This window comes from Lagenorhynchus albirostris, chromosome 14, assembly GCF_949774975.1.
Source record: "Lagenorhynchus albirostris chromosome 14, mLagAlb1.1, whole genome shotgun sequence".
Classification (NCBI taxonomy): domain Eukaryota; kingdom Metazoa; phylum Chordata; class Mammalia; order Artiodactyla; family Delphinidae; genus Lagenorhynchus; species Lagenorhynchus albirostris.
In genome coordinates, this window is record NC_083108.1 from 23,244,205 (window position 1) to 23,383,996 (window position 139,792).

The 139,792-nt window shown below is 43.0% G+C and overlaps 3 protein-coding genes and 1 long non-coding RNA gene across 57 annotated transcripts; all 4 read left to right on the forward strand.

Moving 5' to 3' along the window:
• The first annotated feature begins 5,720 nt into the window (after positions 1-5,720).
• Positions 5,721-11,282, forward strand: CXXC1 (CXXC finger protein 1). Of its 5 annotated transcripts, none has more exons than XM_060121281.1 (15): positions 5,721-6,007; positions 6,754-6,896; positions 6,998-7,098; positions 7,415-7,650; positions 7,741-7,917; positions 8,331-8,357; positions 8,434-8,679; positions 8,847-8,954; positions 9,087-9,271; positions 9,560-9,767; positions 9,850-9,960; positions 10,088-10,137; positions 10,239-10,335; positions 10,611-10,763; positions 10,845-11,282. In XM_060121281.1, exons 1-15 carry the CDS (start codon positions 6,005-6,007, stop codon positions 10,989-10,991), a joined length of 1,992 nt encoding a protein of 663 aa, XP_059977264.1. In that variant the 5' UTR covers positions 5,721-6,004; the 3' UTR covers positions 10,992-11,282. The 5 variants fall into 5 exon arrangements, with proteins under 5 accessions (XP_059977264.1, XP_059977266.1, XP_059977265.1 ...); XM_060121282.1 differs by having other exon boundaries at positions 5,722-6,007; positions 6,778-6,896; XM_060121283.1 differs by lacking the exon at positions 8,331-8,357.
• A 966-nt stretch (positions 11,283-12,248) lies between these two features.
• On the forward strand, positions 12,249-16,356 carry LOC132503934 (uncharacterized). Its single transcript, XR_009534672.1, has 2 exons — positions 12,249-12,696; positions 14,856-16,356. It is a non-coding gene; the product is annotated as an uncharacterized LOC132503934 (long non-coding RNA).
• Positions 16,357-34,381: 18,025 nt separating this feature from the next.
• Positions 34,382-52,064, forward strand: MBD1 (methyl-CpG binding domain protein 1). 50 transcript variants are annotated; one of them, XR_009534831.1, is made up of 18 exons: positions 34,383-34,583; positions 35,798-35,931; positions 42,087-42,201; positions 42,297-42,463; positions 42,549-42,631; positions 42,803-42,843; positions 43,219-43,587; positions 43,751-43,825; positions 43,956-44,075; positions 44,159-44,227; positions 44,819-44,986; positions 45,361-45,660; positions 45,754-45,891; positions 46,242-46,376; positions 46,460-46,521; positions 49,420-49,714; positions 50,547-50,817; positions 51,210-52,064. XR_009534831.1 is itself a non-coding variant. In XM_060121564.1 (18 exons), exons 2-18 carry the CDS (start codon positions 35,822-35,824, stop codon positions 49,560-49,562), a joined length of 2,115 nt encoding a protein of 704 aa, XP_059977547.1. In that variant the 5' UTR covers positions 34,383-34,583; positions 35,798-35,821; the 3' UTR covers positions 49,563-50,386. The 50 variants fall into 50 exon arrangements, 48 of the variants coding, with proteins under 48 accessions (XP_059977544.1, XP_059977550.1, XP_059977584.1 ...); XM_060121564.1 differs by lacking the exons at positions 50,547-50,817; positions 51,210-52,064 and adding an exon at positions 47,611-47,723 and having other exon boundaries at positions 43,219-43,365; positions 43,459-43,587; positions 49,420-50,386; XM_060121565.1 differs by lacking the exons at positions 50,547-50,817; positions 51,210-52,064 and adding an exon at positions 47,611-47,723 and having other exon boundaries at positions 43,219-43,365; positions 43,459-43,587; positions 44,822-44,986; positions 49,420-50,386.
• A 148-nt stretch (positions 52,065-52,212) lies between these two features.
• Positions 52,213-119,069, forward strand: CFAP53 (cilia and flagella associated protein 53). The gene is made up of 8 exons (XM_060121612.1): positions 52,213-52,605; positions 56,702-56,931; positions 57,433-57,606; positions 83,359-83,662; positions 87,823-88,041; positions 106,895-107,111; positions 108,927-109,029; positions 118,830-119,069. Exons 1-8 carry the CDS (start codon positions 52,372-52,374, stop codon positions 119,056-119,058), a joined length of 1,710 nt encoding a protein of 569 aa, XP_059977595.1. The 5' UTR covers positions 52,213-52,371; the 3' UTR covers positions 119,059-119,069.
• Positions 119,070-139,792: the final 20,723 nt, after the last annotated feature.

Genomic DNA, 139,792 nt, shown 5'->3' on the forward strand with positions numbered 1-139,792 from the left:
TTTCACTGTAAGTTTTGCCCAAATTCTATCAGGAGATCATGTTACATTCTGGCTGAGAGCCTGAGGATTGCTGGAGGATGGTGGAGGCTAGGCTGTAGAGGTTGGCTGGAGCAACTGGAGAGCCTTTTTTATGCTTTGGCTCCTTGCCCACTGGATGCGTCCTCCACCCCTGTGTATCTCCCAGTGTCTGGAGAGCACCTGGGTTGCGAGGCTTGCTCTTTCTTCCTCCTCACATGCCACAGCTTAGTCCTGCAGGCCTTGGTACAATCAGCTACCCCTGTGCCTCAACCACCACCCACCCCCATCCACCATGGTAGGATGATGACTTGGGCACCTGTATCCAACAAATCCAACTCAGTAAAAATTTGAGTCCTTCCTCTACCCGGAATTCCCCAGCTTACTTGACATTTTTCCTTTTAAAGCAGCTAAGGTCAGACTAAAGCAGAGATCAGGGAGGGAGAGAGTAGCTCAGCACCAGTAAGCAAGGCTGTGCGTATACTTGAAGCTTCTTGCAGCTGCCCACTCATGCTAAGCATACAAACTCATAACATTTTTAGTCTACCCGAAGCTCTATATCCTCATTGCAGACATTATTTATTTTCAGTTTTTCAATCCCCTAATTCACTACCCATAGCCTACACTGCCTTTTGACCTAGGCAGCAGGGTCTGCTCTCCCATTATCCTGATGACATTGCTTTCTTCTCTTGCACTGGAGGTGAGTGAACAACCACCAAAGCACCAGTCAGGTGACTTCTTTCAATCCTACTTCTTGCTGCCCAGTCTGTAAACATTCATTAACAGGTTGGACAATGGGGGACACTTAATCCCCCATCACCCAGCACTTAGGCAAGAGCATTTGTGACTGGATCCCAGGGAGTCTTAGTGTTCACTGCCCCAAACTGTCAAGTGGACAAGCGTTCCTTAAGCACTAGTGTGGTGGTTAATGAGGTTACATGAATCACTACTATAGCTGTTCAGTTGCTTACCATGCTTCCATAGACTCAGTTGGTTAGGACACAACAAGCCCAAATACATTCAGACAGTTCATTGCAGTTAGCAAAAGCACAATCATCATGATATCAATTTCCTGCAACCCTAGTCCCATGGAAAACCCTAAAACAGAGGAGCCATAGAATGGGTAATTAGAACGGTGGTCATTCTTTCACTGAAGGGTCAGCTCTAAACTTAAGCCAAGGGCTTCTATAACCTGCAGCCATATCCAAAGAGGAGGAGAAATGAAGTCATGAAGTCGACTGCAACTGAGAAGGTGGATGAAAAATGGTCTTTTGGCTATTTCTGTTAAGGCTGCTTGTCTCCCTTGGTTTGGGGGAATGCAGGGCATTCTACCAAGACTCATTTACACTGCAGTTAAGCTTTGCTTACTTTGCCTGTATGGAGGTGTATAAGGTAAACAGGGTGCCGTGGTATAACTATCCCTCCAAGAGACTTCAAATCTTAAACCAATCTTGCATTCCTGGGATCATTCATGGCATAAATACAGTTGCTCATGGTGTGTTATCATTTTTATAAATTGCTGGATTCAATTCTCTTATATTTTGTTAATGACTTTTTCACCTATGTAGTAAAGAATTTAACCTTGGCCAGAGAGAGGTCTGCCCTTTGCCTTCCTTGGCTTAAGGTGGTAATATCTAACGAAGCCTGTCAATGCTGTTCCTCACAGGAGTCTCTTTGTTTGCCTGCGGACCTTTAGTCACTCGACAGTCAATGTGATTTAGGGTTGTGGCTGGCCGTAAGTCTAACAGTGTGATTTAGGTGAGGACTTTGGGTCACATGGTATCAGCTTGACCTCCTGAGGGGCTAAAAACTGAGATCAGGCACACGGGCAGTCAACAGTGCCTATGTAATGGAACCCCAATAAAGATTCTGGACACCAAGGCTCAGCTGAGCTTCCCTGGTAGACAGTTCTCCATGCATATTGTCATACATCGTCCCTGGAAGCAGCTAACCCTGTCCGTGATTCCTCATGGAGAGGATAACTGGAAGCTCTGCATTTGGAGCCCTCCCGGACTCTGTCCTTGGACTGATTTTAATCTGTATCTTCTTCCTGTGGTAACAGTGGATATAACAACTTTCAGTGAGTTCTGTAAGTCCTTCTAGCAAATTAGTTGGGGGACCCCCAGACTTGCAATTGGTGTCAGAAGTAAGCATGGTCTTGGAGGCCCTTAAACTCTGCCATGATGTGAGAAGTAAAGATGGTCTCTTGGAGGCTGTTCCTCAAATTTTGCAGCATCTATATTCATGGGGTATATTGGTCTATCATTTTCTTTTCTTGTAATGTCTTTGTCTAGTTTGGTATTAGGGAAATGACTCCTAAAAGGAATTGGGGAGTATTCCTTCCTACTCTATTTTCTGAACGACTTTATTTAGGATTGCTATATTTTTCCTCCTTAAATATTTGACAGAATTTACTAGTGAAGTAACCTGGACTTGGAGTTTTCTTTGTGGGATGGTTTGTAATCAGAAACTCAAATAAGTTTGTATCTATATGGCTACTCAAAGTTTCTATTTCCTCATGTGTTATTTTGGTAAATTGTCTTACTAAAGACAAGGAATTTGTCCATTTTATCTAAGCAGTCAAATATATTACATTAAGTCAGTATAAATGTGTGAATAATGTTCTCTAGTCAATATCTGTAGGATCTGTACTGATGACTCTTTTGCATTCATGATTTGGGTAATTTATGTTTTGTCACTGTTTTTTCTTAATTAAATAAATCATATTTAATTTAATAAATTATATTTCAAAAATATAGTAATTGACTATAAATTTAGTTAACTCAGTGTAATTAATTACATAATAAAATTTTAATTTAATGAATTAAGGTGAATTTGAATTAAAATTTAAATATGTAAAATTAAATTGAATGAACTAAATTAAACCATATGAAATAAAATGTAATATACTAAATTAAAACAAAATTAAATTGAAATTAAAAAATACACAAGACATTGAATTTAATACATTAAATTAATATTAAATTGTTTTAAACCAAATTAAATTTAATAAATCCAAATTCAATTATGTTAAATTAAATTAAATTTGAGTAATTAAATTTCAGTTAAACTTGAACTATATTGCCTTAAACTTATTTTCCTACATCAAACTGTAATAAAATTAAAATTGAATTATATAAAATTCATTAATTGAGGGTAATAAATTTATCTAAGTACCTTACCAACACATATTCAACTATACTAAAGTTAATTTAATACATTAAATGAAAAACTAAATTAAAAATTAAATTATATTAATTAAAATAAGTTACAATCCAATTAAGATTAATTCTACATTAATAAATAAAAATGAGGCAAGTCTTATGCTGGACCTGAAGGTCTCTGTTTAGCGGGTTAAAAACCCCTTTGGGGAGGAGGTCACAGAACCCATGTTGTAGCCTCTGTGTCTTGGTGTCTGTGACAGTGTGGAAGAGACCATGAGTAAAAATGTTTAGGAAAGATGAAAAAAAAATCAAGTCTAAACCATGAATAGCAAAAAAAGTTGCTACTATGTCCAGAGCCAAGAAAGCCAGAAAAACTCTCAGCCAAGGGTGAAAATTTTCATTTTCCCCAGACCCATCTCCTCAACCTGAAAGAAAGTCATTTTGACTTTGAACGTGGACATGTGGACATTTATAATGACCACAACTTCCGTATCCAGTGTGTGTGTGGAGGGGGGCAGGTGTACTGACGTTTTGTACCCCACTTGATTTTCATGGTTGCCCAGGTTAGAGCATTACCCTGAAGAGATGTCTAGCTCTCTGATCTGTACAGATTTTTGATTATACATAACATAATTTTTTAAAAAAATTTAAAAATTAACTTTATAGGAGAGAATACTAAATACATATGAAACAAGAGAACCAAAGGGGACATCACCAGGAATTGAGGAAATCTATGCTCCGGTAGTGGTGGGTGTCAGCTAGGCAGCAGTAGGGATGAGATGGGGTTAAACCAAAGTGTGCTTTGTTTTGCAGAAACTAGCCATTAATTTGCAGAAAGCTGCAGACACCAGATGTTCCAAAAAGGTTACAGTGCATTCCAGTCAACAAGATACCACAGTGAGAAAAAGTAACCAAGCACCTACTTACTTGCAGTTTTGGGCAACCTAGAGTAACCTTTGCCTCATTATCATGATCATGCCTTCCCCAGGCTTAAAACTCCCCAGGGACACAGTGATTTATTTTATTTTATTTTATTTTATTTTTTTTTGCCACACTGCGTGGCATGTGGGATCCTATTTCCCCCACCAGGGATCGAACCCATGGCCCCTGCATTTGCAGCGCAGAGTCTTACCAGCAGGCAAGTCCCTTTTTTTTTGACACAGTGCTTTGAGAGCTATCTCCCTGTCTCCTTACTTGTTGCTAGTAATAAACAAGTAATAAATGCTTCTGCTTTAATTGAAAGTTCTTGGTGTGTTCATTGGCTAAGCACCCCAAGTGACACACCCATTGTGTGTGGTCAGAGGAAGACTTGGTGAAGCTGGTGGTCCCTGATTTCAACGTCTACTTTGGTCCAGCCATTCTCACCAGAGATGGTCAGGTCACCATCATTTATGGCCATCGATTGTTGCTCTGGACTAATTCTGATGGATGAATGCTGCTGTAGAGGCCCAGAGGCTGAAACATCTTGCCAGGCCTGGCTAAGGAACTGCTGGGAGGAGTGTGACAGCTGGAAAGAGTGGTGGGAGGTAGCAACACAGATATCAATAAACAATCTATATTAAAGAATATAAGAGAGTTTTATTTGCTCCAAGATGAGGACTGGCCCAGGAGTGCAGCCTCCACCGAGGAAGAAAACACTCCAGAGAAGCATGGTTTTCAGCAGTTTTTTTTTTTTTTGCGGTACGCGGGCCTCTCCCGTTGCGGAGCACAGGCTTCGGACGCGCAGGCTCAGCGGCCATGGCTCATGGGCCCAGCAGCTCCGCGGCATGTGGGATCTTCCCGGACCGGGGCACGAACCCGTGTCCCCTGCATCGGCAGGCGGACTCTCAACCACTGCGCCACCAGGGAAGCCCATTTCAGCAGTTTTATACCATGTCAGAACAAAGAACATATATCAGACATGACAGAGGTACATTCCTTCAAGGTTTCAACGGAGATGTATAGTTACAAATTATCAGATACACAGTGAGTGAGCATGACGTTGGCATCTGGGACGGGAACTTTATCTTCCAAGGAATACTAGCATCGGTGTCATAGGAAGGGAAGCATTTCTCCCTATTGTCAGAGTGGGCATGCTTTACTGTAATGGTTAAAACAAATGTACAACATATATTTGACAGACCGTAAGTCAGGCTGTTCCAGTTTACATAAAGTTCAGGCCACATCAGGTATAAGCCTGACTGGCTTCCCCAGCCCCCAATATACAAAGATTTCTTCAGTCAGAGGTAATGTGGGAGGCATATGACAAAGGGACTGCTTTCCTTCCCAGCGTAAGGCACACAGTATGCCGGCGCCGATTAGTACATGCAGAAGGGAAAAATGATTTTACGGTGATATGAGAGCGACTTAATCCAGGTAGTGTTCCTAAAGCGGGCCCCTTTCCCTGTGAACATCTAGGCAGTACCAGCTGCTGGCGCCGGAATCGACCGCCAAGATGGCGGCGCCCTCTCGGAAGCCGATTAGCACGCTGCCATGTGTTGCCAGTGAACGTACGGACTACGCCATCTTACGGAATCAGACTCCAAGATGGAGGCGTCCAGAAATACAGGCGTGGCCATGTTTCCTGAGAATGTATGGACTCGCCGCCGTACGGTCTCAGTAGTCAAGATGGCGGCGCCTGAGAGACTGTCGGAGCTCTAGGCGGGCGACCGACTTGTTTGTCGCGGAGCCGACGCACTGGGCCTGCGCAGTAGTGCCTGGGAGGCGCGACGAAAACCGGAAGTGCTGGTGGGCGCTTTTGCAACGGCCGCGGGCGACGCTGAGGGACTGTGTAGGCTTGCGGGTCGCTGGCGGGGTTCGAGAAGGGGTGCGCTGGGAGCGGAGAGATGGTGAGTACGAGGTCCCAGGAGGGAGTCGGCGGTAGAGGTCAGTGGGACTGGAAATGGTGGTGTCCATCGGCAGACGCATGGGGGTTTGTGGCGAACCATAACGGGAGTCAGTGGGCAGAATGGGGCGGGGGACTGTCGAGCCTTAGAATGATGGGGGTCTGCTGGTCAGATTTTTTTACTCGTGTGTGAACCGTCTGAGAGTTATGTGATGAGCCATTATGCGGGTCCGTAATGGAAGTTTAGTGGTAGTTTCTTGGGGGTCCGAATGGGGGGTTCTTTGTGCGGAGTGATGAGGGGTTTGCGAAGTGTTGTATTGGGCAGTCTGGAGTGAGCCGTGATGAGTCTGTATCGGGGGATCTAGGGGGGCGGGGTTGTCTGTGAGGTTAGTAACGGAGGAACTGAGGGGAACCGTGCTGTCTTGAGACCCGGTGATGGGGGTCTGTGAGATGCCATGACGAGGACAAAATGTGGTGAGCGATGCGGTGTCTGTAACGGGCAGCAGCTGGCTCAGTGGGTGAATAGAGTGATGGGGTGTCAGTGGGGTAAGCGATTGGAAGTTCAGAGGCAGAGTGATGGGGGTTTATAAGCAGGCTAAGGGGGTGTCAGCGGTGAGTGGGGGTGGTGGTCTGTGGGGACTATGGTGGGGAGATTTATGAGGAGCCATGGTGGCAGACTGTTGAGGTCTGTGGTGAGCCGTGATGAAGCTGTACTGGAGAGATGAGGCATCATGATGGGGGTTCTCTAAGGAGCCATGTTGGGGGCTCCCACAGGAGGCGGACGCTTCAGACCCAGAGCCTCCAGATGCCGGGGAGGACAGCAAGTCAGAGAACGGGGAAAACGCGCCCATCTACTGCATCTGCCGCAAACCAGACATCAACTGCTTCATGATGTGAGCCGCGGAGCGGTGGGCGGGATGGACACCTGGCCGGGTGGGGAGAGGCCGATGGGTCTGGCCCCTCACATCTCCCTCACTCGCCCCATTCTCCGCAGCGGCTGTGACAACTGCAATGAGTGGTTTCATGGGGACTGCATCCGGATCACTGAGAAGATGGCCAAGGCCATCCGGGAGTGGTACTGCCGGGAGTGCCGAGGTGAGGGGCCGGAGTGGACAGGGCAGGCAGCTGGGGCTGCCAGGGAGGAGAAGGAGAAGCCTTAATGGGAGGGTGGTTCACGGGGAGTAGTGATCTGCGTCTGTGGGCAGAGTGATTGTTGGTCAGTGCTAAGCCGGAATGGAGGCTCCATCGTGAGCTGTGATAGAAAGCTCCACCGGCAGGGACAGCTCTGCCCTGGAGTAGGGAGACAGAGCAGGCGGGTGGGACCGAAGAAGAGAGAAGAGGAAGAAAGAGTTCTGGTGCCATCCACATCCCCCGGTGCCAACGCACGCTGGCTCCACCCTCTGCCCCGCAGAGAAGGACCCCAAGCTGGAGATCCGCTATCGGCACAAGAAGTCACGGGAGCGGGACAGCACTGAGCGAGACGGCAGTGAGCCCCGGGATGAGGGTGGAGGGCGCAAGAGACCTGCCCCGGATCTGGACCTGCAGCGCCGGGCGGGGTCAGGGACAGGGGTTGGGGCCATGCTTGCTCGGGGCTCTGCTTCGCCCCACAAATCCTCTCCACAGCCCCTGGTGGCCACACCCAGCCAGGTGAGTGGCCGCGATGGCTGGGTTAGGGGAGGTGATCCCATCTCAGGCCCTGCTCGGTTCCTGAGCTGTGTTGCGGGCGCTTCTTGCTAGCATCACCAGCAGCAGCAGCAGATCAAACGGTCAGCCCGTATGTGTGGTGAGTGTGAGGCCTGCCGGCGCACCGAGGACTGTGGCCACTGTGACTTCTGCCGAGACATGAAGAAGTTTGGGGGCCCCAACAAGATCCGGCAGAAGTGCCGGCTGCGTCAGTGCCAGCTTCGGGCCCGGGTGAGCATGGGCAGAGCTGGGCAGGGTCAGGTGGGGGGCCAGGATGTCTGGGAAGAGCTGATTGAGGCTAGGATGGGTGGGCCGGGTGAGGTGGGGCCTAATCGCATACGGACAGGTGGGGAGGGACCTGGCTGGTTCAGACGAGTGGGTCGTGACCAGATGTGCTGGGCTAGCAGGGGAGTCCGCAACCCCAGATGCGCGAGGTAGGGCCAGGCGTTCCTAGGTGGTCAGACATGTCAGCGCAGCTGGAGCAGGGCCGAGCATGTCCTGGCGATGGGGGGCGGGGGGCGCCGGTGTGTCTAGGGAGGCGAGGCGGGGGCTCGTTGGTGGAGTCGGGCACTTGTGGGAAGGGCTAGGGCAGGGCCCCCTCCATCCACCTGGGGCTGACCTGGGCCTTCCTCCTGCCGGCACAGGAATCGTACAAGTACTTCCCTTCCTCGGTGAGTCCAGCCCCCCAGGGCGGGCGGGGCCTGCGGGCAGGGCGGTCAGGGCCAGTCCTGAGATTCTGCCCTGCAGCTCTCGCCGGTGATGCCCTCAGAGTCCCTGCCAAGGCCTCGCCGGCCACTGCCCACCCAGCAGCAGCCACAGCCGTCGCAGAAGCTGGGGCGCATCCGCGAGGACGAGGGGGCAGTGGCAGCAGCAGCAGTCAAGGAGCTGCCCGAGGCTACGGCTACACCCGAGCCACTCTCGGACGAGGACCTCCCACTGGACCCTGACCTGTACCAGGACTTCTGTGCAGGGGCCTTTGATGACCATGGCCTGGTGAGCAGACAGAGCGTCCCGTACGGAAGGGTAGTGGTTACAGAAGCAGAGAGTGTCCGTGATGAGGAGAGAGGAGGCAGAGGGTATGGAATACTGACGTGGGGACCGAGCAGGTGGTAGGGAAGTCACGAGTGGAGCAGGCGAATCAGCGTGTGCCTCACTTGCAGCCCTGGATGAGTGACACGGAGGAGTCCCCGTTCCTGGACCCTGCGCTGCGGAAGAGGGCGGTGAAAGTGAAGCACGTGAAGCGTCGGGAGAAGAAGTCTGAGAAGAAGGTGACCGAGAGGGTGCAGTGGGTGTGGGGAGGGAGGGCGAAGGTCAGGGGCTGAAGGGCTGGGGTGCAGGGGGAAACAGGGGTGCGGGGCTGACTTCAGCTGCGCCCTGCCCTGGCCCATCTTGTCCCACAGAAGGAAGAAAGATACAAGCGGCATCGGCAGAAGCAGAAGCACAAGGACAAATGGAAACACCCGGAGCGCGCTGACGCCAAGGACCCTGCGTTGCTGCCGCAGTGCCTGGGCCCTGGCTGTGTGCGCGCTGCCCAGCCCGGCTCCAAGTATTGCTCAGACGACTGCGGCATGAAGCTGGCAGCCAAGTGAGTCATTGCTGGAGGGTTCAGGGGAGTCAGGGAGTATAGGGTGGGGCATGGCCAGAGCCCCCTGTGTGTCTGCCAGTCAGTCACCATTCAGTCACCCAGCACCCACCGGGCCATCCACCTGCTCCCGCATCCGTCTGTCTGTCCGCCCAGCCATCTGCCCTTCAGTCACCTGGTTCCTTACCTTTCACCACTGAGTCACCCATCTGCTCTGCGCCCTTGGATCACACTGCTCACCTTACTGCCTTGCCTCCTTCTCTGCTCACCCAATTCACTGCCTCCCTGCAGCCGCATCTACGAGATCCTCCCCCAGCGCATCCAGCAGTGGCAGCAGAGCCCCTGCATTGCTGAGGAGCACGGCAAGAAGCTGCTCGAACGCATCCGCCGGGAGCAGCAGAGCGCCCGCACCCGCCTTCAGGAAATGGAGCGCCGATTCCACGAGCTCGAGGCCATTATCCTGCGGGCCAAACAGCAGGCTGTGCGCGAGGACGAGGAGGTGAGCGGGCATGGGTGCAGCAGCGGCGCAGGGCCCAGTACCTGCTCCCGCCTGGCCTCATCGTCTCCTCCACCCCGTGCAGAGCAATGAGGGTGACAGCGATGACACGGACCTGCAGATCTTCTGTGTCTCCTGCGGGCACCCCATCAACCCACGTGTTGCCTTGCGCCACATGGAGCGCTGTTACGCCAAGGTCAGGGTGTCGGCCTGAGGGGGTGGACGGTGTGGGGACATCCCTGGGTCCCTGGGGGCAGGGGTGCCGTCTCGCGAGGGCATGCGGCGCACATCCACAGTCCCTCCGTTTGTGCTCACCCCTCCAGTACGAAAGCCAGACGTCCTTTGGGTCCATGTACCCGACCCGCATCGAGGGGTGAGTGTGGGCACTGCGGGGGTTAGCGGGGCCGGGCCTGGGCGCCACCCTCCGCTTCCTCTGCTACCTTCTCTGCTACCTTCTCTGCTTCACACCCCCAGGGCCACACGACTCTTCTGCGACGTCTACAATCCTCAGAGCAAGACATACTGCAAGCGGCTCCAGGTGCTGTGCCCCGAGCACTCACGGGACCCCAAAGTAAGCTTTCCCCTCAGCTTTCCCCATTCTGTCCCCCTCCCTTCCCCCCGGGCCACACTTCTCCCTTCCTCCCTCTCCCGCTTCCCTTCTTCCTGCCGGCCCACTTCCACAGCCCCCACTTGCCCTGCCTCCTCGCCCTCCGTGCCTCTCCTTTCCCTGTTGCATCCCCTCCTACTCCCCCCACATCGCCTTTCCTTCCCACCCCCCGGCCCCCACTCCTGTCCTCCTCCCGGCCTCGCCGCTCCGCACTCACGCCCACCCCGGTCTCCCCGCAGGTGCCAGCTGACGAGGTATGCGGGTGCCCCCTTGTACGTGACGTCTTTGAGCTCACGGGTGAGTTCTGCCGCCTGCCCAAGCGCCAGTGCAACCGCCACTACTGCTGGGAGAAGCTGCGGCGTGCTGAGGTGGACCTGGAGCGCGTGCGCGTGGTAGGTCTCGGCGGCGGATGCGGGGGGAGGGGGGGTGGCTCGGGGATCCCCTTGTCACGGCTCCCCCTGCTCCCCCGGCAGTGGTACAAGCTGGACGAGCTGTTTGAGCAAGAGCGCAACGTCCGCACTGCCATGACCAACCGGGCGGGCTTACTGGCCCTGATGCTGCACCAAACCATCCAGCACGACCCGCTCACGACCGACCTGCGCTCCAGCGCCGACCGCTGAGCCCCAGCGGTCCAGACGCCCTCCCGCCCTGCGGCGCGGGCGGGAGCGGCCCCGGAGCCCCCATTTGTCTGGTCTGCCATTCATGTTCCTCCCATGGTCCCTGAGTTTCTGCCTGTGCTCGTGCACCGTTTGACCGCCTGTTTGCCCTTACCACAGGGCCTCAGAGCTTCCTCACGTCCTTGTCTGTTCTTCTGTCTCTCTGTTCTCTGTGCCTGGGAGGGCTTGCGGAGTCTCCGCACCTTTGCCTCCCCCACTCTGGTTTTGTTAATAAAATTTTGATGAACCAAGAAAGCTAACTATGGACGGTCTCCAAATTTTTTTTCCATTGCAACTGCTTTCCTGCGCCCCTAGAGTAGAGTGGCACACCTGTACTCTGGAGAGGCTGCAGTACAGGTGTAGGCTGCACATATCCAGTCGGCGCCCACTCTGTGCTCTGCAGGCTCCGCCTTGGTCTGTGGGTATATGAGGTGCTGAGGGAGAGTCCAGGGACCTACACTGTCAGCCTGTCCTCTCATTGTGTGACAGTGGGTATACAGTCAGTGCTCAGTCTGTGTATGGCTGATTCATCATTCCTGTGTGAGCAGGAATTTTCTTATTTACTCTTATTGATGGTCTCCAGACCAGAGTTGTATGAAATGACGGACACAAGGCCCTCCTCTTTCCCCAGAAACGCTTCTCTCGGGACGAGTGTACAGCAGGAGCCCACTGGGTTTCTGTCGGGCGCACCAGCCTGTCCTCTCGTTGTCAGGTGCAGTGAGCCACACAACGCTACCTTTCCAGCCTGGACCCGCCCTCACGGGCCTCCTGTTGGCCTGCAGAGCAGCACCAGCCCTCCCCTCGTAGAAGAAGCTCTGGCCATTGCCAGGCAGGACATGTCCCTAGGCGCTCTAGTGACTCCAGCGGGAAGAGAGAACGGGACACAATAGCCCTGGGGGAGATCCGATGTTTTAAGGCAGGATAAGAAAATTTAAGCGTAACATACTCCCTACCCGCATTGGGCCCTCCCCAATGGGCAATGTGCATCTGCATTATACATTAATCAGACGTCCTCTGTAGTGGAATAACTGAGGACATGGAAAGGAGACATGACCCATGAGCCCCCCCCCCCCAACAAACTGGGGGCTGGCGAATAAGCCAGAACTACAAACAGTCCTGATTGCTTTACGCGCCCCCCCCCCCCCGGCAAACCGGGGGCATGTGAATAAGCCAGAGCTGTGAACAGTCCTGAATGCTTTGAGCCCCCGTCCCCCGCCCCCGGCAAACCGGGGGCCTGCAAAGAAGTATTGAGTGCTTTGGGCACTGATCCATGAGATGTCCTCAGTCTAATCAGAGTGGTGGGAACGCAAGGAAACGTCCTTGTGCTACTTCAGTATAATCAAAATAACGGTGGGAACTTTGTGCTGCTTTTGCGCTCAAGGACGAAGCATGGCAGGTTCTCAAGAAAGCCAATTATTGCTTGTAAAATTAATAAAAACATAGGTTGCTGCTTTAGCACTTCTGAAATGTTAAAAAAAGTCGTAAAGTGTAAACCTAGATAATGCTTTAATAAAAGCTACCACAACAGGACAGACGGCGCTGTTTTGCCTGAGCGAGCGGCAGCCCTCTACTGCTGTGCTTCGGCACAATTCATCTCGTGTGATGAGCTTACTTTCGGCCTTGTCATAAGATAAACTACAACATTTGGCGCCCGAACAGGGACCTGAAGGTAAGTAATCGCGTGATCGCGGGACCGAAGGGGAAATTGGTCCGCTCAGAGTAAGCAAAACCTTCGGCAACAGTAGAGTAACTGTAATGGGGAATTCCCATTCAGTAGAATTTCAATACATTAAACTCCTAAAACAGTTATTATGGAGTTCAGAAGTGAAAGTGAAACCAGAATCTTTTGATGAATTGTTTGCGCTGGCGTAAACGTTGTTACTGGTTTCAATCTACTGGTCATAACCAGTTAAATTTAAAAGTTTGAAAACAGGTTATGCGAGCCTTAAGAAGAGCTCATCAGCATGGAGACCCTATATCTGTCCGTGTTTGGTCTCTTTGTAAATTAATTTCCCTTGCCCTGGAACCATTACAATCTGAGACGGAAAATGAAAATGGGGCGCACCTTCAGCGTCCGAATTCTGCTCCCGATCATTCTGCTGCTTTTCGTACTCTGTTTCGTGAGTCTCCTATAGAGGACCTTCCTCCGCCTCCTCCTCCCCTTGTGTCTAAGACAGGAGAGGATTTTTCAGATTCCAGTGATGAAGGGGCTTTTTCTGACGATGATAAAGGTTAGGAGCAGACTAACAAACAAAATGAGATGCCACTTTCTCAACAGAATGAGATTTCTGATATACTTTCAAAGTTAAAAAAATTTGATGGTTAAATTGGAAAAAAATAATGCTAGCACTCCGTCATATCAGGAGCCATGTCCTACTATTCCTTCGGCTCCTCCTTTAGAATTAGCAGCTTATCCTGTTGGAGCCTCTCGTCAGTTTCACTTTCCTCTAAAACCTAAATCTAATAGACTATTGTTGGAAGAAGAGATGAATACGGAAGAAAAGTAATATTCTGAATCATTTTTTGCTTCCCTATTGTTAGACAAGCTATGCCTGCTAATGATCAATTTCCGAATGGATATATGAACGTTAAATATAACCCTCATAATGTAAAAATTTTAAAAATGGTAAAAGAAGCCATTAATGCATATAGGATGCATTCTAATTATGTTCAAGGTCTTTTGTTTAGGTATGCTTCCAAAAACATATTAATTCCTCAGGATTAAAAGGCGCTTGCCAAGACTGCTACTTGGTGGAAAGAAGAAGGCATCTCCATTGACCTGGGGGCAAATAAAAAAGTTTGCAGACACTGCCAAAAATCTTGTCATTTCACAGGGTAAACCCCTCACTAGCACCAATCTTTTTGTAGCCATGTTGGCAATGTTGTCTGCAAAAGTAATAAACATATCAGCCAATGAGGTAAATTGTACTAACCATACTTATTGGACTTATATTCCTAACCCTCCTCTTAATATAGGGGTTACCTAGTGGGATGCCCCAATTCTTGTATATGTAAATGAGTCTGGATGGTTGCCTGGTCCTTTTGATGATAGAGGCCCTTTGAAGCCGGAAGAAGAAGGAAGGATAATAGAAAATTACACGGTGGGTGTTAATGGACCTACTATTTGTATGGGAAAGGGAGATCATTGCCTTAAAATGAATTATCAGACATGGTTAAGTGTTGTCAAAAATAAAAGCAGATATCATGGGTTATATCTTTTGAGTGCTTATAGTTTTGAAAGTTCTAATTCCACTCTTAATGAGAATGTTTCCGCACCTTATTTGCCTCCATGCCAGGTGCCTCTTGTGGATCGATTATCGGATTGGGTCCATTGGACTTGATGCCGAGGAGATATGGCTCGGGTTCTTGTTAATACTTCTTGGGGAAGCGTCATTGATTGGAGCCCTTTTGGCTCCACCCAAGGAAAAAGCGGTCTGAAAAATTTATACTGGCATAGAAAGGATAACACTATTTATAGCAATACTATTAATGATACCATAGTATGGCATGCAGGAGGGTTTTCTCCTCCTGGTCCTCATTTAAATGGATATCCTATCCAAAAGGATTTATGGAAGCTTATGACAGCTTTGAAAAAGATTAATGCCTGGGTAGGACATATGGTTAACAAATCTGGAAATCATAGTTTGACTTTTCATAAAAATGTTACTCGATGTACTCGTAGTTGTGTGAAATTACCTTATATATTGTTAAAGGGACCAGCTGTATGGAATGAGACTCAAGGTATTATAATATGTAAAAATTGCTCTCTGTATACCTGCATTAACTCTAGTATATCTTTTTTTTTTTTTTTTTTTTTACGGTATGCAGGCCTCTCACTGTTGTGGCCTCTCCCGTTGCGGAGCAACAGGCTCCGGATGCGCAGGCTCAGCGGCCATGGCTCACGGGCCCAGCCGCTCCGCGGCATGTGGGATCCTCCCGGAATGGGGCGCGAACCCACGTCCCCTGCATCGGCAGGCGGACTCTCAACCACTGTGCCACCAGGGAAGCCCTCTAGTATATCTTTTAACATATCTACTGAAAGTTTGTATACCTTACGAGCTCGGACAGGTCTTTGGCTTCCTGTCAATCTTGGAAGGAAATGGCAAAAATCTCTTCCTATGACTGTTTTACAATATTTAACTGATACATTAAAAAAAAGTAAAAGATTTATAGAAATGTTGATTGCAGCTGTCATGGGTATTATAGCCATAACAGCTTCTACTACAGGATTGCTAATGCTCATTATAATAATAATCATATGTTTAATTATAGTCCGACGACGATTGAAAGTCACCCGCCATACAACATCGCAACAAGCTGCCGTGTTCTCCTTGATGCTGCAAAAATTACACAACAAAAAGGGGGAAATGTAGTGGAATAACTGAGGACATGGAAAGGAGACATGACCCATGAGCCCCCCCCCGCAACAAACTGGGGGCTGACGAATAAGCCAGAACTACAAACAGTCCTGATTGCTTTGAGCCCCACCCCCCCGGCAAACCGGGGGCATGTGAATAAGCCAGAGCTGTGAACAGTCCTGAATGCTTTGAGCCCCCGTCCCCCGCCCCCGGCAAACCGGGGGCCTGCGAATAAGCATTGAGTGCTTTGGGCACTGATCCATGAGATGTCCTCAGTCTAATCAGAGTGGTGGGAGCGCAAGGAAATGTCCTTGTGCTACTTCAGTATAATCAAAATAATGGTGGGAACTTTGTGCTGCTTTTGCGCTCAAGGACGAAGCATGGCAGGTTCTCAAGAAAGCCAATTATTGCTTGTATAATTAATAAAAACATAGGTTGCTGCTTTGGCACTTCTGAAATGTTAAAAAAACAAGTCGTAAAGTGTAAACCTAGATAATGCTTTAATAAAAGCTACCACAACAGGACAGATGGCGCTGTTTTGCCTGAGCGAGCGGCAGCCCTCTACTGCTGTGCTTCAGCACAATTCATCTCGTTTGATGAGCTTACTTTCGGCCCTGTCATAAGATAAACTACAACACTCCTCAAAGGCAGGAATGTCTGCTCAACCATAAAGATCAATTTTTTCCTTCTCGATGCCAGCAATGTAACTCCTTAGACGATAACATTCTTAATTCTTTCCTAATTTTGTAAGGGGTCATGGTGACCTGGTGCTGCTTCCTATGTGCAGATCTGGACTATGTATCTTTGGTGAACTTTATGTACGATGTCAGTGTGTCATTTTGATGTACGACCCTTTGTCTCAAAAATGTATATAACTTCTAACAGGCGGAATAGTCCTCAGAGTTTTCTGAACAACTTCTGTGGTTCTAATCCTCAGGTTGGCTCGAATAAAATTCTCTATTTCTCCTTTAGATTGACTGTTGATTAATTTTTCATCAACATAGGTCTTATTCTGTTCAGTACCTCTAGTTGAAGTGGGTATTGTTGAATATTAGGCAGAGGCTTGGAGCTGTCAACAGTCATTTAAATAGGAGTGGCTGACACAGAGGTATATAGTGACAGGGAAACATTTTATAGGCTATACATGTTATCAATCATATTGACTTGTTGCACAAACACTGTACGTGTACTTTTAGCAGTAGAATTTAAGCAAGCAGTAATACACGCCATGCGTAGCTTGACAGCTAGGAAAAGGATAATAATACACACAGTGAAAATAATAATCATCTGTAAAACAGAGCAAAAAAAATTACCTAATCCTGAGGAGAGCCAACTAAACAGATCGTTAAAAGGGTCTTTTTTTTCTTTTAATGTCATAACCATTTTGCCTCTTAAAAATTTTATCTAGGAGCATCTCTACTTCTGCACAGGTATTGATATAAGTGCAACAAGTAGTGTGAGCAATAGCACAACTCCTTGTTTAGCTAGTAGAAAATCAAAGGTAGGGAATTCCCTGGCGGTCCAGTAGTCAGGACTTCATGCTTCCACTGCAGGGGACACGGGTTTGATCCCCAGTGAGGGAACTAAGATCCTGCAAGCGGTGAGGCCAAACAAACAAAAAAAAGATTAGAAAAAAGAAAAGGATATCGAAGGTAACTATTATCCAATACTACTTAGGTTAAGGAATTGAGGGATGTCTCTTGTGCTGCAATGCTTTTTGTAGTCTCTTCGGCTATTTGACCAACGGGTGGCTGATAGATTTCTGACCATCTCTCTCTTTACATATACTCCTTCACTAGGAATCAAGATTCTCAAAAGACTTTGCTACCAGGTATCTTAATAACATTGATCTCTTCTGTAATGGAGAGAGAAAGGAGTTTTATCTGTCTCTTTTATATAGACAATGGGATAACATAACATCCCAATAAGCATAAACCTTCTGCCTGTCAGCTCTTAAGATATTTATGTGCCCAGTTTTGGGAAGGTGGGTCAATTCCAATGCCGTATATGAAGACAAAACCTGAGGATGCAAATGATCCCAAAGTTGCAAGTCCAACAATCGGTTAAATGGCCCCCAGTAGCTATACTCTGTAACAACTTTACTAAAGAATTTTCTTTCCATCCTAAACACTGGGTCAAAAGTATAGCCAGAAGAGAAACAATAACTCTCAATGTTGACAGAGAGACAGACAGTTGGTAAACAGTACAACTGAACCAGTAGGATGGGTCTTAAAGAGCTGGTCTGGACTCTTGGGTTAGCTGTCTGCTACTGTTGTCGATTTCTTCTCATCCCAGCTTGGTGAAGCTTGTCTTAGTTGAAGTCAGGTGTCAGAAACAGGGGTCATGGTCCATTTAGGAGCAGAAGCCTTTTTAAAAAATGAGAGATAGGAACCTAGGAGTTCACTCCTTTGAGCTTTGCAGCACAGGGGTTAGTACTAATACCTGATATGGCCCTTTTCAACGCAGCTGCAAAGCATCTTGTATTTATGTCTTTTCCAATGGACAAAATCTCCAGGTTGCAGTCCATGATCCATAAGGTCTTCATCTCCTGGGAACTCGCGGTGAAAGGAATGTTGCCAGCTTTTCATTTTCTTTAAGTGCCTTAACGAGTCCCTGACGATAATGCAACATATCACACCCTTATGCAATGTTGGTTCATACATGCCTTCATCTGGGCACATAGGTCATCCAGCGGTTATTTCAAAAGGACACAGTTGCTGCTTACCAAAAGGAGTGGACCTAAGGTTGAGAAGCACCGATGGGAGAGCTTCTGGCCATGAAAGATAAAAAGCCCCTGAGAGTTTTGTCAGTTGGGTTTTGATAGTGTTGTTAGTTCTTTCTAACAGTCCTGAAGATTGAAGAGGGGGGTGATAAGTGCATTAAAGATGCTGCATTATTGGCTAAACGTCATAAATAGATTTAATTATTTGTCTGGCAAAGTGAGTCCCTGGTCACTATGTAACTCAGAAGGAATTCCCCAAACAGGAATTATTATTTCCAATGGTGATTTACCTACTGTTATACCCCTTGCTCTCCTGCAGGGAAAAGCTTCAACCCAGTGTGAAAACATACAGATCATCACCAAGATTATTTATATCCTCGAGGTGGTGGCATTTGGACAAAGTCCAATTGCCATACCTCAAAGTGTCCCTTAGGAAGAAGAACATGGCCTTGTGCCCCATGAAGTGGTTTTCTGGGATTATATTTAAGACACAGAGTACAGCGAGTACATACTTTATGAGCCACCATGGGAGAATGTTTCCAAAACTATAGTTTCCCCCGTAAAACCATGTTTCAGGTGCCTAATGAGTTAAAGAATATACGTGCTGGAGTAACAGCCATTGTGCTCTAAGAGACACTATAGGTTTTAAAAATCGGGTCCAAAGCATATTTGTGTGGTGGGTTCAAAAATTCCCCCTTTTTGTAGCCACATCTGTTTATCTTCTTTAGTGGCGATTTCTTGAGCCTGTGGAAGGAAATCTTTTACTGGGTTAGCAGGGTTCACAGAGAGCAGTGGAAGTTCTCAAAGCTGAACAGGATGAATTTTTAAAGTTGTCTGTTTTTCTGCAGCATCAGCAAGTTGATTTCCTTTAGCTTCCTTAATGTCAGATTCGGGATGCCCCAGTGTTTTAATATTTGCCAACTGTTTTGGTAGTGGTATAGAACTACAACCTGCAGTTAAGAACTCTGCAACCTGTTTCCATTTTTCATAGGCTGCCTGAGTTAAGATGGATTTTAAGGTGTTTATGGCCTCTTTTCCTTTTGGCATCCACTCAACCAGATCAAGGTGGTCAGACTTAAGTAATGCATATAAAGGTTGAGAAATAAGTGGAAAATTAGTTACCCAATTGCTACAATATTCAGTCAGACCCAGAAATCCCCTCAATTGTTTCTTTTTTTGGAGAAGTGAGAAAGCTAAAATCTCTTTAATTCTTTTAGAGTTGATTAATAGTTCTTCCTTAGATATAAAGCGGCCCAAATGTTTTACAACAGGTCAACAAATTGGAGTTTATCTTTAGGCAACTTGTGTCCCTTAGAAGCTAGTTGTTGTAACAGATGGATGGTGTCTTTTTGAGAATCCAATTCATTTCTAGAACATAAAAGCAGGGGCTTCCCAGGTGGCACAGTGGTTAAGAATCCGCCTGCCAATGCAGGGGACACCGGTTCAAGCCCTGGTCCGGGAAGATTCCCACATGCCGCGGAGCAACTAAGCCTGTGTGCCACAACTACTGAAGCACATGCACCTAGAGCCCGTGCTCTGCCACAAGAGAAGCCACCGCAATGAGAAGCCCGCGCACCACAAAGAAGAGCAGCCCCCGCTCGCCGCAACTAGAGAAAGCCCGCGCTTAGCAACGAAGACCCAACGCAGCCAAAAATAAATAAATAAAATGAATAAATTTATTTTTTAAAAAAGAACATGAAAGCAAATCATCTACACATTGAATTAAAGTGGAGCCACCAGGAAAGTCTACATCAGCTAAATCAGCTTTAAGCACTTGAGAAAAGTAAGTGGGGTTCTCACTATAGCCCTGTGGCATGGCAGTCCAGGTATATTGATGATTTTCCCATGTGAAGGCAAAAACGTACTGACTGTCCTTCTTTACTAGGATACTAAGGAAGGCATAAATCAATTACTGAAAAATAGCAGCTATCGGCTGGAATGACTGAGAGCAGAGTGTGTGGATTTGGGACCACAGGACAACGGGAATCACAATGTTATTTATAGTTTTCAGATCTTGAACAAATCTCCAACCTTTCCCATTTGCCTTTCTCAGTGGTAAGATATGTGTGTGTGACAAGGACTGGTACAAGGAATTGTAAGTCCCTTCTTAAGAAAGTCCTGAATAACAGGGTTTATTCCATTTAATGTCTCTGGTTTAAGTGATATTGTCAAATATTAGGTAGAGGCTTGGAGTTGTCAACAGTCCCCTTAACAGGAGTAGCCAATTTAATTTTTTCAATATCTGAAGAAGATGACCATAATTCTTTAGGCACTGGCAATAACAGGTCATTCATTTCTTCTTGGTCTGTTTGAACCACTGATTTTTATAACCATCTATTTTTCAGTAACTAGATTTTGCTCAGCATTAAAATTTCTAAACCTAGAAGCATTTCACCTTTTTGTGAAAAGGCAATATGAGCATTGCTGGCTTCTGAAAGGTCTCTTCCTATCAGATGAATTGGGGCACATTTCACTAGGAGAAACACAAGTTTCCCTGTGATAGTTCCTAACTGAAAGGTTAGCGACTCTGATTTTAAAATTTGCAAAGGTAAATTAGAAACCCCTACTATTTGAATTGACCTTATACTCCAAGGGAGAGGGCAATGAATAAGGGTAGGGTAAAGACCAGAGATTGTAGCCCCAGTATCTACAATGGCCTTTGAAGTTTCCCCTCTGATTGTTGTCTCAATTTCCCCTAAGATATTGGTGAAGAGCTGGGGGAAGTACCCTCTCATAATTGTCAAGCACTCCTATTTCTTTTTGTTTTGCCATGTTCCAAATTCCATTTAAATGTCTGGCACTCTCATTTGAAGAGACCATGGCTTTTGCACTAAAAACAAGTGCGGGCATTTCGTTTTGGGCCAGGGTTAGAAGAAAAGTGTTTTAATAGGGCCTCTAAGTTGCTGTAGTTGTACATTCATGACTTTAGTGACTCTTTCTTCTTCTTTGGAAGGTTTTAGAGAGATTCTCTGCAATAGTGACAAGCATGTTAGAATGTATTATGGCCCGTTCCAATTCATGTCTTTTAATTAGCTTTGCTATTTTTTCATCTAATCCCTCTTAAAGATTGAATTTAGAATTGGATCATTTTGATGATTTTGAAAACTTTCAGGGGCCATTCCAGGGTGCTATTTGAAGGTTTTCTCAAACCTCTCAAAGGAAAAAAAAGTTTCTCTGCACGTTTGCTTGCATTGGTGGATCATTGCCCACTCTATTTTCTCAGGAAAAATTTTGGGGATGGCTTGGTACAAGTTACGAGCAAGTTCTCGACACCTGTGAACATCTGCATGCTCATGCTTATGAAAATCTTCCATACGTGTCTTCCATTCTCCCTTTTGTAGCCATACTTGGCTTTACTTTTGGATACCAGCAATTGCTCAAGCTATTACAAATCTAAGTATCCTGGCTCATGTATCCTTACAGAATGAATTATCTTAAAAACCCTAAAGGATCTTGTAAAGGGCCTGGAAAATCCTTAGTTAAATTTTTAAGTTCAGCTCTAGTCCAGGGAGTATATATTAGTTCAGGCTCACCTCTTCCAGTAGGTTTCTCTTTAAAGGGACCTGCAATGATTTTAGGGCTCTCATTTATTCCCTGGGGTCCAGTTAATTTTTCCTTTGGAGGTGGAGGAGGAGGTAGAACAGACAAGTTGAGATATGGACGTTCAGAAAGGAGAAGGTATAAAGTTCAGAAAGGAGGGGAAGGAGGAGGAGAAAGGGATAGGGTAGCTTCTGAGCTTTTCTCCAATTTAGCAACAGTTTCTAATAATTTTCAGTTAGTTTCCTGTAAAGGTGTCATTTTATCATTACCATGCTTCAAAGCTTCTAAGTACCAATTGAAATATGCTTCCCATCCTGTCTATGTACGCCGGCCTCTCACTGCTGTGGCCTCTCCCGTCGCGGAGCACAGGCTCCAGACGCGCAGGCTCAGCCGCCATGGCTCACGGACCCAGCTGCTCCGCGGCATGTGGGATCTTCCCGGACCGGGGCACGAACCCGTGTCCCCTGCATCGGCAGGCGGACTCTCAACCACTGCGCCACCAGGGAAGCCCAGTGTCTATGTAATTTTATAGCCGGCATTTTCCAATTTTGCACGCAAGTAAACTAATTTTGGTAAGTCGAATGTTCCCCGTTTTGGCCATTTAAGAGTTAAGTTAGAGCCTCCCATTTTACCAAGTTCTTGCAAGTATCAGCTCCATACATACTGTACATGAAGCCAGCCGAAGTTCCAGTGGGTGGCTATCCATCTGGGAACTGGTAGGCTTTAGAAGCACGATTTCCCATTTTCCTTTTGTTTAATTTGTGTTATGAGGTCACAATTTCTAAGGGCGCTGCAGGGTCAGAAGTGTGCTGCTTGTGAGCTTAGCTCCTCAAGGTGTCACCCTTGAGTCGGTTCAGATCTTCTGTGTCTCCGTTTCTCCTGTAAGCTGTCTAAAGCCACCATGGGGGCTCGGAGCACCGTAAATTACCTAAAGTGTTAAAAGGGCGTTTCCTATGGGACTGCTACTCATTATAAGGATTAATCCTCAGACACTTCCTCTAGGTTCTCAGTCACCAAAGAAGGCCTGGTGGCTGGAAGGAGCAAATGTCCGTTTTCTTCAGAGATGAATAGGTTCAGTCTCTTGTTCTGCTGTCAAACAGTTTGTTCAAACCATTTATACACAATCTTTCCAACTTGAGCCAAATTTAAAAAGACCAGCCAACCCAGTTCACTCCAGAGTTCCTTCTTGGCTTTCCCCTTCTAGGAACCTCCATCTAGCCCATTGCCTAGGAAATTCCCCCTCCGTCCCTTTTACCTGGAAATGTACCGGTACACTGTTAAGACTATAAATCCTAAAATTTTAACAGATTGGATAAAATTCAGGATCATCATGCAAAGCAATGAGGTCCAGATATCAGGAGAACTCACCAAAGCAACTGAGGAATACCAAAAAGCCGGTGGGGCTCAAAGGGCCAGTGCTGGTACCGAGCGCTGGTTTAGAGTAGACTCCAGGTGTCCTCTGGTGGGTGTCTCTGATATCCTGCTAACTACGCCAAGCAAATATCAACAAAAAAGTAATCAATATCGATCTAAAGTAAATAGAGAATTTTATTTGAGCCAACCTGAGGATTATAACCCAGGAGACAGTCTTTCAGAAAACACTGAGGATTGTTCCACCTGTTAGAAGTCGAAGACACAATTATATACATTTTAAGACAAAGGATCATACATTAAAATGACACACTGACATTTTATATAAGGTTCACCGAAGATACATAGAGCAGATCTACACATACAAGGCAAGCAGTCACCATGACCCCTAACAGGATTAGGAAAGGAAAAATTAATCTTCTCTGTAGGTACACTGCTGGTGTCAGAAGAAGGAAAAAATGATCTTTGCAATTGAGCAGACATTCTTGCCTTTGAGGACCGCTGGTTAATGTATAATACAGATGCACATTGCCCATTAGGGAGGGCCCAACATGGACAGGGAGTATGCTACACTTAAATTTTTTTGTCCTACCTCAAAACATAAATTTTATTCCATCACCTGTTATTCAGGAATTTCTTTTAAAAAGGCTTATAGTTCCCTGTACTAGTCCTTGTAACATGTCTATCCTGCCAGTAAGAAAGCTGAATGGAAAAGACTGGAAATTTGTCCAAGATCTGAGAGCAATAAATAATATTGTAATTCCTCGACATCTTTTGGTCCCAAATCCACACACCTTACTCTCAGTCATTCCAACTAAAAGCTGTTATTTTTCAGTGATAGACTTATGCAGTGTCTTCTTTAGCATCCCAGTAGAGAAGGACAATCATACCTTTTTGCCTTCACATGGGAAAATCATCAATACACCTGGATAGCCATGCCACAGGGCTATAGTGAGAACCCCACTTACTTTTCTCAAATACTTAAAGCTGATTTAGCTGATGTAGACATTCCTGATGGTTCTACTTTAATTCAACATATAGATGATTTGATTTTATGTTCTAAAATTGAACTGGATTCTCAAAAAGATACCATCCATCTGTTACATCAACTAGCTTCTAAGGGACACAAGTTGCCTAAAGATAAACTCCAATTTTGCTTACCTATTGTAAAACATTTGGGCTACTTAATATCTCAAGAAGGACTATTGATTGACACCAAAAGAATTAAAGGGGGCTTCCCTGGTGGCGCAGTGGTTGAGAGCCCGCCTGCTGATGCAGGGGACACGGGTTCGTGCCCCAGTCCGGGAAGATCCCACATGCCGTGGAGCGGCTAGGCCCGTGAGCCATGGCCACTGAGCCTGCATGTCCGGAGCCTGTGCTCCGCAAAGGGAGAGGCCACAACAGTAAGAGCCCCACGTACCACAAAAAATAATTAAATAAATAAAAAATAATAAATAAATACATATCTATACATAAATTTATTTATTTTTAGCTGCATTGGGCCTTCATTGCCGCACATGGGCTTCCCCTAGCTGCGGCAAGCGGGGGCTACTCTTCGTTGCGGTGTATGGGCTTCTCATTGTGGTGGCTTCTCTTGTTGCAGAGCATGGCTCTAGGCACACGGGCTTCAGTAGTTGTGGCATGTAGGCTCAGTAGTTGTGGCTCACAGGCTCTAAAGCTCAGGCTCAGTAGTTGTGGTGCATGGGCTTAGTTGCTCCACAGCATGTGGGATCTTCCTGGACCAGAGCTCGAACCAGTATCCCTTGCATCAGCAGGCAGATTCCTAACCACTGCGCCACCAGTGAGGTCCCTAACAAATGTCTTGAAGAGAAAAAGACAAGTTGTACCAGCAACTCCCTATGTCAAATACCATATAGATGGCTCTTGGAAAGCCTGCAAGAGCAGTGACCATGTTTAATACCATGTTAGCAAAATTTCCAATTGATGAGGCTATCAATGAGAGCTCTCTTGGAAGGATCACTTGCACTCTCTCAGGTTCTGTCTTCATATGTGGTATTGGAATTGACCCACCTTCCCAAGAATGGACACATAAATATCTTAATAGCTGGCAGATAGAAAGTTTATACTTACTGGGATGTTATGTTACCCCATTGTCTATATAAAAGAGACAGATGGACCTCCTTTCTCTCTCCATTACAGAATCAAGAGATCCATGTTATTAGGATACCAAGATACCGGGTAGCAAAGTCTTTTGAGAATCTTGATTCCTAGTGCAAGAGTACATGTAAAGAGAGATATGGTCAGAAATCTATCAGCCACCATTGGTCAAATCATTGGTCAAATACCTGGAGTGACTGCAAAATGCATTGCAGCACAACAGACATCCCTCAATTCCTTACCCCAAGTAGTATTGGATAATTAGAATCACCTTCGATTTTCTACTGGCTAGTCAAGGAGTTGTTTGTGCTATTGCTCACACTACTTGTTGAACTTATATCAATGCCTCTGCAGAAGTAGAAATGCTCCTGGATAAAATTTCCAAAAGGCAAAATTGTTGTAAGACTGAAAAAAAAAACCCTTAAAAAATCTGTTTTGGTCACTCCCTACAGGACTAGGTAATTTTTAATTTTTTTCCCTCTGTTTTACAGATGATTATTATTTTCATTGTATGTATGATTATTCTTTTCATAGCTATCAAGTTACTCATGGCATGTATCATTGCTCACTTAAATTCTATTGCTAAAAGTACACATACAATGTTTGTGCAACAAGTCAATATGATTGATAACATGTATAGCCTATAAAATGTTTCCCTGTTAGCATATATCTCTGTGCTGTTCACTACATTCAATTAACTAATTTCTCCTTTAGTTTGCTTAATTCTGAAGTTTTTATGATGAGGAAATCAGTGTTGCCAAACCAAATGGATCTTGACATTTTAACTGCTTGGCAAGGAAGAATGTGTGCTATAATCCAGACTGAATGTTATGTTTTCATGCCAGATCTGTCCTCTAGTATAACTCATCTAATGAATCACATTAAAAATTAAATCTCTGCATTAGGGAATCCCCTTCCTAGTCTAGGTTACATCTTGGGTAAATAGTTCAGCTCTGGGGGTTCATGGTTTAAATCTCTGCTTATGACTTTATTATTGTTGTTGGCTATATTGATTGTGTTCTGTATCGTTTATAGAGTAATAATCTATTGTGCTTTTTGCTGCATATACAAACCTGCAAGTAAAATAATGATGTCTATAAGACTTGAAACCATTGATCATACGTATAGCTCTATATAAAATACTGGACAGGCACAATGCACGTAGGAGGAAGATTGGACAATAATTGGCATGGGTTCTATTGAACAGCATGAGATTAGCTATGAGTCCTTGTCTGGTACTTTACTGACACATAAACCCCTGAAAGAGAGAAGAAACTGGCCTATTGGGACCTGGTATTGCAGGACCGGATAGATCCAGGGCAGGTAAGACACCACCCTGGTGTCGAGGGACCAAGCATTTCATAACCTAATACTTTCTATCGAAAGATTAATGATCAAAAGTGGGAAACGATGGAATAAAATTTATGTTTTGAGGCAGGACAAGAAAATTTAAGAGTAACATACTCCCTGCCTATATTGGTCCCTCCCTAATGGGCAATGTGCATCTGCATTATATATTAACCAGACCTCCTGAAAGGCAAGAATGTCTACTCAACCATAAAGATCATTTTTTCCTTCTTCTCATGCCAGAAATGTAACTCCTTAGAAGATTAATCTTTCTTTTCCTAATCCTGTAAGGGGTCATGATGACTTACCAATCTGGGAGCATTTGCAGCTGCACTCTGTGCTGCTAAAAGGAGTACAGGGGCATTTAGCGGGGCCAAAGCTAAAGACAGAATCTGAATACTAAGTGAGAAACACATCCACATAACAGGAACTGGTGTTTTCCCTCCCCCTGGGGTTCTCGTGACCGTCATTCCTCATGGACCATTAACCATCTGTGTCAGCAAACAGACAAACAAACAAACAAACTAAACAACATTCTTTCACTTTTCATATAAGATGAAGGCAAGGGTAAAAGTTGAACAGGGAACTCATCTGGCTTGGGCACACTCCTTGTGAGTAGGCTAAAGCTCAGTCACACGGAAAGGGGAGGGGATAAGACTGCAGGCCTAAGATGGAGCTGAGAAAAATGGAGTCTGTGTGGTTCAGCCACACATTTCACCCCCAACATCTATATGGCCCACACAATCTTATCTGCCATTCTTCCTTGAATACCCTAGGGCCAGATATTGGGAGGTAACCTGCATGCCTAACCCACAACAGCAATATACACAACAGCAAGCACCAAGAATCCCTGCTAGACAAGGAAGGATGCCTAACAGGGCCATACCCCATATGCCAGGTAAGGAGGTCAACCAACGGATGAAGTCGTCTGCAAAATAAATATTCCCTACATGGTTAACAGCCTTTTTTATACGAGACGATAAATCAGTGATGTTAGATTCATAAGAGGGGCTGTAAGTGCAGCATTGTTGTTGAATTAGGACATGTTTCCCCTTGTGCCTCTGTCAACATGTCCAGAGTTGTATGGTTTTGTAAAACTACTTTCCTCATTTGTGCAGTTTCCTGATTCAGTAGAAAAGTGCTTTATCTAGAATTATTTAATACAGAAGCAGTGAACTTGGCTAGGGCTTGTATTTCTAATTCAGCATGAATGCCTACATATTGAGGGAGAAAGATAGAGACCAGCCATCCACAACAGGAGAGACTATGGTTCCACCTAGTTTTGAGAGCCAGCAAGTTTGAGAGTGTCTGGCAATGAGGAATAGATCTTTCTTGACAAAGAGGGAAAAGCAAGGGCATAGTGGCCAGTCCACCCATATGGAAGATAAGGCCAAAGATTGGTGCCACGTATCCAGATGCACCTTTGGGTGATAAGAAAGCCCCTGCCTTAAGAATCTTATTTTCTTTACCTGTCCATTCAGTTTGTAAAACCAGGTAGACAAAAGAACAAGAGGTTGGTGATAGCCACTCGATATGTTTATGTCTGGCGAGCCAGGTGTGATTTTGTCCCTCTTTACAAAAAGGAGCAGTATGTCCCAGTTGACTGTGTATAGCACATAACCTCCCAAGATCATCTCAGACATGATAGGCAGTGTCAAGTTTAGAGGGCTTGGGTTCAAGAGCAAGCCAAGGAGAAAATATTTTTTACTATCATTACAGTCAAAGGGGGAAATGTGAGCCATGGTGACATCTAGTGCCCCCAACAGGAGTTTACCTGCCATGCCCACCCATTGTCCCCATGCCATGAGGTTGAAAGGCAGAATGACCCATGCATTCCTTCAGTGCTAGACATTGGCAGCAATCTGTACACGCAACAGTCAGAGCAGTTATGGACTTCAGCATAGGTGGTGGCCCAGGACAGAAACACATTTTTGGAGGTAGGTGGCATGAATCCCAGAAGGAAAAGGCTAAGAATGATAAGCGTTTGAAAGGTGCCAAGAAAGGCAAATGCTCATTCAGAAACAACACCATAGAAGTTTGGTCTCCATGTACCAGGATCACCCCAGGCTTTGGCACTTTTCCCAGAGGACAATACCAGACATTTTTTCCCTTTATGTCAGAAGTGGGCAGGGAGATATTATATGTGGGACTTCTGGTAGAGCCCATAAGAGGAGACCTACTTTAGTCCCCCGTCTAATTTCAAGGAGGAGATCACCTTGTTTATGGGTGGGCTTTCTCTTAGAAAGGTTGGGGAAATACTATACCAGGGGCTACCCCTTTCCACAAAGATAGGATGCCAAGCCACCTGGGAGGGGGATACCATTTAAGTCTCCAAGGTGGGAGGTCCTGTGACACTCTTAGGACAATATCCGTATCCTGCTAGATGGGTCACAGTCCTCCTTCCAAGACTTGTACTTTTAAGGCCCTAGCTGATAGAGCAGGTGAAGTCAGTGTCTCATAAATAGGTGTTTAGCCTGCTGTGGGTTGCAGTGTTTAATAACTGGATGGCCTCTAACAGTCGTGAAGACCATCCTCTTAAAGACCTGTCCAGAGAAGTCTTCTTCAATGTCTCTTTCAGTAACCCATTAACTCTTTCTACCCACCTTGCTGCTGCTGGGTTATAAAGCAGATGGAAGGTTCATAAAATCTCACAGGCTTCTGCCTATCCTTGTACATCATGTCCAGTGAAATGGGTCCTTTGGTTGCTATCTATGTGAGTGGGGTCTCTTATACACTTTCCAACTTGGTCAAACCCCTTGATCTGTCCATTCAGTTTGTAAAACCAGGTGGACTAAGAACAAGAGGATGGTGGTAGCCACACCATATGTTTATGTCTGGCCAACCAGGTATGATTTTTGTCCCTCTTTACAAAAAGGAGCAGTATGTCCCAGTTGATTATGTTTAGCACATAACCATCCCAGAATTGCTCTTTTACTAGCAAAGGATTGCATCAGACCAGAGGTGGTAATGTGTGTTTGTGTCTCTCTGATAACGGTAGTAGGTCGATATAGTGCACTTTCCATCTGGTCACTGGGTCAGAGGCTCATTCACTGTGACCCGGGGTATGTCTCAGAGGTTATTGCTGCAGGTTTCAGTGGGGGCAGTCCCAATCCCATTTTTGTCCCTTTTTAACTAGAGAGTATAGAGGTTGTATTATTAGTGCCAGATGAGGTATGAACAGATGCCAATAACCTAGTAAGCCCCCCCTCCAAAGATTGTAATTCCTTGACCAACTGTGGAGTGGGCAAGGCTCGGATTTTATCAATAACTTCAGCCAGCATAACTTTTTTCTTACCCAACCAGACAATTCTGAAGAACTTTACTGATTGCTCAGGTCCCTGGATCTTGTCAGCGTTTATTTCCCATCCTTGGTTTTGGTTTGTGTAAATGTGTCTGTAAAGGGGCAGCAGCTTAGGAGAGGAGAGATAAGTCATCACAGGTTAACATAATGTCATCAGTATAAGATAATTCCAACTCAGAGTGGGGCTTTTGCCAGATTTCCAGGTCCTGGGAGACCACACCATGACAAATGGTGGGACTATGTAAACAACCCTGAGGCAAGACCTGAAAGGTCCATTGCCTCCTGTCCCCGGTGAAGGCAAATTGATCTTGAGGGCTAGCATCCAAAGAAATTCTGAAAAACGCATTAGACCGGTCAAGCATACAATAAAACATTTTCATCACAGAGATATTCCAAAATAGTAGCATTATTGGGAACTGCCATATGGATGGGAGGGACCACCTTATTTAATTGGCTATCATCAACAGTCATCCTCCAAGTCCTGTTGGGCTTCTTTAGCAGCCACACTGGGCTATTATAATTGCTATGGGAGTGTCTGATAACTCTCACCCTTTCTAGTTTTTTAACAGTAGCAGTAATCTCTTCATAGCCCCTAGGCAGCCTATACTGTTTGACATTAACAGTACAGTGGGGTGTGGGTAAACGGACATGCATGGCCTACCAACATTGGTGTCACCATTCTGGTGTGAAGGCGACACTCTCCAGTGGTGGTGGTCAAATCTAGGTCTTGTAAAACATCAATACCTAGGATATATTCTGGTACCAGGGAAATGTATATGTGGAACAGCCAGGTTGGCAAACAGACAATTTGGAAATATAATCTGATTTGTCTTATTTGAATAGTTTGACCCCCATGTCTGTCTGTAGCCCATATTTCTCCCTGAAATTTAGAGGGTTTGCCATACAGCAATGTACACTCAGCTCTAGTATTTACCAATGCTAAGACTGTTTGTTTATGCGGGACCAATAAACTGTCAATTCTACATGAAGCCTCCAGTCACTCCCACACTGCATGCACTACAGGGAAACGTTGGCCCTACACCTAGTTCCTCAGTGAGAGGACAATCCACTCCTGGCATTCTACTTTTAGCGGGGGACACTGGGATGCATTGCCACATGTTTATTGTCAGTAGAAAGAGGAGTAATTTGTTTGTCTTCTGCTAGGGACTTCCACAAAGATGACAGGACTGAATTAGGTTTTCTGTTCTTTGGTTTTGCTGTTGTTGCTGTTGTTGTCATTGTTTTATCACTGTTTTCCTTTGGAGTCCCTGCTAACATTAAATCCTGCCAAAGTTGTTTATGTGACACCTGGGTTGGTCCTTTCCCTGCTTATTCTCCACCCTTTGTTTGTTTCTCTTTTATCTCTTTATTTTTGTCTACTTTTCTATTTCCTCCATGGAGGACTCTTTCTGTTTCACTGAGATCTGCTATAATGGCAGCTACCAGAGCTATCACTTTACTGAATATAGGTGCCAGAACTGATACTAAGGTGCCATACCAAACTCCAGGAGCAGACAGTAAGATGCAGCCCTTCATACCTGAGATAAATTATTCTTCATCTGGCCCCATAAAGTTGTCTGGATATATAGCATGTCTCATTCCTAGTTCTCTAATGATGTCTTGTAGTTCTTCCATGGAGTTCCAGTGTAATGGAGGAGATGGGACATCTCCTTTGTTAGGCCAGGGCAGCTTTACCCCAGCCCTAATCCAAGTAACCAAGTCAGCCACCATCCTCAGTTCCCTCCCATTCCAGCAGCATATAACCTTTGTCTCAGGGCTGGCTGTGCTGTCACCAAATCCAGTTTAGACATCTCCAGGCCATTTAGCATGATACTATCTGTTCCTCTGTCCCACAGGCAGAGTAACCATGCAGTTACTCCTTTCCTGGTCTTTTGTTTGAACCTGGCTGTCAACCCAACTACTTCTGCAGAAGGATACTCCCTCATAGTTATCTTTTGGCTAGTTGGTATCACTTCTTGTTCATCTTTGGGCTCACAGGTTGCCTGAGTCTTTGTTTGAATGAGGGGGCAAGCCTTTAGGTCATCTTCCCCTTCAACAACTATATTTCCCTTCTCAGAGAAATCATTACACCATAGATCCCATCGTTTGGGATACCAATTTTCCTGTGAGATAATGGTCCTCACCCTGTTGGATGGTGCCACCCTTGCATTTTTGCCACTTTGCATACCATGACCTCTAGGTGTTCCTCTTGTTGTTGTACCTTTTTGGCTAGTAGGTCTGAATTAGAGAAACAAACACTCTTAGATCCTTTTCTAATGCCAGGGCCTCTTTAGTTTTCCCCTAGTTCCTGCCTGAGTCGGAGTTCTTTTTCTGCACTCAGTCACAGGGCCCAAAGCAGCAGCCACACTACTGCGGCTATAACATGTTCAATTTCCTACCTTAGCTTCTCTTTACCTACTGCTTTGGTTAGAGTCTCCAGTAACCCTTATAGCGTTTTGGGGGTGTCCCTGTACTCACACACTAGTCTGAAGCATTCCAAAAACTTGGCTAAGTCTACCCACATGGAAGAGGCTGGCCATCCTGGGATTTCCCCCACTGACAACAGGCTGTCTCCCATCATGGTCCCCTTACCCATGCCTATTTCATTTTTGGTCTCCTGGCTGGCTCGCCAATTCTTTGAAGACAGGGTTATTGAATAAATCCCCTGAACTGAGAAGAAACTTTGAGACTGAAAAACAAAGCAGGCAACTCCATAAAGTACAATTATGAAGTTTATTGTGGGTAGGTTACATACAGGTAGGATCGGGCAGATTTCAATCCGGAATCATTCACAGCTGCACTATACACCTCCAAATGTGGTACAGGATTATATAAAGGGGCCAAAGCTAAGGATAGAATCTGACTACTGTTACCAAGCCAGATTCATTTGCCTGTATGCAGCAAGCCAAACGCTGAGATGCCACGCTTTGTAGTAGAGAAAAGCTTTACTCACAAGGCAGCCAAACAAGGAGATGAATCTCAAATCCACCTCCCAAAGATAGGTTTTAGGAATATTTATGGGATAAAGAGACAGGATGGTCTGAGGCATGGGGAAAAGTGATTGGAAATAAGAAAAGCGAGGTAATCAGTGATCTGTGCAAGTGTAGTCAAGCTTCATGGTTCTTCATAGGACACATGTTCAAAAACTGGCAGTGTTAGCATGTTCTGAGGGTGGAGTTTTGGGCCTTCTGATGTTAAAAGGTCATCATGCAGGTCCAGTTAGATTGTCAGTAGTCTCAACCGGTCTGAATCGGGCAAGAACTAGCTCCAAGTTCCTGAAAAACAACTTAAGCAACCATTACTACAGTGACCCATATGTCAGGGATGTTATATATAAGGAAGCTAGTGGGAGTTTAGTTTAAAATCAACTAAAAGCAAACTAAAAGCAAGTGAGGCAGGTTAAATTTGGTGGGCCTACTCAGGTTAGCCCTCCGTTTCACTACTAAGGGAGAAGCACGTCCATGCCAACGGGAACCACGGTTTTTTCTCTTCCCAGGGGTCTCAGGACTATTATTCCTCACAAATCATTAACCATCTGCGTCAGCAAAAGGCATTCTTCGAATTTTCATATCAGATGAAGGCAAGGGTAAAAGCTGATAGAGAACTTCTCTGGCGCTCGTGCATTCCTTCTGAGTAGGCTAAATAAAGCTCCTTCACAGAGAAAGGGGAGGAGGGTAGGACTGTGGGCCTATGATGGAACTGAAAAAATGGAGTCAGTGTGGTTCAGCCATACAGCACCTTTGGCTAACTTAATGTAAAGTGTCAGTGCCAGGCTTCCCTGGTGGCGCAGTGGTTGAGAGTCTGCCTGCCGATGCAGGGGACATGGGTTTGTGCCCCGGTCCGGGAAGATCCCACATGCCGCGGAGTGGCTGGGCCCGTGAGCCATGGCCGCTGAGCCTGCGCATCTGGAGCCTGTGCTCCGCAATGGGAGAAGCCACAATAGTGAAAGGCCCGCGTATCGCAAAAAAAAAAAAAAAAAAAAAAAAAAAAAAAAAAAAAAAAGTCAGTGCCATTTTGATGTTTGATCCTTTGTCTCAAAGATGTACATAACTGTGCCTTCCATTTCTAACAGATGGAACAGTCCTCAGAGTTTTCCAAAACACTGTCTTTCAGATTATAATCCTCAAGTTGGCTCAAATAAAATTTTCTATTTCTTCTTTAGATCGACTATTGATTAATTTTTCCTTGACAGGAGGAACGGTAGAGCACAGGCGCGACCAAGGTAACAGGCGCGAGAGGAGTGTTCTGGCACGACGCCAGCCTTCTCCGCTCCTCCCTCCCAGTTACTCCTTGTGGAGATCGCCAACCAAACAGAGACCAGGAACCCCAATCCCCCTCCTCCCCTTAGGTTGGGACTGGAGAGCGCAGGCGAGAACGAGATGGACGGAGGGGCGCGAAGCGAGGTGCGCAGGCGCTGCAAGTCTCCGATGAGGCGCCGGCCTGAGTGGGACGTCGGCGCGCAAGCGCAGCAGGTCCCTTTAAAAGGGGCACGCTCCTCCACCGGACTCAGCACGCAGGCGTGGAGTCTTCCCCGCTAAGGGTTCGCGCAGGCGGGGTATTAGCGCGCAGGCGTCCCGCCAGGGGGCGGAGCCCGAGAGTTGGGCGGCGGATATCCGGTTCCTGGAGCAACGAACGGCGGCGGCTGCGGCGGCGACGGCGACGGCGACAGCTACAGCTTCTGAGGAAGCGGTTGCGGAGGAGGAAGAAGAGGAGCTGGGCAAGGCGAGAGCCACAGGCGGGACCCTCGCCATGGGTCAGCGGACCTAGAGCGGTGGAAGGTACCGGCGGGAGCCGAGCTGGTGAGACAGTCGTGGGGGTGGAAATGGAGACCGCTCAGGCGGAGAATGGGGAAGAATTGAGGCTCAGAACGCTGACGGAGAGCAGTGAAGGGCCCTCAGGCCGATGAGTGGGAGGAATGGCGGCGTCGGAATATTGAAGGGGAGTAATGGGGGAATTTAGGGGAAGGACGGGGAGGAATGGGCTCAGAAGACTGACAGGTGGAAGTGTCGGGGTCTTGGACGAGGACGGAGAGGAATAGGGGAGGATCCGAACGCTGAGGGCAGATATCGGGGCCTCTCAGGTTAAGGAGAGAGAAATGGGGGTCCAGAACGCTCAAGGGGAGAAATGAGGGGCTCTCAGGCTGATGACGGGGAGAAATGCGTTGGAATGCTGAAAGGGAGGCACGGGGGTCTCATATGGAGGACGATGAAAAATAGGGGGTCAGAGCGCTGACAGTTAGGGATGGCATGATCCTGGCCCAAGAGGAGAGGAATGGGGTGGGGGGGGTTCAAACGCGGAAGGGATGTCTAAAGCTGATGGGAGGATGAGGACGCTGAAGGGAACTTTTTAGCTGCAGAAGAGGGGAATAGGGAGGTTTGGGGGCTTGGGAAGAAATTGTGGCTTAGAGCACCGACAGAGGGAAAATAAGGTGGGCGAGGTTGTCAACGATATGGAGGAGCTGGGGGCTCTGTGGCAGAGGACACAGAGGAAGTCGAGGCAATAATACTGAGGTAGCAGGATAAGAGGACAGCAGACAGGGAAGGAATGGAAGAGTTAAAAGACTGAAAGAGAGAGATTAGTGACTCCTGGGTCAAGGAAGGGAATGAATGGGAGGTTAGGATACTGAGGGAGAGTTTGGGACCTGGGTCTGGGGACGAGTTGTATGGGGGCCTCTTGCGCTGAGGATGGGAGGACTGAGGTCTCTCAAGCTGAGACTGGGGGGGAATTGGGGATTAGGACGCTGAGAGTGAGGAATGCATTGAGGATGGAGACCCTTAGGTTGAGGATGGGGCTAGCCGGTCAAGAAGTGGGGGGAATGACAAGCTCCTGGGCCCAGGACAGGGAAGAATGGAGTGGGGATGGGGGTTTTTCTCTTCCTTACATTGGCCAGTTGCTTGTGGCAGGTCCTAGATCTTAAACAAGCATTAATAGATCCGTGGGTTTGTGCGGCCTGGGGCACAACATGTTCCTCCCTAGAGCCTCAGTTTCTCCCACTGCCCCCTCCATGTTGCAGGCCGCTGCTCCTTCTTGTGGCCCCATGGCTGAGGACTGGCTGGACTGCCCAGCCCTGGGCCCTGGCTGGAAGCGCCGTGAGGTCTTTCGCAAGTCAGGTGCCACCTGTGGACGCTCAGACACCTATTACCAGAGGTACTGGGTGGGTTGTGGACAGAGTCAGGGGTTAGGGCTGAGCCTGGTTAGGCAGGGTGAAATCAGGGGGTGGGGTTAAATTATGCATATACAGTTGGTCCTTCTTATTTGCAGATTCCATATTTGCAAATTTGCTTACTAAAATTTGTTTGTACCCCCAAAGTCATACTCACTGTGCTTTCATGGTCATTTGTGGATATGCACAGAGCAGCGAAAAATAAGTCGCCTGATGCATGTGTTCCCAGCCGAGGTTGTACGAGGCTTTCTTATTTTAGCTCTTGTGCTGTAAACAAGTATCCTTTTTGAGGTCTATTTAGTGTTCTGTTTTTTGCATTTTTGTACTTTTTAATGGTGATTTTGCTGTTTGTAGTTGCCCCCAAGTGTAGTGTTGAAGTGCTGTCCAGTGTTCTAAGTGCAAGAAGTCGGGGATGTGCAATATGCAGAAAATACATATTAAATAAGTTTTGTTCAGGCATGAGTTGCAGTGCTGTTGGCTGTGAGTTCAATGTTAATAAATCAAAAAGGCAGTATATCTAGAAAAAGAAGAGGAAATTTGCCAATTAGTACATGAGGCTGCTCCAGAAAGTGCTAAAGTAACATCTATAGTATCTGATGAAGCTAAGGAAAAGGTGTTAAAGTGGCTGAATTCGCGGAACCATGAGATGATGATTAAAGTGTAGTGGACAGCGTTGTGAGGCTGAAAGCAAAGGACATTGACAGTCATGTTACCCAGGGTTATGAAAATGTTAACCCTGTCTCAACTAGTGCTGGCTGGCTCACACGTTTCAGAAGGTGATACATCGTGAAATGTGTTAAATTTGCAAGTGAGGCAGGTTCTGCAGATAAGAGACTGTGGAAGAATTTAAAAAACACCTGGTAAGTGTTATACAGGAAAAGGGTTATGTAGAAGAGTAGGTTTTCAGTGCTGATGAGACTGGCTTGTTTTACATCGACAAAGGAACCTATATAACACAGATGGCTTCCAAAGCTCCTGGCTTTAAATCATTCAAAGACCATGCAGTTAATTATTTGTAAGAGGACTGTATTAAGCAGGGTGTCTTTAAACAGAAACACACATAAAACAAGGTTACATACTGATCAGCTGACAAAATGTGACCAGAGGCTTACAGGAACCTAACCTGTAGTTCCATTAGGAGCAGTGGTTCTGTACTCACTAATTCAGTGTTCAAGGTGACTTTATAGAACAGATTACTGTGAATAATGAGAATTGACTGTAAATACATGAAAATACATTTTTATAAACCAGTTACATTTAAGGATTTAAGGTCTTTTAGAATATGTTAGTGATACGGTTATTAAATTTCTTAAACTTTTTTTGTATGTAAGTTGTTGTTTCCTTGGAGGAATATAGTAAAATTGTACCTACAATTACACTTATTTATATGTTTATAAATAAACATATGGTGTTTTTTAAATGTTTATATGTTTATTTATATTAGTTGTACGTTTATCCACATATTTACAATTTTTATAAAACTTTCAAAATTTATAAATATAAGTGCAATGATCAAGAACTGAAAAGGCCAGAGATTTTACCCTAATTAAGGCAAGATAGCAAGTGAATGTGTCGCGGTTCTGTGGATGCTAGTAGGAGATATGAGGCTTCTGGTTCAGAGATGAAAGACAGTTTATTACTCACAGCATTAGCAGTATCCAGTATGTCATCGTTATTGTGTCAGTTCACCAAATGCCAGTTCCCACAGGGTGACATGAAGAGAGTAATTAATTAGCACCTACACACGCACTGGGTTGTGTTGTAGGAGAGGAACCTTGAGCTTAAGGAATCCAGTCTTTTATAATGTTAGGACAGTAAGGATGCCTTCCCTTTGCTCTGGAAGGACACCCTATCTCTTATCTTCCAAGGCTGATGCTGTACACATATCCTTGAAAAGATAGTTCATAACAAAGGATAGTCAATGCTGCTCTTGAAAGACATGTAGAAATGTGAGAGACCTGTGGAATATTGTCTCCCAACATCAGTTACTTATACTTTGTTTTGTATGTAGTTGCATTTATTTGTTTACATATGTATTTGTATGTATATCTATATGTACACTTACTTATATGTGTACGGTTGACCCTTGAACAATGTAGGGATTAGGGGTGCCAATCCCCTGTGCAGTCGAAAATCCACATATAACTTTTGATTCCTTAAAAAGTTAACTACTGGGGACTTCCCTGGTGGTCCAGTGGTTAAGACTGTGCACTTCCACTGCAGGGGCATGGGTTCAATCCCTGGTGGGGGAACTAAGATCCTGAGTGCCATGTGGCGCGGCAAAAAAAAAACCACAAAAAAATTAACTACTAATAGCCTACTGTTGACTGGAAGCCTTACCGATAACATAAACAGTTAACACGTATTTTGTATGTTGTATATATTATATACTGTATTCTTACAGTAAAATAAGCTAGAGAAGAGATTAAGAAAATCATAAGGGAGTTCCCTGGTGGCCTAGTGGTTAGGATTCTGGGCTTCCACTGCTGTGGCCCGGGTTCAATCCCTGGTCGGGGAACTGAGATCCTGCAAGCCGTGCGGTGCAGCCAAAAAAAAAGAAAATCATAAGGAAGAAAAAGTTCATTTACAGTACTGTACTGTATTTATCAATACCATAAGTTTACATTATCTGTTTACAAGATGAATTGCTTGTATGTCAGTACCTACATCAATATTGTCTTATATGATACAAAACATTGTAGATATTATACATATTACTAATACCAGACATCAAAAATGAAAAGATAATTGAAAAATTTATGTTTATTTACAGGTATAACAATTCATACATTGATAACTAAGAAGGAGCAATATGATTGCTTTATGGTAGGGTACTATAATTGATACGATTGCTTCATGGATTGCTTCATGGTAGCCTCACCTGTACACTAATGAATGAATTGTAAAATTTTTATGGCATACAGTATTATAATCATATTCATAATACAGTATTGGGAACATTGTTACATTTTTAAAAACCACTTACCTGTGACGATAGGCAGTTTCCCTGATTGCCAGAGAGAGAGGCATACCATATGGTAATGTAATTCTTTGAAAGCAAAGTTATAAAACAGTAAGAAAACTAACATGTTAAGTTTATATTAAATATCACTCACCTTATGCCTGTGTAAGTATAGGCAATCCACTTCAAGTCTCGCACAGATGAATACTTGGGTGATGAAACGTCTCATACAGTTCTTGCCGTACAGTTGTTAGGTTTTCACACAAAGATACCCACGCACAAACACGATAGGTAAGTATTAACTGTACAGCCTGATGATTATTTACTGTTCGTTAAGTGGAAGTGGATCATCATAAAGGTCTTCATCTTTGTTGTCTTCACGTTGATTAGGCTGAGGAGGAAGAGAAAGAGGAGGGGTTTGGTCTTGCTGAGGAGGGCGGCAGAGGCAGAAGGAGAGGAGGTGGAAGGGAAGGCAGGAGGGCCAGAACACTCGGTGTAACTTTACAGAAGTACATGGTAATTTCTGTTTGACATTTTTGCTTTTTCACTTTTCCAAAAGTGTTTCTACACAGTACCAATCTTTCTTCCACTGTTTGCTTTAGTTTGTGTCCATATCATAGAATGGTCCGTGTTGTAAAATAAGTCAAAGTATTCTTGAATATCGGAACCCTTCTGCTAGATTGTCTAATGTCAGTTTTTTTCTGGCACTCCTTTTTCTTCGTCTTCTTCCTCATCATCTGGCACTGGTTCGGCAGCGTTCATCTCCATCAAGTCGTCTTGTGTTAATTCCTCTGGTGTGGTGTCTGATAGCTCTTGAATCCAAGATCCATGTCTTGAAACCCTTCATCCCCTCCCCCCTTTTTGCCGTATCCACAGTCTCTTTCATGATATCCTTGATTGACTTGGTCGTAAATTCTGGGAATTCATGCACAACATCTGGACACAGTTTTCTCCAGCAGCAGTTATTGTTTTGGGCTTGGTGACTTTCACAGCCTTTTCTATAACGATGGCGTCTTCAGTGGTGTAATTTTTCCAGACTTTCATGATGTTCTGTCTATGAAGGTTCTCTTCCATAGTGTTGACAGTCTTTTCTGTAGAGTACTGTGTGTAATGAGCCTTAAAGGTCCTTATGGCCCCCTGATCTAGAGGCTGAATTAGAGACATTGTGTTTGGGGGCAGGTGGACCACTTCGACACCTTTGGTGTTGAATTCATGGGGTTCTGGGTGGGCAGGGGTGTGGTCCAATATCAAAAGAACTTTAAAGGCTGTCCCTTACTGGCAGGGTACTTCCTGACTTCAGGGACAGAGCATCAATGGAACCAATAAAAAAAAGGGTTCTCGCTGTCCAGGTCTTCTTGTACAACCAAAAGACTGGCAGCTGGGGTCTGTCTTTTCCCTTCAGGGCTCTAGGGTTAGCAACTTTATAGATAAGGGCAGTACTGATCATAAACCTGACTGCATTTGCACAAAGCAGTAGGGTTAGCCTGTCCCTTCCAGCTTTAAATCGTGTTGCTCACTTCTCTTTCTTACTAATATATGTCGTTTCTGGCATTTTTTTTGCAGAATAGGGCACTTTGATCTGCATTAAAAACTTGTTCAGGCAGGTATCCTTTCTCTTCAATGATTTTCTTAATGGCGTCTGGGAACTTGTCTGCTGCCCCTTGGTTGGCAGAACCTGCTTCTCCTGTTATCTTGACACTTTCAAAGCCAAACCTCTTTCTACAATTATCAGACCATCCTTTGCTGGCATTAGATTCTCTGGCTTTAGAGACTTCACCTTCCTTTTGCTTTAAGCTGTCATTACAGTGACTTCATTTTTTCTTGAATTATATTGGAATTTATAGGTATGCCTTTCTTATAGCAATCCTGCATCCACATAAGAGCTGCATTTTCAGCGCGAGATAAAAAGGTGTTTTGCAAAAAATACAAGGTTTTCGAGCTGCTGGTGTAGCTGCAGCGATAGATTTCATGAATTTCCTTTTTTTTTTTTTTTTTTTTACAATAGTCCTTACAACTGGATTCATTAATCTTGAATTGGAGGGCAACCACCTGCAGATCTCAGTCTATGGTACATGTCAAGCAATTCTGCTTTTTCTTGTAATGTCATGACTTTTTTCTGCTTCTTGGGAGCACTTCCAGCATCACTAGTTACACTTTGTTATGGGTCCCATGATGTTATTCAGGGTTTACGGTATTGCGCTAAACGTGATGAAAATGACATGAGAACCACTGCAAGGGGTCACTTTCTACTGTGATGTGCAGTTTACTGGAGAAACAGTCTGCTCACTCGGAGATGATTAGCCTTCCATGGCATTTTAAGCAGATACTCACAACACTTGAGCTCACTGCAGTAGCAACAGGAGGTGGCTGTTAGATGATTATAGTAGTACAATATGTACTATAGTTAATTTTATGCAGTTATGGTATAATACTGCATCTTTATGTTTGTTTACATTTCTCTTGACTGCGAATGGTACCACATACAGTCTTTAAGTGTGTGATAAATAAGTTTTGATGTTTAAACTTTTATAATAGATTTATGTATATTTTATGGTGGTAAAAGATGAAATAGACTAGTACTACATATATTTTATGCATTCATGACACACCTAACTTTTTCTTAATTTTTTCAATATTTCTAGGCTACATGGTTCACTGAGTTTTTTTAAATAGTCACAAATCTCCAAAAAATTTTCCAGTATATTTCTTGAAAAAAATCTATGTATAAGTGGACCTGCACAGTTTAAACCTGTGTTGTTCAAGGGCCAGCTATATTTAAAACATTTGTTTGTGTCTTATATAAGTTTTCTTTGTCTATGTATTTAGTATGTAATGCTAACACAGTTACATTATTCAATGTATTTGTGCTCCTATTTGTGTTTATTTTCACTTACATAGAATACCACTAGTGGTACACATTATAAATACACGCACATCTGTTTACATTTATATTACTTATTACTGTCTGTATACTTGCTGGTATTTATACACCTTTTATCTTCCTGCTGTTCAGGATTATTTGGGGTAGTTACTTGGTCGGGGCTCGTAGGCTGATCCCAGGCTGCCTCCTGTATCCCACCAGCTCTGCAGGCCTATTCACCAGCCCAGTGGGAGGGTTGTGGGGGTGGAGTGGCAGTGGTTCCACCTAGGTACCAACCCGTCCTGGCCCACCCCCAGCCCCACAGGAGACAGGATCCGAAGCAAAGTTGAGCTGACCCGATACCTGGGCCCTGCGTGCGATCTCACCCTCTTTGACTTCAAACAAGGCATCCTGTGCTATCCAGCCCCCAAGGTACTGTACAGTGTGGGATACCCAGGCAGGAGTGGCTGAGCCACCTAACACCCACCCGCTGACTTACATCTTCCTGCCCTTGCTCTTATCTCCAGGCCCATTCCTTGGCCATCCCCAGCAGGAAGCGGAAGAAGCCTTCGAAGCCAGCCAAGGCTCAGAAACGTCAGGTTGGACCTTCGAAGAGCGAAGTCAGGAAGGAGGCCCCAAGGGATGAGACCAAGGCTGATGCTGGCACAGTCCCAGCCTCACTTCCTGCGCCTGGGTGAGTGTCAGCCTCAAGTGAGCCAGGTCCACGAGGGCTGTGGTTGGGGGTGCACTCGGCCCCACGCCCATGTTTCCTGTCCCAGGTGCTGTGAGAACTGTGGAATCAGCTTTTCAGGGGATGGAACCCGACGGCAGCGGCTCAAGACTCTGTGCAAGGACTGCCGAGGTGAGTGGCCCCTGGGGCACTGGGAGGTAGAGCCGGAGCAGGCTTGGCGTCAGGCTAGGACACAGGTGTCTGGCTGGAGATTGAATGGTAGATGTCAGGATGGAGGCAGTCATGAGGTCAGGTATCTGATGCTCCCTTTACATTTCTCTTCTACTCTCTTCCTCCCTGCAGCACAGAGAATTGCTTTCAACCGGGAGCAGAGGATGTTTAAGGTAAGCACGACCTGCTTCCTCCTCACAAGTGTGCGGTGGGAGCAGGATGTGATGGGGCTGGTGAGAGTTCGAAGGAACAGTGATGGATCCATAGGGTGTCAGAGTCATTTTGTAGGGAGCTAGCTACAGTCAGCTGACAGTAATGGGAGTTAATCAGTAGACACGGTGACGAGGTTCACAGGGGAACAGTAGACATCGTTATGGCCTCAATGATGGTGGCTAATCAGTAGTCATCAGACAGTGAGTGATGAGACAAATGGGGGACGAGCAGACATGATGATGGGGGCCAGTGTGGGGTCAGTAGACACACGAGGGGCAGTGCTCCTGGAGCCACTTTGCCTGGACCTGTGACCTTGCCCCGCCCATTCCTGGCAGCGTGTGGGCTGCGGGGAGTGTGCGGCCTGCCAGGTAACAGAAGACTGTGGGGCCTGCTCCACCTGCCTTCTGCAGTTGCCCCATGATGTGGCCTCGGGGCTGTTCTGCAAGTGTGAGCGAAGACGGTGCCTCCGGATTGTGGAAAGGGTGAGTCGGGCAGGTGGGGTGGGCCCGAGGCTCACCTGCACTCCTGACCCTCATAGCCCTGGCCCCATGCGTCACACCTCCGGCCCCCCACAGAGCCGAGGGTGTGGAGTGTGCCGGGGCTGTCAGACCCGAGAGGACTGTGGCCGTTGTCGAGTCTGCCTTCGCCCTCCCCGCCCTGGTCTCAGGCGCCAGTGGAGGTGCGTCCAGCGGCGTTGCCTGCGGGTGAGTCAGGCTGGAGGGGCCGGCGCTGGTGGGCCGCGGCAGAGCTCACTGTACTGTTACAGCTGCCGCTGCTTCCTCCCAACCTGGCCTTGCCCACCTCATGTCTTCTTTTCTCCTCCGTCCTGTGCTCACCTCCTCGGCCCCGCCTGCCCCTGTCTGCCAGCACCTTGCACACCGCCTCCGCCGCCACCATCAGCGATGTCAACGACGCCCTCCCCTAGCTGTGGCTCCCCCTGCTGTGAGTGCCCCGGCCCACCCTCTGCCTGCCTGTCCCACATGCATGCTTTCTGCACACCTCGGGGGAAGCAGGTGGTCCTGTGTCTACCTGGTAACACCAAGCCTAAACTGTCCTTCTGGCTTTCTCTCAGGGTAAACACGGCCGCCGCAGGGGAGGCTGCGACTCCAAGGTGGCTCCCCGGCGGCGCCCCCCCCGAACCCAGCCACTGCCTGCACTTCCGCCCTCGCAGCCTCCAGAGTCTCCAGAGCTGGTGAGGCCCTGGTGGGCAGGGGGAAGGCACAACCGTAACCTCACCCACTACCTGCCCTGACCCCACCCCATTTGCCTCTGCAGCACCCCAGAGCCCTGGCCCCCTCGCCACCTGCTGAATTCATCTATTACTGTGTAGACGAGGACGAGCTAGTGAGTGGCCTCACCCTACCTGGACAAGCCTAGACTCTCCCAGGGCACTTGGTTAACCCCAAAGAAGCAGATGCTGCCATGGGCCTAATAAGGGAATAGTAAGGCACAGTGATGGGTGCTAGTGTGGGATGAGCAGACAGTGGGGTAGGCACTAATATGGGATCAACAGGTGAATTGACAGTACCTAATGTCGGATGAACCAGCACTCTAGTGGGACTAATAGAGGAACGTGGTGACTGAAGTTCACGCAGGATGAGCAGATGTTGCAGGTGCAGTGATGGGAGCTAAAAGAGTGTCAGCAAAATCCTGCTGGAGATGGGGGTCAAAGACATTGTTTTGGTAGCTAGTGGGGGACTAGCAGACAGAACGATGATACCGTGCTGGAGCAGCCACAGTCCGCGTGGTATCAAGGGCCATCCGGTACAGTGATGCTGCCTGGTGCTCGACTAGCAGACACTGAGGTGTGACTAGTGGGGAGTCAGGCTAAGACCAGTGTCCAGCCAGTTCCCTCCAGTGGGGCTAGTGGAGGAGTAACAGGAGCAGCATTGTAACTGTCCTAGTGACAGCGTCCCCCGTCCCTCTGCTCCCCAGCAGCCTTACACGAACCGTCGGCAGAACCGCAAGTGTGGGGCCTGTGCGGCCTGCCTGCGGCGGATGGACTGTGGCCACTGCGACTTCTGCTGTGATAAGCCCAAATTCGGGGGCAGCAACCAGAAGCGCCAGAAGTGTCGTTGGCGCCAGTGCCTGCAGTTTGCTATGGTGGGTGCAGCAGGATGGGTCAGGTGGGTGGGACGATCAGTGCCAGGCCCCCCGGTGCCTGAGAGGGATGGGCCGGCCTGGTAGGTGGGTGGGGACTGGCCAGATGGGTCCTGCAGCTTCGGAGCGGTGGGTGGGGCAAGGGGTTCTGCCAGCAATTAGCAGACATTGTGCTGAGATAAATGAAGAATCTGGGTGGCACTGGCATTGCCAACAGGAGACTAGCAGGCTCGGTGACGAGGGGCTCATACCTGAGGAGACTCTGTGCTGGGATTAACGGGGGCGGGGGAAGCGGAGTCACAGGCACATTGATCGGGGCAGGGTAGTGTGGTTGGCCATCGTACCCAGCAGCCATAACACCCCATCTCTCCTCACAGAAGCGGCTGCTGCCAAGTGTCTGGGCAGGTTCCGAGGATGGCGCCGGGCCACCCGCAGCTTACCCGCGTCGAAAGAGGCCTGGCTCTGCTCGAAGGCCCCGTCTGGGTCAGACCCCGAAGCCTCCCTTGGCCACGCCCATGGCCCAGCCAGACCGTGCCCAGACTCCAGTGAAGCAGGAAGCAGGCAGTGGCTTTGTGCTGCCCCCGCCTGGCACCGACCTCGTGTTCTTACGGGAGGGTGCAAGCAGTCCCGTGCAGGTGCCTGGCCCAGCTCCAGCCTCCACGGCGGCTCTGTTACAGGTGAGGGTCCCACCTTATCCTGCCCTTCCCGACCCCACCCAGCCTCGTGTGGGGAAGCTGGGACCAAGTCTGCTGCCATCCTCCTTCACGCAGGAGGCCCAGTGCCCTGGCCTGAGTTGGGTCGTGGCCTTACCCCAGGTGAAGCAAGAGAAGGCGGATGCCCAGGAAGACTGGACACCGGGCACAGCCATCCTGACTTCTCCTGTATTGCTGCCTGGCTGCCCCAGCAAGGTGGGGGTCAGTGATGGGTGGTCTGTGAGCAGAGTGATGGTGAGCCATGATGGTGGTTCTTTGAGCAAAGTAATAGTGTGCTGATGACAGCCTCTCACAGAATCATCCCGCCTGTCTGACAGATGCCCCACCCTCCCCAGGCAACTAGTTTTGCCTGCTTTGCTGCCCAGCTAACAGAAGAATGGAAATCTGTGAGGAATGGGAAAGGTTTGTAGGCAGAGAGATGGTTTTTCTGTGCTCAAGTGTGACAGAAGTGGGATTGTCAGCACAGTGACATGTTGGCTGATAGAGACACTTTCCTCAGGCCAGCCCTACCCTTCTGACAACTGCCCGTTTTCCACCTCCCCCAGGCAGTAGACCCAGGCCTGCCACCTGTGAAGCAAGAGCCACCTGACCCTGAGGAGGACAAGGAGGAGGAGAACAAGGATGACCCCACCGCTGACTTGGCCCCAGAGGAGGAGGCAGGAGGGGCTGGCACGCCCGTGGTCAGTGCTGGGGGACACCTCACTCTCCTGACGCTGCTTTAGCCCCACCAGCCATGTTGACCCTGGTGTTAATTCTTCCCCAGATCACGGAGATTTTCAGCCTGGGTGGAACCCGCCTCCGGGACACAGCAGTCTGGTTGCCAAGGTGTGCCCTCCACAGGGAGGGGTGGGGATGGGATTGGGTGGGGTGCCTGTCAGATGTGGGCCCTGAGTCTTAAAAGTACACTCAGCATTTTGGCATGGTGTTGTGGGAGGTAAAGGCCCCACACCACTGCTCTTGTCACAGTCAGTGACGGGGTTTGTACAGGACCTTAGAGATTTCTCCTGAGGTCCAGGTCAGGGCTGTTCTTGAGGAGGGTTACGGGAGGTGATGGGGGGAGAGGATTTGGTGACCTGTGATGAGATTTGAAAGAAAAAGAAAAGGAAAGCCTTGTCCCCATATCCCTAAGAAAATCCACAGAGGTCAGGCTTAATATATGAATTCTTATTCAGAGAATTATCATTCGGGGTCTTGAAGGCCTGTGGAGTCTCCAAAAGATGAATGGGTGGGCTGGGCAGTGGTGGGTGGGCAGGAGACCTGGGTCCTAAGATGGCTTTGTGATCTGGATCCACATACAACTGGAGTATCCTCTGTGGAAGGGATTAGGCTGTGTTTCTTCAGCCTTTCCAGAGCCCGTTGAGGTCATTTACTGTTTTAGCTGCTGCACAGGACTGTCCCCGCAGGCGTGGCAGTAGAAGGCAGGATAGGTGCCTGTAAGGACTGGGACGGTGGGAGGAGGACAGGGGGATGCTGCCTCCTGCAGAACTGCTGACAGCCCTGAACAGAGCCCCAGACACAGGCAACATAAACCTGTTGGCCTAAACTCCTGGATTCCTTTGTTCCTGCAAACTAGTGTCTGCAGGCCAGAGACTTCTCCACCTGCACCTGGGCAAGTACTGAGGTACTGATTGCGGCCCTTCTGGGTACACTGCAGTGTGGCATACAGTGGTGAATCAATGACCCTGGAAGGCTTATCCTTCAGAAGATACAGGATTTCTGCCGTCAGGGAGCTTATAATCCAACTGGGGAGACTTATTTCCCCTATGCATGAAGTCATTACATATTACCGGAGAAGGTAATGATGTGCTTGATGTGCTACATTGTCTGTAATGGAAGATTTTAGAAGAGAGAAGGGAAAATTAAGGGGAAATGGAAGAGTAGGGAATGGTTTGTGATGCTCCATTTTGCACATAGGGAACCTCATTCAACATACAGACCTGCTCCCTCTTCTCTAGGTCCAAGGACCTTAAAAAACCTGGAGCTAGAAAGCAGTAGACTGGAGGCTTCTGCAGACTGTAGGACTCAAGGTGATATTTACAGACCGACTTTATGAGAGACAACACTGATCTGCTCAGAGGCTGGACCATAGATGGATTGCCAGGGCTTGTGTGGGAGTCAGTAGGAACTGGGAAAACCTACCACCAAACCAGAGGAGCAGGCCTGTTCAGTACTTTGAGCTTATAGAGGAAGTAAGCAGAAAAGGAAGGAAAAGAGTAGAAAGTTGGTGCACCTGCTCCAACCGGTGCAAATCCCAAGAGCCTGAGAAGTGTGGATATTAAGGATGGGGGAGTTGGGATGGGATGTAATTAAAGCCACCTTCAGCCTAAACAAGCCATCATCATAAATAATTTTAAATACATTTGGAGGAGACCTGGCCGTGACTCTAAACATTTCCTCAGGGAGACAGCAGTTGGGAATGTAATGTGAATAAATGAGGAAAGGAACTGCTATTTGGTGAGTTCCTCCCATGGACCTAGTTTAGTCCTCAGAAACATCTTTCTAGAAAGGCATTGGTTTTGCCCATTTTTGCAGACAGGAAAACTGAGATGCAGAGAAACTACATAACTTGTCCAGTGTCGAACAGCTAATATTGATAGAGCCTAGAATCAGACCCAGGTTGTAAAAGCCTTGTCCTAAGTTAAGCCACTAAACTGTTAACTATAACCTATATCTAATAGTGTGTAATAATGTTATATTAACGCAAGTTTCCAGTGACCTTGAAAACAAGGTGGATTACTCTAAGCTTTATAACAAATCCCTTAACACTGCTGCCCTTAGGGTGGTTTAGGGAGCACCAAGCCATTGTGGATGGTGCCACCTTATCAGAGCACCCGCAACTCCTGAGACTGGGTTCTTCCCAGGCCTTGGGTGCTGCATAGGATCCCTCAAACCCAAAGGGCATCTTTCCCCATTGGCGCTGCTTGTTACCGTCACTCCCCGTCCTCAGCCAAAGCAGCCTTCAGAAGTAAAGCTCCTGGCCTGGCTCATCATTCCTCACAACTCGAATCCCCTGTCCCTTGGTGACCTTTGTGCTTGGTTTCTGCTCTCAGCCCCTATCTACTAGGAGTCCGAGTTCCTGCTTCACGTCCTGCCTAAGGGCCAGTCTTGGCTCAGCCCTGCCTCACTTTCCAATTCTGCATAAAGTGCCAAGAAAATTAGACCTGTGATTCATTACTTAGTTAGCTTTACAGTGGCAGGACTGAGTGCATGCCTCCCTCCTTAAATTTTGTAGCCTATGTGCTTTGCTTGCCTTACTCTAGTCCCAGCTCTGCAGCTTTAGATAATTCAGATGTAGATTAAACTTTTCTCTAGTTTAACTCATTATATAGCCCTCTGCCACCCTCCTCTTCTCCTTCCGTTGCCTCACCCTGCCTACTTCAGCCAGAGGCAAGACTGGATAATTTTATTGATACTGTTTTGCTCCCCCCCCACAAGGATCCAACCACTCAATCCTAGTATTCTAGTGGTATTTTGACAGTGATGTCCTAAGTGAAATTTATTTGAATAGCATTCTGATTCATGAGGTAACAGTTTGGTTATTGTGTGTATGAGGATACAGTCAGAAAAGCAGCACCACTAATATAAAGATTCTATGTGTATATGTACATATAAATATGTATATTAGAAGATTTATTGTAGGGATTTGACCTTATGCAGTTGTGGGAGCTGGTTGAACAGTCTCTGTAAGGCTGTTGTTTTTACATCTAATGCTGGAGCTTGAAGTCTGCAGGGCAGGCAATCGGGAAGGGAAGATGGATGTAAAGAGTGGGAGACCGAGGAGACACTGGCGCCCACGAGCACGAGCTGCAAACCACGCGGATGGCCCGGAACCCATGTCAGCCTCTCACCACCTCCAACTTCGATGATGTGGGTTTCCTGCAGAAGAAGCTGGTGCCCTTCATCACAGAGTTAAATATGCATCTGGGCCAGGAATTAGAGAAGCTGAAGGAAGATCCTGGGGAAGGTGGAGCAGCTGCAGGCCTGGCTGCAGGCCTGACTGCTGCCCCATACCAACGAGGTGAGCCAGCAGATAAATGACATGTGTGAACTGCAACAGTGCCTGGTGCCCCTGCACCAACCTTCCGAGTGTGCTGCTGCTTCACTTCTGCCCTCCAGATATCACGCAAAATGTCTCTTGTGGCCCATCCTAACCGGAAGCGTACGGGGAAGGGAGTACTGGGAAACGTAGCCTAGTCAAGGTGACACGTTACAAAGCCACCCTGCCATGAATCAGCTCCCAAGGGTCTCACTACTCACCTGAGGATAAAGGATAACGTGATAAAGCTGCGTTGCTGAAAATGCAAAGCTGAAGACCATGGATTTCATGGTGACCCCAGCAAGTACAGAAATTCTGTCAAGCCCACCCAGAAAAAACTTGCTGGTCTCGGCTATTTTTGTGTCATTCGAGTATTGAGAACCTGGCCCATGGTAGGCACTGTACTTAATACTGGGATTCAGGAATGAAAAAGATATAGTCCATGCAGTTTTATTAAATACATCAATATGTATTTACAAATGGTGAATGGATTTCCAACTTTATCGTGGAATTTAATGGTGAAAACACAGAATTCAGGAAACTGTTGGGAGGACAGCCCTTGCGTGAACCTTGTTGGGGCACAATAGGCATTGGAAATAATATAAATAGTTTCTATCTCTATGCTGTTCTATTTTAAAATTATTTTTAAATGATTTTTATTGTCCCGTTTACTGATTTATACACTTAGTGTTTCTTTTGGAGACTCTTGATGGTGCTTAAATGTTGATTGACTGCCTCTGAGAAAGTGGTATAGTGGGTGGCAAGAGCAAAGTCAGGTTCTGTCCGTGGACCTTGGGTGAATCACTTCTCTTAGGCCTCCCAGGAGGTTGAGACTTGGTTGAAAGCCTCGTCTCACCGGGCTTGGCTCCTGGCCCAGCCCCTCCACCCACTGAATAGGCCCGCCAGGGGGCTCCGGCGCCCGGACCGCGGTCCTCCCACCGGGGCTCGGGAGAAGCTGCCCCTCACCCGCCTGCCTGGGCGGCCCTGGGGCGTGGGCGTGGCCTCCGCTGGGTCCAGGCTTCTGTTCCCAAGCCGAGCTGTCACGGTGGGAAGCCGAATCCCCTCTTCACAAAGTGGCTCAACAGGTAAAACCGAAGCGGAATTAAATTACGGGACACGCCCAGGGTGAGGGCGCGGCAAGACGAGCTCAGGACCAACGCTGGGATGTGCAGGGCAGCCGGGTATTGCCAAGGGTCCGCTTCCCCTATCTGTCGCTGAAAACTCCAGGCTGTAGACCTCGGAGGTTACTTACCGACGGGCGCCCAAGGATCTCAGTGGCTTTTACCAAAACCCGCTCCTAGGCCGAGGGCGTTTTCGTCGCTTCTCTTGCCCAAGGGTGTGGTGTCAGGGTGCTTCCACCCAGACCAGCCGGCGGGCCAGGCACCCGTGGGAATCGAAGATGAAGGAACTGGCCCTCAGGACCGTGTCCAGGGAACGGAGACAACCATCTAATTTCTTTCTTTTTTGTTTGTTTCAGGCTACGTAAACTCTTAGCAGTAAATGAAAATGAGTATTTTTCCGAACTGCAGTTGAAGGAAGAAGCTTTATAGGACATAAAAGACAAAATGAGAGAATTATTAAAAGAAAGTTTGAAAGAGAAGAGAGACACTGTTTTGTGGCTGAAAGCCTGAACCAGCAATTCAGGAAATGGAGTCCAAACCTAGAAACATTACTGCCTACAAAATCCGAAGTGGGCGCATTACAAATGATTAAGCAATGCTAATTTACCGTAAATTGCGGTCTTAAGATGGGATGCACAGTACTAGTTGTACTTTGGTTATTACACGTCAGTGACCGACTAGGTGCTGATTTTTTTTTGTGTTGTAGTGATGGTTCTATGTTCACCCCCACTATAGAAAGAGTACCAAAGTGTTATTTGGCTTTTAGGTATTAACTACCACCTTGCTCTTGACCAGAAGTACAGCTGTGGTCTCCACCTGTGCTGAGGGCCCCTTCTAGGTTTCCTGACCTGTGTTGTTTTCCTGCCTGGGATCCGGAATCTCAGAGCCTGATCACCTGCAATTCTAATCCACATCCTACCCCTGGCCCTAGTTTTTATTGTGCCCAGCCAGGTCGTGTCACTGCCGTACCAGCCCATCTGATTGCCCCCCATCCTAGGGTACCTCAAGTCTAAGCCCCGGTTTCCTGATTTTATTAACAAATTTGTCATTACTGGTTGAGTTGGCTGACAAAACAGGCTCTCTCAGCTTTGTTTAGTTGTAAAATGAGGATAATACCCGCTGTTCCATCAATCTTGTAAGATATTTGTGAGGCTCAGAGGTTTTATGTGTGAAAATAACTTGTAAATTCCTGTAAAGAACTACGCGAATAAGGTTGTCTTGTGATGATTTATGTCATGAAGATTAACTTAGAGATGGCCTCAAATTTTAGCCTACCAACAAAATGCCCACTAACCTTTCTTATGCTTTTAGACCGATTACAAGATATAACTAGAAAAGTCAATTGGAATGTAGTTAGATCTTCGACTAAACTTCGGGTTAAGGAGGCTCTTTTTTTTGCTATTTGATGAACCCTGGAAGAAGGGAGTGAGGTCGGCGGGAGGCCTGGCGGAGGGCGGGGAGAGGACTGCGCAGACTCAGCTTTTCCACTCCCAGAGGAAGTCGTGAGTGCTGGAGTCTATGGTCACCATGGTGACGGGACCAACTTCCGCCCCCCTCACCTGCCCTGATCCCCGCGAGGCGCACCATGGCAACCGGACCTCTGCGTCGCGGAATCTGGTCCCTCAGGTCGCTGTGGTTGGGGAACCGCGGCGGGCGTCGCCCCCAACCCGAGGGGACTCGAAAATGTACAGCCAGCGATTTGGCATCATACAGCGGGAGGTTAAGGGCCCCACTCCCAAAGTGGTGATCGTGGTAAGCACGGGATGTGTGTGCGGGACCCTACCGCTTTCTGCGTCTCCCCCAACTCAGCGCAGCCCACCCTGGCCCCCAGCAGGGGCTCTCTCGAGGGAAGCAGGTGCTTGATGCAGCAGCTTGCATTTTGAAAGAGGGAAGGATAAGATCTCTTGCCTAGCTCTCGTACTCCGTCCCTCCCTACCCCCCAACCCCCGCGTCATATAATATTTACTTTCTGTATTTGGAGAAACACCACTTTAGATCTTGAGAGTTTTCAGTCTTCCAAGACTGCTGAAAGAGGTCGTCCCTTTGCAATGCGGAGGGTGTGTCAAGGAAACGGTGCTGGGTCAGGCGGCAGGAAATCTGGGGTCTGGGCTGGCAGTGATGCAGCTGTACGGTCTTGGGCTAGTTCTACACGCCTAGGAAAATCGTCTGTTGAAGGAGTATTGGGCTGTGAGGGGCTGTGAGGGGCTGTGAGGGGTTGTGAGTGGTTATAGAGCCCTTTCTCTGCTGACTCAACCATAACAGAAGCGTCCCTGCAGGCCTGGGAATAGGAGATGGTTGCCTTTAAGGCAGGGGAGGTGGTAGGAGGCCAGGGGAATGCTGCGTGCTGCAGATCCTGCTCAGAACCTCAGACACTTGGTCCATGCACCTTTGTTTCTACACACTGGTTTCTACAGGCTAGAAAACCACGTGTAGGCAGGCAATTATAGAGGTATTACTTGAGCTCCTGCTGTGTGCACAGCTCTGTGGAAAATACAGGGGTGAATACAGTGACCCTGGGAGGTTTACCCTTCTTTAGAAGTCTGATCCCTGCCTTCACGTTGCTTATCATCTAACTGCAGAAACAACTTGCTCATGCACAAAACCATCAAAGGTTAACACAGTATGTAATGATGTGCTATACTGTCTGTGTTGGAACATTGTGGAAGAAATATCAGGGATAATGAAGGGTGCAGTTTTATTATGCTCCATAATGCGCATAGCAGTTCTCAATGCCCCCTCTTTTTTAGGTCCAGGGACTGTAGGATCTGGGTTTGGAAATCAGTAGAGTGGAGTCTTTTACAGTCTGTACGGTTCAAGGTGATCATTATAGACAGACTTTATGAGGGACAGAAATTGATGTACTTTGGGTTCTGTATGCGAACACTGAGCTCAGGGGCTGGGCCATTGGTCAGGTGATATTACTTGTGTTGGGAACCAATAAGGATTTCTGTTCTACCAAATTACCACCAAACCGGAGAAGGAGGCCTATTGAATACTTTAAGCTTATAGAAGAATAAAGAGGAAAAGGAAGAGGTCAGAGCTGGTGTATCTCAGATGTCAGAGTGTGATAAGAAGTGTGGATGTTAGAGGTTGCAGAGTTGTGGTGGGAGAAGAATTAAAGCCACCAGAGATGAGACTTGGATGCTAAACAATTCCTCCAGGAGAAGTTGGTGAAAGATGAAATGTCTGAAGTAATGGAGAAGCAAAAGGAGCGGCTATTTGGTGAGTGCCTCCTAGGAACCCAGTTATTTACTTCTTGAAATAATTTTTTTAGGAGGACATTTATTTTGCTCATTTTGACAGGTGAGAAAACTGAGACTTAAAAGGATTAAGTAACTTGCTCAAGATCACACAATTAGTAATCAGTAGAGGCCAGGATCAAACCTAGGCTGTAAGACATCATTCTTTAAGACATTAAACTGTAAACTGTAATAGTAGAAACTAATTTGAGATGTTGCAGTAACAAAAGCCTTCAGTGACCTTGAAAGTACAGAGTAGTTATTAAACCCTTTGTTCTGAATTTAGCATGGTTTAAGAGTTGCAGTGTCCATTATGGTGGCCACTAGCCACAAATGGCTTTTGAGCACTTGAACTATGCATAGAGTCACATGTTGAAATGATAATATTTTGGATATATTGGTTAAATAAAAATATATTATTAAAATTAATTTCCCCTGTTTCTTTTTACTTTTTAAAATACAGCTACTAGAAAATGTTATTAAATTACATATCTGGTTTATATTATATTTTTGTTAAACAGGACAGGTTTTGATTACATAATGCTAAGACTCTGCATGGATTGGCACCACCTCATTGTTAGAGAACTCCAGATCATACCTGTTCATCCAGAGATAAGGTCCTTCCTGATCACAAAGTCCTACACAGGATGCCCAAGCCTTAAAGTGCTTCCTAATCCCCAGCTACTGCTCAGGCTGTTTCTCACCACCCTCCACCCCCATCCCCCTCTTCAGTCAAAATGTACCTCAGAACCTGGTTCTTGCCCTGACAATTTGACAATTGATTCCTTATGACCTTGGTGCTTGGTTCCTGTTCTCAGCCCATTTGTCTACTGGGAGCGTGAGTTCCTATGTATATCCTGCCCAGGGTGCAGTCTTGACCCAGCTCTGCTTTGTTGTCACTGAATCCACGTTCATAAAATGTTTTATGTATTAGAGAACAGTAGTTTGTTAACTAAATCTAGGCTCTAAATAATTTGGATATGAATTAGCTACTTCCCATGATGTAACCCTCAACATCATCCTTTGTCTCCAACCTACCTCAGTTTTGTATTATCTTGTTCAACTAATCTAGGTGTGTGTGTATATATATATATATAATATATATATATAAAAAAATATATATATATAAAATATATATATATGTATATTATATATATATATATATATATATATATATATATACACCCTGAGCCCTGAATCTTTTCATGAAGCTATCTTCAAATGTTTATTTTCTTTCCCTAGGAGATTCCATTACCAAGTCCCAATTCTAAGTGTAAATGATCAGATTGACTCTGCCACATGAGTTAAAAGTTTTGTTACTGGGCTTCCCTGGTGGCGCAGTGGTTGAGAGTCTGCCTGCCAATGCAGGGGACACGGCTTTGTGCCCCGGTCCGGGAAGATCCCACATGCTGCGGAGCGGCTGGGCCCGTGAGCCATGGCCGCTGAGCCTGCATGTCCGGAGCCTGTGCTCCGCAGCGGGAGAGGCCACAACAGTGAGAGGCCCGCGTACCGCAAAAAAAAAAAAAGTTTTGTTACTGTGAATCAGCACACCAGAGTCTCACTACTCACCTAAGGATGATTTGATAAAACTGGCTGAAAATACAAAGCTCAAGACCATGGATTTCATGGTGGCCCAGGAGGAGCAGGAATCACATCAAGCCCACCCATAAACATTGTTTCATTCATTCATCTTTCCCATTCATATTGAGAACCTGATGCTGGTAGGCGTGTTCATTGCTAGGAATACAGAAATGAAAAAGATATAGTCCATATGATTTTATTAAATGTGTCAATATGTATTCACAATGATGTATGCATTTCCAACTTTCTGGTGGAAGTTTGTATAAAATGAACATATTTACAGAAATTCAATTTACCCCAAAATGTCAGGAGCACAGCTCTTACATTAAACTTCTGGGCACAATAGAAATAGGAAAAAAGTTCTACCACTAGGGTTTTTTTTTTCTTCCCCCTTTTCTTTTCCTTCTTTCCCTCCCTCCCTTTCTATCTTCCTTGCTTCCCTCTTAGTAAAGGGTTTTTCATTGTCACAACTTGTTATATATTGATATATCCTTATACTTAGATAGTAGTCTCTTAATTGAAAGAATTTTTATGTTGGTAACTATGTTGTCCACCCCTGAGAAACAATGTGGGGTAGTTGGTGGCAAGATCAAGGTCAGGAATTAGAAGACCTCTAATTCTTGTTCTATCCAGGCCTGCCCTAACTATTTAAAGCACTTTGAGCAAATAACTTATCTATTGTTAAGTTATAACTTATCTAGATAATCCAGAGATTATCTAGTCAATTATCTATTGACTAGATAATCTCTGGAGCCCTGTTCAAATTTTTAACTTTATAATTCCATGAACTTTTACTCAAATGGCATTTGAGAAATATTTGAGACTGATTTGATGACATCTTAGGTATAGGTTCAAAGAATCAAACAAGTTACATCTTAGGCACCTAAGTTGTTTGCAGTTGTAGCAGGATGTATTAGTTTTATATACCAAGTTTTGATTAATATGAGTATTGGTGGAGGTCATGATTAATTGAAAATATGCAGTTGATTTTGGGTCTATCATAAGTGATAGTTGCTATTTGTTTTCAGAGAGCCAAGCCTCCCAAAGGCCAAGGGGCTGAACATCATCTGGAAAGAATCCGACGCAGCCATCAGAAGCATCATGCTATTTTGGCTTCCATTAAGTCAAACGAGCGGGATCGCTTGAAAGTTGAGTGGGACCAGCACAATGACCGCAAGTTTGTGGACAGTCTTGTGAAAGCGAGAGTCAAGGATGCCATGCAAGGGTTTATCATCAATACTGAAGAAAGACGAAATAAGTAAGGCTCATAAATCAGCTGATCCAGACTCTGAAACATTCCTAAAACCACAGTTTGAGATTGATCAATCAAAAATCAAGTGAATTTTTACAGTAAGGATCATGGCTGAGCTATGCATATTCCTACCAAACCAATAGCTATTGCTTGTTTCTATTTTCACTTGTGATAACCTATGTTTGATAGAAAGCAAAAGAACATATTGTTTCAGATTTCTTTATTTTTAATTAAAATCTGCTCATTTTGCTTTTTTGTTGAAGATATACATTACATATCTCATCTGTATGTGATCAAATAAAACATGGCATAGATTAGTATCTTTATTGCTTTAAATGGCAACTAGTCTTATTTTATAGAATACTGTAATGATCTTTCCTTCTTACAAAATTTATGACTGAACGTGTACTTCTGAAATCAGATTTAACAAAATAAAAATCAGTTAGTGAAATGTGGCATGATAGTTTTAATTTCCTTTTCTCTTGTCATTTTGTTTTGTGAACTTAGGTTACGTGAACTTTTAGCATCAGAAGAAAATGAATATTTTATTGAAATGCAGTTGAAAGAAGAAACAATTGAGGAGAAAAAAGATAGAATGAGAGATAAAATCAGATTATTAAGAGAGAAGAAAGAAAAAGAGAGACAGGATTTTGTGGCTGAAAAGCTAGACCAGCAATTCAGGTAATGATATCAGAAAAACACACACACAGAATCTGAAGTTGGTATATTAAAAATTATTTAGGAAAGCTAACTACAGTAAAGTGTAGCCTTAAGAGGGTATACACAGTAGTTGTACCTTTAAGTCTTGTTAATTATATATACATCATCGCATAATGCAGATACTGAGGAGTTTTGTTTGTTTTGTGGTGAGAATGCATAAGATTCACTCTCTTAGCATATTTCAAATATATAATACAGTATTATTGCCTGTAGTCACCATATTGTATATTAGATCCCCAAAACTTATTCATTCATCTTATAACTGAAAATTTATATCCTTTGACCAATATGTTCAGATTTCTCCCACCTCATAACCCCTGAGAACCAGCATTCTACTCTCTGTTTCTATATATTCAACTTTTTTTTCTTAGATTCCACATTTAGTGAGATCATACAGTACTTGTCTTTCTCTGTCTGGCTTATTTCACTTAGTATTATATCCTCCAGGTTCATCCATGTTGTCTCAAATGGCAGAATTTTCTTTTTTATGCTGAATAATATTCCATTTCATACTTTCTTTATCCATTCATACATCAATGGACACTTAGTTTGTTTCCATATGGTAGTTCTGGTTTTAATTTTTTGAGGGATCTCCATACTGTTTTTCAGAACGGCGATACCAATTTATATTCCCACCAACAGTGTACAAAGGTGTCATTTTCTCTACATCCTTGCCGACACTTGTCACCTCTTGTCTTTTTTATAATAGCCATCTGAACAGGTGCGAGGTGATATCTCATCGTGGTTCTGATTTGCATTTTTCTGGTGATTAGTGATGTTTTCACATACTTGTTGGCTATTTGTATGTCTTCTTGGAAAAATGTCTATTCAGGACTTTTGCTCATTTTTTTAGTCAGATTATTTGGTTGTTTTTTTTTTTTTTTTTTGCTATTGAGTTAAATGAGTTTCTTATGTATTTTAGATATTAACCCTTTAACAGATATATGGTTTGAAAATATTCTCTTCCATTCTGTAGGTTGCCTTTTTATTTTGTTGATTGTTTCCATTGCTGTGCAGAAGCTTTTTAATTGGATATAGTCCTACTGGTTTATTTTTCATTTTGTTGCCTTTGCTTTTAGTGTCATATCTGAAAAATCATTGTCAAGACCAATGTCAAGGAGCTTTTTTTCTATGTTTTCTTCTATGGGTTTTACAGTTTCAGGTCTTACGTTTAAATTTTTAATCCATTTTGAGTTAATTTTTTTTTTTTTTTTTGTGGTACGCGAGCCTCTCACTGTTGTGGCCTCTCCCGTTGCAGAGCACAGGCTCCAGACGCGCAGGCTCAGCAGCCATGGCTCACGGGCCTAGCCGCTCCGTGGCATGTGGGATCTTCCTGGACCGGGGCACGAACCCGTGTCCCCTGCATCGGCAGGCGGACTCTCAACCACTGTGCCACCAGGGAAGCCCTTGAGTTAATTTTTTTGAATGGTGTATATAGGGATGCAATTTCATTCTTTTGCATGTAGATATCCAGTTTTACCAAGACTGTTTATTGAAGAGACTATCCTTTCCTCATTGTGTGTTCTTGGTCTCCTTGTAAAAGATTGGTTGACCATATATGCCTGGATTTATTTCTGGGCCCTCTATTCTGTTCCACTGGTCTATGCAACTGTATTTATGCAGCTACCATACTGTTTTGATTATGATAGCTTTGTAATATAGATGGAAATCAAGCATGTGATGCTTCCAGCTTTGTTCTTTCTCAAGATTGCTTTGGCTATTCATGGTCTTTTGTAATTCAGTTGGAATTTTGGGATTTTTCTTTTTCTGTTTCTGTGAAAATGCCATTCGAATTTGGATAAGGATTGCATTGAACCGGTAGATCACTTTGCGTAGTATGGACATTTTTTAAAATTAATTAATTAATTTTATTTTGTTTATTTATTTTTGGCTGTGTTGGGTCTTCGTTGCTGCGTGCGGGCTTTCTCTAGTTGCGGCAAGCGGGGGCTACTCTTCATTGTGGTGCACAGGCTTCTCATTGTGGTGGCTTCTCTTGTTGCGGAGCACAGGCTCTAGGGTGGACGGGCTTCAGTAATTGTGGCTCACGGGCTTAATTGCTCCACGGCATGTGGGATCTCCCCAGACCAGGGCTCGAACCTGTGTCTCCTGCATTGGCAGGTGGATTCTTAACCATTGCACCACCAGGGAAGCCCCAGTATGGACATGTTAAAAATATTAATTCTTCCAACCCAAGGGCAAAGGATATCTTTCCATTTATTTGAGTCTTCAATTTCTTTCATCAGTGTCTCATAATTTTCAGTGTACAGATCTTTAACCTCCTTGGTTAAATTTATTCTTTCGTATTTTATTGCTTTTGAAGCTGTTGCAAAAGGGATTGTTTTCTTAATTTCTCTTTCAGATCGTTCATTATTAGTGTAAAAAATGCAACTGATTTTGTTTGTTGATTTCAAATCCTATAGCTTTACTGAATTCATTGATTAGTTCTAACAGTTTTTGATGGAGTCTTTAGGGTTTTCTATATGCAAGATCATGTCATCTGCAAACAGATAATTTTACTTCTTCCTTTTCATTTTGGATGTCTTTCATTTTTTTTTCTTGCCTAATTGCTCTGACTAGGATTTCCAGTACTATGTTGAATACAAGTGGCAAGAGTGGGCACCCTTGTCTTATCCCTGATTTTAGAGGAAAAGCCTTCAGTTTTCTACTTTTGAGCATGATGTTAGCTGTGCACTTGTTATATATGGCCTTTATTGTGTTGAGCTACATTCCTTCTGTAAGTAATTTGTTGAGAGTTTTTTTTTATCATGAATTTGTCAAACCTTTTTCTGTATTAAGATGATCATATAATTTTTATCCTTCATTCTGTTAATGTGGTATGTCACATTTATTGATTTGCATATGTTGAACCATCCTTGCATCCCAAGGATAAATTCCACTTGATCATAGTATCTGCTTCTTTTAATGTGCTGTTAAATTTGCCATGCTAGTATTATATTGAGGATTTTTGCATCTGTGTTATTCAGGGATATTGGAAGTGTTTTCTCTTCAATTTTTTTGGAGGATTTGAGAAAGATGGGTATTAATTCTTCTTTAAATATCTGGTAGAACTCACCAGTGAAAGCATCTGGTCCTGGACTTTTCTTTATTGGTAGATTTTTTTTTTTGCAGTATGCAGACCTCTCACCGCTGTGGCCTCCCCCGCCGCGGAGCACAGGCTCCAGACGTGCAGGCTCAGTGGCCATGGCTCACAGGCCCAGCTGCTCCACAGCAAGTGGGATCCTCCTGGACCGGGGCACGAACCCGCGTCCCCCACATCGGCAGGCGGACTCCCAACCACTGCGCCACCAGGGAAGCCCTATTGGTAGATTTTTGATTACTGGTTCAATCTCCTTACTCATTATTGGTCTTTTCAGATTTTCTATTTTGTCATGATTCAGCCTTGGTAGTTTATATGTGTCTAGGAATTTATCCATTTTTTAGATTATCTAATTTGTTTGCATATAATTGTTCATAATAGTCTCTCATGATCCCTTGTATTACTGCAGTGTCAGTTGTAATGTTTCCTCTTTCATTTCTGATTTTATTTATTCAAATCTTCTCTCTTTTTTCCTTAGCTAGTCCAGCTAAAGATTGTCAATTTTGTTTATCTTTTCAAAAAACCAGCTTTAGTTTCATTGATATGTTTTATCATTTTTCTAGTCTCTACTTCATTTATTTCTGCCCTGATCTTTGTTATTTTCTTCCTTCTGCTTACTTTGGGCTTAGTTTGTTCTTTTTATAGTTCCTTGAGGTTTAAAGTCAGGTTGTTTATTTGAGATCTTTCTTTTCTCTTAATATAGGTGTTTATTGCGATAAACTTCCCTCTTAAAGCTGCTTTTGTTGCATCCCATAAGTTTGGGTATGTTGTATTTCTGTTTTCATTTAAGATATTTTTTGATTTCCCTTTTCATTTCTTCTTTGACCCATTGGTTATTCAGGAGTGTGAGTTTAATTTCCACATATTTGTTAATTTTCCAGCTTTCTTCTGGTGTTTGGTTTCTAGTTTTATGCCATTGTGGTCAGAAAAGATACTTATATGATTTTAATCTTTTTAAATCTGTTAAGACTTTTTTGTGACCTAGCATGTGATCTATCCTGGAGAATGTTCCATGTGTACCTGAGAAGAATGTGTATTCTGCTGCTATTAGATGGAATGTTCTGTGTATGTCTGTTAGGTGCATTTGATCTAAAGTATGGTTCAATCCAGTGTTTCCTTACTGATTTTCTGTCTGGATGATCTATGCACTGTTGAAAGTGGAGTATTGAAGTTCCCTACTATTACTGCACTGCTGTCTGTTTCTACTTTGATATCTGTTAATATTTGCTTAACATATTTGAGTGCTCTCATGTTGGGTGCATATATAGCTGACCCCTTGAACAACACAGATATGAACTCTGCAGGTCCACTTAAATGTGTTTTTTTCAATAAATGCAGTACTACATGATCTGGGATTAGTTGAATTCGCAGATGTGGAACCAGGGATGTGGAGGGCTGACTACAGGACTTGAGCATCTGTGGGTTTTGGTATCTGTAGCAGGTCCTCAAACAAATCCCCTGCAGATACCAAGGGATGAATCTATATTTATAATTGTTATATCCTCTTGATGAATTGCTCCTTTTATCATTATATAATGACTTTCTTTCTCTCTTATTACAGCTTTTGAGTTAAAGTGTATTTTATCTAACATAAGTGTAGCTACCTCTGCTCTCTTTTGGTTTCTACTTGCATGAAATATCTTTTTCCATCCCTTCACTTTAAAGATATGTGTATCCTTAAAGCCGAAGCAAGTCTCTTGTAAGCAGCATATTGTTGGATATTGTTTTTTATACATTCAGACACGCTGACTAGATGATTTCAAATTACCTGTCTTTGAGTTCTCAGATTTTTTCCCTTTGTTTTGTTTGTTCACGCCTGATGTTGATGCTGTCTCTTGGGTTTTTCATTTCATTCATTGTTTTCTTCAGCTCCGGAATTTCTGTTTGGTTCTTTTTGATGATTTCTATCTCTGTTGAATTTCTCATTTTGTTCCTGTGTTGTTTTCCTGATTTTGTTGCATTGTCTATCTGTGTTCTCTGGTAGTTTACCAACCTTCCTTAAAACAATTGTTTGGAATTCTTCATCAGGTAATTTGTAGAGCTTTATTTCTTTAGGATTGGTTATTAGAAAATCATCGTGTTCCTTTGTTGGTGTCTGTTTCCTTGATTTTTTGTAAGCTTCGAAGCCTTGTGTTGCTGTCTTTGCATTTAAAGAAGTATTTACCCCCTCCAGTTTTTACTAGCTGGCCTCAGGAAAGAAATACCATCACCAATCAGCCCAGCTAGGGATTCTGAGACCTTTCTCAGACCTTTTCTATGGATGCACCTGCTCTACACTTCTTGTTCTCTCGAGTGTATGTAAAGCATAGCCTCACATCCTGTCTTTGGCAGGATCTGGATTCTCCCTACTGGCTGCTAGAGGAGAAGATGCTGTAAGGGGCAAAGGGGACAATGGGAAGTGAATTTCAATGGACCATTAATATATTTTCCACTCTCTAGTAAATGTTTTTTGACACAGTAATAAAAATGAAGTTTCATAAGTGGTTTGTGCTCTTAAAATACGTATTAATTTGGTAACAATTTTTACAGATTTCATAGAGAGATCTTATATAACTAAGTATACAACTTCAAGTTGTATAACTTGCTAGTTAGATGAATTATTAGAATTTTTGAAGAAACAGTTATATCCTGCAACAATATACAGTAGCCCCCCTTATCCATCCCCAGTAAATGTCTGAAAGTGGGGCGAGTACCAAATTCTGTATATACTATGTTTTTTCCAATACATACAGACCTATGATAAAATTTAATTTATAAATTAGGCACAGTCAGGGATTAACAACAATAATGAAATGGAACAGTTATAACAATATACTGTAATAAAATTCATGAATGTGGTCTATCTCTCTATCTCAAAATATCTTATTGTACTGTACTCACCCTTCTTCTCGTGATGATGTGAGATGATAAAATGTGTATGTGATAAGTAAGATGAAGTGAAGTGAATGATGTAGACGTTGTGATGTAGCATTAGGCTACTGGCCTTCTGACCACACGTCAGAAGCAGGATCATCTGCTTCGGGTGATCCTGGATCATTGATCAATGACGATGTTGATGGTTGATGTCAGGAGCAGAAAATGTTGACGGTTGGAGATCCCAAGTGGGTGCAAAATTTCATTACACTACTTAGAACAGAGTGCAGTTGAAAAACTTATGAATTGTTTATTTCTGGAGTTTTCCATTTAATGTTTTCAGACCACAGTTGACTGTGGGTAATAGAAACTGTAGAAAATGAAATGGTGGATAAAGGAGACTATCATAATTCATTTGAAATCCAACTGTTTTCAGTGTTTTTAATGTAATACCACCAACTCTTTAATACAGAGCAGCAAATATAGTTTTAATTCATTATAATGGTGAAAGGGCAGTGTTAAATTTTGATCAAGGATGCTAAATCAGGCCCCATTACTGAAAATATAATTGAGGCTTTAATGTATACATAAAGTGAGATGAAATTTTTCCTCTTCCTCTCCTTTCCCTTCCTCTTCCTTTTAGTATTCCATTATGTGAATATACCACAATTTATTCATCTTCCAGGTTATAGGCATTTCAGTCATTTCCAGTTTATTCTTATAAATAAAGCTGCTGTGGGCATTCTTGTACATGTCTTCTGGTAGACAAGCACATTCATTTCTTTTAGGTATATTCAGTGGCATACCTAGAATATTTGACACTCTAGAACGGATCATTTTTATTGCTCCAGGTCTTCCAAACAGCAAAATTATTTTCAGTAATAATAATGAAATGAAATGAATAACAATGACAAGATAACCAGTGATTTTAAATTTATTTATTTATTAATTTATTTTTTGCGGTACGCGGGCCTCTCACTGTTGTGGCCTCTCCTGTTGCGGAGCACAGGCTCTGGACACGCAGGCTCAGCGGCCATGGCTCATGGGCCTAGCTGCTCCGTGGCATGTGGGATCTTCCTGGACCGGGGCACGAACCCATGTCCGCTGCATCGGCAGGCGGACTCTCAACCACTGCACCACCAGGGAAGCCAAAAATTTTTTTAATTTTTAAATAATTATATATTCACAGAAATTGAAAAGATAGTACAAAAATGTCATGTATTCTTACAGTCCTAGTTTCCTCCAATGGTTATATCTTATGTAACTATAACACAGTATCCTACAAGGAAATTGACATTGGTATAATGTATGTATATAATTCTGTGCCATTTTATCACATGTGTAGATCCATCTAATCCGCCACCACAATCAAGGTACAAAACTGTTCCATCATCACAAAAGTCTCCCTTGTGCTCCCCTTTATAGTCACAACCACCACTGTCACCCCCATCATTCCTAACCTCAGGCAACTTCTAATCCCTTTTCCGTCTCCATAATTTCATCATTTCAAGAATTTTATATAAATGGAATCATACAATATGTGATCTTTCGAAATTGGCTCTTTTCAGTCAATGAATTGCCTTTGAGGTTCATCCAAATTGCTGCATGTATCAATAGTTTGTCCTTTTTATTGCTGAGTGGTATTCCATTGCATGGATGTACTTAAGTTTCTATAAATCATTCACTTATTGCAGTACATTTTGATTGTTTCTAGTTTTTAACTATTATAAATGAATCTGATATGAACATCTGTATACAGATAGTTGTGTGAACATAAGTTTTCCTTTCTCTAGGATAATTGCCATATGCTGGGTCTTATATGTATGCTTCATTTTGTAAGAAACTGACAAATTGTTTTCCAGTGTGGCTGTACGATTTTATATTTCTACCAATAATGTATAAAAGATTAAGTTTTTCCATATCTTTGCCAGCTTTTCATACTGTCACTAGTACAGCAGAGGTGTGTAATGATATCTCATTGCCACCTTTACTGGCATTTCCCTAATGAGTGGTGGTGTTGAACAACTTTTCATATGCTTATTTGCCATGTGTACATTCAATTTGGTGAAGTGTCTCTTCATATCTTTTCCCATTTTCTAATTGGATTAGCTGTTAAGTTTTGAAAAGTCTTTGTATATTCCAGATATGAGTCCTTTGTAGGATATGTGGTTTAGAAATAGTTTTGCCTAGTCTGTAGCTTGTTTTTTTTTTCCTCTTAGGGGTGTCTTTCACAGAGAAAAAGTTGGTACATCATGAAAAAAACTTTTTTAATCTCCTACCCCTGTATTGCCTTTCCCCCCTTCCCTCTCCCCACTGGTAACCACTAAGTTTGTTCTCTATATCTCTGAGTCTGCTTCTTTTTAGTTATAGTCATTAGTTTCTTGTATTTTTTTGGATTCCACATGTAAATGATATCATATGGTATTTGTATTTCTCTGTTTGACTTATTTCACTTAGCATAATGCTCTCCAAGTCCATCCATGTTGCTGCAAATGGCAAAATTTCATTCTTTTTTATGGCTGAGTAGTATTCCATTGTATATATATGCCATATCTTCTTTATCCATTCATCTGTTAATGGACACTTAGGTTGCTTCCATATCTTGACAATTATAAATACTGCTACTATGAACATTGTGGTGTGTGTGTCTTTCTGAATTAGTGTTTGTTTTTTATTTTTGGTTATGTACCAGGACTGGAATTGCTGGGTCATATGGTAGTTCTGTTTTTACTTTTTAGAGAAACCTTCATGCTGTTTTCCAAAGTGGCTGCACTAATTTACATTGCTACCAATAGTGCAACATCCTTGCCAACATTGTTATTTATGTTCTTTTTGATGATAGCCATTCTTTTTTTTTTTAACATCTTTATTGGAGTATAATTGCTTTACAATGTTGTGTTAGTTTCTGCTTTATAAGGAAGTGAATCAGCTATATGTATACATATATCCCTATATCCCCCCCTCTTGCATCTCCCTCCCACCCTCCCTATCCCACCCCTCTAGGTGGTCACAAAGCACTGAGCTAATCTCCTGTGCTATGCAGCTCCTTCCCACTAACTATCTATTTTACATTTGGTAGTGTATATATGTCCCTGCCACTCTCTCATTTCGTCCCAGCTTACCCTTCCCCCTCCCCGTGTCCTCAACTCCATTCTCTACGTCTGCATCTTTATTCTTGTCCTGCCACTAGTTTCTTCGGAACCATTTTTTTTTTAGATTCCATATATATGTGTTAGCATACGGTATTTGTCTTTCTCTTTCTGACTTACTTCACTCTGTATGACAGACTCTACGTCCATCCACCTCACTACAAATATCTCAATTTCGTTTCTTTTTATGGCTGAGTAATATGCCATTGTATATATGTGCCACATCTTCTTTATCCATTCATTCAATGATGGACACTTACCTTGCTTCCATGTCCTGGCCATTGTAAACAGAGCTGCAATGAACATTTTGGTACATGACTCTTTTTGAATTATGGTTTTCTCAAGGTATACACCCAGTAGTGGGATTGCTGGGTCGTATGGTAGTTCTATTCTTAGTTTTTTAAGGACCCTCCATACTGTTCTCCATAGTGGCTGTATCAATTTACATTCCCACCAACAGTGCAAGAGGGTTCCCTTTTCTCGACACCCTATCCAGCATTTATTGTTTGCAGATTTTTTGATGATGGCCATTCTGACCGGTGTGAGGTGATACCTCAATGTAGTTTTGATTTGCATTTCTCTAATGATTAGTGATGTTGAGCATTCTTTCATGTGTTTGTTGGCAATCTGTATATCTTCTTTGGAGAAATGTCTGTTTAGGTCTTCTGCCCATTTTTGGATTGGGTTGTTTGTTTTTTTGTTATTGAGCTGCATGAGCTGCTTGTAAATCTTGGAGATTAATCCTTTGTCAGTTGCTTCATTTGCAAATATTTTCTCCCATTCTGAGGGTTGTCTTTTGGTCTTGTTTATGTTTTCCTTTGCTGTGCAAAAGCTTTTATGTTTCATTAGGTCCCATTTGTTTATTTTTGTTTTTATTTCCATTTCTCTAGGAGGTGGGTCAAAATGGATCTTGCTGTGATTTATGTCATAGAGTGTTCTGCCTATGTTTTCCTGTAAGAGTTTGATAGTGTCTGGCCTTACATTTAGGTCTTTAATCCATTTTGAGTTTATTTTTGTGTACAGTTTTAGGGAATGTTCTAATTTCATACTTTTACATGGACCTGCCCAGTTTTGCCAGCACCACTTACTGAAGAGGCTGTCTTTTCTCCACTGTATATTCTTGCCTCCTTTATCAAAGATAAGGTGACCATATGTGTGTGGCTTTATCTCTGGGTTTCTATCCTGTTCCATTGATCTATATTTGTTTTTTTGTGCCAGTACCATACTTTTGATTACTGTAGCTTTGTAGTATAGTCTGAAGTCAGGGAGCCTGATTCCTCCAGCTCCATTTTTCTTTACAAGATTGCTTTGGCTATTCAGGGTCTTTTGTGTTTCCATACAAATTGTGAAATTTTTTGTTCTAGTTCTGTGAAAAATGCCAGTGGTAGTTTGATAGGGATTGCATTGAATCTATAGATTGCTTTGGGTACTAGAGTCATTTTCACAATGTTGATTCTTCCAATCCAAGAACATGGTATATCTCTCCATCTATTTGTATCATCATTAATTTCTTTCATAATTGTCTTATAATTTTCTGCATACAGGTCTTTTGTCTCCTTAGGTAGGTTTATTCCTAGATATTTTATTCTTTTCATTGCAATGATAAATGGGAGTGTTTTCTTAATTTCACTTTCAGATTTTTCATCATTAGTGTATAGGAATGCCAGAGATTTCTGTGCATTAATTTTGTATCCTGCTACTTTACCAAATTCATTGATTAGCTCTAGTAGTTTTCTGGTAGCATCTTTAGGATTCTCTATGTAGAGTATCATGTCATCTGCAAGCAGTGACAGCTTTACTTCTACTTTTCCGATTTGGATTCCTTTTATTTGTTTCTCTTCTCTGATTCCTGTGGCTAAAACTTCCAAAACTATATTGAATAATAGTGGTGAGAGTGGACAAACTTGTCTTGTTTCTGATCTTAGAGAAAATGGTTTCAGTTTTTCACCATTGAGAAGAATGTTGGCTGTGGGTTTGTCATACATGGCCTTTATTCTATTGAGGAAAGTTCCCTCTGTGCCTACTTTCTGGAGGGTTTTTATCATAAATGGGTGTTGAATTTTGTTGAAAGATTTTTCTGCATGTATTGAGAGGATCATATGGTTTTTCTCCTTCAATTTGTTAACAAGGTGTATCACATTGATTGATTTGAGTATGTTGAAGAATCCTTGCATTCCTGGGATAAACCCCACTTGATCATGATGTATGATCCTTTTAATGTGCTTTTGGATTCTGTTTGCTAGTATTTTTTTTAACATCTTTATTGGAGTATAATTGCTTTACAATGGTGTGTTACTTACTGCTTTATAACAAAGTGAATCAGTTATACATATACATATGTTCCCATATCTCTTCCCTCTTGCGTTTCCCTTCCTCCCACCCTCCTTATCCCACCCCTCTAGGTGGTCACAAACCACCTAGCTGATCTCCCTGTGCCATGCGGCCGCTTCCCACTAGCTATCCACCCTACGTTTGGTAGTGTATAGATGTCCATGCCACTCTCTCAATTTGTCCCAGCTTACCCTTCCCCCTCCCCATATCCTCAAGTCCATGCTCTAGTGGGTCTATGTCTTTGTTCCCGTCCTACCCCTATGCTCTTCATGACATTATTTTTCCTTAGATTCCACATATATATGTTAGCATACGGTATTTGTTTTTCTCCTTCTGACTTACTTCACTCTGTATGACAGACTCTACGTCCATCCACCTCACTACAAATAACTCAATTTCCTTTCTTTTTATGGCTGAGTAATATGCCATTGTATATATGTGCCACATCTTTATCCATTCATCTGTTGATGGACAGTTAGTTTGCTTCCATGTCCTGGCTATTGTAAACAGAGCTGCAATGAACATTTTGGTACATGACTCTTTTTGAATTATGGTTTTCTCAGGGTATATGCCCAGAAGTGGGATGCCTGGGTCGTATGGTAGTTCTATTTATAGTTTTTTATGGAATCTCCATACTGTTCTCCATAGTGGCTGTATCAATTTACATTCCCAACAACAGTGCAAGAGTGTTCCCTTTTCTCCACACCCTCTCCAGCATTTATTGTTTCTAGATTTTTTCATGATGGCCATTCTGACCGGTGTGAGGTGATACCTCAATGTAGTTTTGATTTGCATTTCTCTAATGATTAGTGATGTTGAGCATTCTTTCATGAGTTTGTTGGCAATCTGTATATCTTCTTTGGAGAAATGTCTATTTAGGTCTTCTGCCCATTTTTGGATTGGGTTGTTTGGTTTTTTTGGCTATTGAGCTGCATGAGCTGCTTGTAAATCTTGGAGATTAATCCTTTGTGAGTTGCTTCATTTGCAAATATTTTCTCCCATTCTGAGGGTTGTCTTTTGGTCTTGTTTATGTTTTCCTTTGCGGTGCAAAAAAGCTTTTATGTTTCATTAGGTCCCATTTGTTTGTTTTTATTTCCATTTCTCTAGGAGGTGGGTCAAAATGGATCTTGCTGTGATTTATGTCACAGAGTGTTCTGCCTATGTTTTCCTGTAAGAGTTTGATAGTGTCTGGCCTTACATTTAGGTCTTTAATCCATTTTGAATTTATTTTTGTGTATGGTGTTCAGGAGTGTTCTAATTTCATACTTTTACATGTATCTGTCCAGTTTTCCCAGCACCACTTATTGAAGAGGCTGTCTTTTCTCCACTCTATATTCTTGCCTCCTTTATCAAAGATAAGGTGACTATATGTGCGTGGGTTTCTCTCTGGGCTTTCTATCCTGTTCCATTGAGCTGTATTTCTGTTTTTGTACCAGTACCATACTGTCTTGTTTACTGTAGCTTTGTAGTATAGTCTGAAGTCAGGGAGCCTGATTCCTCCAGCTCCGTTTTTTGTTTTCAGTATTGCTTTGGCTATTTGGGGTCTTTTGTGTTTCCATACAAATTGTGATATTTTTTGTTCTAGTTCTGTGAAAAATGCCAGTGGTAGTTTGATAGGGATTGCATTGAATCTATAGATTGCTTTGGGTAGTAGAGTCATTTTCACAATGTTGATTCTTCCAATCCAAGAACATGGTATATCTCTCCATCTATTTGTATTATCTTTAATTTCTTTCATCAGTGTCTTATAGTTTTCTGTATACAGGTCTTTTGTCTCCTTAGGTAGGTTTATTCATAGATATTTTATTCTTTTTGTTACAATGGTAAATGGAAGTGTTTTCTTGATTTCACTTTCAGATTTTTCATCATTAGTGTATAGGAATGCAAGAGATTTCTGTGCATTAATTTTGTATCCTGCTACTTTACCAAATTCATTGATTAGGTCTAGTAGTTTTTTGGTAGCATCTTTAGGATGTTCTATGTAGAGTATCATGTCACCTGCAAACAGTGACAGCTTTACTTCTTCTTTTCCGATTTGGATTCCTTTAATTTCTTTTTCTTCTCTGATTGCTGTGACTAGAACTTCCAAAACTATGTTGAATAAGAGTGGTGAGAGTGGGCAACCTTGTCTTGTTCCTGATCTTAGTGGAAAAGGTTTCAGTTATTCACCATTGAAGACTGTGGGTTTGTCATATATGGCCTTCATTATGTTGAGGAAAGTTCCCTCTCTGCCTACTTTCTGCAGGGGTTTTATCATAAATGGGTGTTGAATTTTGTCAATAGCTTTCTCTGCATCTATTGAGATGATCATATGGTTCTTCTCCTTCAATTTGTTAATATGATTTATCATGTTGATTGATTTGCGTATATTGAAGAATCCTTGCATTCCTGGAATAAACCCCACTTGATCATGGTGTATGATCCTTTTAATGTGCTGTTGGATTCTGTTTGCTAGTATTTTGTTGAGGATTTTTGCATCTATGTTCATCAGTGATATTGGTCTGTAATTTTCTTTTTTTGTAGTATCTTTGTCTGATTTTGGTATCAGGGTGATTGTGGCATCATAGAATGAGTTTGGGAGTGTTCCTTCCTCTGCAATCTTTTGGAAGAGTTTGAGAAGGATAAGTGTTAGCTCTTCTCTAAGTGTTGGATAGAATTTGCCTGTGAAGCCATCTGGTCCTCGGCTTTTGTTTTTTGGAAGATTTTTAATCACAGTTTCAATTTCAGTGCTTGTGTTTGGTCTGTTCACATTTTCTATTTATTCCTGGTTCAGTTTCGGAAGGTTGTGCTTTTCTAAAAATTTGTCCATTTCTTCCAGGTTGTCCATATTATCCGCATATGGTTGCTTGTAGTAATCTCTCATGATCCTTTGTATTTCTGCAGTGTCAGTTGTTACTTCTCCTTTTTCATTTCTAATTCTGTTGATTTGAGTCTTGTCCCTTTTTTTGTTGATGAGTCTGGCTAATATTTTATCAATTTTGTTTATCTTTTCAAAGAACCAGCTTTTAGTTTTATTGATCTTTGAGATCGTCTCCTTCTTTTCTATTTCATTTATCTCTGTTCTGATCTTTATGATTTCTTTCTTTCTGCTGACTTTGGGGTTTTATTGTTCTTCTTTCTCTAACTGCTTTAAGTGTAAAGTTACGTTGTTTATTTGAGGTGTTTCTTGTTTCTTAAGGTAGGATTGTATTGCTATAAACTTCCCTCTTAGAATTGATTTTGCTGCCTCCCCTAGGTTTTGGGTCATCGTGTTTTCATTGTCATTTGTTTCTAGGTATTTTTTGATTTCCTCTTTGATTTCTTCAGTGATCTCTTGGTTATTTAGTAGTGTATTGTTTAGCCTCCGTGTGTTTTTAGTTTTTACAGATTTTTTTCTGTAATTGATATTTAGTCTCATAGCGTTGTGGTCAGAAATGATACTTTATACTATTTCAGTTTTTTAAAATTTACCAAGGGTTGATTTGTGACCCACAATATGATCTATCCTGGAGAATGTTCCATGAGCACTTGAGAAGACAGTGTATTCTGTTGTTTTGGGCTGGAATGTCCTATAAAATATCAATTAAGTCCATCTGTTTAATGTATCATTTAAAGCTTGTGTTTCCTTATTTATTTTCATTTTGGCTGATGTGTCCATTGGTGAAAGTGGGGTGTTAAAATCCCGTATTATGATTGTGTTACTGTCGATTTCCCCTTTTATGGCTGTTAACATTTGCCTTATGTATTGAGGTGCTCCTATGTTGGGTGCACAAATATTTACAATTGTTATATCTTCTTGGATTGATCCCTTAATTATTATGTAGTGTCCTTCTTTGTCTCTTGTAATAGTCTTTATTTTAAAGTCTATTTTGTCTGATATGAGAATTGCTACTCCAGCTTTCTTTTGATTTCCTTTTGCATGGAATATCTTTATCCATCCCCTCACTTTCAGTCTGTATGTGTCGCTAGGTCTTAAGTGAGTCTCTGTAGAAAACCTATATATGGGTGTTCTTTGGTATCCATTCAGCCAGTCTGTGTCTTTTGATTGGAGCATTTAATCCATTTATGTTTAAGTTAGTTATTGATATGTATGTTCCTGTTACCATTTTGTTAATTGTTTCGGGTTTGTTATTGTAGATCTTTTCCTTCTTTTGTGTTTCCTGCTTAGAGAAGTTCCTTTAGCATTTGTTGTAAAGCTGGTTTGATGGTGCTGAATTCTCTTGGTGTTTGATTGTCTGTAAAGGTTTTAATTTCTCCGTCAAATCTGAATCATATTCTAGCTGGATAGAGTAATCTTGGTTGTAGGTTTTTCCCTTTCATCACTTTGAATATGTCCTGCCTGTGCCTTCTGGCTTGTAGAGTTTCTGCTGATAGATCAGGTGTTATCTTTATAGGGATTCCTTTGTATGTTATTTGTTGCTTTTCCCTTGCTCTTTTTAATGTTTTTTCTTTTTATTTAATTTTTGATAGTTTGATTAATATGTGTCTTAGCATGTTTCCCCCTGGAATTATCCTGTATGGGACTCTCTGCGCTTCCTGGACTTGATTAACTATTTCCTTTCCCATATAGGGAAGTTTTCAACTATAATCTCTTCAAATATTTTCTCAGTCCCTTTCTTTTTCTCTTCTTCTTCTGGGACCCCTATAATTTGAATGTTGGGGCATTTAATGTTGTCCCAGAGGTCTCTGAGACTGTCCTCAGTTGTTTTCATTTTTTTTTTTATTCTGCTCTGCGGTAGTTATTTCCACTATTTTTATCTTCCAGATTACTTATCTGTTCTTCTGCCTCAATTATTCTGCTATTGATTCCTTCTAGAGAATTTTTAATTTCATTTATTGTGTTGTTCATCATTGTTTGTTTGATCTTTATTTCTTCTAGGTCCTTCTTAAACGTTTCTTGTATTTTCTCCTTGTATTTCCAAGATTTTGGATAATCTTTATTATCATTACTCTGAATTCTTTTTCAGGTAGACTGCCCATTTTCTCTTCATCTTTTTGGTCTGGTGGATTTTTACCTTGCTCCTTTATCTGCTGTGTGTTTCTCTGTCTTCTTATTTTGCTTGACTTACTGTGTTTTTGTGTCTCCTTTACATAGGCTGCAGGTTTGTTGTTCCTGTTGTTTTTGTTGTCTGCCCTCAGTGGCTAAGGTTGGTTCAGTCGGTTGTGTAGGCTTCGTGGTGGAGGGGACTAGTGCCTGTGGTCTGGTGGATGAACCTGGATCTTGTCTTTCTGGTGGGCAGGACTGCATCTGGTGGTGTGTTTTGGGTCGTCTGTGAACTTAGTATGATTTTAGGCAGCCTGTCTGCTAATGGGTGGGGTTGTGTTCCTGTCTTGCTAGTTGTTTGGCATAAGGTGTCTAGCTCTGTAGCTTGCTGGTCATTTGATGGAGCTGGGTCTTAGCATTGAGATGGAGATCTCTGGGAGAGCTTTTGCTGTTTGATATTACGTGAAGCCAGGAGGTCTCTGGTGGACCAACGTCCTGAACTTGGCTCTCCCACCTCAGAGGCACAGGCCTGACACCTGGCCAGAGCACCAAGACCCTGTGAACCACATGGCTGAGAAGAAAAGGGAGAAAAAAAAAAAGAAAGAAAGAAAGAAAGAAAGAAAGAAAGAAAGAAAGAAAGAAAGAAAATAAAGTTATTAAATAAATTTTTTTTAAATTATTAAAAATTATAAAGTAATTTAAAAAAAGAAAGAAAGAAGAGAGCAACCAAACTAAAAAACAAATCCACCAATGATAAAAAGTGCTAAAAACTATACTAAAAGAAAAAAGGGACAGACGGAACCCTAGGACAAATGGTAAAAGCAAAGCTATGCAGACAAAAATCACAGATAGAAGCATACACATACACACTCACAAAAAGAGAAAGGGGAAATATATATATATATATATATATATATATATATATATATATATAGAAGGAAGCAAGCAACCAAATCAATAAACAAACCTACCAATAATAATAAACTCTAAATACTAAACTAAGGTAAACATAAAACCAGAAACGAATTACATGCAGGAAGCAAACTGCAAGTCTACAGTTTCTCCCAAAGTCCACCGCCTCAATTTTGGGATGGTTCGTTGTCTATTCAGGTATTCCACAGATGCAGGGTACATCAAGTTGATTGTGGAGGTTTAATCCACTGCTCCTGAGGCTGCTGGGAGAAATTTCCCTTTCTCTTCTTCATTCGCACAGCTCCTGGGGTTCAGCTTTGGATTTGGCCCCGCTTCTGTGTGTAGGTTGCCTGAGGGCATCTGTTCTGCACCCAGACAGGACAGGGTTGAAGTAGCAGCTGATTCGGGGGCTCTGGCTCACTGAGGCCAGGGGGAGGGAGGGTTACGGAATGCGGGGCAAGCCTGAAGCGGCAGAGGCTGTCGTGACATTGCAACAGCCTGAGGTGCACCGTGTGTTCTCCCGGGGAAGTTGTCCCTGGATCACGGGACCCTGGCTGTGGTGGGCTGCACAGGCTCCCAGGATGGGAGGTGTGGATAGTGACCTGTGCTTGCACACAGGCTTCTTGGTGGCTGCAGTAGCAGCCTTAGCATTTTATGCCCGTCTCTGGGGTCCGCGCTGATAGCCACAGCTCGCGCCTGTCTCTGGAACTCGTTTAGGCGGTGCTCTGAATCCCCTCTCCTGATGCACCCCGAAACAATGGTCTCTTGCCTCTTAGGCAGTTCCAGACTTTTTCCCGGACTCCCTCTCGGCTAGCTGTGGTGCACTAGCCCCTTCAGGCAGTGTTCACGCAGCCAACCCCAGTCCTCTCACTGGGATCCGACCTCCGAAGCCCAAACCTCAGCTCCCAGCCTGCACCCACCCTGGCGAGTGAGCAGACAAGCCTCTCAGGGTGGTGAGTGCTGGTCGGCACTGATCTTCTGTGTGGGAATCTCTCCGCTTTGCCCTCTGCACCCCTGTTGCTGCACTCTCCTCTGTGGCTCTGAAGCTTCCCGCCTCTGCCACCTGTATCCACCAGTGAAGGGGCTTCCTAGTGTGTGGAAACTTTTCCCCCTTCACAGCTCCCTCCTAGAGGTGCAGGTCCTCTTCCTATTCTTTTGTCTGTTTTTTCTTCTTTCTTTTGCCCTACCCAGGTATGTGGGGAATTTCTTGCCTTTGGGGAGGTCTGAGGTCTTCTGCCAGTGTTCAGTACGTGTTCTGTAGGAGTTGTTCCACATGTAGATGTATTTCTGATGTATTTGTGGGGAGGAAGGTGATCTCCACGTCTTAATCCTCTGCCAGCTTGAAGGTCTCCCCCGACGATAGCCATTCTGACAGGTGCAAGGTGATATCTCACTGTGGTTTTGTTTCTTTCATTTTTTTTGGCCATGCCTCGTGCATCATGGGATGTTAGTTCTCCAACCAGGGATTGAGCCTGGGCCCTCAGCAGTGAAAGCATGGAGTGCTATGCTTTGGACCACCAGGGAATCCCCTCATTGTGGTTTTGATTTGCATTTCCCTGATGATTAACCATGCTGAGCATCTTTTCATGTGCTTTTTGGCCATTTGCATATCCTCTTTGGAGAAATGTCTTCAGTTCTTCTGCCCATTTTTTAATTGGGTTTTTTTTTCTTTTCTTTTGATGTTGAGTTGTATGAACTGTTTATATATGTTGGATATTAACCCCTTATCAGTCATATCATTTGCAAATATTTTCTCCCATTCAGTAGGTTGTCTTTTCATTTTGTCGATTGTTTATTTTGCTATGCAAAAGCTTTTAAGTTTAATTAGGTCCCATTTGTTTATTTTTGCTTTTATTTCCCTTGTTTAAGGAGACAGATCCAAAAAAGTATTGCTGTGGTTTATGTCAAAGAGTCTTCTGTCTATGTTTTCCTCTAGGAGTTTTATGGTATTCGGTCTTACATTTAGATCTTTAATCCATTTTGAGCTTACTTTTATATATGTTGTTAGAGAATGTTCTGATTTCATTGTTCTACATGTAGCTGTCCAGTTTTCCCAACACTTATTGAAGGGACTGTATTTTCTCCATTGTATATTCTTGCCTCCTTTATCATAGATTAATTTACCATAAGTTCATGGGTTTATTTCTGGGCTCTCTATTCTGTTCCATTGATCTGTGTGTCTGTTTTTGTGCCAGTACCATACAGTTGTGATTACTGTAGCTTTGTGGTATAGTCTGAAGAAAGGGAGCATGGTTTCTCCAGCTGTATTCTTCTTTCTCAAGATTGCTTTAGCTATTTGGGGTCTTTTGTGTTTCCATACAGATTTTAAAATTATTTGTTCTATTTCTGTGAAAGATGCCATTGGTATTTTGATAGGGGTTGCATTGCATTTGTAGATTGCCTTGGGTATGGTATGATCCTTTTTTAACAATATTAATTCTTCCAATCCAAGAACACAGTGTATCTTTCCATTTCATTTTGTCATCTTCAATTCCATTCATTAGAGTCTTTTAGTGTTCCAAGTACAGGTCTTTTACCTCCTTAGGTAGGTTTATTCCTAGGTATTTTATTCTTTTTGATGTGATGGTAAATGAGATTGTTTCCTTAATTTCTCTTTATGATAATTTGTTGTTAGTGTATAGAAATGCAGCATATTTCTGTATATTTATTTTGTATCCTGCAACTTTACCAAATTCACCAATGAGCTCTAGTAGTTTTCTGGTGGTGTCTGTAGGATTTTTCTATGTATAGTATCATGTCATCTGCAAACAGTTTTACTTCTTTGTTTCCAATTAGAATTCCTTTTATTTCTTTTTCTTCTCTGATTGCTGTGCCTAGGACTTCCAAACTGTTGAATAAAAGTGGTTAGAGTGGGCACTCTTGTCTTATTCCTGAGCTTAGTGGAAATGCTTTCAGTTTTTCACTGCTAAGTATGATGTTAGCTGTGGGTTTTTCATACATGGCCTTTATTATGTTGAGGTATGTTCCCTCTGTGCCCCAGACTTCTTTTTAAATGTCCTATATTTGTACACAGTGATTGGACCCCAGATTAAGGAAGGAATTTTTTTGGCTTTTTAGTATTTTGTGGTGTTTTTATTAAATGAAAATCCTAGGATGTGTGGTCAGAACACTTGATGATATAATGAAGTACCAAGGAACTCCAGGACCAGACTGCCAGGTCTTCAGTCCCTGCTCTACTACATATTGAATGTATGAAATTACGTAAGATATTTAACAGCTCTGTGCCTTCATTTCCTCATCTGTAAACTGGGGATAAAATAATAAGAATGATTAGCTTACAATAGTGTTTGTTGCAAGACTGGTTGTTATGAAGATCATAAGAGTTCAAATATGTAAAGTGCTTAGAACAGTGCCTGGCAAATAATAAGCACTTAATAACTGTTGCTAATAATATTACTACTACTGGGTCTGTGGCTTGGAAAGATACTTAGGCTCCCTGGGTTTCTATTTCTTTCTTTCTTTTCTTTTATTACTATTTTTTATTTATTTATTTTTGACTGCGTTGCGCAGGCTTTCTCTAGTTGCGGTGAGTGAGGGCTACTCTTCATTGCAGTGCATGTGCTTCTCATTGCGATGGCTTCTCTTGTGGCAGAGCATGGGCTCTAGGTCCATGGGCTTCAGTAGTTATGGCACACGGGCTCAGTAGTTGTGGCTCAAGGCTCTAGAGTGCAGGCTCAATAGTTGTGGCACATAGGCTTAGTTGATCTGCAGCATGTAGGATGTTCCCAGACCAGGGCTCGAACCTGTGTCCCCTGCATTGGCAGGCGGATTCTTAACCACTGCACCACCAGAGAAATCCGTCTTTTTTAAAAAATATTTATTTATTTATTTGGCTGCACCAGGTCTTAGTTGTGGCATGTGGTATTTTCATTGCCACATGCGGGATCTTTAGTTGCAGCATGTGGGATCTTTTAGTTGCGGCATGCGGGATCTAGTTCCCTGACCAGGGATTGAACCCAGATCCCCTGCATTGGGAGTGTGGAGTCTTAACCCCTGGACCACCAGGGAAGTGCCAGGTTTCGATTTCTTTAACTTTAAAATGGGGATAATACTTGCTGCCCCATCTAAGTTACAAGGCACTTATGAGGATGAAATAAGATTTTATGTGTGAAAGTGCCATGTGAAGCACTGACAAAATGTTTTCCTCTTATTAATGATTATTATCATTAAAATAGATAGATATTCTATTTGATGTTTTTTAACTCATCTATTTTAATTTTTGCATATAAATAATTTATATGATATAGTTACATATTAATAACCTCATATAATTTATAAACAATGTTGTGGGTGCTTAGAAGTTTTTTTACTGAAAGACATACATAATCAAAAAAGCTTGAAAACCTACTGATCTAAAGAAGTGTTTATGATACGAGCTCATTCATGCAGTGTTAACACATTATTGACTGGGGGATTTTTGCATAAACTAATGCCTGTGGCCAAAGATTTGTTTTGTAAGTGAATATTGAAACACCCACGTTTGAGTAAATATCAACAACTTTTTTTGCACTTAATGTATTTATTTGAAACTTTGTACATGTCTTACAAAAGCATTCTAATATTTCGTTAGAGTGTGATAGACCCTAGCAGGCACCTCTGTGTGGGGGAACAGAACATCTATTACAAATATACCATGTTTCACTGCACTTTCCCCTGGAAGAGCAGACTCTACACTTTCTGGTGACATTTTTTTTTTTTTAGTCCTGTGGATATTATTTCCTCTAGAATACGTTATTTTATTTTACTTGATAGTTGACAAGGTGGATCTTTGCGGGGGACTCTTTTAGAAACGCCACAAGAAGGACCAGGTGCGGGACTACCACTACATTTACCAGAATGGTCAGTTACCCATTCTCTAACTATTGCTAACAAAAGTTGCTTGTAAGTCATTTTATTCTGTGCATTAAAGCTACAATTAATTTTAAACACATTGAATAAACCGCAATTACTCAAATAGAAACCCACTTTCTTATACCATTTTTGAGTTTTCCAGAGGATATTGAAGTTTTCCAGGCATTGATCAGATCGATCAACTCCTTCTATATTTATTATACTCTATTAGACAAGTGGGCTTAGTTATCTGATGGCCACTCCTCCTGTCTTCCTTTCCTGTAGATGCTATGGAGGCGTCATGAATAACTGTCACCATGCGGACTAACCTCTTGTCTTTCCATATAAGAAGAATTACTTCTCCCTTCCATAAGAATGTCATTTCTCCCCTCTGTAGATTTTTAGATTTACCCTTTAATTGGTTTGGTAGACCACAATTATCTCTTATAGTCCCACAAACTCTGGTTTTATTTTTCAACAGTATTTCAGATGTGGACACACTGTTGTAATAATTGTCTTGGTAAATATGGTGCCATGAACTAAGATAAGGTTGTAGGACTGAAACGGTTTCTTGAAGTTTCTTTTCTTCACCCATGTAAATCTCAAGGTTGCATATATATCTGGTTTCACTTTTGCTAACCATCCTGACCGAGATTCCATATTTTGTAAGTTTTCCGGGATTATAGGTTTTGAATCTGAGTCGTCCTCTCCACTTTATCATTGCCTCATCAAGTGATAGCTCTTGTTTGAGTATATAGATCAATTGAAATTTTGGTAGAAAATAATCCAAAAGAGCTTTAACTTTTGAAATTCTGTCTTCAGGAAGTGGAATTTCCAAGTTATCGTTAAAGTGAAGAAATGTCATTATTTGTTCGAACCTTCTTCTGGTCATAATCTTTGGAAAAATAGGTTTCAAGTAAGGGATCAACCGACTATTCTTTCCAGTGTGACTTTCTTATTTGTCCCATCAAAATTTTTAATCCAAGAAACTTCTTCATGTCACTATTGGTTACATCAGTCCATTTTAAAGCCTTATCATACTTTTTATATGATTTTTCATTCTGTTGGTGATACAAGTTTGTTTGAGAAGCGACCAACTTGAAAAAGTCATTACCAAAAATTAATTCTGTTATTTTGCTAATACTTTGCGGGTTATTACATTCAATCGTTATACCTGACACACCTCTAAAGTCTTCTAATTTTTGTTATGAAATGTTGTCCTCAGTCCACTCTTCTGTAGAAGCAAAGGAGCATTCTCCAGCACCGTGAGTTTCATTTTTACTTTCTGTATCAGAATGAATCACTAAGGTTTTTTGTCTTTTTGTTGGTCTAATATTCACATCATCTGAATCAGAACTGTGTTCTGAAGAACTACCATCTTCTGAGACACTAGCATATATGTCACTCAGACAATCAGAGAAAGTATCTGCATAAAATTCACTGAAAAATTCTTCTTCACTCAAAATTTCGCAATGCGTTATTTTTGAAAATTTTATGATAATAAACTTGCATTTATAATATACACAGGGTTGGAACAAAAACCTAACTGAGCAAAATGTGAATGATAATGACAATCATAAGTTGTGATCAATTTTAAGCTCTAACAACTTCGCATGGTGATGTTAATTGTATCACTCTCTAAAACCATATTGATACGTCTCTGGTCGATAATGTTCGGGTAACAAAAGACGTATTAATACATCTCTGGTCAATAATGTGTTAATTCTGGCATTCTTGGCAGCATGCATCATCAACTGCCTTAAGAATGTCTTTGTACTCTTAGATTTCATATTAAGGAAGGAATTACCTTAAGAAAGTCATTAGCAATAAACAGAAAGAGCTACAGAAACAATGTTCATTGCAACATTGTAATAAAAGTTAGACATAACCTATATGTTCATCAAATAGGGGAATGTTTAAGTAAACTGTGATATATTTATAGGCTGTAGCCTCTGTTATGCAGCTTAGTAAACTATAATAAAGTTCTAAGGTTAGGAATTGTTTTAAAGAATATTTCATGAGGAAGCATTCCCAATATAATGGTAGGTGGAAAAATTAACATACAAGGAGATATAGATATGCAGAATAACTCCAGTTCTAGTAAAAATGCACATACATAAGACTGGAAAGAAATATATTAACATGCTAATAGTGATTATCTCCTGATAGTAGGATTACGTGTTATTTTTAGTGTCTTCATACTTTTCTATATTTTCTAGTTTTTCTGCAATGAACATGTATTAGTTTTATACTTAGGAAGAAAGAGTTGATTTTAAATAAAAGTTTAAAAATATAAGCCATACTTACTATCCTTAGGCTTTAGATTTCCATTAATTGAATACCTTTGTTAGAGTATGAATCATAGGATTGGGAAGGACTTTAATAAGTTATCATGGCCAATTCTGAGAATTTCAGTGATGAATTTCAGACAGCTGAATTTGTTTTTTTAAATGTTAAAATGTATTTTGGGGGTTTCATTTTGTGTGAAATTGACCACTCTTGCAATAAGAGCTTAGACCTCATCTTTTCTTTCAGTCTTAACAACTCGAATTTCTTTAAAAGTTCTTTATTGAGCCTATTCTCCAAACTTTAGCTTCTTGGTGTAGAATTTGATTTAGAAACCAGGAAGACTTGATGTTTATAAAAAACATTGCCTTCCATTACAGGTTCTCAAACTTGGCTATATGTCAGAACCATCTGAGGAGCTTTTAAAAAGTACAGATGTGTTAAACATTCTGATTTAACAAGTCTGGTCTGGGAGGGGGTAGGGAGGAAGAGGAGAGTAGGGTTTTGAAAATATTCCTAAATAATTTCACAGCTCTTAAATTAAAAATGGGCTCAGTCAAGAACATTTGAAGAAATTTAAATTACTGAGGCTGAAAGAAAGGATGAGGTCCAAACACTTACTGAGATAGCATTTCTTCTTGAATGGTGACACAAGCCTGGTTGTAAAAAGGCAACAAGAGGGCTGTTTTCTCAACTCTAGCAGAAACCCCTTCAGTGGATGTGTGCCCTGCCAGGAATCTAGATGCAATGGGGAAACATCACCATGATATGCTAACTCTATCCTTGGGTCTTTTCTTGGATGTACGTGCAGGGTCTCTTTCTACCAAAGCCTTAATCTACTTGTAATGTTGCAGGGACTCATCCCTCTTCTATTTCCTCTATAGTAATAATAGTAGTTGCCATTTACTGAGTTCCTGTTACCTACTAGGTATTTATGTCCATCTAGCTCTGATTCTTACCAGAACCTTGAAAGTCAGTTCTTTCACAGATATAGAAACAGGCTCAGATAGATCGAGTTTTTGATCTAAGGTCACATAGGAAATATCAAAACCAGATTTCAAAGCCTGTTCTGCTTGACTCCAGTGCCTGTGCTTTGTCTGTGGCATCATGGTGCCTGCCTCCTTGCTGCTCCCTCATGTGTTTCCGGTGTTCAGATGGCCTACATCCAGGTCTTTAACTTTCTTACTTCAGTGTCTGACTGTGCAGATTTGTGCCTACAGAGACCAATGTCTTATGAAAGGCTGGGTTTCTTTTTAAAATTGTCCTTTCAGGGAACGCTGTGAGGAGCTCCGTGTTGAGTTGTCCTGTATCCATCAGAAGGCAGTGAGCAAGGATCGGAAAGCACAGATAGCATTTAATGAGGAGCTGAAAAGGCAGAAGCTGGTGGAAGAGCAGATCTTCTCAAAGCTCTGGGAGGAAGACCGACTGGCCAAAGAGAAGCGAGAAGCCAAAGAGGCGAGGAGACAAAGAGAGCTGGTGGAGAACACACGGCTGGGGCTGAATGCCCAGATCACCAGCATCCAGGCGCAAAGGCAGGCAGAGCGGCGGCTGAAGGAGGAGGAGGCGCGCCTTGTGGTGGGTCTTTTGAAATGCTTGTGATAGGACGATGAACTCAGTGGCTAGAATACAGTTTGCCGGCCTGCTACTGTAGTTTGCCTGATGGCCAAGGCTCATTCACAGAGCAACAGACCATGGTCAGAGCCTTGGATTTCAAGGCCCAGCTGACAGTGCCATCTCATTGTATAGGGCAAGTTACTTCACTACTGTGATTCAGTTTCCTCATCTACAAAATGAGGCAAAGGACACTTGTCTTTGTTGTGAGGATGAAATGGGATAATCATCGGCAGTGCCAATGAAGCCTAGTGGCAATTTGGCAACATCCCCCCATTCTTTGATATGGATAATTGATAGTTTCCAAATCCCATATAAAGTGCTTATACAACAGCTACAGTGACCCCCCAGACCACCAGCATCAATAATTTTGTTCCTACAAGATCACTGCCCCTAGTATATACAAATTAGAGTTGTCAATGGAAATGTGTGCAAGCACTCAAAAAGGTAGCAATTTTATACGTATATAAAGCTTTCAACATCTGATACTTTAATACCACTGAATTTAGGAAGATGGTAGTATTTTCTTGGAGAATCCCAAGTATTGAAATTTGAAACCATAAGAAACATCAAAGGTAAGGTACATGCAGAGCCCAGAAATCTTCTCTGGGTTTAAGATTGTTTTATTTTGAAGAGTTTAGTAGATCTCTAAGAAAATCAAAATAGTGGCCCCCAAATGGCCTTATATATACCCCCTCCTCTGGTGTAAGATACTTAGTGAGCCAGTTTTACTCACAACACTTCTGACACCAAATGTGTGTTTTTTTTTCTCACATCAGACAATACTCTGATGCTCTGCAGACACTGATTAGGTGTCCTGCAATTTGATTCAGTTCTGATACTATATGGAGTTAGTGTCAGACTCCGTAAGTTGAAGGGCTTAGTCCCACAAGACTGCCCTCACTTCAGATACCCATCACAAGTAGTGGGTCCCTAGGTTACCCACACTTCTGTCCAGCTTGGCTACAAAGTCCAAGGTTCTCATGACTCCCCCTCAATTTCAGTAATTCACTAAAACAGCTCATAGAACTTAGGAAAGTGCTTTACTTACCATTACCAGCTTATTGTAAGGTATACAACTCAGAGATGGTCAAATGGAAGAGATGCATAGGGGAAGGTATGTGGGGTGGTACACAGAGCTTCCATGCCCCCACCACCTTGATGCGTTCAATCCAGAAGCTCTCTGGACCTCATCATTTGGGAGTTTATGGAGGGTTCATCACATGGGCATGATTGATTAATTCAATCACCATTGGTGATTGAACTCAATCTCTGGCCCCTCTTCCCTCCCTGGAGGTCAAGGGGTGGAGCTAAAGTTCCAACCCTCTGGTCACATAGTTTGGTCTTTCTAGTTATCATCTCCCATCCTGAAGCTATCTAGGGGGTCCAGCCACTGGTTATCTCATTAGGCTACAAAAGATAATCTTATCACTTTGGAGATTTCAAGGGTGTTAGGAGCTATGTGCCAGGAACCAGGGGCAAAGACAAAATATTTATTTTTTATAGCACACCTAGCTATCTCTATTTCTACCTTACTTTAAAAAAATTTTTTTCGGAAATAACTTTAACAAGGAGTTGCCAAAAATATTAGAGTTTCTGTGTACCTTTACATGACAAAATATTATATATAGAGACTTATAAAGACTTATACTCGTATAATACTTTCAACTAAAGTTACTCCCTTATTTAACTAAACTAAAAAACCCTCCTTTGGATTTCACCAGCTTTTACATGCACTCTTTGGAGGAAGGGGTATAGTTCTATGAAATTTTACCATATGTAACCACTACATTTATGTAATCACTACTGAATCAGGATATAGAATTGTTCCATCATTCAAAGAAACTCCTTCCAGCTACTCCTTTACTTTACTGTATAACATAACATAATTATAACATTTGTTATAATTATAACAGTAATGTCATATTAAATAATAATATGATATATGCATATGATATGTGCGTAATAATATGATATGTGCATATAATATTATGCACATTTTCAAATGCACAGAAGTGGAGAGTACAATGATCATACTCATGTACTGATCTCCCAGTTTCAGCAGCTGTTGCATTTTGACATGTTGATTTCCTATATTCTACCCGCTTCTGTTTTTGTTTTAAAATATGTCCCAGGGACTTCCCTGGTGGTCCAGTGGTAAAGAATCCACCTTACAATGCAGGGGACGCAGGTTCAATCCCTGGTCAGGGAACTAAGATCCTACATGCTGCAGGGCAACTAAGCCCATGTGCCACAACTACTGAGCTTGTGTGCCTCATCTAGAGCCCGCGTGCCCCAAACCACAGAGCCCACGTGCTCTGGAACCCAAGCACCACAACTAGAGAAGAGAAAACCCACACGCCACAACTAGAGAGAAGCCCGCATACCACAACAAAGAGCCCACACGCTGCAATGAAAGATCCCGCGTGACTCAGCAAAGATCCTGTGGGCCACAACTAAGACCCGACGCAGCCAAAAATATATATGTGTGTGTGTGTGTGTGTGTGTGTGTGTGTGTGTGTGTGTGTGTATCCCAGACATGTCATTTCTCCCTTAAATACATCTCTAGTATGCATCTCAACAACATGATTAAGGATATTTTCTTATACAATGCCAATATCAAACCTAAAAAAATTAATAATAATTCATTGCTATCATCTAAAATCAGCATCAAATTTCCATCACTGTCTAAGTTATTCGACATTTAAATCAGGATCCAAACGTTGTTGTCCTCTTATAAGTCTCTTTTAGAATGAGTCACTGTTTATTATTCAAATCTGGTCACATTTGAGATTGAAAGGGGTGCATTTAATTCAGTACATAAGCGCAACAGTGTAAAATCAGAACTATCCTGGGGAAACCAAGACATAGTAAACTGCTTTCAGGTCTCTTAATTTTGAGCAGTTCTCCCCCCATACCATCTTTACCTGCTTCATAGTCTGATTTGGCTGATTGCTGCCTCCTGGTATAGTCAACCTTACTTTTTAAAAAGTGTGGCCTGGAACTTCCCTGGTGGTCCAGTGGCTAAGACTCCACACTCCCACTGCAGGGGCCCCAGGTTTGATCCCAGGTCGGGGAACTAGATCCCACATGCCACAAGTAAAAGTTTACATGCCGCAACTGAAGATCCTGCATGCTGCAACGAATGTCCTGCACGCAGCAACTAAGACCCAGTGCAGCCAAATAAATAAATGAATGAAAAATAAATAAATAAATAAAAAGTGTGGCCTGCTATCCCACTGGCTTTCATGTTTGATATCCATCGTTTTTCCTTAAATATTGCAGAGCATTTTTACTTTTATTGTCTCATTTGACCCTCACAATTCAGTGTGGAATTACTCTCATGACATTAATGGAAAAGTCTAGCATATAACTTCCCTCTCACAAGCCAGAAATCGTGGCAATCATGGCTGTTGTGAGTCTCAGTTAGATCAAGTCAATTGGGGATTGTATCCCTCCTCACTATAAATGTGTCATCTCCTGTCCCCGCTGGGCAAGGAGTTATCCCTCCAGGAGAGTGCAAATGCCTTTGACAGGAGGATTAATGCCTCAGTTTATACCAAACTCACAGCACCCAACAGCAGTGGTACCCCAGTTAAAACTGATTAGTCAGGCAGTTAAGCTAGCCGGGAGGGTCAGATAGATAAGAAAATGAGAGGAATGGGGGAGAGCTTTTAAAGAACAAAATACTTAATTTACTTTTGTATTTAGCTGATGTGGACATCTCCATTTCTGGACTCTTATTGCTGGTTAATAATGTATCCAAATCTAGATGTGCAGATGTGCATAGAAGACTTAAGTCTGGAAGGTCAATACACCAAAACGTTGAGAATGGTAGCGGGTGAATGGGTATTAAGAATAAAAGTGATTTATCCTTATACTTTTCTGCATTTTGAACTCCACAACTATTTATTACTTTATAATCACACACAGACAGCAATTTCACAAAGCCGTATTGCTGATTCAGCAATGAAAAGGCAAGTTTTATTTCTTATAGTACCTTTTCACCCAGGAGTGTGTGTTTCCAAGAAACCGTTTATTCTCACCTCTTAAATGAAATGCATTAACTTCTTTGTTTTGTCCAACTGTACTGATACAGTATCTTCACTATTGTTCTGCCATAGGAAAATGACAAAGCACAGGTGAAACTTGAGAATGAACAGGATAGGCTAAAGAAACAGAAGACAAAACAGGAAATAAGGGCTGCTTTGCAAAAAGCCCTCCAAGAGAAGATGGAGCATATTCAGCAGGAATACAGAGAAGATCAGGACTTGAACATGAAGCTCATGCAAAGCGCCCTTCAAAACTTACAGGAAGAGGCTGATAAAAAGAAGCAAAAAAGAGTAAGACATTTATTCAGTGCCTACTGTGTGCTGGATGAGGTTCCTTGTTGAGCTCTCAGTCTTACGGGAGCCAGCCATGTGTAGAATAAAGCATAACTGCTACTGTAAGTGTGGTCCACGAACCAACAGCATTAGCATCATCTGGGAGGATGTTAGAAACAGAAATTCATAGGCTTCAGACTCAGAATCTCCAAATTCAGATCTTGGCCGGGACAAGAAACCTGTTTTAACAAGTTCTCCCAGGTGATTCTGATGCTCACTAAAATTTGAGAACTCCTACTCTATAACATGGTGTTAGTAACTGTGATAGCAGGATGGGATCGCAGGAAGTGGAGTGACTAAGTATGTCCAGAAGTTGGGGAAGACATCACTGAGAAAGTGGTGTTCAAGTTGTACTTTGAAGGATATGTAGTTTTGACAGGCAAAGAGAGTAGAGAAAATCATTCCAGTGTTTATTTAGCTGTTTCTTTAAAATTTGTATTGAACTCTTTAGGGTGTTGTTCTTTTCCTAAAGGTACTATGATTTGTTTTGTTTTGATAGACTATTTTTTAGAGCAGTTTTAGGTTCACAGCAAAATTGGGCAAAAAGTACAGAAACTTCCCATATACCCCCTGCCCCAACACATGCATAGCCTTCCCCATTCTCAACATCCTCCACCAGAGGGTACATTTGTTACAATCGATGAACCTACATTGACACATTATCACCCAAAGTCCATAGTTTACATTAGGGCCCATTCTTTGGTGGTGTAGATCTATAGGTTTGGACAAACATATGATGACATTTATCCACCATGAGAGTATTATACAGAGTGATTTCACTAGGCTAAAAATCCTCTGTGCTCCACCTGTTCATCCCTTCCTCCACCCCAAACCCCTGGAAACCACTGATATTTTTACTGTCTCCATAGTTTTGCCTTTTCCAGAATGTCATATCATTGGAATCATATAGTATGTAGCCTTTTCAGATTGGCTTCTTTCACTAACTAATATGCATTTAATTTCCCTCCATATCTTTTCATGGCTTGATAGCTCATTTACTTTTAGCACTGCATCCATTCCATTGTGTGGATGTACCACAGTATATTTATCCAGTCACCTTCTGAAAGACATCCTTGGTTGCTTCCAGGTTTTGGTGATTATGAATAAAGTTATTGTGTACATTCTTAGGCAGATTTTTGTGTGAACATAACCTTTGGGTAAATATCAGCATAACCTTTGGGTAAATATCATTTGGGTAAATATCAAGAAGCGTTATTGCTGGATCATATGGTAAGAGTATGTGTAGTTTTGTAAGAACAGCCAAATTGTCTTCCAAAGTGTCTATACCATTTTGCATTCCCACCAGCAGTGAATGAGAGTTCCTATTGCTCAGCATCCTTGTCAGTATTTCGTGTTATCAGTGTTCTGGACTTGAGCCATTCTATTAGGTGCGTAGTGACATATCATTGTTGTTTAATTTTAATTTCCCTAATGTCATGTGATATAGAGCATTAAGGATTCTGAACCCAATTCCAATATGTAGAGTGGTATCCAAGCAATGCTCGGGACACGAGCTGGGTGTCCTACAATTCCGTTCAATTCTGACACTATCTACCCAGAGATAGCATCGGATTCCACAGGGAAAGGGCTCAGTTCTATAAGACTTCCCTCTACTTCAGTTGCCAGTCACAAGCCCAGATGGTTACCTGTGCTTCTGACCAACTGGCTACAAACTGGAAGTTCCAATGATTTCCCCCTCAAACTCAGGATGCCAATTGCAAATCCAAGTTGTTACTTGACAGACTGGCTGTAAATCAGAGGTTCCCATGACCCCCTCCTTGAGTTCGATTGATTGGCTAGAGCAGCTCACAGAACTCAGGAAACCAGTTTGCTCACTAGCTTACCAATTTATTACAGAGTATATTAAAGGATACAAATAAATAGCCAGATGAAGAGACATATAGGATGAGGTCCTGAACAAAGGAGCTGCTGTCCTCATGGAGTTTGGGGCCTGGCATGGTGGAAGTGTTCTGGTTCCCCAATTCTGAACCCTCTCCTTCGGGGTTTTTATGTAGGCTTCATTACATAGACATGATTGGTTAAGTCATTGGCCATCAGTGATTGATTTCACCCTCCAAACCTTCTCCCCTCCCCAGAGGTCAGGGAACTGGGACTGAAAGTTTCAACCCTCTAATCACATGGTTGGTTCTCCTGGCAACCAGAGGTGTGGTCCAAAAGTCACCTCATTAACAGAACAAAAGACAACTTTGCTGCTCTCATCACTTAGGAAATTCTAAGGGTTTTAGGAGTTCTGTGCCAGAAATGGGGATGAAGACCAAATATATATTTCTTATTATAAATCATAATATCACAAGCATCTTTTTATATGTTTGCCATCTGTATATTTTTGATGAGGTGCCTGTTAAGATATTTGGCTCATTTTTTGAGTTGTTTGTTTTCTTCTTGTTGAGTTTTAAGAGTTCTTTGTATATTTTATCGCGAAAGCACCTTTCCTACCGTCTTGTTGTAGCTTCTTCTTTGTCTTTGGACGTAGAATATCTCTTCTGGTAGGTCCCAGTCTTTTTTTGTTAATGGTTGTTCAGCAGTTAGTTGTGATTTTTGTGTTTTCATGAGAGGAGGGGAGCTCAAGTCCTTCTGTTCCACCATCTTGTCTCCAATGCTCTCTGTATATTTTAGATAACAGTCCGTTATCAGATAAGTTTTTAGCAAATATTTTCTCCCAGTCTGTGACTTGTCTTTCATTCTCTTGATCAGAGCTTTCATAGAGCAAAATTTTTAATTTTAATGAAGTCTAGCTTATCTATTCTTTCTTTCATGGATTATGCCTTTGCTATTGTATCTAAAAGCTTATCACCAAACCCAAGGTCACCTAGATTTTCTCCTTTGTTATCTTCTAGGAGTTTTTTTTTTTTTTTCTTTTACAACTTCTAGGAGTTTTATATTTTATGTTTAGATCTTTGGTCCATTTTGAGTTAACTTTTGTAAAGGTGTAAGGTCTGTTTCTAGATTCTATTTTTTTTTTTTTTGGCATGTAGATGTCCAGTTGTTCTAGCACAATTTGTTGAAGAGATTCTCTTAACTCCATTGTATAGCCTTTGCTTCCTAGTCAAATATCAGTTGACTATATTTATATGAGTCTATTTTGGGGCTCTGTGTTCTTTTCTATTGATCTATTGATCTATTCTTTCACCAATTCCATACCGTCTTGATTACTATAGTAAGTCTTAAAGTTGGGCAGGGTCAGTCGTCTGACTTTGATCTTGTCCTTAAATACTGAGTTGGCCAATTTGGGTCTTTAGCCTCTTCATATAAATTTTAGAATCAGTTTGTTGATTTCCACAAAATAATTTGCTGGGATTTTTTTTTTAATTACATTGAATCTATAGATCAAGAATGGAAGAACTGGCATTTTGACAATATTGAGTATTCCTATTCATGAACATGGACTATCTCTCTATTTAGTTCTTTGATTTTTCTCATCAGTTTTGTGCTTTTCCTCATATAGATCTGGTACATATTTTGTTAGATTTGTACCTATGTATTTCATTTTTGGGGTGCTAATGTAAATGGTATTGTGTTTTTAATTTCAAATTCTACTTCATTGCTGGTATATAGGAAGTCAGTTGACTTTTGTATGTTAACCTTGTATCCTGTAACCTTCCTTTAATTGCTTATTAGCTCCAGGAGTTTTTTATAGGTTCCTTCAGATTTTCTACATAGACAACCAAGTTATCTGTGAAAAAAGACCAGCTTTATTTTGTTCTTCCCAAGCAATATACCTTTCATTTCCTATTCTTGTTTTATTGTTTCAGCTAGGACTTTCAGTATAATGTGAAAAAGAGTGCTGAGAGGGGGCATCCTTGCCTTGTACCTGATTTTAGTGGGAAAGCTTCTAGTTTTTCGTCATTAAGTATGATGTTAGTTGTAGGTTTTTTGTAGATATTCATTATCAAATTGAGGAATTCCCACCTTTATTCCTGGTTTACTGAGAGGGTTTTTTTTTTATTTTAACATGAGTGGGTGTTGGATTCGGCCAAAACTTTTTTCTGCATTACTTGATATGATCATGTGGTTCTTCTTCTTTAGCCTGTTGATATGATGGATTACATTAATTGATTTTTGCATGGTGAACCAGCCTTGCTACCTAGGATAAACCAATCAGAGAAGAAAAGAAATAAATGGAATCCAATTCAGAAAAGGAGAAATAAAGCTGTCACTGTTTGCAGATGACATGATACTATACATAGAGAATCCTAAAGATGCTACCAGAAAACTACTAGAGCTAGTCAATGAATTTGGTAAAGTAGCAGGATACAAAATTAATGCACAGAAATCTCTGGCATTCCTATACTCTAATGATGAAAAATCTGAAAGTGAAATTAAGAAAACACTCCCATTTACCACTGCAACAAAAAGAATAAAATATCTAGGAATAAACCTACCTAAGGAGACAAAAGACCTGTATGCAGAAAATTATAAGACACTGATGAAAGAAATTAAAGATGATACAAATAGATGGAGAGATATACCATGTTCTTGGATTGGAAGAATCAAATTGGTGAAAATTACTCTACTATCCAAAGCAATCTACAGATTCAATGCAATCCCAATCAAACTACCACTGGCATTTTTCACAGAACTAGAACAAAAAATTTCACAATTTGTATGGAAACACAACAGACCCCAAATAGCCAAAGCAATCTTGAGAATGAAACATGGAGCTGGAGGAATCACGCTCCTTGACTTCAGACTACACTACAAAGCTACAGTAATCAAGACAGTATGGTACTGGCGCAAAAACAGAAATATAGATCAATGGAACTGGATAGAAAGCCCAGAGATAAACCCACGCACATATGGACACCTTATCTTTGATAAAGGAGGCAAGAATATAGAGTGGAGAAAAGACAGCCTCTTCAATAAGTGGTGCTGGGAAAACTGGACAGGTAAATGTAAAAGTATGAAATTAGAACAGTCCCTAACACCATACACAAAAATAAACTCAAAGTGGATTAAAGACCTAAATGTAAGGCCAGACACTATCAAACTCTTAGAGGAAAACATAGGCAGAACACTCTGTGACATAAATCACAGCAAGATCCTTTCTGACCCACCTCCTAGAGAAATGGAAATAGAAGCAAAAATAAACAAATGGGACCTAATGAAACTTAAAAGCTTTTGCACAGCAAAGGAAACCATAAACAAGATGAAAAGACAACCCTCAGAATGGGAGAAAATATTTGCAAATGAAGCAACTGACAAAGGATTAATCTCCAAAATTTACAAGCAGCTCATGCAGCTTAATAACAAAATAACAAACAACCCAATCCAAAAATGGGCAGAAGACCTAAATAGACATTTCCCCAAAGAAAGAATGCTCAGCATCATTAATCATTAGAGAAATGCAAGTCAAAACCACAATGAGATATCATCTAACACTGGTCAGTATGGCCATCATCAAAAAATCTAGAAACAATAAATGCTGGAGAGGGTGTGGAGAAAAGGGAACACTTTTGCACTGTTTGTGGGAATGTAAATTGATACAGCCACTATGGAGAACAGTATGGAGGTTCCTTAAAAAACTAAAAATAGAATTACCATATGACCCAGCAATCCCACTACTGGGCATATACCCTGAGAAAACCATAATTCAAAAAGAGTCATGTACCAAAATGTTCATTTCAACTCTGTTTACAATAGCCAGGACGTGGAGCAACCTAAGTTTCCATTAACAGATGAATGGATAAAGAAGATGTGGCACATATATACAATGGAATATTACTCAGCCATAAAAGGAAATGAAATTGAGTTATTTGTTGTGAGGTAGATGGACCTAGAGTCTGTCATACAGAGCGAAGTAAGTCAGAAAGAGAAAAACAAATACCGTTTGCTTACACATATATATGGAATCTAAGAAAGAAAAAAAAAAGATCATGAAGAGCCTAGGGGTAAGACGGGAAAAAAGACACAGACCTACTAGAGAATGGACTTGAGGATATGGGGAGGGGGAAGGGTAATCTGTGATCAAGTGAGAGAGTGGCATGGACATATATACACTACCAAATGTAAAATAGATAGCTAGTGGGAAGCAGCCACATAGCACAGGGAGATCAGCTCCGTGGTTTGTGACCACCTAGAAGGGTGGGATAGGGAGGGTGGGAGGTAGGGAGACACAAGAGGGAAGAGATATGGGAACATATGTCTATGTATAACTGATTCACTTTGTTATAAAGCAGAAACTAACCATTGTAAAGCAATTATACTCCAATAAAGATGTTAAAAAAAAAAGATCAGCTGTTATCCTTATGGGGATTCCCTTGTGTGTTATTTGTTGTTTTTCCCTTGCTGCTTTTAATTGTTTTTCTTTGTATTTAATATTGATAGTTTAATTAATATGTGTCTTGGTGTGTTTCTCCTCGGATTTATTCTTTATGGGACTCTCTTTGCTTCCTGGACTTGATTAACTATTTCCTTTCCCATATTAAGGAAGTTTTCAACTATAATCTCTTCAAATATTCTCTCAGTCCCTTTCTTTTTCTCTTCCTCTTCTGGGACCCCTATAATTTGAATGTTGGTGCATTTAATGTTGTCCCAGAGGTCTCTGAGACTGTCTTCAATTCTTTTCATTCTTTTTTCTTTATTCTGTTCTGCAGTAGTTATTTCCAGTATTTTATCTTCTAGGTCACTTATCCATTCTTCTGCCTCAGTTATTGTGCTATTGATCCCTTCTAGAGTATTTTTAATTTCATTTATTGTGTTGTTCATCACTGTTTGTTTGCTCTTTAGCTCTTCTAGTTCCTTGTTAAATGTTTCTTGTATTTTCTCAATTCTGTTTCCACGATTTTGGATCATCTTTACTATCATTATTCTGAATTTTTTTTCTGGTAGACTGCCTGTTTCCTCTTCACTTGTTAGGTCTGGTGGTTTTTTTCCTAGCTCCTTCATCTGCTGTGTGTTTCTCTGTCTTCTCATTTTGCTTAACTTACTGTGTTTCAGGACTTGTTTTCGCAGGCTGTAGTTCCCGTTGTTTTTGGTGTCTGTCCACAGTGGCTAAGGTTGGTTCAGTGTGTTGTGTAGGCTTCCTGGTGGAGGGGACTCGTGCCTGTGTTCTGGTGGATGAGGCTGGATCTTGTCTTTCAGGTCCACGTCTGGTGGTGTGTTTTGGGGTGTCTGTGGACTTATTATGATTTTAGTCAGCTTCTCTGCTAATGGATGGGGTTGTGTTCCTGTCTTGCTAGTTGTTTGGCATAGCGTGTCCAGCACTGTAGCTTGCTGGTTGTTGAGTGGAACTGGGTCTTGGTGTTGAGATGGAGATCTCTGGGAGATTTTCACCATTTGATATTATGTGGAGCTGGGAGGTCTCTTGTGGACCAGTGTCCTGAAGTTGGCCCTCCCACCTCAGAGGCACAGCACTGACTCCTGGCTGCAGCACCAAGAGCCTGTCATCCACACGGCTCAGAATAAAAGGCAGGAAAAAAAAAAGAATGAAAGAAAGAAGAAGATAAAATAAAAGTTATTAAAATAAAAATAATTATATTAAGAAAAAGATTTTTTAAGTAAAAAACAGACAGACAGAACCCTAGGACAAATGGTAAAAGCAAAGCTATAGAGACAAAGTCACACACAGAAGCATGCACATGCACACTCACAAAAAGAGAAAAAGGGGAAAAAATATATGTATCGTTGCTCCCAAAGTCCACCTCCTCAGTTTGGGATGACTTGTTGTCTCTTCAGGTATTCCACAGATGCAGGGTACATCAAGTTGATTGTGGAGAATTAATCTGCTGCTCCTGAGGCTGCTGGGAGAAATTTCCCTTTCTCTTCTTTTTTCGCACAGCTCCTGGGGTTCAGCTTTGGATTTGGCCCCGCCTCTGCGTGTAGGTCGCCTGAGGGCGTCTGTTCTTCGCTCAGACAGGACGGGGTTAAAGGAGAAGCTGCTTCGGGGGCTCTGGCTCACTCAGGCCAGGGAGAGGGAGGGGTACGGAGGTGGGGCAAGCCTGCGGCGGCAGAGGCCGGCGTGACGTTGCACCAGCCTGAGGCGCGCTGTGCGCTCTCCCGGGGAAGTTGTCCCTGGATCACGGGACCCTGGCAGTGAGGGGCTGCACAGGCTCCCGGGAAGGGGTGTGTGGATAGTGACCTGTGCTCGCACACAGGCTTCTTGGTGGCGGCAGCAGCAGCCTTAGCATCTCATGCCCGTCTCTGGTGTCTGTGCTGTTAACCGTGGCTCACGCCCGTCTCTGGAGCTCCTTTAAGCAGCTCTCTTAATCCCCTCTCCTCGCACACCAGGAAACAGAGGCAAGAAAAAGTCTCTTGCCTCTTCGGCAGCTCCAGGCTTTTTCCCGGACTCCCTCCCGGCTAGCTGTGGCGCACTAGCCCCCTTCAGGCTGTGTTCACGCCGGCAACCCCAATCCTCTCCCTGGGATCCGACCTCTGAAGCCGGAGCCTCAGCTCCCAGCCCCCGTCCGCCCCGGCGGGTGAGCAGACAAGCCTCTCGGGCTGGTGAGTGCTGGTTGGCACCGGTCCTCTGTGCGGGGATCTCAACGCTTTGCCCTCCACACCCCTGTTGCTGCGCTCTCCTCCATGGCTCCGAAGCTTCCCCCCTTCGTCACCCGCAGTCTTTCCCTGTGAAGGGGCTTCTAGTGTGTGGAAACCTTTCCTCCTTCACAGCTCCCTCCCGCTGGTGCAGGTCCCGTACCTATTCTTTTGTCTCTGTTTATTCTTTTTTCTTTTGCCCTACCCAGGTATGTGGGGAGTTTCTTGCCTTTTGGGAGGTCTGAGGCCCTCTGCCAGCGTTCAGTAGGTGTTCTGTAGGAGTTGTTCCACATGTAGATGTATTTCTGATGTATTTGTGGGGAGGAAGGTGATCTCCGTGTCTCACTCTTCCGCCATCTTGCAGCTCCTCCATAGATTATTGATTTTAGATCTTTTTCTTTCCTTATATGTATGTGTGTGCATATATGTATATACATGTGTGTATATTTATATATATATTCTAGAGGAAGTACATGGCATGCCTTCAGGGACCACAGATAGTAGTCAAAGCAGAGTGCAGACAGAGAGAGGCAGGACCTGAGGCACATGCCTTTGTTAGGATCCATGGGTGGAGTACTTTGTGGTTCCCAGGCTAAGGCTGGATTGGTCAACTCAAAACAAAAGTGTGGGGTTTCAGTAAGCCCCACAGGGGTCTTATCTAAGAGGTATATAAGGGGAAGATGTTGGGAGGTGGGGCACTGTTGATCACAGGGGCTCTTGGGGAAGTCATATTAGGAACTTACATTAGCTTGTGACTCTGTGGACTGCTATCTAGAGCATGCACTTGCATGAGGGCTCGTGTCAATTTGAGATCCCTGCAGGATACTTAGCTAAACAATATGGATTCAGAGGCAGCGATGCAGTAGAGTAGCTTAGCTAAACTCTTTTTTTTTTTTTTTTTTGTGGTACGCGGGCCTCTCACTGTTGTGGCCTCTTCCGCTGCGGAGCACAGGCTCCGGACGCGCAGGCTCAGCGGCCATGACTCATGGGCCCAGCATCTCTGTGACATCTCTGTGGGATCTTCCCGGACCAGGGCACGAACCCGTGTCCCCTTCATCGGCAGACAGACTCTCAACCACTGTGCCACCAGGGAAGCCCTTAGCTAAACTCCTGACAGTCTATCCTGTGATTCCTTGTCATCAGGAATAACAATCACTTGTGTAGTGGGTAAGTTAAAGGACATAGGTATTGTTTTCTTTCTTTAAAAAAAAATTTTTTTTTGACCATGCCGCATGGCATGTGGGATCCTAGTTCCCATACCAGGGAGCAAGCCTGCACCCCCTGTATTGGAAGCATGGCGTCCCAACAACTGGACCACCAGGGAAGTCCCAGTATTGTTTTCTGAAGCCACCTTAAGGCACATTTAACCAAGGCAATAATGATGAAGCCTATGATAAATAGACTTGCTACTGTTTGGAATCCAGGTATTAACCATTGCCCTCAGGTGGATGTCGAGAGCCATGAGAACAAATCAGGGACCTCGGAATGTGGGAATTTGTTGAAATACTTTAGTGATATTAAGCATGACCTGTATCTCTTGACATCTGGAGGTTGGCCTGTAACAGTGTTACAATAATAGGGATCATCTCCATGGATAGCTTGCAGACTGGGCAGTCAAGTAGACCTGCTCCAGCCCCTTGAGTCAGATCCACAACAGACTATGAATGAGGTGTTATTCATCATTAAGAGGCAATGAGTATACAGGGTGAGGTCCAGCCTTTGTGTCTGAGTATAGTTGGTAGCCCTCAGAAAGTACTGCAGTTACTTTGATGCCTACCCACAGGGTGCCATGTGTAGGGTCTAGGTTAGGGTTTGGTCCAGCCTAAATGAGGCTCGAGGTGTTTTGGAGGGAATTAGTACAAGGGTCTGATAACCAGGAAGAGCTATAGGATACGTAGGGGCATGGGGCTGTACATCTCGCCCTGAGTGCTCACAGACCCAACATCTTTTTACTTGCAAGTCCTGAGCTGCCACCTTGCAGGTTTGTATGAATATATTTGTCATGTAGGATCTAGGGTTGTGGTGTGGGGCAGGGTCGTGGCATGCAGCAGGAAGGAGTTGTGGATGAGATGTAGAGAGGTGTGGAGGTAGCTTTTTGGGTATGGAGGATGTGCTGGCAGTGGTGGTGGTGCTGGGAATAATGAGGGGAGTAGGCCTGTTGTGGATACATCAGGTAGAAAGCAAAAGCTGTAATCTAGTACACTGAGCAGGGAACACAGCACTGAGAATTCCCTGACCATGGGGTCTAGGCAGGTCAGTCAGGCTAGAGGTGCCTCATTGTGGCTCATATAGTTTAGAATACATTGTTTGGCTTGCCATAAAGGTGAAATGATGTCTAATGCTGCCAGGCAGTCAGCAGGGGGCTTATAGATTTTCAAGGGTTTTTATAGAGGCAAGGGTCGTGAGGCAAGCAGTTAGCTATTTCAGGAAAGTAGTACTCTGTAGAGTCTTCTGGGTTGATCCAGTGGAGGCGTTTTTGCATCTTGGCCTTGAGGTTAACAGTCACTGTCACCGAACTGCACTTGGGTCGGCTCGCCCAACACGTGCAGCAAAGCCAATCTACTGACACGGGATTGTGGTGAAGGAAAGTACAGTGTTTATTTGTAGGGCACCAATCAAGGATAACAGGTGGCTCATGCTCAAAAGACCTAAATTCCCTGCTGGCTTTCAAGGATGAGTTTTTAAAGACAAAGTGAGGGAGAGGGTCATGGGTAACATGATCAGCTCGTACACAGTTTTCTGACTGGTGGGTGGTGAGGCAACAGGATAATGTTTCGGGAACCTAAATCATCAGTCTTCTGGCTCCCCACAGTTGGGGGTCTCTCCTATAGTCGGGGGTCTATGTGCTGGTGGTCAGGATCTGGTGGGGTGCTGGTGTCTATAAAAACAATTCAAGAGTGTGTATCAGATTGCTATCTGGATCCCTCAGGGAGGAACCACAGTCCTCTGACTCTGTTTTATGGCTGACTTATTGTTTAAGTTACTATTACTTTTCTTGCTTGACTGCTTTTTCTTTGTTTCTGCATTACCCCGATTCTCTAATTATTAACTTATTGAGCCTGGTCTTTAAAACTCAAGAGGACGAGGAAACCAAAGCTTTTCCTACAAAAAAGAAGCAGGGGACACAGAGAGCTCTGTGACCGGGAAGGTCCCATAGGGTCCTGCTTCGTTTCAGCAGCCTTGAGGTTAACAGTCACCACAGTCATCACCCCCTGGTGTGGAGGGGATCTGGGAGACAAAAGTCCCAACGTCCAATGAGGTTGGGGCACGTTGTCTCCCTCTTTGTTCTATTGGGTTGTTGTGTTGTCACCTGAGGTGCAGTTATGTCCAGCAGTGAGCCCTTGGTCTGGGGCTATGTTCTCTGCGGAGCTAGTGTGCTTCGGGGTGGCAGAGGCTAGCTTGCACTAGCCTTACACTAGCCTCTTCCCAGGTGGAGAGTCATGAAGGGTAGGAATGGCTGGTTGGTGTTAAGTTCTGAGTGTAAATGCTAGAGGCCTGACTCAGGACGAAACTACAAGTATGCGCTCTACTACTAGTTGAGCAGATTCAGTGAACTCCACGGGGTCATCAGGGGCATACCTTGCAAAGGAACACTTGGTGTCCATGACCAAGCTTTGTGGGGACTCTAACCACAATGTGTATAGATTCTGGGCACAATGATAGGCTAGTCCTAGGGACATTTTGTGGATGGCAGCTTTGTAATCCAGAGACCACCCCATTAAAACTATACATTAGAGCATGAACTTGCCAGCCAGAGGAGTCTGATTTGGTTACACTGAGATGGCCATTCTGCCTGGGATATAATTTGAGGCATGGTATAAAAGGGAGTGACTCACTTAAGCATCGCTTCTACTGGCACCATTTAATGTAGAGGGAGGTGAACTCTGGGTCAGAATCCATGCCTGCTGGCAAACTGGCAGAAACTCTTTTAACAGGGCCTGCCAGCACCTGGTGCTCTGCTATCCAGTTGTGCCCCTGGCTGGTTTTGTTCCAGCGTATCTCCTGAGACATGGTTAGGCCTGAGGGGTCTACTGGTAATCCTATTATCCATGCTGTACACAGTGAGAGTAATAGGCACATCTAAGATCATTTACATTTGACTGACTTGCAGAGGCCTCCTTTGGGGCCAGCAATCTGGATACTGACCAAAGGTGGGGTATAGTTGCTTTGGAGCATGAGCTCATTTACCTCTTCATCTAAGGTTAGGTAGGGACCCAGCCCACATCTGCTGATAGAGGCTGCTAGATCCCAGGATCCTTTTTGGATTTCATTTCCTAATGTGGTTGACAACCACTAGGTTGAGGGCCACTTTTCCTCTCTCTTAGATCCACACAGTTCAGCTAGTGGGTCCTGGAGCTATAATTTCAATCTCCAGCAAAATTTGTGATGAATTTGTTTTAATTAACCAGCCTTTATAACCCAAATAATGAGTCGTAGCTGGTGGCCCTAGATTCGTGACTGATACTGAGTCATCTTCTGGGTCAATAAAATCTGTATAATCATGATTCTAAGGAATTTGGTAGGGATTTGTCCTCTCAGGCTTTCAATTATAAGAGGATCATATTGCACAATCTGCCCTTGACTGGGTTGCCAGCGTGTGGAAGACAGAGAGACAATGGAATAATCAGAATGGTAAGGGGAGTATTCACCTGGTGAGTGGATGTGAGTGGCATCCTCTCTAATGTCAAAGGATTGGAGGTTCCCTTTTAGTACTAACAGGGGAGTCTTTGGAGGAGACTGGTAGTACGTGTGGTGGTGTTTAGAGACATGAAGCTGGGAATTAAGTAGTATTAGAGCCTGGGGCCAAATTTCTGTCCATTTGGGGGACAACACAGTGTATAAGAGCTTGAGGAGTATATCTATGTGTAGGCCATTGTGTCTTTCTGTAAGTCCAGCTGCTTGAGGCTGGTAAGCTAAGTAGAATTCCACAAGATTCCGTATTCTAGAGCCCATGACGGAACAACTTGCGAGGTGAAATGGGTACCTTGATCTGAATCTACTCTTGGTGGGGCAAAGGGGATGAGCACATACTTGATTAAGAAGGAGGTCACATAATGGGAAGCAGCCAGCAGACATCCAGTGAAGGTATGGATGATGGTGTTTGCATACCTATTAGATCTCATGGAGGGCAACAGCAGCCTGATAAACTCCGTATGCCATCTGAAGTAGAGTCTGTCGCTTGGGGCATGTGTCCCCACCAAGCATCTTTCCAGAGTTTTGTTCGGGAGCAAAGGAAGCAATTATCTACCACCACTTCGGCTAGAGCTGGAGTAAAGGGCATACACCTGTATGCCCAATCAGTAAGTGCTGTCACTCCCCTATGGCCTGATATAATATGGGCCCACTCTGCTAGTGGGTATGGCACTGAGGAATAGTTGTGTCCAGGGTCGCTTTTGGTACTCCAGGAGGGGGCTCATACATGTAATTTAGATGAGTCTGTAATGTTACTATATGCTTCTGGTGTTTGCTGTGTGTGTGTGTGTGTGTGTGTGCAGAGACGAGTGACCCTAATCGGCATGTGTGAGTTGGCTATTTCTTTCCAAATGGAGGCACCCCAGATGGGCTTTCCCTGAATCATGAAATTATCCTTTTGCCATTGTCCAGACTAGACTGTGAATCCATTGGCTACCTCCCAGGAGTGAGGGAAAAATATGTGCCCTTAGAAATCTCATTTTTATGATCTGTCGTAGATCAAGGTACACTGCCTCTAACTCTGCCAGTTGGACCGAGTCAAGAAAGCTGTCCTATACTAGGGATGTGCCATGGCCTATGTGTACAATGGTGGTGCTGCCAATGGTGAAGAATACCAACTCCCTTTCCATGTCAGATTTTGTTTGCAAGGAAGGGCCTCCCCAAACTACTAGATGGGCTGGCATGAGGGTGCCACTAGTTGCACCTCAATGTCAGTGAGCAAGGGGCTGGGCATGGGGAAACCACTTTCCTGTAATTTGGAAAGACCCTTGATATCAGATTTAGCCCTTTTCTGAAGGTGCTATTTCCATTTTAACAGTGAGGCCTCAGTGGCCGTGCCGAGCCTCTGCCAGGTTGAACCCCTCACAAAGTGGAGGAACATGGCCTTGTAATTTGGGGGGGGGACTCCCTGTAAGAAGAATTATCTGGATTTGGGGCCAATTAGGGCCTCTTCAGGATTGGAGGTGAAATCTAGGTCATCTGGGTTGCTCTGTTCAAAGAAGTGATAGATCCATTGACCCATACCAGTCTTACAGAGAGGGAGTCAGGCCTCATCTAGTGTTTTCCATTGGCTTTGAACCTTTGTGGTAATAACCGCAGTAGAAGGGTGATCTCAGTGCCAAGCGTTAAAAATCCAAGTAAACAGGGGAAGGGATTCTCTTTCTATACCTTTAGGGCTAGTGCCTTTGGGTTTGGACTCTCCCTGTCATTGGAAGCCTCAATTCTGGTGTTTCCCTTTTCCCACATGGAAGGCTAGAGGTTGCCCAGAGTTGGGTATTTCCCTTCCCCCAGGTCAGTGAGGCTTTGATAAAACCCCAGCAGGTTAGGCTCTGGTTAAATACTTTCTCCTGAGGCCAAACCTTATTAAGAAGAATAGAATGCTCTGGTGTATTTCAGAATGGTTCATTTTCCCCTATCCCTTGCTATAAGCATGAGGGGATTTTTCTCTGATATTTACTGTAGAACCTGAGGTAAGGTTTTGTGAGTTTACAGGAGGTAAAACTCACAAAAGTGTGGGGTCCCCCTGGATGATTGGGTCCCCTTAGAGTTTTTAACTCAGAGCAGTCCACACTGAGCCTCCAGCCAATCTCATTGTGTTTTCAATTTGCATTTCCATAATAGCTAATGATGTTGACCAACTTTTTTTTTTTTTTTTTTTTTTTTTTTCGGTTCGCGGGCCTCTCACTGTTGTGGCCTCTCCCGTTGCAGAGCACAGGCTCCAGACGCGCAGGCTCAGCGGCCATGGCTCACGGGCCCAGCCGCTCCGCGGCATGTGGGATCTTCCCAGACCGGGGCACGAACCCACGTCCCCTGCATCAGCAGGCGGACTCTCAACAACTGCGCCACCAGGGAAGCCCTGACCAACTTTTAATGTGCTTATTTGCCATCTGTATATCCTCTTCAACCAAATGTTTTCTGATATCTTTTGCCCATTTTCTGATTGGATTGCTTATTTGATTTTTCCCTTTCTTTCTTTCTCTTTCTTTCTTACTATTTTTGCTATTGAGCTTTTTCTTCTCAATTGGATATTTTTTTATTAATTTCTTAACAGCTCCATTAAGGTATCATTCATAAAACATACAATTCACCCATTTAAAGTGTACATTTCAATGGATTTTAGTGCAACCATCACCACAGTTGATTTTAGAACATTTTTATTATCCCACTTTCCCTCTTCCCCTCCCTCCACCCCCAGTCCTAAGCAACTACTAATAGTCTGTCTCTATTGATTCCCTATTCTGGACTTTCATATGAATGAAATCATATATTATGGGATCTTCTGACTGGCTTCTTTCACTCAGCATAATGTTTTCAAGGCTTATCCATGTTGTAACCTGTATGAGTAGTTTATGCCTTTATACGGCTGAATAGTATGTCAGTGTATGGATATACCACATTTTGTTCATACATTTGTCAGTTGATGGGCATTTGAGTTGTTTCTACTTTCTTGCTATTATGAATAATGCTAATGTGAACATTCATATGTGAATTTTTGTTTGGACATATATTTTTGTTTCTCTTGGGCATATACCTAGGAGTAGAATTACTGACTCTATGTTTAAGCTTGTGAGTGATCACCAAATTGTTTTTCAAAGTGGCTTCACTGTTCTACATTCTCACATACTTAGGAGGGTTCTGATTTTTCCACATGCTTGTTAACATTTGTTATTGTCTGTCTTTTTTATTTTAACCATCCTAGTTTGTCTAAAGTAGTATGTCACTGTGGTTTTCATTTGCATTTCCCTAATGAGTAATAACGTTGAGCCTCTTTTTCTGTGCATATTGGCCATTTATATATCTTCCTTGGAGTAATCTTTCTAAAGGCTACTGAAGTCTTAAGAAGTATATTCAAGTTATTTGCCCAGTTTTTAACTGGCTTGGCTTTTTATTATTGAGTTGTAGGAGCTCTTTTTATGTTCTAGACACAAATCCCTTATCACATAAGTGATCTGTAAATATTTTTCTCATTCTGTGGGTTGCCTTTTCACTCTTGATGGAGTCCCTTGAAGTACAAGAGTTTTAAATTTTGATGAAGTAAAATTTATCTATATTTTCTGTTGTTGCTTGTGCTTTTTGGTGTCATATCTAAAACACTCTTATTACCTCAAGGTCATGAAGATGTCCTGTTTTCTTCTTAAAGTTTTATAGTTTTAGCTCTTACATTTAGGCCTTTGATCCATTTTTTTTAAAGATTTTTTTGATGTGGAGCATTTTTAAAGTCTTTATTGAATTTGTTACAATATTATTTCTGTTTTATGTTTTGGTTTTTTGGCCGCGAGGCATGTGGGATCTTAGCTCCCTGACCAGGGATTGAACCCACACCCCCTGCATGGGAAGGTGAAGTCTTAACCACTGGACTGCCAGAGAAGTACCTGCCTTTGATCCATTTTGAGTTAACTTTTGTATATGGTATGAGGTAGAGGCCTAACTTCATTCTTTTGCATGTGGATATCCAGTTGTCCCAGCACCATTTGTTGAAGAGACTATTTTTCCTCTATTGAATTGTCTTGGCACTATGTCAAAAATCAATTGACAGTAAATGTGAGGGTTTATTTTGGACTCTCGGTTCTATTCCATTAATCTATATATCCATTCCTAGGCCAATATCATGTCTTGATCACTATAGATTTGTAGTAAGTTTGAAATCAGGAAATGTGAATTTTCCAACTTTGTTCTTCATTTTCAAATTGTTTTGGCTATTCCAGCTCCCTTGAATTTCCATTTGAATTTAGGATCAGCTTGTCAATTTCTGCAAAGAAACCAACTGGGATTTTGATAGGGATTATTTTGAATTTATAGGCCAATTTGGGGATAATTGCCATTTTAACAATATTGTCTTCTGATCCATGAACATCGGATATCTTTCCATTTATTTAGGTCTTCTTTAATTTTTTTCAGTAATGCTTCTTAGTTTTCAGAGTATAAGGTTTGCACTTCTTTTGTTAAATTATTCTCCAAAGTATGAAACTATGTATACAAGCCATTCTGAGGGTGCAGCTACACCGTCAGATCTTGCTAGTTCTACCTGAAATCTGTGATATTCTCAAAAGAGATCACAGATTGGATCGAACAGCACAAATATAATACCATGAAAGACAGAAGGCAACTGAAATTACCTGTGTTATAAAGCCTAGTTCACAGCCTTAGCTGCACAGTCAAATCACCTGGGGAACTTAAAAGCTATCCATTAGATAGGAATCTCGAGGGGTGAGACTTAGCACTTTTTAAAGCTCCCCAGGTGATTTCAAAGTGTAACTAAGATTGACATTTGCTGTTGTAAATTATCAACTAACTCATCTTCTAGTCAAAGACAGTGCTGTAATAATAGTAGCGACTTATTTTATCAGGTTGATATTTCATCTACCTAAATTAAAATAAAGTTGTATAATTGAAAATTATTTGGGAACTTCTTTGAGAAAGTATTTGAATTACTATTTGAACTGTTCAAAAATGTGTTATAAAACATTTCAAACAGTTGCAAAGAATAGTACAATGAACCCCCATGCATCAATTTCCTAACTTCAACAACCATCAACCAATAGCTATTCTTGTTTCATCTGTCCCTCCCACCCATTTTCCACTGTCACCCGAATTTTTTTTTAAATAAATTTATTTATTTATTTTTGGCTACATTGGGTCTTCGTTGCTGCACGTGGGCTTTCTCTAGTTGCAGCAAGCGGGGGCTACTCTTTGTTGTGGCGTGCGAGTTTCTCATTGCAGTGGCTTCTCTTGTTGCGGAGCACAGGCTCGAGGCGCGTGGGCTTCAGTAGTTGTGGCATGTGGGCTCAGTAGTTGTGGCTTGCGGGCTCTAGAGCACAGGCTCCATATCTGTGGCGCATGGGCTTAGTTGCTCCGCGGCATGTGGGATCTTCCCGGACCAGGGATCGAACCCATGTCCCCTGCATTGGCAGGCGGATTCTTAACCACTGCGCCACCAGGGAAGCCCCACCCTGAACATTTTTAAGTAAACCCTGGAAATAATATTTTACAATATCTGTAAATGTTTCAGTATGTAATTCTGAAATATTGGAATTGTAGCTCTAAAAGATTATTTTAAAACTTATCCTCTATATCATTATTGCACCTAAAAGTTTTAACAACATGAGGTAATTTTTATGTTATGTAGGAAGATATGATAAGAGAACAGAAGATATATCATCAGTACTTGGCACAGCGGCGTGAGGAAGAAAAAGCTCAGGAGAAAGAACTGGACAGAATGTTAGAGAAAGAGAAGGAAAAGAAGATTGCTGAGAAGGACAAGGAGCTGAGACTTAAAAAGGAGGCAAGAAAACAACTTTTGAATGAGGTCATGTGTACAAGAAAACTGCAAGTTCAAGAAAAGTGTAAGGAAATTAATTATAATTATATTATATTTGGGCCTTAATTCAATTTAAGTAGCAACCAAAATATTTATTAAATAAGTATTATGTGTGAAATACTATGAAGAATGTAAAAAGGATTAAGGCAAGATCGCTGCTTTGCAGGGACCTTACCTAATTGAATACTTGAATATCTTTCTCCAGTTGTCTCCATACATCCATACTTGCATGCCTTTGCTTGTGTAGTTTTCTCTCCCTATGATGCTTTTGATCTTGAGAAATCCTGGACATCCTTCAAGGCCAGCTCAAATATCTCATTCCTTGAGAGCCCCTCTGTGTTCCTCTATTCATAATAAATCTTCTTTCTGGGGTTCTCACCATTGCTTGTTCACATCTCTTAGCATACCACTGAATTCCCTCAGCTTCAGTGCTTGGTCACAGAAGGAAATATTTGTTGAGAGGATTCTATACCCAGATGTAAACATTTACTAGTAGGGTACTATGGACTTCACACTAGCTGTCTTTGCAAGAGAAAGCTCATCTTGGTTCCACTGGTTAATTCTCCACTCCAGGAATTATAATGGCAGTTGAAAATTGTTAAGCCAGTATTAGATGGAGTTTTAAGAAATGAGAAGAAAGCTTCTATGATAAAATGATTTCTGTATTGTCCCATGATAAATATTTTAGAATATATTGAGAAAACATGGAAAATTTAAGTATTTGGAACCATTTATAAACAAGGAAATAAAATCAACCATAATGCACCACCCAGGAATAGCTACTGTTCACAACTTCCTGTATTTCCTTTGAGTATTTTTTATTATATATGTCATTTCCCCTCACCAATTAGGATCTTGTTGTATATATTTTTTTTACAGCCTGCATTTCCCACTTATCATTAATATTTTTCCAGGTTATTTTTCTTCAGTTGTAAGATTTGTAATGCTGCCTAGAAATCCATTATAAAAATGGACCATAATTTATTTTACCTAAACACAGCTAATGGACCTTCAGCTTGTTTTGAATCTTTTTCCTCCTGTGTTAGCATTGGAGGTTACTGTCTCTGTACATAGGTTTTTTGGCTCATATATGATTAAGATAAATTCCTGTAAATGGATTTGGGACCAAAGATATGTACATTTTAGATGTATATTGCCTGGTTTTATTTATTCTTTTGTGAACTCTGTTCTGTCATTTTTTTACCTACTGGGTTGTTTAAGTTTTCCTTATTTAATTTATAAGAGACTTACATACTGTTTTTCCAATACTTATTTTGTAATAAATAAAGTCCCCTATTAATATAAATGGCAATAGAACTGTTTGTCCTCAAGAAGAGAAAGGTGAGAAGTGTTCAAACAGTGGTAATCTGGTATGAAAAAGGCTGATCATAGATTTCAATGACAAATGATTAAGAGAAAATCTCTGTAGATTGCAGCACTTATGAATCTAAACCCTATTCTTTCCTTAAAGGAGATGACTACTTCTACCTTATTAAGCTAAGATCCAGCCCAGTGATTCTAAGCTCTGCCTTTCTAAAGACAATATGGCATTGATGCCCCGAAAGATGTCAGCAAGTCTTTTCTGAAAAAGTCATTCAGCGGGCTTCCCTGGTGGCGCAGTGGTTGAGAGTCCGCCTGCCAATGCAGGGGAGGGGGGTTCATGCCCCGGTCTGGGAAGATCCCACATGCCGCGGAGTGGCTGGGCCCGTGAGCCGTGGCCCGCTGAGCCTGGGCGTCCGGAGCCTGTGCTCCGCAACGCGAGAGGCCACAGCAGTGAGAGGCCGGCGTACCGCAAAAAAAAAAAAAGTCATTCAGCAAAAATTACTTTTGTCTTTCTTAGTGCAACGAAAAGCAAAAGAACAGGAAGAACGTGCTATGGAACAGGAATGCATAAATGAAGGTCTTAAAGAGCTTAACCGTGAAGAGAGGGAGGATTTTACAAGGTATGATTTTGTTTTCTTTATTATTACTAACTAACCAAAAATAGGAGATTTTTAGCATAGAAGACAATGTGCCATAATTCATGTATTATTGATGTTATTTTACATCAGTCTTACGTTTGTCCTAAAAGCTCAATTCAGTTTATAAAATTTCATATAAAAATAAGCAACAACCATTTTGGTAAAATTAAATTCTGTACATTGTGTAATTCTGATTATACACATTAGGTATTAAACTAGATAAACATCTTAAAAAATAAAACAAATTAGAAACATTTTTTATAAAGTAGGCACCAACCCTAAATCATAATGAAATAAGTTTTTTCCCCCATGAAATAAACCCGGAAATACAGCATGACCTAATTAGTTAGATTAACAGAAATGGCTTATGGGGTTATGATTCCATGCAAATGTCCCAGGAAGATTTTTTGTAGCCTCGCTGAGCTGGAAAACTGAAGTGCTCTGGGTGCTTTGAGATGTACCACTTCCCTCCTCGGGCAAGTGTCCCTCTGATCACCATAATCAGGCTCAGGTAGAGAAAACTGGCTGATGCCTCCTTGCAGCCTTTCACAGATCATAGCAGTCCCTTCCCACTGATGACTATGACACCCAATTCAGGTGACCAGTGTGGTGGAGAAAGAGGACCTGACTCCTCTAATTGCTGGTCACCCTCCCTGTACCTAGGGCCTGTTCCCCGGCTCACCCATATTTGGTGCATAGAAATAAGCTCTCTTCTTTATAGGAAGAGTATGGTTTATATACCTGAGCCTATTGTTACTTTGGGGGCACTACCAACAATATCTGGCCGACCCTACTGACTTCCTCTACTTGTTCTGCTCTGGAGGTCCTTCCTTCTCACTTTTGAAAAGTCTGTTGTTGGAGATGTGAAGGGAATTTAATGAATAACAACTCTCTTCCCTGCCCAACTTTTATTTTTTTCTTATTTTAACATCTTTATTGGAGTATAATTGCTTTCCAATGGTGTGTTACTTTCTGCTATATCATAAAGTGAATCCGCTCTACGTATACATATATCCCCATGTCCCCTCCCTCTTGCGTCTCCCCCCCACCCTCCGTATCCCACCCCTCTAGGTGCTCACAGAGCACCTAGATCTCCCTGTGCTATGCGGCTGCTTCCCACTACCTGTTTTACATTTCGTAGTGTATATATGTCCATGCCACTCTCTCACTTCATCCCAGCTTACCCTTCCCCCTCCCAGTGTCCTCAAGTCCATTCTCTACGTCTGCATCTTTATTCCTGTCCTGCCCCTAGGTTCTACTTCACTCTGTATGACAGACTCTGGGTCCATCCACGTCACTACAAATAACTCAATTTCGTTTCTTTTTATGGCTGAGTAATATTCCATTGTATATATGTGCCACAACTTCTTTATCCATTCATCTGTCGATGGACACTTAGGTTGCTTCCATGTCCTGGCTATTGCAAATAGTGCTGCAATGAACATTGTGGTACATGAGTCTATTTTCTCTTTTTTCAGTTTTGCTTCAGAATGTATTTATTTAGGTTTATAAAATATTAAATATATTTATAATATATGTAAATATATATTTTTAAATCTGAAATTCAAATTTAACCCAGTGTCCTATTTTTTTTAACACCTTTATTGGAGTATAATCGCTTTACAATGGTGTGTTAGTTTCTGCTGTATAACAAAGTGAACCAGCTATATATAAACACACATCCCCATATCTCCTCCCTCTTGCGTCTCCCTCCCACCCTCCCTATCCCACCCGTCTAGGTGGTCACATAGCACGGAGCTGATCTCCCTGTGCTATGTGGCTGCTTCCCACTAGCTATCTATTTTACATTTGCTAGTGTATATATGTCCAGTCCACTCTCTCACTTCATCCCAGCTTACCCTTCCCCCTCCCTGTGTCCTCAAGTCCATTCTCTACGTCTGTGTCTTTATTCCTGTCCTGCCCCTAGGTTCTTCAGAACCCCCCCTTCCCCCCTCCTTTTTTTTTTTAGATTCCATATCTTGTGTTAGCATATGGTATTTGTTTTTTTTTTACATCTTTATTGGAGTATAATTGCTTTACAATGGTGTGTTAGTTTCTGCTTTATAACAAAGTGAATCAGTTATACATATGCATATGTTCCCATATATCTTCGCTCTTGCATCTCCCTCCCTCCCACCCTCCCTACCCCACCCCTCCAGGCACTCACAAAGCACCGAGCTGATCTCCCTGTGCTATGCGGCTGCTTCCCACTAGCTATCTACCTTACATTTGGTAGTGTATATATGTCCATGCCTATTTCTCGCTTTGTCACAGCTTACCCTTCCCCCTCCCCATATCCCAAGTCCATTCTCTAGTAGGTCTGTGTCTTTATTCCTGTGTTACCCCTAGGTTCTTCATGACATTTTTTTTTCTTAGATTCCATATATATGTGTTAGCATATGGTATTTGTATTTCTCTTTCTGACTTACTTCACTCTGTATGACAGACTCTACGTCCATACACCTCACTACAAATAACTCAATTTCTTTTCTTTTTATGGCTGAGTAATATTCCATTGTATATATGTGCCACATCTTCTTTATCCATTCATCTGTCGATGGACACTGAGGTTGCGTCCATGTCCTGGCTATTGCAAATAGTGCTGCAATGAACATTTTGGTACATGACTCTTTTTGAATTATGGTTTTCTCAGGGTATATGCCCAGAAGTGGGATTGCTGGATCGTATGGTAGTTCTATTTTTAGTTTTTTAAGGAACCTCCATACTGTTCTCCATAGTGGCTGTATCAATTTACATTCCCACCAACAGTGCAAGAGGGTTCCCTTTTCTCCACACCTTCTCCAGCATTTATTGTTTGTAGATATTTTGATGATGGCCATTCTGACTGGTGTGAGGTGATACCTCATTGTAGTTTTGGTTTGCATGTCTCTAATAATTAGTGATGTTGAGCATCCTTTCATGTGTTTGTTGGCAATCTGTATATCTTCTTTGGAGAAATGTCTATTTAGGTCTTCTGCCCATTTTTGGATTGGGTTGTTTGTTTCTTTGATATTGAGTTGCATGAGCTGCTTGTAAATTTTAGAGGTTAATCTTTTGTCAGTTACTTCATTTGCAAATATTTTCTCCCATTGTGAGGGCTGTCCTTTCGTCTTGTTTATGTTTTCGTTTGCTGTGCAAAAGCTTTTAAGTTTCATTAGGTCCCATTTGTTTATTTTTGTTTCTATTTCCATTTCTCTAGGAGGTGGGTCAAAAAGGATCTTGCTGTGATTTATGTCATAGAGTGTTCTGCCTATGTTTTCCTCTAAGAGTTTGACAGTGTCTGGCCTTACATTTAGGTCTTTAATCCATTTTGAGTTTATTTTTGTGAATAGCGTTAGGGAGTGTTCTAATTTCATTCTTTTACATGTAGCTGTCTAGATTTCCCAGCACCACTTCTTGAAGAGGCTGTCTTTTCTCCACTGTATATTCTTGCCTCCTTTACCAAAAATAAGGTGACCATATGTGCATGTGTTTATCTCTGGGCTTTCCATCCTGTTCCATTGATCTATATTTCTGTTTTTTTGCCAGTACCATATTGTCTTGATTACTGTAGCTTTGTAGTATAGTCTGAAGTCAGGGAGCCTGATTCCTGCAGCTCCATTTTTCTTTACAAGATTGCTTTGGCTATTTGGGGTCTTTTGTGTTTCCATACAAATTGTGAAATATTTTGTTCTAGTGCTGTGAAAATGTCAGTGGTACTTTAATAGGGATTGCATTGAATCTGTATATTGCTTTGGGTAGTAGAGTCATTTGCACAATATTGATTCTTCCAATCCAAGAACATGGTATATCTCTCCACCTGTTTGTATCATCTTTAATTTCTTTCATCAGTGTCTTATAGTTTTCTGTATACAGGTCTTTTGTCTCCTTAGGTAGGTTTATTCCTAGGTATTTTATTCTTTTGTTGCAGTGGTAAATGGGAGTGTTTCCTTAATTTCTCTTTCCGCTTTTTCATCACTAGTGTATAGGATTGCAAGAGATTTCTGTGCATTAATTTTGTATCCTGCTGCTTTACCAAATTCATTGATTAGCGCTAGTAGTTTTCTGGTAGCATCTTTAGGATTCTCTATGTATAGTATCATGTCATCTGCAAACAGTGACAGCTTTACTTCTTTTCCGATTTGGATTCCTTTTATTTCTTTTTCTTCTCTGATTGCTGTGGCTAAAACTTCCAAAACAATGTTGAATGATAGTGGTGAGAGTGGGCAAACTTGTCTTGTTCCTGATCTTGGAGGAAATGCTTTCAGTTTTTCACCATTGAGAACTGTGTTGGCTGTGGGTTTGTCATATATGACCTTTATTATGTTGAGGTAAGTTCCCTCTATGCCTAGTTTCTGGAGGGTTTTTATCATAAATGGATGTTGGATTTTGTCAAAAGTTTATTCTGCATCTATTGAGAGGATCATATGAATTTTCTCCTTCAGTTTGTTAATATGGTGTATCACATTGATTGATTTGCGTATATTGAAGAATCCTTGCATTCCTGGGATAAGCCCCACTTGATCATGATGTATGATCCTTTTAATGTGCTGTTGGATTCTGTTTACTAGTATTTTGTTGAGGATTTTTACATCTATGTTCATCAGTGATATTGGCCTGTAGTTTTCTTTCTTTGTGACATCTTTGTCTGGTTTTGGTATCAGGGTGATGGTGGCCCTTAGAATAAGTATGGGAGTGTTCCTCCCTCTGCTATATTTGGAAGAGTTTGAGAAGGATAAGTGTTAGCTCTTCTCTAAATGTTTGATAGAATTTGCCTGTGAAGCCATCTGGTACTGGACTTTTGTTTGTTGGAAGATTTTTAATCACAGTTTCAATTTCAGTGCTTGTGATTGGTCTGTTTAGATTTTCTATTTCCTCCTGGTTCAGTCTCAGAAGGTTGTGCTTTTCTACGAATGTGTCCATTTCTTCCAGATTGTCCATTTTATTGGCATAGAGTTGCTTGTAGTAATCTCTCATGATCCTTTGTATTTCTGCAGTGTCAGTTGTTACTTCTCCTTTTTCGTTTCTAATTCTGTTGATTTGAGTCTTCTCCCTTTTTATCTTGATGAGTCTGGCTAATGGTTATCAATTTTCTTTATCTTCTCAAAGAACCAGCTTTTAGTTTTATTGATCTTTGCTATCGTTTCCTTCATTTCTTTTTCATTTATTTCTGATCTGACGTTTATGATTTCTTTCCTTCTGCTACCTTTGGGTTTTTTTGTTCTTTTTTCTCTGATTGTTTTAGGTGTAAATTTACGTTGTTTATTTGAGATGTTTCTTGAGGTAGGATTGTATTGCTCTAAACTTCCCTCTTAGAACTGCTTTTGCTGCATCCCATAGGTTTTGGGTCATCGTGTTTTCATTGTCATTTGTCTCTAGGTATTTTTTGATTACCTCTTTGATTTCTTCAGTGATCTCTTGGTTATTAAGTAGTGTATTCTTTGGTCTCCATGTGTTTGTATCTTTTACAGATTTTTTCCTGTAATTGATATCTAGTCTCATAGTGTGTGGTCAGAAAAGATTCTTGACAAGATTTCAAGTTTTTTAATTTACCAAAGCTGATTTGTGTCCCAAGATATGATCTGTCCTAGAGAATGTTCCATGAGCACTTGAGAAGAAAGTGTATTCTGTTGTTTTTGGATGGAGTGTCGTATAAATATCAATTAAGTCCATCTTGTTTAATGTATCATTTCATGCTTGTGTTTCCTTATTTATTTTCATTTTGGATGATCTGTCCTTTAGTTAAAGTCACCTACTTTGCTTGTGTTACTGTTGATTTCCCCTTTTATGGCTGTTAGTATTTGCCTTATGTATTGAGGTGCTCCTATGTTGGGGACATAAATACTTAAAATTGTTATATCTTCTTCTTGGTTTGATCCCTTAATCATTATGTAGTGTCCTTCTTTGTCTCTTGTAATAGTCTTTATTTTAAAGTCTATATTTTCTGATAATAAGACTTGCTAATCCAGCTTTCTTTTGATTTTCATTTTCATGGAATATCTTTTTCCACCCCCTCACTTTCAGTCTGTATGTGTCCCTAGGTCTGAAGTGGGTCTCTTGTAGACAGCATATATATGGGTCTTGTTTCTGTATCCATTCAGCCAATCTATGTCTTTTGGTTGGAGCATTTAATCCATTTACATTTTAGGTAGTTATTGATATGTATATTCCTATTACCATTTTGTTAATTGTTTTGGGTTTGTTATTGTAGGTCTTTTCCTTCTCTTGTTTTTTCTGTCTAGGGAAGTTCCTTTAGCATTTGTTGTAAAGCTGGTTTTGTGGTGCTGGATTCTCTTAGGTTTTTCTTGTCTGTAAAGGTTTTATTTTCTCTGTCGAATCTGGATGAGATCCTTGCTGGATAGAGTAATCTTGGTTGTAGGTTTTTCCCTTTCATCACTTTAAATATGTCCTGCCACTCCCTTCTGGCTTGCAGAGTTTCTGCTGAAAGATCAGGTGTTAACCTTATGGGGATTCCCTTGTATGTTATTTGTTACTTTTCCCTTGCTGCTTTTAATATTTTTTCTTTGTATTTAATTTTTGATAGTTTGATTAATATGTGTCTTGGCATGTTTCTCCTTGGAATTATTCTCTATCGGACTCTTTGTGCTTCCTGGACTTGATTGGCTATTTCCTTTCCCATGTTAGGGTAGTTTTCAACTATAATCTCTTCAAATATTCTCTCAGTCCCTTTCTTTTTGTCTTCTTCTTCTGGAACCCCTATAATTCAAATGTTGTCCCAGAGATCTCTGAGACTGTCCTCAATTCTTTTCATTCTTTTTTCTTTATTCTGCTCTGCAGTAGTTATTTCCAGTATTTTATCTTCCAGGTCACTTATCCGTTCTTCTGCTATTGATTCCTTCTAGAGAATTTTTAATTTCATTTATTGTGTTGTTCATCATTGTTTGTTTGGTCTTTAGTTCTTCTAGGTCCTTCTTAAATGTTTCTTGTATTTTCTCCTTCTATTTCCAAGATTTTGGATCATCTTTATTATCATTACTCTGAATTCTTTTTCAGGTAGACTGCCTATTTTCTGTTCATTGTTTTGGTCGGGTGGGTTTTTTCCTTGCTCCTTCATCTGCTGTGTATTTCTCTGTCTTCTCATTTTGCTTAACTTACTGTGTTTGGGGTCTCCTTTTCACAGGCTGCAGGTTCGTAGTTCCCATTGTTTTTGGTGTCTGTCCGTAGTGGCTAAGTTTGGTTCAGTGGGTTGTAGGCCTCCTGGTGGAGGGGTTGGTGCCTGTGTTCTGGTTGATGAGCCTGCATCTTGTCTTTCTGCTGGGCAGGACTGCATCCGATGGTGTGTTTTGGGGTGTTTGTAACCTTATTATGATTTTAGGCAGCCTCTCTACTAATGGGTGGGGTTGTGTTCCTGTCTTGCTAGTTGTTTGGCATTGGGTGTCCCGCCCTTGAGGTTGCTGGTCATTGAGTGGAGCTGGGTCTTAGCGTTGAGACGGAGATCTCTGGGAGAGCTCTCGCCAATTGATATTACGTGGGGCCAGGAGGTCTCTGCTGGACCAATGTCCTGAACTTGGCTCTCCCACCTCAGAGGTTCAGGCCGAAAACCTGGCAGGAGCACCAAGACCCTGTTAGCCACACAGCAGCTGTGCAAACTTGGGCAGCCTATTTTATTTTCCCTGCCTCAGTTTCTCCATCTCCAAACTTCTGGACCTCCACACTCCAGAGGCCCTCCTTTCAACGTGCTGCCTCTCCCCTTCTGTGCAGGTCCTAAGCCCCTGCCCAACTTTTGAATCAACTGAGAAATAAGAAAAGTAGTGTGAGCAGAAGGTATTACAGTTACCTACTGGTGTATAACAACACACCCCCAAATTTGTGGTTTAAAGTGAGTTATGATTATGTCTCATGATTCTGTGGTTGACAAGGCTCAGCTGGGTGGTTCTTGCTTGGGGTCTCTCATGTGGTTCAAGTCAGATGCTGGCTGGGGCTACATTCATGAGAAGGCTCAGCTGGAATGCACACCTAAGATACCTATTCATATAGCTTGTAGCACGTACTGACTGTGCCTGGGGATCTCATCTGGTATTACCAGCCGGAACACCTACACATGGCCTCTCCATGTGGCTTGGGGTTCTTACAGTGTGATAGCTGGTTTTGAGAGGGATAGTTCCAACAGCAAGCATTCCAAGAGACAGGAAGAGCAAGCTGCCAGGCCAATTAAGGACTACATCTAGGACTGCTATAGCATCATTTCTGTCATATTCTGTTGGCCATAAAAAGCAGCCAGTGGCGCAGTGGTTGGGAGTCCGCCTGCCGATGCAGGGGACACGGGTTCGTGCCCTGGTCCGGGAGGATCCCACATGCCGCGGAGCGGCTGGACCCGTGAGCCATGGCCGCTGAGCCTGCGTGTCCGGAGACTGTGCTCCGTAACGGGAGGCCACGGCAGTGAGAGGCCCATGTACCGCAAAAAAAAAAAAAAAAAAGCAGCCATGGGGCCCATCTAGATTCAGTGGGATGGAGAAATAAGCTCCACGTCTTGATAGGGGAGTAGAGGTCCACATTGCAGAAGAGCATATGAGAGGGGGCGATATCACTGTGGCAGTCTTTGGAAAATGGAATCTGCCACACAGAGGCGTATGCATGCTGTAATCTCTATTTCTGATAAAGTCTTATATTAATAATGTGGCTTATAGATTGTAAAATGGTAAAACTGCTATGGAAAACAATATGAAGTTTCCTCAAAAAATTAAAAATAGAAATACCATATGATCCAGTAATCCCACTTCTGGGTATAAATCCAAAATAAATGAAAGCAGGACCTTAAAGAGATGTTTGTATACTTGTGTTCATAGCAGCACTATTCACAGTAGCCAAGGTGGAAATAACCCAAATATCCATTAACAGGTGAATGGATAAACAAAGTGTGGTATGTACATACAGTTGAATATTATTCAGCTTTAAAACGGAAGGAAATCCTGTCAGATATTACAGCATGGATGAACCTTGAGGACGTGCTAAGTAAAATAAACCAGTCACAAAAAGACAGATGCTGTATGATCTCACTTACTTGAGGTACCTAGAATAGTCAAATTCATAAAGACAGCAAGTAGAATGGTGGTTACCGAGGGCTGGTGGGAGGGGACAAAAAAGAGTTGTTGTTTAATGGATATAGAGTTTCAGATTTGCAAGACGAAAAGTTCTGGAGATCTGCTTCACAACAATGTGAATATACTTAACACTACTGAACTGTACACTTAAAAATGGTTAAGATGGTAAATTTTACATTATGTGTTTTTTACCACAGTAAAAAAAATCACTATAAATTTTAAAATGTGGCTTATATATTTTTAACTGTGGCTTATATATGGAGGAAATCATCTAGTTAATACTGAACAGAATGAGTCAAACTTACCCACCCGGTCACCAGCAACCCACCCAGTCACCAGCAGTGCCAGACCACTGCAGGCCTCCCCTGCAGGGAGAATAGGCCCCCTTTGATACAGAAAGCGGACAAGAAATAGGCAGAACAACTTGTTCCATTTTACCTTCTTCCTTGGAGGGGAGTGAGAGGGGATGGAGAGAGGCCAAGGGCTCTCTCCACATAGCAGTCAATATTTTGAATGAAGAAGAGACATTCCCTCGCTAAAATCAATTTGTTCTAAGGTTGTCTTAATTATTATTGGGTAATAAACACATTATTAAATTTTTCATCTATTTCTTCCCCTCTCACCCTGATTTTAATGGGAATTTTAATTTGACTTTAAAAATTATATTTTAAGTGTAATGGTCTACATAAATCCAAATACTTACTTTGACAGTTTTATACTTTGACATTTCTGATACCTTAGACGCTCCAGTTTAGCCCAGGAGTACAGGAAGCAACTTCAGATGCAAATGTGCTCCCAACAGCAGGCCCGTGAAGCGGAGAAGGAGGAGGAACGCCGAGAGTTTGAAGCAGGGATGACAGCAGAGAAGAATTTCCAGGACAAGATCCAGGAGATCCTGTCCACCCATCAAGTGCTGCCCCGAAATATTCATCCCATGCGGAGAGCATGCCCTAATAAACTTCCACCATAGTTTCATAAACATCAACCTAGTTTTTCTCAGTCTTTTACTATTTTAAACTATAGCATGCCTGTATATCCCTTTTAACTCATGGATAAACTGTTCTTTTATACTGAGTTTGCATAATTATATGCCACGAAAGTTTCTTCTTACAGATTAAACTGTCCCTTTTTGAGATTTCATAGACTGACAAATCTGAATGATCTACTTCCTATCACATAGTTATTTTCCTTTTTTATCTCCATGCCTCCCTTTCTTGTTCATTTATTAATAGCTTCACTTTCTTCCATCCATCTGCCAATATGCCCATTTCCTCTTGCCTCCTTTCTCTTCTCTCTCACAGACATAATTCACAATATTAGCAGGGCATTTTTGCAGGAAGAGCTGGGACTATCAGCCACTTTCATTAACCTGCTTATTCAGTCATTAAACAAATGTTTACTGAGTGCCTTTCATGTGCCAGCACCATTCTGGATCCTGAGACTTCAGCAAGAACAAAGCAAGCCCCTTGCTCTCATGGAGGTTACATCCTAGTGGAGGAAACCAGGTAGGTGTTAAGTGCTATAGGCAAGAAGTGGCAGGAGTGCTATTTTATTTTATATGTGATAGAATAGATCTCCTGGAGCAGCTGATATTTGAATGAACCAGCCATGTGGCTGTCTGGGGGGAAGACATCCCAGGCAGAAGAAAGAGCCAGTGCAAGGGCCTTGGGGCAGAAGTCTGCTTAGTGCATATGAGGCTTTGCATTTGTGCTGGAGTAGAGTGAGGAGAGAGTGGTAGAAGACTAATTGGAAAGGTAGTGGGGGCCAGATGATGTAAGGCCTTGGAACCAGGGTAAAGACTGGCTTTTACTTCTATAGGAAGCTGTTATAGGGTTTTGAGCAGAGGAGCAACGTGATACGATGTAAGAGGGTTGCTGGCTACCATGTAGAGAATAGACTTCAAGGAGACAAGAAACAAGGATTCAGTTAAGAAGTGATCACAATATCCCAGGTTAGGGGTGATGGTAGTATGGTAGCCAGCCTCCAAGATGACCCCTAATAATTCTCGATGTAGAGAATGTACACACGGAAGTATGTGTTTATGCCCTCGTATAGTCCCCTTCCACCCTGAATCTTGGGCACTATGTAAAATGTGTGCATATACTGGTTAAAAAAGAAAGGTAGAAAGAAATCGACATGTTCATATTCCTAAAGTTCAGTATTATAATTATTTCTACTTCTTTGAAAAGTTCCCTCCAAGGCTTTTTTTATATGGATACTCATTTTTACATTGTAAATACTCTGCCATGTTTCTTCACCTATCACATTTACAAATGGCTACATAATAGTCTACTGTTTTTCCTATAATTTATGAAACATTAGACTTTGAGTTTATTTCAAATTTGTCACTATTACAAATTTTTCTATACAACATTCATTTGAATTGTTTCCTTAGAGTCATGCGGTTCCCTGGAGTGGGATTTTTGGGTCAAAGGGGATAAACATTTATATACTTTTGCTTTCAAGCACCACATTTGCAAAAGAAGTTTTTAGAGTTGCAGACTCTTTAGGGAAATATTTTCAGGGCCAGTTGGTATTCTCCCTGAAGGTTTAAAATGTATTTAAGCAAATTGTTTGCTAGAATCTCTGAGAGGTTTTTTCTTTAACCTTTCTACCCATTCATCCACTCTTAACCTCAGCTCTGGGAATCTAGCTCCTCCTTTGGATCCTTTCGAGCCTCCCTGTGGCCAACATTAATCTCTAATCCAAAAGTGGGAGTGGGAGTCTTGGCCACAAAAAGAAGAAAAAAAAAGTCTATCATTGAAGTTTTGTTGAAAATCAACTGACCGTTAATATAAGGATTCATTTCCAGACATGCTACTCTGTTCCATTAATTTGTCTGTCCTTACACCAACACAAAACTGTAGTGATGATCACCGTAGCCTTCAATAAGGCTTGAAATTGGTAGTGTAAGGCATCCAATGTTGTTCTCTTTTTTTCCCGCCCAAAATTGTTTTGTCTATTCTAGTTTCTTTAAATTTCCATATAATCGTTAGGATCATCTTGTCAATTTCTACAAAGATGCCTACTGAGATTTTGATAGAGATTGCATTGTATCTATAGATCAATTTGGGGAGAACTGCCATCTTAACAATAATGAGTTTTCCAACCCTTGAAGATCTATCTCCCTATCCACTGAGGTCATGTTTAAATTTTTAAGCAATATTTTATGGTTTTCAGTGTGCAGGACTTGTGCTTCTTTTGTTCAACTTATTCCTAAGTGTTTCTCTTCAGTGCTATTACAAACAGAATTGTTTTCTCAAATTCATTTTTGGATTTTTCATTGTTAATGTATAGCAATGTGACTGATTTTTGTATATTGAACTCGTATCCTGTGACCTTGCTAAACTCACTTATTAGTTCTTGTAGGGTTTTTTTGGTTTTTCTTTTTTGAGATTGTGTAGGATTTCCTACATTCAGGATCATGTCATTTGCAAATAAAGACAGTTTATTTCTTTCCAATTTGGATGCCTGTTGTTTCTTTTTCTTTCTTTAACTGCACTGGTTAGTGCAATATCAAGTATGATATTGAATAGAATTAGAAAACATAGACATTCTTGACTTGTCCCCAGTTTTAAGGGAAAATGCTCATTCTTTAACCATTAAGTATGATGTTATCTGTAGGTTTCTCATAGATGCCCTTTACCACGGTGAGGATGTTCCCTTCTCTTCCTGTTTTATTGAGAGTCTGTATATAAAGAGGTGTTGGAGCTTATCAAATGCTTTTTCTGTGCCTGTTGAATTGAACATGTGATTTTTGTTCTTTTGTTCCATTAATATGGTGTATTACATTAATTTATTTTCAGATATTAACTAACCTTGCATATCTGGGATAAATGCCACTTGGTCATGGTTTATGGTTTATTTTTTTTTATTAAGTTGCTGCATTTCATTTGCTAATTTTTTTTTTTGGTCACTGTGTTGATCTTGGTCTGTTGTGTATCTTCCATCTAGGTCTCTTGTGATGTTGTCTGGGTCTGGTATCAAGATATTATCGGCCATATAAAATGAGTTGGAGAGTATTCCCTCTTCCTTTATTTTCTGAAAGATTTGTTAAGGATTGCTATTATTTCTTCCTCAAATGTTTGATAGAATTCACCAGGGATGCCACCTGGGCTTTCTCTGTGGAAAGATTATTTTTTATTGCTAATTTAATATTTTTACTGACTTAGGTCTAATCAGATGTTCTGTTTCTTCTTGAGTCAGTTTTGGTAATTTGTGTTTTTCTACAAATTTGTCCACTTCATCTAAGTTGTCTAATTTAAACACATAAAGTAGTTCATAAAATGTCCTTATAATTATTTTAACTTCTAAAGGGTCTGTAGTAATGTGCCCCTTTCATTCTACTTGGAATTTGGGGTTATTTTGCTACTCTGTGACCAGAAAATAACTGGAAAGTATGACCTCTCCATCCAGTGTCTTTCCCTGCCCCCCAACCCAGAATAACTCTCTACCAGAGAGCGTTGCACTTTGATGATTGAAGCAATGTTTAAAAACAAAAGTAAAAATCACTTATTGTTGAATTATGCTGTTTATCTTTTTCTTATTTTTATGTAAAGGAAACTAGCCTTTCATCATGTAGATGCAAACATTTTTTTCTAGTTTTTCTGCACTTTTGATGGCAGAGCAAGGGTCTGGATTCCTGACATTTTATTATCTGGTAGGGCTGATTTCACCACTTTGGTCTCCTTTTACAGTTTTTTTTTCAGAGCTATCATATCGGGTTTTTTTTTTTCCCAGATCAATACTAGTATCATTTGATTATCCCAGTAATACTTTCATTCAGATTGCATTGGGTTTATAAATTAGCTCAGGGATGCTGTCAACTTTACAATGTTGCATTTATTCAAGAAAATCCACTAAACCTTGGTGAGAATGGTGGGAGTCTATGGCATTTTGGCCTGGAGCTGCTTCCAGATCCCCCTCAGCTGCATGGACCAGTGGTTCTATCAGGGCAGAGTAGGTTGTAAGGACCTACCTGCAGCCTCACTGCCAGAGGGGGCTGACTTGATTGACAGCAAATTTGGAATAATCCATGCTTGGTACATTGTCAAAACAAGAGCAATCTTGGTGGCAATAAATCAGGGAAGGCCAATATCACAGCTGGCTTGAGACTGTGATACTGGTTGGAGCAAGCAACAGACAGACCAGCCAGAAATTTCACAGGAATATCTGGGGAACATGACAGCTATTATGGGCTTTGATAAGCTCCCACATATTCTTGGTGATATGGAAACTGCTTAGACAAAAAACTACATGCATGCTTATGAGAAACCTAGCAGGCCCTCATAGTCTACTGATCCTTGGCCACACATGAGGCCTTGCACATACAAAAAGTAAAAGCTGGGGTGGATTTGCTAATGGCCTAAACTTTGAATGTGTTCCCCACCCCCTCACACATATCCATCAGCAGAAGGTGGAAGCCTTACTAGCTCACTCACTCACTGACCACCCGGGGCAACCCCTGGGAAGCCATGCTTAAAACTAAAAAGAGGAATTTAAGAAAATGAGCAGAGACATCAATGTTATTTTTCCAGGTGGTATAAAGGGTCACATGAAGTCAAGTATGTGTAAATGACTTGATTTACCATAAAATGTTATACATACATGGGCATTATTATCGAGTCCGTTCACCTAGTGCAGGGAAATCGATACGAAAAAGATAACCCAGTAGAAAAATGTACGAAAGACTTGTGCAGACACTTTGCAAAGGAGGATAGGAAGATGGCCAATGAACAGAGGAAGAGATGCTCAAAATTATTACTCATCATGGCAATGAAATTAAAACTACTGTGTGTCAGGAAGGGGGATATTTCCCCCTTTATCCATCTTGAGTTCTTGTGGCTGGACTAATAATAAAATTGACACAAGACAGATTAACAGAAGAAAAACACAAATTTTAATTCGTGCACACAGAAGTCTCATAGAAATGGAACCTAAGAAGTGGCCAAAGCAGGCAGCTTTCATATCTTTTAGATAAAAACAATACATTTGTGAGAAATTGACAGGAAATTTGTGAAGAATCTAACTAAACAGAGTTTGGGATTGGGGTAGTAAATTCAAGAAGTAACAAGTTTTGTTTGTACAGGCTTCTTGGCCTGAACGCTCTATCTCTGGTGATAGGGTGTCCTTTTACCTCCAGATGCCAGGAGTACACCTGTTGTCGAACCCAAGTTCATGTGCCTGAGGCACAGTGAGGCCAAACAAACCGAAATGTTGGAGTTTGGAGCAGAGGTAGGTTTATCGCCCAGGCCATGCAAGGAGAAGGGAGGGGATGGCTCATGCTGAAAAGACCCACACTCCCTGATGGGCTTCAGGGAAGCATTTTTAAAGGCAAGGTGAGGGAAGGGAGTTGCGGGCTGTGTGACTTGCCTCACGCACAATTCTCTGATGGTGAGGTAACAGGGCCATGTCACAAGGGTTAACATTGTCAATCCTCAGACTCCCGTAGCTCTGGGGACAACATGCTCATGGTCATCAAGTAGTTAACTTCTTCCATTTGGTGGGGGTTTTAGCATCTATAAAATGACAGTTCTCCTGGCCCAACTGCTGTTTTTGTCACTATGTGTTCACATTCTTTCAATCATTAATTCTTGAGCCAGGCTTTCGTGACTCAGGGGAGGCCTGGGAGACAACGGCTTTTCTACAAAGAAGAGGCAGGCAGAGGATATGGGGGCAGGAGTCTGTCCCAGGAAAGCCCCATAGGGTCCTGCTCACTTACACACCTTTCACATGAGAGATTTATTTCCTACTTGCAGGGGGACAGAGAGGTGGGTTCGATCTCCGGGGCCATGGGGTGCAGTGGCTTGAAGCAGAATCTTAGTTCCCTGACTGGGAATTGAACCCAGCCCACAGTGATAAGAGTGTGGGATCCTAACCACTAGACCACGAGGGCCAGCAGGCTTGAAGCAGGACCTCTCTCCTTGACTTCTTTGAAGAAAGAATTCAGTAAAGAGACAGAGGCAGTGAAGCGGGTTAAGTGTTTATTAGAGGCGAAGTACATGTGGAAGAACACACAGGCGGGCTTGGAGTGAGTCATGCGCTTTTGGGGTGGCTTAAATTGCTTATGTTGGGGCAGTTTTCTGGGTTCCCTCTGGCCAATCATCTTGCTCCATGCCCATATTTGGTCTGACTCAGGGTCCTCTCTGATGTCCGTGCATATCTTTTAGCCAAGATGGATTCCAGTGCAAGGGTTTCTAGGAGGTTGGCAGGACATATTATGGGCTGGCATCCCTTCCCTTCCCTGACTCGTGAGGCTCTTCTCTGCGTATATGTGGTCTGGGAGGTCTCCTTGACCCAAGAAAAATGTGGTCTCCTTATCTTTTACTCAATCAGAGTTCTGCTTCTGCTGTTATCTTCATCTTGAAGTGTCAACAGCAGACAAGTTCCAGCGGCTCAGCCTGGGGCCCAGCTATCTCCTGCCTCAGGTCAAAATGTCCCTCTTGCATCAGTCATTTCTTAACTAACTTTAACTGAAAGCAATCAATATACCATTAAGTCATATGTTGGGATGGCCTGCCTTGGGCCTTAACACATGCAATAACTCTACACACTCACCAAAGTGGGTAAAATGAAAAATACAGGCAAGCATCAGTGAGAACGTGGAGCAACTGGAACTCTCATACCCTGATGGTAAGAATATAAATGTAAACAATCACTCTGGGCTGCTAAAGCTGAAAATATATGCACACTGTGATCCGGAAATTCCACTCCTAGGTATTTACCCAACAGAAATGCATACGTATATGCAGAAAATGACGTACGTGAGATTGTTCACAGAGGCACTATTTGAAAAAGACCTAAATTAGAACTAGTCCAAATGCCCATCCAGATGAGAACGGAAAATCTCAATTCTGTACACAATGTATATGAACGAACTTTGCTACCTGCAACAGTAGGGATGAGCCTTATAGCCAGAATGATGAGCAAAAGAAGTCAGACACAGAAGAACACGTGCTATGTGGCTCCACTTATGAAAAGCTCAAAAGCAGGCAAAACTAATTTTGGGTGTTAGGTCATTACCCTTTTGGAGAGAATGAGTGGAAGGGGGACTTGGTATTAGTGTTCTGTTTCTTGATTTGTGTGGTGGTTATTCAGTGTATTCATCTTGAGAAAATTCTTCAAGCTGTACATTTAAGATTTATGTACTTTTCTGTATGTGTGTTATACTTTCATTAAGAGTGAAAAAAAAAAACCAAACTTCACAAAATAGCTACCATTGGTCATTGTGCTGGTTTCTGGAGGTTTCCAGACTAACTCTCATGTTTGGAGACTACTATCATGTGTCTTACCATTTATTCTCCAGGTAAACACCTCTAATTTGTCCATCTACTCCAGACCCTTCATCATCAGTTTGCCCTCTAGTGGTCTCACCTCATTTTTCTAGGTTTGTATTGAAACAGGATGCTCAGAATTAGATAAAAGCAGTCCAGAAGAGGTCTGCAGAGCAGAATACAATGGGACCATCACCTCCTTCAATCCGTGCATTATACTTCATTTAATGTAGCCCACAGGTGAATGTCCACCCTCTAACCACAGTTGAAAAACTGTAGGCGTAATTGTCTTGTCCCTGGCAGGCCCTACCTGCCTGTTATAAACAAGATAGTGAGAAGCCATGTTTAATACTTCAGAGGACAAAGTATTTTCACTAACTTTATCACCTTCTATTTGCATATAAGTTACCAGAGTGCTAACTACTGGTGACTCAACTTAGTTATTAATGAAGACCTGGCAAAGCTGCTATCTGGCAACACTTTGTTAACAGTTAATTTGAATTACTTTATACATTTATAAACAGCACTTCATTTCCTGAGTCATTCTGACTTTTTCCTTTTTCAGGTTGACCTTGCCCTCTATCTTTCAGTTCTAATTAAAAAGATTAAATAATGACAACTAAACTTTACATAGGGCTTACCGAATACTAGCCACTACTACTACTGCTCTTTACATGTGTTTACTCATTTAATCCTCATGACATCTTTTTGAGGGAAGTACTATTATTTTCAGACCCATTTTATAGCTGAGGAAACTGAGACATGGCAGGTTAAGAAAACTTGCCAAGGCTACATGGTTAGAATAAATATTTGGTCTTTGTTCCCAGTTCCTGGCACAGAGCCCCTAAAGTCCTTGGGATTTCCTGAGTGATAGGAATGCCTTTTGTTCTCCGCAAAGAGCCCCTTTTGATCACACCTGAGTTTATGCTAATAAGGTGACTTAGGATGCGGGCCCCTAGAAGCCTCAGGTTAGGGCTGGTCACCCGAAAGACCAAGTGATTAGAGAATTGGAACTTTTAGCCCCACCCAGAAAGGAGAAAGGCTCCAGAGAAAGGGGAGGCTAGAGACTGAGCTGCAGAACAGTTGTTTGATGTTCGGAGAGCTCTGGCTGGTGAAAAGACGGAGGAGCTCGGAGGGGGGCGCACTCAGAGAGGGCGTGGAAGTTCCCCCTCCCCCATACCTTGCCCTGTGTATCTCTTCTATTTGGCTGTTCCTGAGTTGTTTCCTTTCTAATAAACCAGTAAATGTAAGTAAAGAGTGTTCCTGAGTGCTGTGAGCAGTTCTAGCAAATTACTGAACCTGAAGAAGGGGTCGTAGGATCTCCTGATTTATAGCCAGTTGGTCAGAAGTACAGGTGGCCCAAGACTTGTGGCTGGCCTCTGAACTGGGGGAGCAGTCTTGCGGAACAGAGCTTTTAATCTGTGGGGTCTGTGCTAACTCCAGGTCGTTAGTGTCAGAACGGAATTGAATGGTTGAGTGTTGGTGTCTGGAGAATCACAGAATTGGTGGCTGGTGTTGGAAAAACCCAGTCAGTGAGTGATGGTGCTGGCATTTGAAGCCCGTCTCGTTGCAGAGCCCATGGCTTTCAGGCTCTCTGCTTTACTGCCTCCCCACAACAGGCAAAACTCAATGAATTTCAGACTTTTAAAGCTTAAAAACCCACCACAAATACTTTAATTAGTTTACTTTGCAAATGAAGAGCCAGAAGTCCAAAGAAATCTCCTATCTATCTCTTGGTTCAGCACTTTTTCCATTATATAACATCATGATTTCTTACCAAAATCCAGTTTGTTATCAAAGCACCCTTAGTCACCAATATGCCCTTTCTACAGGCTTGCAGTTCAGGCAATATATAGCATGAGACTATTTTCACTCCATTTCCATCACTTTGTGGTCTCTATCCAAACCTTTATGTTTGCTAACATAGCATTTTGGTGCAAGTCCATCAAGTACATTTATGCATACACATTCCATAAATTACACAAGGGCATGAATATTTTTCCTTCTATAAACCATTCTTCTGATATTTTGATTACCTTATATAAACTGGGCAAACAGCTTCTCAGAATATAGATGAGAGTTGCATTTAATAAAAAGAATAGTTTCCTATATAGAGAAGCCCCCAAGGTAACTGGAAAGGGTATTTTATCACACCTAGTACAGGTCACAGTAAAAGATGTGATTCTGTTTATGTCTCCTGTGAAGCTGTTGGCTGGATCTTGGGCTCTGAGAGCCAAAATTCCTCCAGATGTCAATTCTTTAGAGAATTCTTTAGAGAAACTTTAGAGAACTAAAGTTCTAAGATGTGTGTTTTGGATAGAAGCTGAGGGTTATTAGCTTAGTGCTTCCAAGTATTGTGATGTGGGACTTTTATCTGAAATGACTTTGTAGATATGGTTCTGGGAAAACTGATAAAACAAGACAATTTCATGCTAAGTCTTTGCCCGAATGTGCCATTAATCAGCTGTGTGACCTTGGCAGGACTTTCTGGGCTACAATTCTCTTGTCTAAAAACTGAGGGGCTTCTTGAGCTAGAAGGGACCTGAGAGGGTGTCTAGTCCAAATCCTTCACCTTATAGATGAGAAAGTGTCTAGGGTTTGGTGGCCTCGCAAGCAGAACCCATTAGGAGGACTTGGATGCAATTAGGTTCTTTGGTAGGTGACCCAGGAAGCAGAAGAATGGGGTGGGCAGAGTAGCAGGGGAGGAACTAGTAGAAGAACGTGTTACAGGGTGGTTATCACAGTAGGCAACTGGGTCTTAATCCACTCAGGAGCCTTCTGAAGAAATGTGTAGGCCTCACAGGTATCTACTGCTCAAGGTGGAGGCTGGGGCATTTATCACTCCCACCCCCTTTAGTTGAGGGGTGCCCCTACCGGCATTAACTTCCCCACCATAGATGGTAGGCTAAAGAGGCTGTGAGAAAGCCCTGGGACAATAAAGCAGAATGATGCAGGGCCTGCACCTGAGGCAGACCCTGGTGCCCTGGACAGAACCATGGCTGGAATCTGAGAGGCAGAGGGAAACAAAGCCAGAGAAGTGATGACTTATGATTTGACCTGCAGCACACAGCTAAAACTATGTTTTTTTAGGAGGTTTTTTTTTTTTTTTGCATATTTTCGTGGTGTGTGTATGTTTTCTTTCCAATTAGGCACTGTTGCTTAAAGCAGGTACTAAGTGTTAGACAACTCTGATGAATCCAAGCTTTCAGCAAAAGTTCTGCCCAGAGCAACCCCTCACAGAATATTTCCTCATTTGTTCTGGGGGAAAAGAGGAAGGCTAAGTGGCCAGAGTGAAAGGGTGACCATAGAGCCTTCCTTCTGATTCTTCAGCACCCAGACCTAAGAGAGCCAAGCAAAGCTAAAATGGGATAAGACCAGAGGGACAGCCCTGAAATGGCCAGCAGCCAGCGGAGATGACAGGAGGCAGAGAACTGTGACGGTGAAGAGGCCAAGCCAGACCTGAAGCGGTGGGTGCTGGGCCAGAAGATGAGCCATCGGAGGTAGCAAGACTCGGACATTTCTACAGCTCCCAGCTCCGGACAGGAAATGGCTTTAGCTTCCAGAAGCACAGACATTGACATGGAGCAGGCAAAGGCGGGTAAGGTGTTTGTGCTCTCTCTCCCCTCTGGGGGAGCTAGAATTCACAGACTCCCATCTTGACCATGCACCCAAGGCTGGTGACCATGGCTCTCATCTGCTTTTTTTTTTTTTAATTAAATTTATTTATTTAGTTTTGGCTGTGTTGGGTCTTCGCTGCTGCACGGGCTTTCTCTCGTTGCGGTGAGCAGGGGCTACTCTTTGTTGCGGTGCGCGGGCTTCTCATTGCGGTGGCTTCTCTTGTTGCAGAGCACAGGCTCTAGGCACATGGGCTTCAGTAGTTGTGGCATGCAGGCTCAGTAGTTGTGGCTCGCGGGCTCTAGAGCGCAGGCTCAGTAGTCATGGCGCATGGGCTTAGCTGCTCCGTGGCGTGTGGGACCTTCCCGGACCAGGGCTCGCACCCGGGTCCCCTGCGTTGGCAGGCGGATTCTTAACTACTGCGCCACCAGTGGTCTGCTTTTGCTGTGCCACTAGATGCTTTCAGGGGAGAGACTCCTCAGAGCTGGGAGCAGGTTAGCCAGGGTGATGTGGAGAGAGTGGGGTTGAGGGAAAGGCATCTTGCCCCTTTGTGTCTTCTGGACACTGAGTAAAGGGCGCTCCTTTGGTGGCAGATTTCCCTCTGCCTCCCTGCAGGACTTCAGTGGGTTTGGGGCTGATCAAGGACCACAAGGCGGCCATAGCACACACAGCTTCTGTTGGGTGGTGTTTGGACAGGGTTGCTGGAGAGGTTACTTCTCACAGCACAAGACCATCCAGAGGCCTGCAGAAATCAAGGGCCAGCGTCCGGAAGGGCAGGAGGACAAGGGACCTCCCAGTGGGGAGAGGGACCGGGCAGGGGCTTACATGTCTAGGTGATGCTGCGCAACAGCGTGGTGGGGATTCTCTGGGTGCAAGAACTCCCAGGGTGCCCTAGCGTTTGGGGCCTTATTACTGCAAGGTCCTATCTCATCGACAGGTAATAGCTGTTGGGTGAGGTTTCATGGGGTTTGCAAAGCAGGCAGTCTCTAAATGGCTAAACATTTGTGTGTCTGGGCTGTTTTTTAAATAATTGGATGTGTAAAAATTTAAGTTTGGCACTGACAGGCTTTTGAACTAACAGGTCTCTGCCTGCAGTGAAGAAGTACATAACCTAGGGGCTAATCTGCAGAAGCCACGGTTGGCTGTTTTATATAACATTCTCTGAGCATCAGGAACCCAGCTATGCAGAACTGAGAGTTACCGTTCCCCCAAACAGACACCCTCCCTCCTCCTCACACGTAGGCACTTTTCCCCACTGCTCTGCCTGGACTCAGAGGGTCCACATGCCCCTTGGAATTCCAACCTTTCCTTCACCGTGAGCTCAACTCAAACAGCATCTGTTGTGTAGTCCCCCCAGACTCCCTGGCGGTTCACCTCCCTGTTGTTCACCCCCAGCTCTCTATTTCTCTTTTCTATCACAGGGTGCCGTTTAGCTGTGATAGGCCTGTGTCCACTACTAGACTATGAGCTGTTTGAGGGAAAGAGCCAGGTATGAACTGAACTGTGTCTCCCCAAAATTCATATGTTGAAGCCTTAACCCCCAGTGTGACTGTATTTGGAGATAGGGCCTTTAGGGAGGTAATTAGGTTTAATGAGGTCATAAGGGTGGAGCCCTAATCGGATAGGGCTGGTGCACTTATAAGAAGAGGAAGAGACACAGGGATTGCCCTCTTGTTGTGCACAAAGAAGCAGCCATGTGAGGAAACAGCAAGAAAGTGACCATCTTCAAGCCAGGAAGGGAGTCCTCATCAGAAAATGACATGTTGGCACCTTGATCTTAGACTTCCAGCCTCCAGAGCTGTGAGGAAACAAATGTCTGCTGTTTAAGCCACCCAGCCTGTGGTATTTTGTTATGACAGCCTGAGAAGACTAATACAGAGCCCTATCTTTTTCCCCTGAAAATCTCTCACAGCACTTAGAACAGTGGCACATGGAAACCCCTTAACAAATGTTTACTGAATTGCACTGTAGTCCTCAAATGAATGAGACATTCATGGTGCTGGCGGTGCCCTGGGTCTGGAATCTCTGACAAACCCAGTGGTCAATGCTTCTCCTTGCACACTGTAGGAGAGAGACCAGCCCGCCAGTCTCCTCTGCAACGGAAATATCCACGAAGCTCTGAGACCAGAAAGTCTGATGCTAAGCCTCATTTAGCAGCAAAATCTGAGCTGAACAAGTATGAAACTACTTACGATTGTCCCATTAGGGTTTACTACAGAACCATGAATGGTTTTGACTACTGAGTACCACCCTAGCTCTGGCTAAATGCATTATAAGAGTTATGGCTTAGGCATCTACTACACTTCTAAAATCTAAAAGCTTCAGAATTCCAAAACATATTTGGCCCCAGACTTTGGAATAAAGGATTGTGGACCTGTGCTATATAAAGGGGTTAATACCAAGCCCACAAGTGTCAACTTGAGGAAGACCATGGGAGGCACTGCTTATCCAGTGTGTAAGTAAACTGCAATGGCTATTTGAACAGAATGAGAAATAACTAACCTAAACTGGGGAGTTGCTTGATTGGAATTAAAACGTTGTTGATGTGCATGCTACGGATGCCGGCATTGTTTTTGAGCAGTTTATTCCATCAGCCTACAGAATGTGCTGAGTACAGTTTTTAAAGATGCACAATGTTACCTAGGAAAATAGCAGCCGTGTAGTTTAAATTCCAATTGGCTTTTTATAAATTGTGTTTAACAACTGGAGAAATCAATAAGAATGAAATTATAAGACCACTCACAACTCTTCATTATGACTATCAGCGTTGCTACTACAAATAATATGAATAAAAAATTAATCTGCTGAATTTACAAAGTCAAGCATGTTTTTAGCAGAGCATCTCGAAGTGTTTAGTATCTAGACTCTACAAAGCCTACAATATGAGACTGACACTGTTTCTTCCCTTGAGGAATTTATAGTCTTGTTGAAGGTCAAGACCCAGACACAAGAAATAATTGTGAACGTTACGAGGCAACATATAATCCAGTGCTGCGTTAAATATAATCAAGAACGTGGAACAGATTTACTGCTAAGCCTTCTTAAAGGCTCCAGAATGCCTGTGCAGCTTGGGCTGGTGGGAGGCCCCTGGCTGGAAGACAGGCTTAGAAAGTGTGTCTTGAAACTGCATTTGAATAGCAGTGCACTGCCTCTGCTTAGATTTTATGGGGATTTTTAAAAAATTAATGTTTAGGGCTTCCCTGGTGGCGCAGTGGTTAAGAGTCCGCCTGCCGGTGCAGGGGACACGGGTTCGTGCTCTGGTCCGGGAAGATCCCACATGCCGCGGAGCGGCTGGGCCTGTGAGCCATGGCTGCTGAGCCTGCGCGTCCGGAGCCTGTGCTCCGCAATGGGAGAGGCCACAAGAGTGAGAAGCCCGCGTACGCAAAAAAAAAAAAAAAAAAATCAATTTTTATTGGAGTATGGTTGCTTTACAATGTTGTGTTAGCCTCCACTGCACAACAAAATGAATCAGCCATACACATACAGATATCCCCTCCCTTTTGGACTTACCTTGCATTTATGTTTTTTTAAAAAATAAATTTATTTATGGCTGCGTTGGGTCTTCATTGCTGTGCGCGGGCTTTCTCTAGTTGTGGTGAGTGGGGGCTACTCTTTCATTGCAGTGTGGTGGCTCCTCTTGCTGCGGAGCACAGGCTCTAGGTGCACGGGCTCAGTAGTTGTGCCTCGTGGGCTCTAGAGCGCAGGCTCAGTAGTTGTGGCACACGGGCTTAGTTGCTCCGTGGCATGTGGGATCTTCCCGGACCAGGGCTCGAACCCATGTCCCCTGCATTGGCTGGTGGGATCTTAACCACTGCGCCACCAGGGAAGCCCCCCCTTTATGTTTAATTGGAGGATCTTGGAGGAGCTTTTGGCGAGTTGGAGGAGGGTGGTACCAGCTAAGTCATGCTTCAGAGCCGCATCACTGCTGCTCTGGGTTTTTGGCAAAGCGAAAGGTGAACTATGGCTGGGGCAATCAAGGAGGCTTCCAGGAAAAGTTGGCCCTTGAGCTGGACTTATAGGTCGTGTGGACTATAGATGACCTGGAGAAGGAAGAGGATCTTTGGAGAGGAGTCTGTTGGGGGCAGATCATAGTGAGAAGTACACTCGACTCAACTGGAGAATCTGTCTTGGGGGCAGGAGGTCAGAGAGTTCTGAGGCAGACCAAAAAGTCCTATTTTCCAAATGAGAAAAAGGAAAATCTGCTAAACGTCACCAGATTCCAATAGAAATGCATTGCCTTAGAATTTCAGTAACTGCACAACCGGCTTAGGCGCGCTTCATGAGCGGACACCTCACCTCCTTTCCCACTAGGGGCACAGTCTTGGCGGTACGGATAACACCGTGCGACGGAATCGTTTGGAATGTTGACCTCAGCAAGAAGAAGGTGCATCAGTACGTGACAGGCAGTGGGTGCCTGACAAGCCTTGGCAGCTTTGAAAGTTGGGGCCTGGGTGTTTGACTGACTTCCAAAACCGTTTGAAAGGTCAGAGCTGAGGGCAGCAGGGGCCGCCCTCACCTTGAATGCTGGGGAATTAAGTGAGATGCTACAGGAAAGGGTTAGTGCTCAACAGACGGCAAGTGCTATAACTCAACATCAGAAATAGTGCAGACCCAACATGTATCCTATCCTTCCAGTGAAATGATGTAACTTCCCAGAAGCTCTCTGTTTCTCTTCCAAGTCGAGGTACTTCTGGTCTGCAAGAACAACCTGGCTTTCTCGAGAATCTAGCATCTTTCTAACACATTATTATTACTTAACAGTAACCATTCGTACGTGTTTGCTGTTTTACAAGTATGTCCAGTTTTACTTGTCCTCACCATAGCCAGGCATTTGACAGGGATTTTTTTTCGTAACTGAGATATAACATTCATACAGTAAACTTTGTGAAGCACATGGTGTGGTGAATGTTTACACGTTTGCTCCTGTATAACCAGCAGGTCAAGATATGGAACATTTCCAGAATCCTGGAGGTTCTCATGCCCCTTCCCAGTCAAGGCCCCTCAGAAATAACCACTATTCTGATTTCTATCATCACCCATTAGTTCTGCCTGCTCTTGGACTTCATGTAGATGGAATCTGCTATCTTCCACTCGACATAACGTGTATGTGATTCCTCCGTGCTCTGCACACATACCGATAGTTCATTCTTTGTCCTTGCTGGGCACTATTACATTGTCTGAATGTACCACAATTCATTTATCCATTTTCTCGTGGGCAGACATAATTAAACAAAGTTTACAAGTGAAGAAATTCAGGGCCAGAGTGACTTAGTCCCTTAGACCCTAAGGTCAGGCGGCGGGAAGGTCAGGATTAGAACTGGAGCTGTCTGTCTCCAAGTCCAGGGCTCTTTCTAACGTTCCACTTTGGAGCAGCCGTATTTTCTAGAACTTTTTTTTAAGGTTTCAGAATTTTGAACTACTTAGTTCAAACTGTTGAACTAAGGAGTTCAATCAAAAGATAAAAGCAAACAATAAAATCCCCATTTTGTTGGGAATCTCCATGTGAAAATGTAGGTAGGTACTCAGGATGAACACCGTGCCCGTGGCAGGCTTTGAAGAAATGCTTAATGGTCCCGATTCACATGGAAGAAGTCCTGGAGTGATGGATTCAGTCCTTCAACTCTGTTTATAGTTACAGTCTGAGTGAGACAGGGGGAGAAGTACCACTGTTTCCCTACAGAACACTCTGCACATGGTTGGCTGGTCCAGGGTGTGTGTGTGTGTGTGTGTGTGTGTGTGTGTGTGTGTGTGTGTGAATCTAGCATGCTGCTAATCGTGAAATTCCAAAGCCCTGCTGTGCACATAGGCACACACCTCTCCCTGCATCCCTGCATTGTAAACCCAGACACATTGCTTTTCCCCTGCAGGCCCCGGGCTCCCAGGACCTGGCTGTGGCCACTCTAGCTCTTTTTTTCAAAGGGCGAACTGCAGAGTCTTGCTCCAGCCCTGGGAAGCCAGTGTCTGGCACCTGACAGGGGGAGAGAAGCTGGACACAGCTCAGAGTAATTTGTGCGAAACTGGGATGGGGAAAATAGAGCCAGATAAGGATTTGGAGCAATTAGACAAAATAACAAATCACTTCTTTGTAAATGCTGCAAATCAAATCCTAAGTCTAGGGCCAAGAACCTGTTTTCTGTTCAGCAAACAGGTTAGGAAGGGAACCACTCAGACTGAATGTGCTTTCTCCAAAATGGGTGCTAAATACGGGAGTCTGCACTGTCAGGAAGAAGAGAGTCTTTTCCATTTATTAGCAGAGAAATTACATTTCTTGCAAGAGGTGTCACCCAAGCCACCTGGGCTTACAACAGTAAAAAATTCAAAAATCAAGTTTTCTCTCTGGCAGTCGTGTGTCCGCTTTCAGACCCCCTCCCCCCATGACATCATCTCTCCTCCCAGCCCAGCACGCGGTGGGCAGGGTCCCCCTCCATAACCGCCACCCCTGGACATGTCTGTCATGACTTTTTCTCCCACAAGGACACATAGCTACCTATCCTCCCCTCATCCACAACCAGCTCTCCTGTCTCTCTTTTCTGACCCCAGACTCAACCGTTCTCATGTGTGCAATGCTCTCCCCTCACCAGAGAACGTTCTGGCAAAGTAACCTCTGAGATGGCTACCACCCAGGTTTGGACCGATAGCTCCATGGACAAGCCTTAGAGCTTCATGCCAGCAGGAGACTCCTGCAGCTGGGCATTCAGGTGGCTTCCAGTCTTTTGTTATTTCACATCATGCTGCCATGAATGAACTTATGAGCATATCAGGAAAGTGTATCCCTAAAATGGAATTTCTACGTCAAAGGAGACGTGCATTACTATGTTTGACCATTATTGCCAAGCAGCCAGCAATTTTCCCTTCCACACTACTGATTAACTTTAGAAGAGGAGGGGCTGATTGATGGGAGGATGTTATAAAAGGGAAGGATGAACCTGACCCTGTCATGTTTCTTCAACGTTAATGTTTATTGAGGTATAGTTGATTTACGATGTTGTGTTTAATTTCTGCTGTATAGCCCAGTGATTCAGTTATACATATATATTCTTTTTCATATTCTTTTCCATTATGGTTTATCACAGGATATTGAATATAGTTCCCTGTGCTATACAGTAGGACCTTGTTGGTTATCCATCCTACATATACTAGTTTGCATCTGCTAATTCCAGCTTCCCAATCCTTCCCTCCCCCACCCTCTCCCCCTTGGCAACCGCAAGTCTGTTCTCTAGGTCTGTGAGTCTTTTTCTGTTTCGTAGTTATGTTAATTTGTGTCACATTTTAGATTCCACATATAAGTGATATCATATCCCTAGGTCCATCCATGCTGCTACAAATGGCATTATTTCATTCTTTTTCATGGCTGAGTAATATTCATTGTGTATATATGTACCACATCTTCTTTATCCATTCATCTGTCGATAGACGTTTAGGTTGTTTCCATGTCTTGGCTATTGTAAATAGTGCTGCTATGAACATAGGCGTGCATGCATCTTTTCAAATTAGAGTTTTGTCTGGGTTCTTCAAATTTTTGTGTATGTTTCAAGTCATACTTTTAATACCAGAATATTTGTTGACACATCTGAAAGGATCAAAAGACACAAAACTAGACAAGCCGGCGGCAGTTACAACACAGTCATTGCTGCAGCCACACGATGTGTCAAGGTGTCTGTCAAAGCACGCAGGCCAGCCCGTGCTGCGCGCGCTCTCTGGCATGGGGCAGAGCGCTTGACTGCACCGTCCGCGCGCTCAGCCTGCAACATGCCAGCAAACGTGTTCGCTCATTTCTTCCCTCTCAGCCACAGCAAATGGCATCCTGTTCATGAAAGCGTGTCTCTTCAAACAAACATCTATTTTACATGATAATCAGAATTTGGTGACCCAACAGTGACAGTTCACGGTGCTGCCTCAGTGTGGCACGGGACACTGATTAAGAACCACTCACCCAAAAGCCAAGCAGATCCCCCAGCGGGGAGCGGGGAGTATGGGAGGGTGCCAGCAGTGGGTCACAGGGATCTGACAGGTGAGGGACTCCCAGCATTGGGAATCTGGAAGTAAGATGTAGGCAAGTCCAGGCATCCAGGGGGAGCTGCTGCAAATATTGGGACAAAGTCCTGAGACCTGAGCTTAAGGATGGGGTCACAGATCAAGGGAAGACTGTGGTGGGTGAGGCTGAGTCTCATCCCAGGAAAACCAGGATATGATGTAGGGAATTCGGTAAAGATGAGGGCACTAGGACAAAACGAGGATTCGGTTCCTATAACCAGAACGTGACAAGGCTTGGTTCCAAGGAAGCATCCCAATGGCTGGAACCGGGGTTGGACAATTTACTGACTTTGGGCTTCAAACTGGTGGCAGCTCCAGGGCCGAGCTTGCCTGCTGGTGGTAGCTGTGAGGAGTGGGGAGCTAGGAGCTGGGCAGTTATTTCTCCAGCCACTTGTGGAATAAGCTTTAAGACCAACTTAAGCAGGAGTGGCAAAACACTTGAGTCAAAAGACGACTCTGTACGTGAGAATTTTACAGCCTAATTTATGGAGTAACATGTTGAAGGAGAAGGTAGACCGTAAACTTTTAGCTAGAGCATAAAGATGAAATCCTAAATGATATGCCTCCCCACACTGCAAAGCCGCCAAGGCTGGGGGTGCACATATTATGGGAGGTGCCGGCAGGTGGCTGCTGACAGATGGCCATGGAGAGAAGGAGCCCCCTCTCACGCGTGGGCTTGCACAGGACCAAAACACCGGCAGTGTGATCACTGCTCAGTCGGTGCTGTCACGAGCCTGGGTGCTCCTTGGGGGAGGGGCTTGCCTGTCACTTTTTGGTCTCAGTGATAGCAAATGCCTGGCCCTATAAATCCTTGTGGAATAAATGGTGAAGACAAGCAGGAAGCCATTGTCTCCAACCCCATGTCTTTGTCTTGATGGGACAGAACAGCCACTGGACGAGGACATCCTGAGATGTCACCTTTTATGAGATGAATTCTGTTCCCTTCAAAAAATGATACATTGAAGTCCTAATCCCCCCAGTACCAAAATGTGACTTTATTTGGAAATCGGTTCACTGCAAGTGTGATTAGATAAGATGGGTCACATTGGAGTATGTCGGCCTTTAATCCAATGTGACTGGTGTCCTTATAAAAAGAGGAAAGGACACAGAGGGACACAGACACACTAGGGAGAAGGCCATGTGAAGGCAGAGATTGGAGGGATACAGCTGCAAGCCCAGGATGCCAGGTTTTGCTGGGAAACCACCAGAAGGTGGAAGAGGCAAGGAAGGGTCCTCCCTTACAGGCTTCAGAGGGGTCATGGCCCTGCTGACACCTAGATTTGGGGCTTCTAGCCCCCAGAACTGTGAGGCAATACATTTCCATGGTTTTAAGTCACCCAATTTGTGGTTCTTTGTCATGGCAGCCATCCCTAGGGAACTAATACATCACCCAGACTACCTCTTCATGTTGGAAAGAACCAGAATTAAGTGAGGCTGCCCCTAGAAGAGAATAAAACAGCTTAACATTCGCACAAGGGGGGGGAGCAATAAACAAATAAATATGGGAAAATATAATATGCTATACTGTGATAATGGCATAGAGAAAAATAAAGGGGGGGCGGGATATGGAATGACAAGGGGACGTGCAGGTTTAAATGAAACAGACAGGAAGACCTCATGGGAGAAGCCCTGAGGAGGTGAGGGGGTGAAAACTATGGAGACGGAAAAGGCACCCAAGGGGGACTGGCCTTGAGGTTTGCCAGGGCGGGCAGCTGGAGCAGGGCGGGAGGGAGCGGAGCCAAGGCCACTGCGAGGGGGACCCTGGCTGGTACCTTGAGTGAG

What these genes read in the sequence shown, in the direction of transcription:
- CXXC1 (XM_060121281.1), top strand. An exon ending in GGCATGAAGCTGGCAGCCAA is followed by an intron (nt 9,272 to 9,559) that starts GTGAGTCATTGC and finishes GCCTCCCTGCAG; the next exon opens with CCGCATCTACGAGATCCTCC. An exon ending in AGCACTCACGGGACCCCAAA is followed by an intron (nt 10,336 to 10,610) that starts GTAAGCTTTCCC and finishes GTCTCCCCGCAG; the next exon opens with GTGCCAGCTGACGAGGTATG.
- MBD1 (XM_060121559.1), top strand. Translation starts at nt 35,822, where the DNA reads ATGGCTGAGGACTGGCTGGACTGCCCAGCCCTGGGCCCTGGCTGGAAG. An exon ending in TCAGACACCTATTACCAGAG is followed by an intron (nt 35,932 to 42,086) that starts GTACTGGGTGGG and finishes GCCCACCCCCAG; the next exon opens with CCCCACAGGAGACAGGATCC. An exon ending in TGCAGACTGTAGGACTCAAG is followed by an intron (nt 47,724 to 49,419) that starts GTGATATTTACA and finishes TGGAGCTTGAAG; the next exon opens with TCTGCAGGGCAGGCAATCGG.
- CFAP53 (XM_060121612.1), top strand. Translation starts at nt 52,372, where the DNA reads ATGGTCACCATGGTGACGGGACCAACTTCCGCCCCCCTCACCTGCCCT. An exon ending in AGGAGGAGGCGCGCCTTGTG is followed by an intron (nt 83,663 to 87,822) that starts GTGGGTCTTTTG and finishes GTTCTGCCATAG; the next exon opens with GAAAATGACAAAGCACAGGT. An exon ending in GAGAGGGAGGATTTTACAAG is followed by an intron (nt 109,030 to 118,829) that starts GTATGATTTTGT and finishes CTGATACCTTAG; the next exon opens with ACGCTCCAGTTTAGCCCAGG.